Source organism: Dysidea avara, chromosome 7 (assembly GCF_963678975.1).
Source record: "Dysidea avara chromosome 7, odDysAvar1.4, whole genome shotgun sequence".
Taxonomy (NCBI): Eukaryota; Metazoa; Porifera; class Demospongiae; order Dictyoceratida; family Dysideidae; genus Dysidea; species Dysidea avara.
Window position 1 is genome coordinate 31,619,838 of NC_089278.1, and position 119,474 is coordinate 31,739,311.

Consider the following 119,474-nt stretch of genomic DNA (forward strand, 5'->3'; position numbering starts at 1 on the left):
TTTAATATTCTTGATTAAAGTCAGCCATAGGCTGGTTTTGCAATGACGTTCAATGCTAAAAAAATTTTAAATAATGGCAGTGTGCATTGTTAAAATTAGCGTTAACATCATTGAAACCATTTCTTGGCTGCCAGTGTGTGTGTGTGTGCATTGTTAAAACTTATTAGCATTGAAGCCATTTCTTGGCCGCCACCTTTGATTTCACAATTTTTTCACCCAGGCTTTTTATGGTCACACCATTTTTTCACAGCTTGACTGTTTTTCTGTGGATATAGTACATCAAAGTAGAGTACAGAATCTTACTGGAGTGGGAGTAAAACACATGGAGCTGGCTGTTCAACCAAGTAATTACAGAAGAAACTATATAGACCAGATTAGCTCAGATTAGCTTTTACTGACCCAGGAAAGCCTTTATAAGTTAGAAGCTCTGATATTCTAGACAGTACAATACTGTAAATTATGCAGTTTTTAAAGAAATGTAAAAGTGACTGTTCTACTAGAGTAATTAAGTTCGGCTATCTCAAATCTAATATTGTTGCAAGTATTGTCCAATGAAAGTGGTGTTTATGATACCACATGTAAAGATAATTGTGCCAATTAGTACATGTACATGATTGATATAACTGCATGAAGTGCATTGAACAAGTTAGTTAGGAAATCAGATTATGCTATTGTGCATGTACATCAATGTAACCATTAGATTCAGTAACATGTTCAACAGTACTATCATCAATAGTTACACCAGTATCTTCCACACCATCACTTAAGGTGTGTACAATATCAGAAAATGATGGTCTTTTGTCTGGTTCAGCATTCCATGTACTTTCTAACATCTTAAACCTGTGTAAAATGTAATATACTTCATCATGCATGTAGTATATTTGAGGCTACAACACACACACACACACACACACACACACTCACACACACACACGCACACTCACACTCACACACATACCAGGAGAATCTAAGAAGTTATAGATACATCACGTTCTAAGACAAAGTTAATAAAGAGAACCAAGATGAAGGCAAATTCTATACGCAGACAATATTAGCTAATCAGTTTTCCTGAAACTTGGAATGAGAATTGTAATGAATGGGTTCATGTTGCTTTTATAACACTGATGATAAGCACCAGATATTATAATTATATAGTCAGCCAGCCTTTCAGAATAAATTCAAAGAGCCACTATAGCTTAATACTTTGCTTACATGTGCATACGTAGATAAATGTACAGTCCATCCAAACACACTCAGCACACCGTACTCAATTATTAATTTTCCTTTCTATGTACACTCTTATATCCATATACAAAGGATATAGCTACCAAACATGTTCATAAACACATTTGAAAACCAGCATTTGTGTTGATCCATTATGATAACAAATTGTTGTCATTGCAGTTTATTCCCTGAACTGTAATACGTATATACATTGTTGACACACAACTACCGTAATTTGCTTTTTTTTCATTGTAAACTAATTTTCATATGTAAAATTCGTATAAAAATTTCTTGCACGGAAAGTTTTTATACAAATTGAACTACTCTAATAGAGCAGTCATTTATGTAAATCATACGAAAATATTTTTACATGAAAATTTTTATAATGAAATTTTTTTGCACAAAAATAAAGTGAATTACGGTAAGCTATGCATACTAGGCATTCTTTAAAGCAGTTTTTTTATCGTAACACAAATGTTATTTTTTAAGACCTGTAAATGGATAGAAAGGATTGAAAACAGGAAAAAATTTTGTTGCAGTCTAAACACATAATATGCACATACAGATCAGATGGACAGAGGTCAGGTTTATCTAGTCTTTCTCCAGTTTTCAATGTCTTGATCACTTCAGCATTATCCACACCAGGATACGGTATTCTACCAAGTGAGAAAATCTCCCAACAGGTGACTCCATATGACCACTGCAATGAACATTAACACACACATATATTCTTGTACACAAAGGGAGCAACTAATGGAGAGAGTGTCATGGATTAATTACACAGTTGTCTGTGATTGGTTGGTGGGTTGAATTAGATATATCTGATCCTGTTGGGTATAGTGCACATATAAGTAACTGTTATGTCATGCAATGCCCTGGAGTAGAAGGAGGTGCATTAAAAATTATAATTGTGTCCTTTACTAGGGTAGCACATTTGGCTACAGGGTGTCTACTTTTCCAATGTACTCTCTAGAGGCACCTAGAAATGTAGACAAAATAGCAGTCATATCTGATTATCTGCACCTAATTAGTTTGATCTTTTGGTAGAATATAACTACTACAGTGTAAACTGAATCTTCTGAAATTACAGCAAACATTTTGATGAATCCAATTAGCAATGATAAGATTGGCATTGCTAAGGCAAGTGTGTTAGGAAGTTTATGTATATGTATGTGTGTGTGTGAGTGAGTGTGTGTGTGTGTGTGTGTGTGTGTGTGTGTGTGTGTGTGTGTGTGTGTGTGTGTGTGTGTGTGTGTGTGTGTGTATGCGTGTGTGTGTGTATAATGTGTGTGTGTGTGTGTGTGTGTGTGTGTGTGTGTGTGTGTGTGTGTGTGTGTGTGTGTGTGTGTGTGAGTGTGTGTGTATAATGTGTGTATAATGTGTGTATAATGTGTGTGTGTATGTGTGTGTGTATGTGTGTGTGAGTGTGTGTATAATGTGTGCATAATGTGTGTGTGCACGTGTAATGCGAGCACAATGCAGCTAGTCAAGCACACCACATGTACATATTACACACACACACACACACACACACACACACACACACACACACACACACACACACACACACACACACACACACACACACACACACACACACACACACACACACACACACACACACACACACACACAAATACATGCATACACGCACGCACACACCATATCAGTCTTCTCATCAAAGTATCCATCCAGTAGTGACTCTAATGCCATCCATTTTACTGGTAATGTGGTATGTTTCTCTATTCTGTAATACTCAGTGCTGTATATGTCTCTAGTTAGGCCAAAATCTGCCACTCTGATCCTAAGGCTCTCATCAACCCTGTAGATACAGTAAAGTAGTCGGTTCATCAGATTGACATGTTAACTATTAATACTTGATGAAAAGTATAGAGGGTAGGGATGGTCCATAACTTATTATAGTTACATCATATGTTTTGTGGTAACCACAATATTAAACAGTGATGGTTGGAGGCCTAGCCCACTTGTCTGACTAGCAACTTTGAGTTGAGGTAAGTGTACAACCTCACAGCATCGGATTTACTAGCTGTAACTACTTTTAGTGGAGTAAGCACAAGTGTAACTTTCATGTATCAGTTAACTATTAGTAAAAGGTTAAAAATGTCAGATATCGGTTTTGCCTAAAAGTGGGAATCAGTACAACACTATATAAAGGGTGTGGCCTTCAAAAATCCTGGGTGAAAAACTTGTGAAATCAAAGGTGGCAGTCATGAAATGATAATAATGCACAAAGCCATAGTTAAAATTTATAATCATTAACATCATTGCAGCCATTTCATGACCACCACCTTTGATTTCACAAATTTTTCACCCAGGTTTTTTGAAGGACATGCTCTTTTATACAATTTTGCATGGGTGGCTGCACTGGCTGATAACTTTGGAGGTACGAAATTTAGCAGCAGTCTATTTACTGCTGTGCTATGTTTCCTTATATTTACATCCCATGTGTCTCCAATACTTTTTTTCTCTCTTGAATCATAGCATTATGAGCAAAGGTTGGCGATGGTGATCCAACAACACTCGTGATAAAATCTGGCAGGAAACTGTTTCTTGTGCTCTAAATGCTTTAACCATAGATCTCTCTATCTTCACCCACATAACTGCCAACCACTATTACCATTTAAAATAAAAATACATTTTTCTACTTAATGTATATTGTGCTCAAAATCAAAATCAGGTCCCATATACAGCCCTGGTATAGAGTAACACAGAAATTTATAAATTCTTCCCAGAAAACAAAACTTGTGCTTACATGCAATTCCTAGCTGCCAAATCACGATGTACGAATCTCCTTTCAGCGAGATATTCCATTCCTTTTGCAATGTTCAAACACATCATCTTTAGTATTCTTCCAGAAAGGTCCTAAATAATAATGCATAATCAATTTAGCATACATTTGGGGGTAGAATTCATACAAGACACACTTCAATGAAATTACAGCTAATAAAGTGCAGTTAACAAACCTACTACCTATGGAAGCCTATAAAAACTAGCTGAATCTTTTATGTATTGCACACAAATTGCATTTTATTATAGACTTTGGCTATTAGGCACACATTGTCAGTTATTAAGCACATATGTGACTGAATTTTGAAAAATCACCCATTTGAGTGCATTATTGATTCATAGAAAAATGGTTTTTAAATATATATAAGTAAAGCATTTTAACTTGCCAGCACTGGTATGCGTATGGATTTTTCATCAAAGATGGAGCAATCCATAACTCTTTATGAGCATCTGGTGGCCAAGGTAATCCTTGTATATTTACCCACCATTTTAGATAGATTTTTCACCACTAGTGTTGCTGCAACACAAGTTGTCAAAAGGGGTGTGGCAGGGTGGGAAAGATAAAGATAATTTACAAGGATGGTAATTGAAGGCACCAGACCACAAAACAGCCTGTCAGAGGCAGGAAATAGGCTGAAATCTCACAAAAGAGACATAATTATATCACACATTCAACTCCCTGTTCATCTGCCCAGAGTATTTGGACTCTCTATAGCACGTCCCTGATGTTCACAGGCCTGTACAAATGTCTGCATGGCATGATTATACAGGCCACCAGAGAACTGTCTATGAAAAGCAGATCTTACAGGTTGAAGGAAAGTTTGATGTGGAAATTGTTAGCCTAGCTGATAGTGCAGCAACTTTAAGTTGGTGTTATCTCAGTTTTGGCTGTTGCTCCCATATGGTTGATTTTGCTAAATCCAGTCACACATTGCCTGTTAAGAGCAGATGGTATGCTTGTGCTAGACATCTGTTTGTAAGTGCATATATGTGTAGTAGTTGCAATTGCTGCTGTAAACTGTGCTATGCAGAATGGCAGCAAAAGATCACCAGAACAGACCAGAAGTGTCACAGTACACTTGATGTTTTGCAAGACATATACAATTATTCGAACTAACACTGCCCACAACTACAAAGCTGCACTCGACTTTTAAGGATTGCTGTTTCCTTGACTGAAGTAAACTACATACTGCTCAAATGTCTTGTTGTCTTGCAAGAGTGCAAGTGATTAAAAGACCTGCTAATTAAAGGATGTAGCACCCATTTCACTTGTGAGTATTCACCCTGTTTTGTTTGGGATGAATACTCACAAGTGAAAAGTGTGCCACACCATTTGATTAGTGAGTTTTTTAGTTACTCGCACTCTCAAGAGACAATGTTACATTTGAGCGGTACTGTGTTTTGACTCAATACCAGTATATATAACCAAACTGTTTAAAAACCATAGTGGCATGAATACTGCTTTCCTAGTAGAAACTCCTTGTAGTCATTTATTAGCACATGTATAACAACCATAGTACATTTCACAAAAGTTATGCTGACAATTAGCTAAGTGCATTCACCTAATAGCAAGAGTCTACGATATTCCTTCCAGTTAACAACATATATGGATGTGGCATGCCGCATGAAGTTTCTTGGTTGCACAACCTATCATCATGTATGTTGCATTACCAAGAAAGACAGTATTTGTAACATCTTTAAACAGGCTATAGGACCAGGCATCCTATAAACCTTCAGAAAGTGTGTTGCAAAGCCATACTAATTGAAATTTTACAAAGTATCTGGTAAATATTGCTTGTGGTATCTTTAAGAGGTCCCTACCATTATACAACACATACAAAGACACACACATTCAAATACAATGTTATGTACCTTTGGGTATTCATGTGTGCTGTTTGGTGAGACACGATTCTCTTTTAAGAAAGTTTTCAAGTCTCCATTAGCCATAAAAGGAATGACTATTTTTAGTACATCCTCATCATCATAGTCAACACACACTCCCAGTAATGGTAACACATTATGATGATGGAAACCCTTCATTATGGCTGTCTCTGCTACCAAGTCCTTCATCCCATCCATACTGGTAGCTACACAAGTATACATGTATGTGCAATGTTGCTGGAATTACATTTGTAATTGTGCCGGCAAACTACATCCCATCATACAACAAATTATATCAGTAACACAATTAAATGTTTACATTAAGTGACCAGGCCTGCAAAAATAGGGCATGCGGGCACAAACCACACCCCATCACATGTCAGATCATATTTCAGTACCAGGATGAAATATCTGCATCCTGTATCCTTCATTATAAAGTGAATTAAAATTACTAAGTGCTGAAAAGTGCATGGAAATGCCAAAATGCCATTATAAGTTATTGAGTAATAAAAAATTGAAATAGTATAGGCATATTTTATGGGCCCACATGACTTATTTTTGCAGGCCCAGTCATATTTTTTTCTTATGCTGTATGTATGGTTTTTAAAAATATTTAATTGGCTTTGTATATATTGTTAATTGGCAGTGATTAATTTATATACTACAACACACAATAGTCAAGTGCTCAACTTTGTCAAATTTGTCGAATTTTGAATTTGATTGTCTTACTTACATTTGATAGTTTTAATAGCCACAGCCTTGACAATACCACTAGAAGTAACTAAATCTCCTTTGTGGACCACACCAAATGCTCCTGTTGGAGGATAATAATAACATAAGCATTATGCAGATGTGCAAAACTGTGGCAGGATAGTTATATACGTACCTTTTCCTAGGAAATCTGACTTAGTAACAACTTCTGCAGATAATAGAACTTCAGAAAATTTTTCCTTGACATATTGTAGGAACTGATCGATTTCTTGCTTGTTATCTCCAGGTGAAGCTTCTAGAAACAATCAAATCATCCAGTGGTCATGTTGCAATTAGTTAGAATATAGGGTATATTGAATTTTGTTACGTGAATCACTTAAATATTGCCAATCTTGAGAAATATATCTAGCAAGTTTGTTACATGTTGACAGCATGTATATAAGCTAAACAGTTCACTTTGAAATTTGTGAAGGCTCAAGGGGTTGTTGTTACTGTATAGAAACAGTGATGACAGGGTAGTACTGAAAATTCTAAGCCAACACAGTAAAAAAATAAATTATGACTGAGGTTATTGAATAATATTTACACTTCATATTATGCAATCATGTACATCTAATGGATATCAAACTGAAGCAAGGAGGTATGTAAAAACTAGAAAATTAATAATAATTTGACTGAAAATACCACAGTATTGTCACAACAATAAATGCTTCAGGATGGCTCACTTATAATGTTTATACCAACGGTATCCTGTAATTACTTTCGGTATTGCAATATATTGTGGCATTTCAATTATCACAATACTAAAACTACCATTCGGTGTGCATTAATACCTTATTCATATTTATGCACTTACATAATGCAGAAACAAAAGCTTTACTACAATACTGCATGGTATTTGGAAGAAGCATGGAACCTTAACTGTGTTGCTGACATTTTCTTAAATTTGTGTGCTATATTTAGTACACAAAGACATATTCTTCATAACCTAGTCTCTATGCAGTTAGAGAGTAAAAAACATAACTCATTAACTTCCAAACTTTCATCAACCAAAAGCCATCATCTTTAATGTCCCCCAGGTAACAAACAAAATTTATTAATTGCCTTTAGATATGATAATTGTAGAGCGTGTTGTGTGGAGTGAAGATACAGTATTTATAATGATATTATATTTTCTGTACAAGGAGCTGAAGGGATGTGCCTAGTGAGAGTGTCTTCTTGTTACAATGATGAACACTTTAGGCATTGATATCATAAAAGTATAATTTTATTTGAGAGCCCATGCATGCATGTGCGTGTTTGTGTACATGTGTATGTGTATTATTATGTACATGTGCATGAATGTGATAAATTTAATAAATTGTTACTTACCTGAAGTTGAAGGATCACTACGGGTAAGGGTTGGTACATATCTATAAGAAGTTGTATGTATATAAATTTCATCCCTAAAAGTGAACTCAACTATTATGGCAGTGAGTAACTAATTATTGGGATACTTATTTAATAGGTAACTATTAAGAATGTATCCTACTACATGCCACCTGTTATAAATTCAGTATGGCATTACTGTCAAAACAAAATGGCACCCCAACAATTAATCTTACACACTTTTACAAAAGAGTCTTAGTGCATGTCTGATGCCAAATCTAGTGTTAGAAATGTTAAATCTAGCTATAGCTATAGAAGCAAGAAAACCCTTCTAGAAGCATTAATATCAATCAACAACAGAGTCGCTGAATAAGAATACAAATCATAATGCTAAAATTCCTGTAGGAGTATACCCCAGGTAGAGCAGGTACAAATCCTAAAATATGTATATACACAGATTGAGATCCAATTTAAGTAAATTACACCTGTATACCAAAGTAGAGATTTCTCACATTTCTATAGTATAAAATCATGTCACTTGTTTCAGTACTCCCACTAGTGCTGTGCGATAATTGTGATAAATCGATTATCGCGAAAACTCATTATCGTGATAATCGAAATCGTGAAAATTCCATCATCATGATAATGATAAATTCCGGATATTACTGTAAACTACAAATGGCCAGGGATAATTCTCACAAATTGCTTTAGGTATAACTTTTAGTTTTAGTTAGCAGACAAGTCACACAATGATAAATGTATAGACATATAAGTATTAAATTTATATTCATATGTGTAAAAATTTATCGTGATAATCGTGATAATAAGATACATTATCGTGATATTAAAAATTATATTATCGCACACCCTGCCTAATTCCCACTTTATTCTTCCCTGCTTCATTTTTTAATTGGAATTACAGTGCTAGAAAGTAGGAAGAACAAGGAAATCAATTTGTACAGTGACTATACTAAAAATAAACTACTGGCGCTTGCATTCACAGCCATAAATTCCATTTGGATTAGTCTACAAAGTTGGAATTAAGCTTATAATGTTCACCATGGATTGGCAGACCAACTAAGGTATAGTTTTAGCCTTGCATTCACTTGTGCATAGGCGTATGAAGGTGGTTTTGTTAAACAAACTTTGTTTACGTTGACTGCTTCGTAAACAAACTCATGTGACACGCAAACCATTGGGGCTACAGAAATGAAACAAAGATTTTCGAACTCCCCATGAGTAAGATGGTGTATAGTTTAATCAGTAGGATACAGTGCATGTATTGAATATATCAGCTTCTGCAACATTGTTGTGATATTTAATCACAACTACATTTTTATACACAAGAATATAATACAGTAAGAATAATCATAATACCTTATATGTAGTAATACAGATTAATGCTAGGACAACTGTTGCATTGCGTTACTCAAGGATCATCATATTTAACTTCATAAACACAGTTTCTCTCAAAACAAGAGGCATTCATACACACATAATATATTCATATTCAACTATACTTCAACAACCTTAGTCCTTGGTCTATAGAGCAACTATCAGTAGAATCCTTATACATTACAGGTATGTGACTCCTCTTCCTCTTTACCACCATTACAAATATTACTAGTATTATTATTGCTATGATGATGATGATGATGACAACTCCTACAACTATTCCAGCAATAACACCAGCACTGATAGAATTATCGGCTGAAAGAATAAACATTATGTAATATGTAGACCATTATTTGTGTAAAGGGGATTTATATACAGAGGTATGGAGAGCTCTTTGTCACAAAGTGCTACAGCTACTTGGCAATTTTTAGAAGCAGTTTAAAAACAAGTTGTAATAGAAAAGATGTTTTAAAAAGGAAAATAATACAGCACACCATATATTACTCTATGGGAATCAACCCTACATTTAAGACACCTGTTCTAACAACAGGATTGGCACTAAATTTACAGTGACACTTAAATAAATGTAGTATAAATTTTCTTATAGCCATGAACCAATGACTTACAATAAACTGTGAAAAACACATAAAGGTTTGTAAAACATTCAGGGTATGGTCACAGCATTTTTGAGCTAGAATCATGATGATTGATACATACAAAAAATGAACAATTGTCATAATAGACAGACAATAGTTTCCCATATAAAGGTATACAAATATCCGTCCTAAAACACCCAAGCTGCATGAAATAGGAATGCAGCCTTTAAAAAACGCTTTAAAAGTTGTGAAATCAAATGTGCCGGATAGCCAAATAAGACAAAGGAAGACAAAATTAAACTTTCAGTGAAGCATGCCCAAAAAATTGCTGAACTAATTTATCTCAAATTTAGTATGAAAGGTGTCCCAAAATGTCAAAATGGGACTTTCTACATATGCACAACAAAGTTATGGATGCACGTGAAGTTTACTTAAAGCAAGTGTACAAATGTTTGTGTTTCAGTATGTCGAATACATAATAAGTAAATGATATGTTCTCACACATGTACAAGATGCACATGCACACACACATGCATACACCACACATATGTGCACTTACACAAATCTACATGTGTACATTTTTATATAAAGAACTGTGTGTAGGAGGATGAAAGCAAAAATCTGTTCTATAATAGCCATACAAAACACAACAGTTCTATATTGGGCATATATAGAACACTCACAGTTCTATATATGGTAGTTATAGAACTGCGCATAACATGTGCACACCAGTGTGTGCCAAGACCTATCTGCAGGCTAATAGTCTGCTTTGAGTGAACAATTACCCAGTACAACCAGTAAACCAAGCCAGTTTAGGCTACTATTCCACACTGTGTTGGATGACCAGTTAACCCAACCACTAAGACTAGAACCACTGGAAGACATACTTGAAGTTTTTGATGATGATTGTTTGTGATAATAGCAGCAGAGAAAGTTCTTGCAATATGTTGTGCACATAAACAGACAAGTCCTAGAATATACCATGGAAATATTAGGTACCACAATCGAAAACTTTTAGCCATTAAGAAGACGGACTAGACTCATCCAAGTCCAGAACAACAATAATGCAGGCACAACACAGGTGCAACACAGGTGCAACACAGGTGCAACACAGGTGCAATACCTATTCTACTGATGATAAGACTACTCCATGAGTTTCTAATTGTTTTATGCATCTTGTAAATACCTCAAGTTGATGGTTTATTACAACAGTTAAAGCATTGCCTGGGCTCATGCTATATCTCAAATATAGCACTCAAAGAGTGGTCTCAAAATGAAATATCGCATGAGGTGAAGGCGAGTGCAATGTTTGTCTCTTGCCCATTCTTTTTCATGCCATATTTGAAGCACAGAACTCGTGGCAGTGCTTTAACTATTACATACATACATATACGTAGATGAGAAAGCATTAATGATTTATTACGACTCTAATACAAATATATTATACAACATGTAATAATAATTAATAATACATTCATACCTGCATTGTTGCTTGAAGTTAGAACTAGAAAATCAAATTGCAAACAATAATTATACGCATTTTCAGTATACAACACCATTCTGCATGTTAAAAATTGTATGCAGTACAAGAACTGCTTTAAAAAGTATGCCAAAAGAAAATTTAGATACTGTGGTGGCTACCCAATCATTTTGAATTTCAGGTTTGTATTACGTTATGTATGATGTTTGGATAATTGATATTCCACTGTAATTATACAGAAATGCAACTATGTGATGGATTCTGAGTACACTTATATATGCATATCTATGCAGTGTGGCTTACCAAAAGATATACAATCAACACTAGAGTTACTAAAATATGACGATGGAAAGTTGTAATAGCTCTGTGGATCATAACAGCCAAACTGAATAAGATGATTCAAATGCTGAAAATGTATAGTATCATTAATGAATGATAGATTAGCACAGCTATCAGCAATATTTTGGTCAATTTCTGGACACAGTTCAAGACATACTGGAGTAACTGTTCCTGTGTCAGGATTACAAGCTGGTTGAGAGAGTATACAGTCAAGTAGTCTGAGGATCCCTAAACAATCATGATCTGCTCCTATCTCTTCTCCTAACCGATCAAACTCATCAGTTACTTTATCTCTTTCATTAATAAGTTCAGAACCAGTTAAGGCAAAGTGGGTATATGACAGTGATGGGTGACATCTAGTACTTTCTATTGATTCACAGCTGGATATGTAATAATATTAATTAAACATTATTATACATTTATTATTTTACTTACTTTAATGGGAAAGGCACAGGGAGAGTTTCTAGAAAATTAAATCAAAGATGTAAACATATTTTCTTTGTATATACATAGAGAAATTTACTAACCTTCAATTGATATGCATTCTTCTGCCACTACCATAGGCGTCTCAGGTGTTCGAGATGTCCTTTCACAATCAGCTTCAGGCTCAGGAAAGTTATTATTTTCTAACCGATTACTAGCCAGTGACAGTATATCTGAACAGTTTTGATTGTTGACCAATAAGCCACAACTACTTGTGCATGTGTAGGATACCACACCAGTTGTCAGGCTACACACGGGGTAGTAGAAGTAACACAAATAATTTAATGCATAGTCCACACATCCAGAATCATTATGCGTAGTAGAGAGTTCCGTTTCAAGATCATCTATTGTCATTCGTAATTCACTTCTGAACGTGTCATTAAAAAATCCGTTATCCCCACCATAAAACTGTAGACACACTCTAGGTAATCCAGTGCCAGAATCAGCCCTCTCACACCTACACAATGGTACCATTTGTTACTCATGTATATAGTAAATGCTGCTCTAAGAAAGACAAGGCTACGAATCAACAAATCTGAAGGTAAAAAGTCATGCATATTGTCATTATTGTTATATAAATTTCACAATTGAATAAATATTTAAAATAGTGTAGACACAAGAAGGTCAAGTCACACTGGGTCTAGGGGATTCTTCCCTGAGAGTTTATTTGCAAAGTCTGTTAAGTTTAATCCTTCTCACAGGTCCTTAGTGATACTGCACTTTGGTATAATTATGAGTAGTGGACAAGTATTACTCAGTAATGGCAAACAATATGAGCATCACCAAAAACAACAGTAGTGTTAATGTAGTAGTTTGACAGTTGCATAAATATTATCAATGGTAATAGCTGAGACTGGGTAACTATGGTCTGGATATCACTAAAAGGAAGAGAAGCTATACTAGTGTGGATTACAAACAATATGTTTGGCCCTACATAGCAAGAGATAAAATTATTCAATTATCACATCAAGCCAGTAATCAAATTAATGGTAGCTATACTGTTTCATTGAAGTTATACGACTGGTACATTAATTACACAAACACAATTACTATACATAGCTACTATGTTTTCACAAGTAGGAATCAAATGCTCATCTCACATGCAGCTACATAGTTAAGTGCACACAGACAAGGACTTTTGAACACCTTCCTGTGAGCTTGTATCCACTCAAAAACAGCCAAGCTGTAAAAAAAGAGTGCGGCCCTCAAAAGCCTGGGTGAAAAAAGTTGTGAAATCAAAGGTGGTGGCCAAGAAATGGCTGCAATGATGTTAATGCTAATATATTTTAACAATGCACACAGCCATTATTAAAAATTTTTAGCATTAACATTATTGCAACCATTTCTTGGCCGCCACCTTTAATTTCACAACTTTTTTCACTCAGGCTTTTGAGGGCTGCACTCTTTTTTTACAGCTTGGCTGTTTTTGAGTGGATTTCACTTCTTTTTGTATTTTCAAAAACCAAATCCTGCACCTTTTTACTGGGATATGATTTCCAGGCTGTTGTGTCACAAGTTTTGCTAGCATATAGCACTTATTGTGATGATTATGATGATGATGATAATTGGCGCGAGTCGGTCATATATATTAGTCTGCTTGCAGACCGCCTGGGGGCAAAACTAAGTTAATACTATACAAATATACCACTGATCAATACGAAAATGGCTCTGATTTGATGAAATAGCTACTAGATTGAGCCTCAAAGTGTTGCAACAATAATATGGTGCTAATGCTCTAATAGAGCGCACGATTTTGCTTTCGCTGAAATCATCTAATAGAACACACATAGAATGTTCTAGAACAATCTAGATTTTCTATTGGTAGATCAGTTTTACCATAGATACTAATATCTATGGTTTTACTTATTAAGCTAGAATTTTCATTTATAAGGTAGAAATTAAGTTAAGTGATCAGCCGAGATAGCAGTGGTTCAGGATGCGGGCGTTAGGTATGGAGGTCCTTGGTTCGAACTCTGGTCATGATCAGTTCATTTTTTGGGCATTTCTTTATGCATTTTTTTTTGCCCCCCAGTGACTGCTCTATTAGAGTATCTCGATCCCGCGATTTTACACCTGCTCGGTTTTTGCTTTATGACTTTGTAGCTGTAAGTCTGTTGCTGTTCTAACCACCAAAAGGCACTCCTACGATGATCAGCCTATGTACAGACGAATTTTCAAGTTATTCCTCTACTCGGTGTACCCTGTAGCCGTGACAAAACTTTCATCTTTTTTTACGTGAATAAATGCTCGTAAGGCCCCTATTTGGTGATTATTAGTTTCTCATCCACCGCCCGCATCCTTCTTAAGCTGTGGTAAGCCATTATTTACTCTGTGCATGCTCAGAAGAACACGTGATACCAAACTGTTATAATTGTTTGTTGATGAACGCTACAATGCGCTAAATATCGCCAGGAGAACTGTTGTTTCCTTAGCAAATTGCTGTAGTGCCAGTTGCAATCGTGTTTTATCGACTTCATCAAAGCAGGCTTTCAGTTGACTGTTGAAAAACAGTTGGCGATCATGAAAAGTAGTGAAGGAAATGTTTGTAGTAAGAAAGAAAGACAATTTGGACAAGGTCTGTACATCAGTGTGTTAATATTATAAAATAATGGCATAATGGTAATACCCTCCCGCCCGCATCATAATAATTAGAAAGGCTGGATGAGAAACTAATAATCACCAAATAGGGGCCTAATTCCTTGGATATTTATCAGATTCATAGCAAACTTGGTACACGAATGCACCTTTATATGCTCTTTACTTGTGCCAAATATCGATACAATGGAGTTACAAGTTTGTGTTTTATAGCAATTTTTGCAAAGTGTGCGAAAAGAAATCGAAGCCCCCGTAGTCCCCCTACGGCGAAGAAAAAAACGAAGAAATTAAAACGAAACTTTGGCCACTCATATCTCAGAAACGGCTACGGAGATTTCCTTCAAATTTGCTATGTGGCGTGGCCTACCTGGCGGGCACCTCTGTAGTGAAACTAGTTCCAATCGGATAAGAGATCACGAAAGGTGTGAATATCGCGTTTTCTTTCTTCCTGTAAGTATATTCACGGTGTGGCGCGCCGGCTTCTTGGGCCGAACGACACACTACCGTGTGTCTTGATAAATAAGCTTTCATCAAGAGGTCCAGCAAGGTAGCAAGACTCTAAGAAATAGCAGGGGAAAATGAGGAGTCACACAAAACCATACCAGTGATGATAACTGTTACCTTCATGATTCACAAAAAATGTGGAGATGTTGTACTAACCCAATAGGCCAAAAATAAAATCTCATTATTTTAGCTGTACCTGACCTTTTATTAGAGAATACATGACTTCTCCATTAGAGTATTTTGGGTGTGATCAGGGGAATTTTCTGGAAGTTTGGATATGAAGTTGTGGAGGAGCCAAATCTATTGGATGTTGTTTTGTTAAGCAATTCAAAAGACCAGGAGCTACACTATCCCAACACTGATTAATTGATGACACTTGCACATATAAGTACACATATGTGTGTTGTGTGTGTGTACCAACACTTTAATGTTTATAATTCAGCACTTTTCAATATTAACCAGTGTTACCTCCCTATGCATATTGCATTGCTAAAGTGTGTGACATTACTATAACTACTTTTTTATATAGGTAATCTGTTGATTTGTGATCAGCCAGTCAATAATAGCCAGGGGGATAGAGCAAGTCAATGTGCATCACAATGTAATACATCATTGTCCACTGAGATGGTTAAACAAGACTGCTTGCACACATTACTCCAGCTTCCCAAGCTATAAATAAGGACCCAGCGTAAACTGGGGTAACAGCCTACTTATATAGCTGTATCTATGTAAATCTGTAAATACCATGCAACGATGTGTCATTTGTATGGAAGCTAAATCACTTTGTTATTGCATGGGACTGATGTAAAAGGCAAGTTTGCATGTGTGAGACATGGATGGTATATCTTATATATATATAAAGCTGAAAAGCTGTCTGTCTGTCTGTCTGTCTGTCTGACGGTCACGCTGCTTACTCACCAGACTTGGCGTGAATCGACATAGTCTGTGCTGATAATGAAGCGCTCATCATCCGCCTACTCTAAGATTGTTATCACGAGTTCACGCGTGCTTCCGTTCGGTCTCTACAGCGCATAGAAGGCCAAGGTGTAGAGAAAACTTGAGCAACATTCCTTTGAAAACCACAGCACATACTGTTCAAGTGGTAGAACGCCTGACTAGCGTGTAAGAGGTCGTGGGTTCAAACCCACGTGTTGACAGATTTTTTTCTTTCTACTCAGCACCTTTTTGTGAACACCTTTTTAAAACACGACTTTTAGCTCATCATATCTTGGCATGCAAAGCACGTATCGAGGCGGGACTTTAGCGAAATTAAACGCCCATCATCTGGCAACTCGAGTGTTGTTGTAGCAAATCAATACGGGAGAGAATAAACGTCTTAATGATTAAGACAAAATATACATTACAAGCATACAGGGCCTAGACACAGGGGTACCATGTGCTGATGGATCAGTACAGGAGCCCTGGCAAGACTTACATTAACTAAAGGTAAATTAAACTACAATACACACACACAAAAAAAACAACTATATCTACATATATGTAATACTTAAAGTTTACCTAAGGTGGTCTAAAAGATCCCAGCCCGGGGAGGCTCTAGAATTAAAAATTCTGTAAGAACAGGACACAGCAATGCGAGCTGCCTGCTCAAACAAGGATCTTATGGTTTTCTTTGGCACTTCACAAGCAGTAGCCATTTGAGCAATTGTTTCTGGCAAAAAGTGGCCTAAACAACCAATTTCAATTGGAACAAGATTGACAGTTAACCCAGAAAGCTGGAGGTCATATTGCAAGGAGCTATATCGATCTTCCTTACAATATGACCTCCAGCTGCTTTTGTTCGCTCTTTATAGGGCGATGAAGGCACTGGTGTAGGGAAGGATCACTGAAAAGTTGAGCTACATTCCTGTCAAAACCACTGATAAACAACTGTGGCGATTTGTGCACCTCCCTTAACCCCAAGTTATTATAACCAGCCAGGGTTCAATCCCCGCCTAGGTCATAACTTTTTTTTTCACTTTTGGGACCTTTTTGATGCACCTTTTTGCTCTATCTGTTCCATGCAAGTCTTCATCTACAAACTCTTATGATCAGTTTTTCAGCACTGGCACTAAATTACCTCACATAATAGGGACTCTTATAGCACTTTTGGGACAGGGCAGACAAATTGCCAACATAATTATTTGTCCATCTGTGTGTTGGTCCAGTGTGTTGTATTAGAGTAGGTAAAAGCTTCTTTCACCAGTATCCAGAATATCTACATCTTTGTTTTAAGCACATAGGTGTGCACTGACATGAAAAACTGTTTGTTCAGACTTACCTCAATACTGCTGTAGTAATAGGCAGCTTGCATGATTGAACAAATACTACTGTGCATCTGAAAAATGATAATACTGGAACCATGCAGATCCATAGTTTACACCGAGGAACTGCATCTGACCTGGCACAACTGTTTCACTATTCTGCTTACATGCTTTCACTCTAAAGATTCATACATTACCTTATTGGTCAATTACGCTGCAGGTGTTTCAAAACTGGGTTTTTGTATGGCAAGAGGTATATGTGTCACTGCAACATCAGAACTGAAAGTGCATAGCATAGGACAAGTTCTGAACTTTTGCTTGCCATGCAGTAACTATAACTGCAAATTTGTGTTGACTTTAAATTATGCTCAAGTTCATTTCTCTTTGTGACAGTCGGTAAGGTAAACATCAAAATGTAGAAACTGAAACTGTACCGTGTGTACACAACCTGTATGTAATGTAGGGTATACTGTATACAATTGCCTTAGCTCGCATGCAGTTTAACTAATTAGCTAGCCTTGCATGCATGCTTCACTATAAATTATTATGTACTGCATAAGGATCATGTACTTTAAAGCACTATCGACATACATGCTACACAGCAAATATAGGACACTAATATTTATGCTTGGTTCCCAATATATTAATTATTGTTGCATTAGTTCTCATGTAAAGCAGCAAAGGTTCGTTTGTTCTATACAGCACGTTGAAGTCACTGGTAGGGAAGATGCACTGAATAATTAAACTACATTCCTGTCAAAACCACAAACAATAAACTTTAGTGTTTTGCATCATTAATGACATAAGAAAACCTCATGCTCTTTAAAAAACGTGACATCACCATGTACCCTACATAGCTACATTAGCAGTGCTGGTGTTTAATGCTTAGTCCCTCTTCGTGGCATTAAAATGTTTAATGTGGAGATGGTCCTGCACATAGGGCAGGTACCAATGCTAGTATACATATATATGAGAATGAACCCTCAGCTATGCCTAGTTTCTACTGCTGCTCCTTTCACTCACATTGTTAGAACTGTACATGTCACAGCATTAATGAAGACCTAATGAATGGAAGCAAATTCCAACTGTCTCTTTGCCATATACAGTGAGCAAGGGCTTTGAATGCCTAAACTACTGGTGTAAGCTTCCTGAGGCTTTGAAATCTGATTGAACCGCCTATTACAAAATGGAATCTGACCAGTGCACCAGTGCCATGGGGAGGTAAAACTATATCAACAGTATAGCTGTGTGATTACATTCGATTATCGAGATATCACAAACTTATCGAGATAAGGATTTTAAATTTATATAGTATCTAAACTTCCATCTATAACAGATGGTATGGACACCTCCGACTCTCCCACTACTTGGGAACAGAAAATTTTTCACTTCTTTATTGTGTATTATGTTCACTTTACTGGTTGCATTATTGTTAGTAACTAATTAAAATGCATTACTGATTTAATTATCTAGATATGTTAGATAATTGAGATAAGTTTAAAGGGAATATCGAGGTATGTCTAAAATTGTTATTGCACTAATCTGCTTTGCTTTTGCAAGCTACATCATCATGGCATTTGTGATGGAAATGAGATACATTGTCAATAATGATCCTCCATGCGTACCACCAAGCTGTGTACATATGTACATACCTGTGCATGCCAATTTTCAAACTCAGGCAATATTAATAGGATGCTGTAGTTTTATTTGCTCTATTTTGTGGATACAAGCTCACATTTGGCAATTTACACTACATACACTTACTTTCACACAATCAAGTTAGCCTAAGAAGGTTCTTCCTTCCATTCACTATGATTCACATGACATAGGTCCATGCAATACCATACACTATAGCATGGTCAGCCACAACAATACAAATAGCTATAACACTTGGGAACAACTACAGGGATGAGCAATATATTATATTAAACTTGTACTCTAACAGATTTTTGTATGAATGCTGTTAACTCTCTTATGTACGTACTCTGGCTACTCATTTATGGTTTGGATAGTTGCACTTTTCATAATCTTAGTAACTACTTAATCCAGTGTCCTCCTGAACTAAATAGAAAATTAGATAAAGCACATGTTGTCAGGTTGACCTTTTAGACAAAGCAAATTATGTAGCTGCTGTTGGAAGTACGCATCTTCTTTGTAACCAGACATCGTGAGTAGTAACAGAGCCTGCATTGGTGTATAACAATATGGCAAATATCCTATAACAATCTATTAGGATACAACTGGTATTCATATCAATTTTTCTCACCTTTATGAATTATATTCATAATTTGAATGCAACATATGACAACATCCTGCATTAGTGGCTTCTGACAAGCTTGATCATGATAGCTGTGTCAGTATATACACTTTATTTCTGTGGCCATGGAGTTGGGCTTATGTTACCAGAAGACCTACGCATGATTGGCACGTGGACATTGGAGATAAAGTGTAGTCAAATCTGGTTTATAAAGCATCAAACAAGTTTGGCCAAGTAGTTTCTTTTTCATTATGATATCATTAGCCATATCACTGACCTCAAAGACTAAGGCTTTACTATATTTGCATTGTTTAGATGAAGTAAGAACTGAAAATTAGCTGTTTCCCTTTACCACTGTTCAGAGTAAGTAGGACATGCTGCTTCCTTAATTGCACACACATACAAGTCTCCACTACTAATCTAGCAAGTGATGGGGCATGCATATTTAGATAGCGCTTTATGTAAGCTTCAACACTATGTATTTTATTTTGTATGTATGAGTCCCTACGCTTTTTGATGAAATCAAAACAGGGCTGTTTTGATGCAAAACACACTTTCTTTAAGGTAACATAAACAGCAATTCAAATATATTCTGAACCCCAGTGAAATTTGAATTTCTCCTATTATGATCAATAATGTAGCACAACACATGTCCTACCTTCCAGTGAATATCCAATGTCCATCACATGGCTACGTCTGTTTGATTGCATCTCATTAGAGGTCGATCCACAAAGAAAAAAAGTGTAGCATTCACATGATCATTCTCTGTATTTGTACACCTTAGCAACAGCTACCCAAAACTGTGCCATTAAATAGGATCTTTTTGGCTTATATTATATAGTTATACAACGGCCACGAGTGCTCTGCCTGATATAAACGCACGAGCCTGAGGGCCATCAGGCCCGAAGGCAAGTGCGTTTATACAGGCAGAGCACGAGTGCACGTTGTATAACTGTTATGTACCACTCACCTAATAGGTGGGGAGAGTCTCACTAGACAGCTGTAACACTTATAAAGGCCAGGTTTCTAACATCGATTGTGGGTAACCAAGCCAGACGTTGCGATGACGTTCCCCCTGCAGTACTGCAGCCACCTGAGATATTGAAAGCTAGTACGCTATGGGTTATATCACTAACCTGCATTCACTGTTCGACTCTCATCATGTAGTGCTCAGCATGCCAGTGTGCCATATAGACTAAGCACCAGACTAATCACCATAGTGATTCTCTCGAGCGAAAAAAGCAGCTAAATAGACGGTTTAAGTAAACTAAACCTAACTACTAAACGATACTAGTCTAATTCTTACTATTCACACTGGCTAAACTCGAATCTGGTGGCATGACAAAACTGGTTCCCACAATCGAACGTAAAGGTTAGTATTATTTAAAATATATTTGTTTTATTGAGTCATTGTCGAAGTGGACTACAGTTTAATCTGGGCTAAGATGGCACCAGACTAGTAAGGTGTATAAGTACGTTTATATATATGTAGACTAGAGTTGTGGCCACCCGCGTTGGCTTTTTTGATCGCTATTGGCTGCTTGTAAACATTATACGTATTGGTGACGTTATGGCCCACAATCGACCTTCACATGTCGGGCTATAAAAGAATTCGAGTGATCTGTGAAGTGTCTTTCCACCTGTTAGGTGAGGTGTCGTAGTGGTCTTCGCCACCGGCACTTGTGCTATGCTGCACAAAACCGCAGCCAGTGCAATATCTGTATATTGCACTGCGGTCGGTGCATTATAACTTATAATGCACTCGTTGTGGTCTACAAAACCACAACTAGTACGTTATAAGTTATAATGCACTCGCTGCGGTCTGCAGCAGTGCAATATACAAATTATGGCACTGGCGGTGCCTTTGAACTGCCCACGCAGAGTGGTACATTGGCTTATATAAGATGGAAAAGTACTTAAATTATCTTAAAAACTCTCTCTGGTTGCTCTGGCACACAACGTCAAGATTAGGAATGCAATTTCCTAATGGCTGCAGTTAACATTAAACACAAGAGAATTTTACAATTGAACAACTAATTAATTAACTTAGTTATACGTATGTGACTAACCGACTTCATTCAGTATATTATTATGGAACAAAAGTTGATATTGGAAGTGAAGTTAGCGAGGGATTGCTGGTATTGAATTATGTAGCCATAACATGCTAGAATACCAGGCAATGCTTTATAGAGAATGAAAATTAAATTGGCAATGATAAAGTGTCAAAATAACTACTAGTCCTTTTTTTCTCCCTACCCAAGACAAAGAGAAATAAGCAGCTTGGTCACACGACACTAATCAACTACCATGTCAGTTGTTTTGAAAGTTTAATATTATACCAAGAACTATATGTACTGTCACAATTTCATCGTCTAGAAATTCCCTGTGATACGTGTATTACACAACTATCTACGTATATAGCTATCATCTTCTCTGTCATCATTTCAGAGCCTATATTCAAAATGAGAACAGTATTGATAAATCAACCTGCAGATGCATTGTCAACTTGGCAGCTGCTGTTTTAATGAAGAATATTTATGACTAGAGATTACCCAGAATGATCAGGAGAGTCTTAAAGGTCGACCACTCTCAGGCCATCTTTTTAGTTTTATTTTTTTCTCTTTATTTTCTTGCCATGCTCACTCGTGAGGCATTTTAGTAAGCTAGTCACTGTAAAGTTTTAACAGCTAACTACCCCAACTAACAGCTAATTACCCCATCTGTGGCTGTGACACAGACTCGCTTAATACAGTAGCCATTAAATGATGGTTTCTCTCTCGCGCATTCCAGTACCCACGAGACTAGCTAACTGATGGTATACAGAAATATACTATGATGCACCACCTAGTGAGTTAGCTATATACAGTACTGTAGCTTCACAACTGCCTGTAGCTATTGAGTAATATCCAACTGTTACTATATTATAACACGAGTACGTACCTTTCTAGGTCCCCTTGACCGACGCTGGGATGAGAAGCATACAGGAGTAAAAACGTTGCCACGAGTAATCTTGTCATGACTCAGTCTGTACCTCAGGTGGTATCTTAACGCGGTAGCTAAGTATTTAATCATATGCATGCTCGAGCTTACATTAGTCTATGTGACGTCATAAAAATATATGGGCTCCTCATGATGGGAGGAAATGACTTTGATCGCTTATGAATTGTGTAAGTATTTGAGAAACCCTGCAAGGTTAAATTCTTGCAATGAGATTATGTAGCTACCTATTACTCTGACGTCTATGGCAAAAAGTACAGACTAGCTACCTGTAGCTAGCTTAAGCTACACAGTTTTACTCATGACATCTCATGGCTAAGTTTCATTGCGAAAAGGTCCTGAAATCTTAGTAGTTTAAAATCAGTCAGTGTCCAACAGTACAGCAACTCCATAGGCCAGTCAAGCACAGTCATTACCCTATTACAGATTTACTCCACTTGTATTTTCATCACCTGGTGGTATGGGGAAAGCTGCTTCTGTTGTGTTCAAGTGTCTTGTCAATCTTTTGTCCATCCAAAGGAACACCTCTTACTCTTCCATAATGAGCTGGCTATGCTGCTATCCAAGTTTTTCACTGTTGAGGTCATCATTAATGTGTATTCATGGTTCTAGGTCAAGTCTGGACACCCTATTCCCTATCTTCTCCTGTGGAGTCGTGTGGACTTTATGTTGCTGAGTGCATGCAGGGTGTCCACTGTATGTGATCCCACCCCCCAAGTAGGCTTGTAGGTACCCTTTCTGTAGGTACATATCCCTCTTTAGGCTAACAACTTTAAACAAATTTCTTCTAGCTTTTTCCAGGAGTTGTGAGGGTGGAAGAGTGCCATTAGGGCCGATTAATTTAAAAACACATTATACTGTACCCAGGGGCGGAGGAAGTAGTTGATATGAGGGGGGCTGACTAGGGGTGGATCGGTTTGATAAGGTGAGACCAAAAAAAAAAGAAGAAAAAGGTCGCAACCAGCTGACAATAGCTGCCCACCTCACCAGCTACGAATTTATACTGATAAACTACATAAAAATCCTTACATAGCTCACTACACACTGCTCTAATACTATGATTGCTTTATTAGAGTGACTGCTCTATTAGAGTATCTCGAACTTGATCACAGTTTTCAGCTCCACTCCAAGAAGGATAATACGCGTGATATCATTCTGAGGGGGGCTAAACCCCCTAGCCCCCCTTTCCGCCGCCTACACTGCTTGAAATTTCTTTGTTTCCTAGAGTGGTATACCCTCAGTATATGGAACAGTTAATTGTTTGTTATTTTAGTAGTTTTTCAGTAAACCTGCATTCACTGATGTTATACTGAGAGTTTAAAACAATTATGTTCCATATATATACTTAAAGTTACTGACATTTTACTATCAGTATAACTGGGTACAACTACAGTAAAGCAACTTAACAAATTAGTAAACTAAGAGCCTTCAAGCAGTGCTATGACTGTACCTATAGACAGAACATCGATGAGCAAACATTTGATGAATAGACTACTGACTGAGCACTTTAGTGTGTGGCAAGTGTTTGAACTCAAATTTCTGTATATATATAGTTCTTTTTTTTTTCTGCAACAGGAGTACATGATGTAAGGTGTTGTGCAATGAATTGATGTGGCAAGGGTTGTTGTGCAATCCACTATGTTATAGGTCTGGTCAGCTTTAACATTTACGTTGTCACTGCTAGCTAGAGTGCAGCCTTATTGGAGGCAGAAGTGCTGAGAACTTGATTAAGCAGTTTGTTGGTGACACAAGTTATACCTCAAACAAACTTTGAGGTTTGAACATCAGCCTATTGTGCTTGTCAAAATTTAGTGTTACCTAACCTTAGACTTGTGGGATGCATGAAGTTCATTTTAAAAGCTTAACTTAAAGCACTTGGTTTTACGCTGTACTTGACTAAAAACAGTGTGTACATAACTGATCTTAAATAATATTTACGAAAAAATTGTCAGCAGGTAATAATATTATGCCTACATTCCAAAACAGGGTTCCTGCAAGGAACCCTTTGAACCTGCCCCAGGAAATGGCCTTCAATAAGAGGATTGATTGACCAGAAAAATTAGCAATTTTATGAACAGTAACATGATAACAACAGAGGCACGTATGTGTAGGAAAATGGGTCCAAGATAAAAGATTATATCAGCCATACAATGGCATCTCCTGGGGACCATCTACCGTTTAGATAACAAATCTGATGCTGTGTATAAAATCACACCTTAGAATTGAAAATCTTTAATAAAACAATCACTTTAATAGGATATTCTGGACTATAAAAGCTCATTTATCTGAACTTTCATTAATAAAATTAATGAAAGTTTGGTGTTTGGATAAATGAGGTTCCACTACAAGATGATTACCCAGTATAATAATAATTTCTAGATGGCCACAGATAATACATCAAAATGTAGCACAGAATCTTACTGGCGTGGGAGTAAGACATTGAGCTGGCTAGTTGTTCAACAAAGTACAAGTAATTTCAGAAGAAACTATATATATAGACCAGCTTAGCTCTTCTACTTAGACCACTAGTTGTATTATGCATAATATTATAGTGACTAGTGGAACCTCTGTCTTAGTCACCTTACGTAACTTTTTGTACTGCTAGATCATAAACTATTTCTGTACTTGGATTATTTTGTAATTAATGTGTAATTTACAATGACTGCATGTGTACAGGGTGACAGAGTATGAAATATATAACAATTGAATGTACTTTGTTCTATACAACTTTTATAATCCAACTATAGGCAGTGTGTATTGCTCAGCATGTAGTATGGATTCTGAAGTGATCACAAGTCAAGTACCCAGTGGTACACAACAACATTGCTGCTCTTTAATATACTGTGGTTAAAATATAGGTAATGATATACGGTTCCAAATGAACATGTTAATGTGAATAGATTAGATACTTATTAACACGTAGCTATAGGTTTCCATTGCAAAGACTAGGTAAGACGATCAATGGCAAAGTGAACCTATAAGAAGCAAATTTGCTTGAGAATGGGTGTTATCATTGCAATATGCATTTAAAAATAGGTCACAGACATGAAGAAAGATATAGGAAGCAAAGTTATGTAGTTTTTATTCCCAATAAGTACTCACATCTTGCTCTAGCCCTGCGAAAAAAATAAGATGAACAAAAGCATAATTTTTATAAAATTTCAGTGTATATTAAAATCAATCTTATTGGTTATTTTTGACTTCATATTTTCCATTGGACCTTTACTTCTTCCAAATTAACTTCTAAGGCTTCTTTTGTGGTTGGGGGAGCTTTCTAAGGTGGTGTTTTGGTGAGTGTTCTATTAGGATTTTGGCAAAAAAACCATAGGTAATCTCTATTATGAACCACTACTGTGGTTCATGATATCAGGGAGTTGTCAGGGACCCATTTTACAATTGGCCATGGTACGTATATACATAATCATTCAACAGAATTAAATTTACAACAAAGGACAGAAACAATGATGAATAAGTAACTGTGTATTTTGAATCAAACCAAAGTATGGAGGATGGTAATATATATCCATATTGATTCTGCTCCTCCATGATATATCCTAACACCAACTACAACCAGTATACAATTGACAAGGAAGGATTTACCTTGTTCCCCAATATGGCGCATGGCAATCCCTACTGTTTGAAAAAATTGCTTTGTTGTGTGTATACAAATTTATAGCTTGTTTCTTATCACTTGTATTAGAGGTAAATGTTGTGCATGCCAGGTTAGCTAAATAAACACTTAATATGTATGCTTTTTGCTGAATAAGAGTTAATAATGGAGGAAACATCTTAACTCTGCAATAGTGCATAAAAATGAGCCCATAAAGGAAGCCTTAATTACAGAACCATTTAGCTATACCACTTTAGTACACTAGCTAAGAAATAAAGTACCAATATATATAATAATAACCTTCCTTAAGGTGTGGTCCCTTACTCCATAATATTGTCACAGTCTTGCCACTAAGTGGCACTAATTTCTTATAAACAATGGCAAAAATTTGATTTGATTGGTTGATGATCTGTAACTCATCAGTCATCCAATATTCCATATTACATAGTTAAACATCAATAAGTGGATCAGTGTAATTATGGTTATGACATGTGATTTATTGTACATCAGGGGCGGCTCCAGGGGGGGGGGGAGGGGGGTTTGGAAACTGGTCACAATCAGATCGTGATACTCTAATAGAGCAGTCAATCACTCTAATAAAGCAGTCACAATATTCAGAGTAGCAGTGTAGCAAGCTATGTAGCTATAAATAAGGTACTTTATCAGTGGTTAGTGGAGGGCAGTTATTCTCAGTGGGAAGTTACCTTTTTTTCTTCTTTTTTTGGTCTTTCACCAAAAATTTAGGTGTGCTCTTAATCAAAACCAGAAACCAAAAACTCCTGGAGCCGCCTATGTACAATTTATGTTTTAGAGTTAATGACACTATTGTTATGATTCTTGTACAACAATATAATCATTTGGTTCACTAGTGGTACGTTCAACAGTAATATCATTATTAGTTACACCAGTATCTTCTACTCCTTCACTTAAAGTGTGTACAATATCAGAAAATGATGGTCTTCTTTCTGATTCCTCTTGCCACGTATTTTCTAACATCTTATACCTATGTGGTCAAATATTATACAAGTTGGCAGTTCAAAATAATGTTAAATATAGAAAAAAACACATAATAAGATTACAAGCAAGCAATAAGCAGTGATATATCAACAACAAAACATGATTCAGATTTAACATTATACGGTAGACTTCATAATCCAGATCAAAGAAAATGAAAGTTGCCATTGAAATTATCATAAAAATATTTTTCAAATCACATACTCTTAGTGCATCTCATGCGAAATTGCATTAAATCTTTACAGAAAATAAAATCGCCAAAGCCCAATTTTTTAATCTCCTTACCAGCCTGACCACAGTGAAAAGACTAGAGGCTATGTAATATCCACCATTTTATGCCACAATATCCACCATTTTATGCCACAATATCCACTATTTTATGCCACAATAACACCTTCACGTGTGACATGTGCCCATTTCTGGTTTCTGTGAATGTCTGCCCTCTGTGCCTTGCCTTTACATTTTATCTCCAATTTTACTAGCCACCATTCAAGGAACCATATCAACAAGTCAATTTTCTGTAGTCAACACTTTCCCCTTAGATGTATACCTAGACACAGCCTGAAGCACTTGCACCACTGTAAGAGGGAGTAGACAGCTGCACTTATATTTGTTTACATTTTTCGTATAGCATGAGCAAAGCTACACTTTAAAAGGACTTTCAAGGTTTGAGCTGGAGCTCAAGTAAAACATGCGCGAGACCCACCAAGCAAGCCTTCAGTAAAACAATTGACTTCGCTCTGGATACGGATGTACCTTAAAGACCATCTCTCTGCCTCTGGGGTGCTTTCTTCTCCAGTCAATCATCTTTGTCTTTTCAATTTTAGGGTCGGGCACCCTGTAACTAATCATCTTCTTCCCATGCACACTGCTTAACTACCTCGATATAACACTATGGTCACCAATGTAGCACTGTGATCATGTAAACTGTTCTGTATGGCAAATATAGCACTATTTTTTGCTTTGATCTTAACTTCAAAGTTCATTTAGTTGCACTTTTGATAACCAGTTTTGTTAGACAAAACACAGCACAGAGACCACACCCTTTAATGATCTGGCTGCACTTATAACCATTGACTTATCAAGGTGACCACTTTCTTCATTTCATTCCAGCCCCCATGTCATTTGTATTCTTCCAAATCTCTAGCTAAAAGTAAAATTGTAAGTCCTAAGTTGCATAAACAAAACAAACTGCAGAAATTTAGATGTAGTTACCCCTAATACATACAACAACCTGTCTGATATTTAATAGAATAGTCACAAGCGTATAACATAGACATGCTATAACAGAAAGTAAACAAAGTAGTGTGATATTTAAAATGAAATAGGGATCCAGGTGGTAAAAATGAGTGAAACAAGAGATGACGGTATTACAACATAACTATGTGGGAATCCTACAAACATCATGCCAGTGTAGGGATCTTCCCACATGTGTGGTAATACAATTATTGTTTCACTACTTTTATTACTTGAAACCTTACTTCACTTTTTACTAAACACTGATGCTTACATATCAGATGGACAGAGATCAGGTTTATCAAGTCTATCTCCCCTTTTCAATGTCTTGATCACTTCAGCATTATCCACACCAGGATATGGGATTCTACCAAGTGAGAAAATCTCCCAACAAGTGACTCCATAAGACCACTACATAAACAAAATTTACAAATACAAATACACAATGACTGATACTTTGACACTGCAAGTGTACACACAGTCACAAATTACATACCACATCAGTCTTCTCATCAAAGTATCCATCCAGTAGTGACTCTAATGCCATCCACTTTACTGGTAATGTAGTATGCTTCTCTATTCTGTAATACTCAGTGCTATATATGTCTCTAGCTAGTCCAAAATCTGCCACTTTGATCCTAAGGCTTTCATCAACCCTGGGTAAAGTAATATAGAGACTTTTACTGCATATATATCTAGTCTCACATGGCAAGATTGTAAATGTTTAGACACAGGGGCTTATTGCTTTCGATATAAGTGCCTGTCCCTGAAAAATTCGGTCTGGTACATTTTCGGACCAAAGTTGTTCTAAGAGGATGTGCAAGTACAGGCACAACCTTTAGCGTCTCTCAGCAATGCTCCGTGGTAGTTCTCCTTAGATACTGAGGTAAGACTAGTAGGAATGATGCAGTAGAAGCCTCGTGTTCCGTAAGCAATAGGCCTTCATTGACAACATTAACAACCTTCGTTGTCATGTTTATTCACTGGAATGTGTGCATGTGAACCAATTACCTGAGGCATTATCCCAACTTTTCTGAGATCCCTAAGTCCGGAAATGTGCCAGACTAGACTTTTTAGGTGCAGCGCTTATACTGTAACTGATAAGCCCCTGTGCATAAAAATATACAGTCTGTGCCATGTGAGACTAATATATATGTCTTGTATCAACAGTAACTTACATGCAGTTCCTAGCTGCTAAATCACGATGCACAAATCTCTTTTCAGCAAGATATTCCATTCCACTGGCAATATCCAAACACATTCTCTTTAACACCTCTTCAGGAAGGTCCTTGAATAATAGTATTATTAGTGTATAACATGTACAACTGAAATAAATTATAGTGCACTCTTCTCTCTCAGGCACACTACACCCTACAATTGGAGATAGAACTTACAAATAAGGCAAAAAAGTTTAAGAAATAAGGCAACATTGGTGAGTGAATTGAGATGGATGGAAAAAGTTTCTTTAAGACTAAATTTTACATCAATTGCAGGTGTCAATGTCTAAAGTAACCTAAAAGAATAATATATATTGTGTAACTGGATTTGGAAAAACAATCCACATTGCACATTAGAAATTTCGAGATAAACATTTTTAAAGAATTCAAGTCTGTATTACTTTCCAAGGATAGTCAGCAGGCATATATAAAGTTTACACAAGAGATGCATCACTCTAATACCTTTCAGGCCACTTCTAGTACTTGTAGCTGCTTATAGAGATTTCTGCCAGATAATTTGAGCAGTTGGAAGAGTGAAGTAAAATCACGAGTACTCACAAAGGGGTGGAAGGTGGCAGGTTGGGCAAGAGATAGACTTCAGAATGGATGTATGAAGTCCAGATACGAGACTACAGGGCTGTGCTAACTTCTTAGATGCAGCAAAATCAACAGAGAAATGTTTGGCCAACCATATCAAGCCATCCACCAATAGAGGTTATCCGTTTGACATCATATGTCACACTAAATATTTACCATATAATCAAAGGTTATCTTTGTGAATGTGTGAGGCAAGTGTAAGTTACAAGCTGAAGAGCACACTGGCAAAAACAAGAAAGCTGTGGTGCACTCGTTATGTTATTTGTTGCTTGTCATGTTATTTGTTGCTTAGTAATATCGCTTTACAGCTGGAAGAAACAGAGCCATTAAACTCCAGCTGCTTGCTAGGTACCGCAGTCTCCTTTGTTCCCACTTTTGAATTGTCTATTAATATAAGTAACTCATTCAGCAGAACGATTTTCCTTAGTTTTTCTTCAATTGTGCACAATCACAAAAAGTTTCATTTTCTCTCATGGGTCCCATTGATTTTTGCCTCAAAAACATGGTGTCTAGTAACCGTTACTAACTTGAAATGACGTAAACAAATAACCTCTACACACCACTGATTCTTGCCAAGCCAGGTCCTACAAAAGGCCAGAAACCACCATTCAAGTTCGCAACACCACCCAGAAAAGATGTATTTTTAAGTAATGCTGAGGATCAAAACCAATAGTATGATAGTGTAGCTATCCACTGGTTGTGTTAATTTTATTTTGCCCGATGTGCTATTTGCATCGGTATGGTAATATATAGGTTATGAGATATGACATTTGAAGTCTGCAGCTTCTCATACATTGTCTATTTGAGCAGGCAATAGTTGCCCCTTCTGGGAAATCACATGCATACCGCATGAATGGGATTTGTAAATGTCATATCTCATGAATTATATACACTATCCATTTAAAACTTAATGAGAATATTTTTGACATTTACAAATACAAAATACCATATATGTAAAAATTTTCAAGGGACATGATTTTTGTGGATTTTGTGGTTGCTTGGCTGTCTACAAATTTTCATCCTTGAAAATTAACATTATCAGAGCTATGCTTTCTAAAAGGGAAAAATGAGTGATCTTCAAAAACAAAACAGCAAAATCCTGAAATTTGCCAATCCGCAAAAATGACATACCTCTGAAATTTGTATACGGTAGTGTGAAACTGAGACATGACATCTTATGAATTTTTGGCTTTCCCATATATTGTCTATGTGAATACCCAGAAGGGGTAAGTGTTGTCCCTTCATTAATTTATACGGTGCTGAAGGAGCTGGACAAACGCGCACCCTTAATCACTAACTGTTTTGCTTTATATTTGGTTATGCTTTACCTTTACATGTGCAGAGCAATACATGGCCCTTGCAATCAATCCATTTGTCAAAGATGTGGTATAAAAATTTATAAACAACTAATATTCTTAACTAGACAACATACTGTCACAGTGACGGTAGGCTGGTTTCAGGCTGTTAATGTTTGGCAAACCTTTATCTCTCTCTCTCTCTCCTTCTCTACAGTAGACATTTACGTATGTACCTTTGGATATTCATGTGTGTTGTTGGGTGAGACACGACTCTTCTTTAAGAAAGTTCTTAAGTCTCCATGAGCCATAAAAGGAATGACTATTTTTATCACATCATCATCATCATAGTCAACACACACTCCCAGTAATGGTAACACATTAGGATGATGGAAACCCTTCATTATTGCTGTCTCTGCTATCAAGTCCTTCATTCCATCCATGCTGGTCGCTACGTGCATAAAATAAAAGCAAAGTATTTAGATCTTACACATAATAATTTGTTACAAGTTAGTATGTACGTACATTTAAGGATGTAAGACAAGCACCATCTTTGTGCTACTCCAAGGGATAAAATACTACAATCCTTCTTAGACTGTTGTACAGTTATTCTGCTGTAGCAGCATTAATTTGTTTAGTTATGAGCAAAGAAAGGTGATGACATTATTACTTAATGCCCTGGGATGGTTTCTTCACATGAAGAAGACAACTATAAGAGTCGAGAGAAGTATTAGAAATGATAAGTAGAGCGGATATTTGTTGGAACTCCAAAAGGCACATGTTAAGTATGATTTTGTAAAATATATGATGAATTGTTTAACCTCTGACCTTTAAATGGACAATTTATTTATTTTTAAATTAGGCTTTGTAGCACAAGTGCTGAAGTCTGTAGGACACACCTGGTCCAATAGCATGTTTAAAGTTGTTATATCAAGTTAGAAAAGGTGCAGAAAGGAGAAAAATTCATGACTGGACCGATATTTGCAATGACAAAATTTGATGATATAATTGGCAAAATTGCTGTTTTAGTGTAGAAGCTTCAGAGACTTTGGCACATAGTATTCGAAATGAATGTTGTCTGTAGTTCTTACACATGGAAACAGGAAACAATAAAAGTAAGAAATAGTACACTTACTGTGACGACGCAAAACGTGCTTAAGCATATCAAAATTTTAAATTCGGACACAACTAGGCTTATTTTGTATAGCATTATATATTACATGCCTCACCTTCGCCCTTTTTTGAATTTACAAACACTATCATAGGGAAACACTATCTCGATACCTCCTTGTACAAAGTCCCCTCCTTAGCATAACCATTTTGTTTTGTGACATCATAAAACGTCATTGTGGATATCGTCCATTATAGGGCAAACCAAAAATTAAGGCTTTGTCAATTTAAAGCGTTCAATATTGGTAAATGTTTTACAATTTTTTCTAGGTTAGATATTAGATACACAAAGACCCTTCTGTGAAGATATTTTTTATAGTACGTATAAATAGTATTTGTTTTGTAAACAATTTGGGGACGCCATTTTCTTTGGGATCCCTACTATACAGTACTACTGTTACCGCATAATTCATCAGATTTTAACCATTAAAACGTTTTAGATACTATGGGCTGTGCAAGCCCTCACATCAACGACGTATGTAGCGTTGCCAAGGAATACTATTTGAAAAATCTTGACCTTGCAGAAAAGATGATGTACATCACACAGAGCTCTAAATTATTGCAAGCTTGCAATTTTTTTTTATTGTTCTTATAACCACAAAATTCACAAAATGCGGATTTGCGTAAAAGTATCTTTCACACACATCCAATTCTATGAACTTCAAAGACCATAATTAAGCTGAAATTTTCTCCATTCATTAAGCTATGTTGGTGCTCACTACTGACGCCAATAGCCTTTTCTAATCTGAAGATATGAATTGTCAAAGTTGGTAATTTGGTGGTGTGTGGAAGACTCCTTTTCGCAAATCTGGTCATAATGTAAAATTCCATGAGTACTTATGTCTGGTTCTGTGTGTGTGTGTGTGCGTGTGCGTGTGCGTGTGCGTGTGCGTGTGTGTGTGTGTGTGTGTGTGTGCGTGTGTGTGCGTGTATCCCCCATCAAATGAGCACAAGTTTTGTGCATATTCAATACAAATGATAAAGGTCTTAAATGGACAGGAATTTAAAGGTTTTTTTGTGTAGGCTCTTTAAGTACGTGAAACTTTAGTTATTCCTTCAAATGTGGCAGGTAGATTAGAAGAGCGAAGCACTTTGGTGAACATGACAATTTTCAGTTTTAGTTATACATACATACGTATCTTTGAGCTTTGCAGGGCTGATGCGCTCCAGCATGGTTACACTCACACAGGTGTGGTATAAAGGCTTCCAGTTATGCACTAGGATAAGCAATCACTATTATGTTAGTAAACTACACAAATACAGCTTATGATTTGATGCAAGAGTACATGACATACACTAATAACATAACACTCACATTTGATAGTCTTAATGGCCACAGCCTTTATAATGCCATCAGAAGTTACCAGTTCTCCTTTGTGGACTATACCAAATGCTCCTGTAGGAGAAAAATATTTTTGTATATTTGTGAATTAATGTCTATGCTGCTGATATAAGCACAGATAAACCTGAAACATTACTTTCAATTATTAGTTGGAAACAGCACTATACATATGTATATAAACAACTATATGTACAGTAATACTAAAAAATATATAAAATACCTTTTCCTAAGAAATCCAGTCTAGTAACAGCTTCTGCAGGCAACAGAACTTCAGAAAACTTCTCCTTCACATATTGAATAAGTTGATTTATTTCAAACAAGGAACTCGTGCTTGTCCAAACTGATTCCTCTATGTATATATATCAAAAAACAACAAATGTGACCGCTGTAGCAAACAAACCCTGGATAGTTTGCAGAAGTATACCCTTTTCAATTAAAAATATAGGTGAAATAAGAAAAAAAGTACCTTAATTGACCGGTTAATAATCGCGGCTTGTATCATAGCCATCCCTGGGATAGTAGCTGCTCCACAGCCCAGAGTTATAGTCATAAGAGCCACTCTCAGATAAGAGCTGTGGGAATATACAGATTCCAGCATTGATAAGACACGTCTGAAGCAGAAATCAGGCAATGGAGTTGCTTTAATCCAGGAAATTTGAGAGAAGTTAAAATGAATGATATTATTGAAGGATGACTAAACCACTTGTGAATCCATATAAACACCATTCACTACTGCCACACAAGCCCATAGTAGCCTCCTTGGATAGTAGCCGACTTCCCTAAACTTGCTGAAAGTTATAGTAGCCACGGCTATTAACCGGTCAAATATGGTACACCAGTTTTAAACTCAAGCTATTTCTCAGGGAAGCAAGTCTCAACCTATACACCATTTTATTTGCCTGCTCTTGGAGAGTTTAAATATCTTCGTGTTGTTCCTGTAGCCTCAAGGGTATATGTTAAATAACAAAATAATTGTTATTTCTTAACTTGTCAGACTTAAGTATATACAGGGTTGAAACTATGTATACTGTAAGGGATTTGCCAATTCATGGTGAACATTTAAGCCATAATCCAACCATTTACATCTACATAAACAAACGTTGTGGCTGCAAATTTAAGTGCCTATAGTTTATTTTCAGTATAGTTGCTGTACAAATTGAACTCTTGGCTGCTTCTACTGTCTAGTGTCATAATTCCAAAACTACTCACCACAATGCTAACCAATTCCTAGGACACTGTAGATACGTAGTGCTGAGACATAACAAGAAATAATTTTGCAAACTATAGAGTTTGTGGGCAAAATGTATTGTGACACTGATGCATTCAGGCTAGTGCAGTGGAAAAATGGCTACAGCTAATTTCACAGAAACACTTCGAATGTACTTAAGAATCGTACAGCTTCGATCTCTGGGCATGCATGTTTCACAATGTTATTGCACCAACATATTGGAATACATGTGCAGGTAAGTTCAGTGAGCTGTTCTTCGTTGTAGATGAGATGTTGTCTGCCACCAGGAAGTGGACTGCCTTGTGGAATGGTATGTACAAAGCATATGTATGACAGTAGACAATTGTTGTGAGTTAGTCGGGTGTAAGTGAATTAGTCTGGCAGCTACACCAGATGTTGGTGTGCATCAGTAGTATAGGTGCAGCTGGAATGTCCCTTGTGCTTTTATGAATATGCATGATTGCTGCAGATCATAATCTCACTCATGAATATGAGAATTGTAGCTATTTTCTTATGTGAAAGGTAGCTAGTTTATTAGTGGTAATGAATTGACAAAAAAAAGTTTACAAGCAGGTATAAGCACAGTAGAGAGATATTCACTTCTTATTGTTTTACAGTATCCAGACATTACGTACTACTTTGATCCAGCTTGTTTCAGTACTTTTTATTGCAGCAGTACTACACTCTACAATTTTTTATACATAGCATATCTGTGACTTTGTATACCTTGACTGTCTGTGCTTCTTAATTATTGCAAGCTAATGAACTGGGCACCTCCCTTGATCAGCTGTGGATATGACCATCCCTTGCTTGTCTATGTAGATGCAAGTCCAGCACATTTACTATCAAGTACTTTTGTGGCTTCTTCAATACATTTTCTTATCACGTTCTTTATTTTTTTTCATTGCTTTACAGATACACATTTGGAAATTACAAAGATGGTGAGGTACAAAGAAGATAGACAGTATAATTATGATTGGTACTTTTAATGGCACTGTATCTAAGTATGAAACAAGCAAACACTGTATTAAGTCTGGTTCTTTCATCAAGAGGTAAACAATTATTTCGCCTATATAGCCGCTTTACTACAAGTTAACTGACTTAGCAAACCATTTCTGTTCCATACCAAATCTGAGAGCAAACGTAGCCTTCATTCTCGATAGACAAATTCCAGACAAGCAAGCGTTGTTCAGCAATTTATGATAATTATTTAGCCGTTTTATGTCACAATGTTTTAAGTTTGATCCCCCTCTATGTGGATTTTTGCTAAGACGGTTACAAACAACAATGTAGTCAGAAATACATACATTTATGTATATGATGTAGATAATGGTGCAAAGACATCACTACACTACATAGGAGCACACCTCCTGTCCTTCTTCCATGATGTGGTGCATATGGTGAATTGGCATTACTTGGATAGTTGAAATCCAATCTTAATTGATTGGAATGATGTGTGCTATACCTATGTACATAAGTTAGATATCATGATAGAACATAACAATTGATAACATATGTAAGTACCTTGCTACAGGTTCTGGAGATGGTCTTTCAGTTGGTTCCCTAAAGAATTTGGGTATACGTCTTCTCCTTCTAATTACTAATATCATTTTTATTGCTATCACTATGATTACTATGATGATGATAGCAGCAATAACACCTGCTACTATGACAGCAATGAAAGCTATGTCATTTGAGCTACCTCCTACAAAATAGAACACAATGCACATAAGGATATTTTACTACTACAACTATTTTACTCTACTATTGTACTACCCTAAAAGTGATCAGACACACACCACTGCATACGTGAAACTACTAATTCATCTGAATACACTCTTTATGTGCTAAGTGACAATATGCTATATTAATCTTGTAATGCGTCTCCAGACATTGTAACTGGTCCTTGGGATTATTGGTTGTCTTGCTACCGTTAGTCTGTATCTGCACACCTGCTTTGTGTGGTACTGGCAAGGGAATTTCATTTAGCCCATGTAAAATTAAAATTACAGTAAAGCTGCAATTACTTTAAGCATCTTAGAGACAAATCAGTTTACCCAGCCAACAACTTTGTAGCCACGAGCCATTGATATTGATGCATAAATGTCTGAGCTAGTGATATCCACAGAAAAACAGCCAAGCTGTGAAAAAATGGTGTGGCCTTAAAAATCCTGGGTGAAAAAAGTTGTGAAATCAAAGGTGGTGGCCAAGAAATGGCTGCAATGATGATAATGTTATTAAATTGTAACAATGCACATAGCCATTATAGCATTAACATCAATACAGCCATTTCTTGGCTGCTACCTTTGATTTCACAACTTTTTCACCCAGGTTTTTAAGGCCACACCATTTTTTCACAGCTAGGCTGTTTCTGTGTGGATTTCACTTCTTTTTGTACTTTATAAGGTCCCAAACTAGCTCATACGGTTGACTTTGAGGCTTGTTTTACTCACATTTCTTCTTTTCTATGCAGACACAATGATGATTATTAAAGACAGACTTATAAATGTGTTGCATTGCATGATTTACTTCAATATTTGATAATATTTTATTGTAACACTATAATAGAGTGCACATTTTTTGAGGACTTCTAATAGAATATACACAGAATGTTCTGGAACAATCTAGTACTTCTACTGGTAGATCTATGAACTTTTAATTATAAGCAGATTTAAACTAGAAATTTCATCTATAAAGCAGAAGCAGAAATTAAGTGAGGCGGAGGTCCCTGGTTTGAACTCTGGTAGCTAAGTTTTTTTTTCAACATTTTTGTTTACTCCATGGTGACTGTTCTATTAGAGTATCTCGATCCCACAATTTTACACTTGTTTGGTTTTTGCTATATAACATCAACGCTGTAACTCTGTTGCTATTCAAACTATCAAAAGGCACTGCTACAATGATCAGCCTATCTACACACCAATTTTCAAGTTAAACCTATACTCGGTTTACCCTGTAACTGTGACAGAAGTTTGATTTCTTTACGTGAATAAATGCTCATAACTCCTTGGATATTCCTCAGATTCACAGCAAACGTGGTACATGAATCCACCGTTACACGTTCTTCCTTTGAGTTAAAGATTGAGGTAATCAAGGTACACATTTGCATTTTATAGCAATTTTTGCAAAAGTGTGCGAAAATAAATCAAGAAGATATTAAAACAACACTTTGAACACCCATATCTCGTAAATGGCTGCTGTGAATTTAATCAAATTTGCTATGTGGCCTACCCTACCTGGGGGACAGTTATAATGCAAAAATGGTGTACTTTGGAGAAGGGGCCATGGAGCTATGCATGCGTGAAAAAACTGTTTTCTTTCTTCCTGTAAATATATTCACGGTGTAGTGTGCCAGCTTTCTTGGCCACACGACACACTACCGCGTGTCTTGATTTGGGAATCATGTTCTACAGATCAAATACAAACCTTATACATGTGTTACAACTGTCACCCAAACCACAGACATGCATACCCACATGTAGTTATGGACGCAGTGTAATGCAACATATAATCAATGCCAGTGTAAGTGCTACACCTGGCTTCTGCTAGTTGAAAATATATTCTAATAGAACAGTCATGCAATCGTAAATATACTCTAATTGAACAGTCATTGTGTTGTTACTTTGTTGTAGTTAAATGGAGCTAAAAGAGTTCAATTTCTGTTCCTAATTACACATCTCACAGTTATGTCACCTGCCATTTACAGTTTCTACTGGCCTTTGTATTGTAAGATATAAAGTACATGTATATGTGTACATATTAGAGCTGAAACAGATAGCAATTTATTTCCCGGATATCCTGAACAAAATCTTTCTGGATATTCTATGGATACCAAATCACATTGTATATTTTACTGTAAACATGCTTGTTTATGAATAGAAACAAACAGAACATTCATATGACCAATAAGTGCAATAAATTTCAAATTATTCTGATGGAATCAAATTACTATCTGGATATCTGAATAATAGGGAGATTGGCTGAAGAATGCACGAGGTAATTTTGTATATACATGATTATAATATCCATGTAAGCTGTATATAAAGGTGATCACTGCAGCCATTTCATGTCCGCCACTTTTGATTTCACGTCTTTTTTCACCCAGGCTTTTGAAAGCTGCACCCTTTTATACAGCTTGGCTGTTGTTTTTTTTCATGGATTTCACCGCATATCTGTTTCCACCCTAGTACGCATGTACATACAAAAAGTTACTAAAAGTATATATAATTATACATACCTCCAGTGGCAGCGGTTCCATTCACTGTACAAAAAAAAACATAACTATTATGATAGTATATTATGATATTAGTGTTGTGAACAGGGCTACACATATGAGCCATGGAAAATAGAAAGGGACCTTAGGGTGAAAAGTGGGAATTTACAATATCCATAATTATCTGAACAAGTGTAAAATTTTCACTGTTACAAAATACATCATTACTCATATTCTATATTGCTAATACACCAATGTATTCTGTAAAAATTACAGGGATAGATAATTACATATTTTAAAAATAATTGCGGCATTATAATTAATGTACACTATTTAAATTTTATATCCAACTTAAATAGTGCTGTTCATAGTCTTTACACATGACATAAAATATCGAAACTATAACAATCGGATGGAACACCCATCATAGTATTTAATTACTAAATAATTGGAATTTTTTGGAAATCACCCTAAGGACCTTTTCTATTTTCCACGGCTCACATATAGCTGTTCTTAATACTGCAAACATAAAAAACAAGAGTGTTACTTATGCATGTATATATATACTACTTTAGTGTGGATGCTCAAGGGAACTACTTGGGATATTTACTTAGATATTACCTGTGTAATAACTTGGGAGCACGGTTTGTTCATGGCTTTGATACCCAACCAGTTTTAAAATATGAAATGCTTTGACTCGTTTTATTGAGAGACATAGAGTGTTTTATTGTGGGTTTTAGTTTACACATTAGGCAGACTCAGTGTAGATCATTTGACAGTATATATTCTAAGATGAATGATCTGTAAAATGATCGCTTAGGTGATGCGTGGATGTGTATTTCTACCCACTGCGCGGGGAGCATGTTGGCCATTGAGTACACTACAAAACAAGAAGAAATTGAAACCACAATCAATCATCAAATGTAAGTGTATAAAACAAACGGAGTGAGTGTTCTGTAGATCTTTCACCTATCAGGTAAGTGTACCCTGAGTGATATATATCACTTATACCATGACTGTGTTGGGATTTTGCTTGATATATACACCCTTACCCCTAGGGTGTATACACATATACATATACACCCTTACCCCTCAGGCCTGCAGCCCTCAGGGTTCGAGTCACAGCTGTGGTATAACTATTACATGTATATCATTACATATTAGTTAACACATCACAGCGAGTGCAATACAGAAAATATAGCACAAGGATATGGTTGAAAGACAAATATAGCACAATTAAGGCAAAGCAGAGTGCTACATTTGGCTCAAGGCCACACCCGAACACTATATTTTCTGTGGTGCAAGAGAGTAAGTGGCACTTCTAATGTATGTTGCAATCAAGAAGAAATTAACCGTTACTACAATTTATCACAGTTCGGAACGCCATGATGGCAGTGAGAAATAGTGTGTTCTTGTGATTAGCCGCAGTAGGTTAATTTGTAGCCACTAACACCAAGCCACAAATTGTTATGACACGATTTGTGAACCATCAGATCTAGAATTCACTTATTAGTGGAGCAGAAGACGAGAAGAACGACTGGGCTATGGTACATGTCAGTAATGGACAGTTTGCATAGCTATCTAATTGTTGTTTGTGAGTGTGGCCATCAATGTGACAAAGTTGAACGAACTTAACCAAAAAGTTGCGATACTTACAATGATGGACAGTTTAGTTAGACTGAATGGTACATATACATAATATTGTAGTGGAATTGCAAACATTTGTGTGCATAGCTATTAATTTGCTATGGTAACATTGTTGACAGTATTGTTAGTGGGGGTAATTGTGGTCATTCCAGTGTCTCCATGGGTCATGTTTACGGTTGTGTCACATTCATACTAAGTGTGCTATATTGTCATACAAAGGAAAACAAAAGCGGACTTTGATGGAAAATATAGCACACTTTAGAACAGTATGGAATATAAAGCACACGTTTCTCTTTGAACTTAGATGGCATTGCATATTATTCTGTTTGTTTAGTACGTACACAACATAGTATACAATGGGTTTATAGCAAGTGATATCCATAGGATATCCGGAAAGATTTTGTCCAGAATATCCGGATGGTAAAATTGCTATTCATTTTAGCCATTACTACACTTGAGGATTCATTCTTGATCCTATCTTCAATTGCTACCAACTTTTATTACTTGTACCATAGCTACACCACTAATCATACATTCTAGCATACCATCAAGAATAAATAATGCAAAAAGCATTATTTACTCTTGATGTCATTTATAGAAACACAAACACAGGTATATTTTATGTGTGCACTCACTACTTACATATTGATATACATTCACCATCAATTGGTTCAATGTTCTGTGATGGGAAAATGTAATAAGATTGTGGATCAAAGCAGTTAATGGTGGTAAGAAGTTGATTCACCGATGTGAAATTGACGGTTATCATCGAGCACTCAAGAATGATTTGATCAGTCGTTTGACATGATTGTGGACATATTGGAGTAAGTTTTCCCTCTGCAGCAGTACATACTGGACTAGTTACAAGACAAGTCAGTGTCTGGATCAACTCTACACATTGATGATCTGTTCCATATTGACCTATTATAACTGCAAGTTCATCACCTAGGAGACGTCTATCAGTAACTACATAGGAACCATTTGGGGCATAGTGAGTGCCCATTAATAGTGGAAAACACATTGGTGAATTTTCTGCTGACAGGCAACTGAAAAGTTAAGACCAATTAAATAAAATTATCACACACACACACACACACACACACGCACGCACGTACACACACGCATGCACGCAGACGCACGCACGCACACACACACACATACACACACACACACACACGCACACACCCACACACACGCAAAAATGCACGCACACACACACAATTTGTTGACTTACTTCAATGGAAGTGTTTCAATTATGGTTCCTATGTATAAAAAACATAAAACAGTGATGTCAAGATTGGGTACCTTAAAGTAAATTTATATGTTTGCATATAATCATTTCCTACAGTACATATTTCCAGTGATTTTGAATTGATGGATATGACCAGTGGTTATTAGTAGTTAGTGATAAAGGCCGAGTATACAATTATTGATGATCTTGCAAAACATTACAAGCTTACAGTACATTTTAACTGTGGCCTTAGCATGCTAGAACACCACTGTCCTAGAAACACCTTGATCGTCAATGTTTGGATATTCATTGACTAAACTAAAGTTCATGAATCTTTTGAACCTTTAAAAACTGTTTCCTATATACAAATTACTAAAGACAAGTGACTGGTACAACATGGAAACCTTAAAAAATCACAGTTAGCCTATGACAACTACCACTAAACCACAAACATTAAATGCCAAAATACCATAAGTCTAGTACATCATTATGGAATGCAGCATGATTGATACGTAGGTTAACTGTATCACTGTCTAACCAGTATACTTCGAACTGTTCAACCCACGTTAGAATGTTCGCTCATTTGAATGAACCTTCGAATTTGCTTAAGTTCGTTTGGGCACTATACCATACCATGACGGACAGCTGAACAAAGCTTACTGGAGTCTCCATCAAGTACAACTACTTGAGATCTTTCTGATAGAAATTCAAAGTTAGTAATGTGTCACTGATACTATAGTGTGAGAGTCTGGCAAAAGTCTAGCATGTGGTACCTTGTCAAAGGCTTTTGAAACATTTCGTGGATGATGATTTAATCTTAACCTCAGCTTTCATGGGTGAACCTGGTTTAGGGGCATCCCTGTACTCTAAGAGCATCCAGTTCTGTACTTGGGTGCATTAAGTGAAACTTGATGGTGTATGACTACACCACTACTATTATATACAGTGTCTCTTGTGGTCTATACAGTGCATGGCCCGATACAGTGCATGGTCCTATACACTAATGTGACATTTGCAAATAGGCCATTACTGTGTCACGTGCCTCAAATCACAAATGAGATACTCATGTAATAAAAAATAAATGAAGTAGGGCTCCAGCAATAAATGAGGGAAATTTCCTAGCTGCTTGGCATTGTAGCAATGTGGCATTTTCTCACCATCTTTCAATGCCGAAGTAGGGATTTTCCCATAATGTTACAATGCCAAGTAGGGCTTTTTTCTTGTAGCTACCATCATCTCTTGTTTCATTACTTTTTATTGCTGGAACCCTACTTTATTTTTCTAGTCCATTAACTTTCTATAGACACTATCCAAAACCATGCCCACTTTTCGGACGCCATTTTGAATGGGGCCAATTTCAATAATCACTGACTGCACTGCATGAAATTCAGCGATGAAGAAAGCTCAAACTAAGTGGTATTGTCAAACATAGTCCATGGAAGCTTTTAATGCTGTAAATTCTTTGTTCTGGCTAAAGGCAGGTGATGAACAAGGTGCGAAGCGTTGACGACACTAATTCCTTTGTTTACCTGTACAAGGAGCGCCTGGATGATAAGCGGCTACTACAGTTACTATCACAAATAATTTACCGCAGTAATGGATACCAAAATACTATCTATTTGCTTCGCAGTGCTTCCTGTGTGGGCCAACAAGGCAATTTGGGCTGTCGATGCTTCGCGCCTTGTTCAACCCTGATAACCACCTGCTCCTAACCAATTTACAACCTCGAAGACTTCCACGGCCAATTGTTCGACAATACCCCCTAGTTCGAGCTTTATTCATCATCGGATTTCAATGTAGCGCAATCGTAATAATTGATACTGGCCCCATTCAAAATGGCGGAAAGCTGTTGCTATGATGATTACGTAGTTTTGGATTGTGTCTATTGTTAGAACATGGCTATAAAATACACTAGAATATTAAAAAATATAAATTTAAAAATGGAGTAGGCATTTTTAAATTCATAATTTTTAATATACTAGTTTGTTTAGTTTTTTTGTTAAAGCATACAGCTACCAATAAACATGTGAGTATTCTATTAGGGTAACTGCTGTATTAGAGTATCTCGAGTTAGCCTGCAAAGATGTGTGCTTGCCCAAAAAGGGGTGTGGTCATTGTGGTTTTTATTGATTATTAGAGTATCTCAAGTCAGCCTACCAACTTGAAGGTTTGTGGTCACTATTCCGTTATAAATACAGCTAGCATAAAAGGGGTGTGGTCATCGTGGTCTCGATCGATAATACATAGAATAAAGAATGGGCATGATCTTGTGACCTATCGTGAAGATACAGGTAGTTATCTAGTACTGGTACCTCTGTACAGTAGCGTAGTCTAAGCGCCTTAAATAATTTTGTGGCATCTATTATGCTGCTTAAAGAAGTGTTAATATGGAAAATTAACACCTTGGTATGGTTTCGTTGGATGAAGAAGAAGACAAGCAGCCTGATTGAAGATAAAAGAAAAGATAAAACATAGAGGGCATACACTCATCAGAACCCTAAAAGGCACATCCCACTGGTGAGTTTGTTTTTGTGGCGTAGAATGGTGGCCATGTGCTGCTTCATTTGGCCTCTAGCCTTGCGACTGTGGTCAGCCAGGAAGTCAGCCTAAAATTTGAGTTTTGATAATTTTTTTATTCTATATCCGGCCACCTATAAGTGTTTTAATGCTATGTTACATATATATCATATGGACTAGTACTATTCCGTAAAGGTTATTTTTGTCTGGTAAGATGTCTCTAGGATGATTTTCAAGGGCAGAATTTTGGGTGGTGCATGAAATTTTAAGGGGGGTCCCTATTTAAACGGTACTACTGTACTATTTAATATGTGGCTGTGACTGCTGTATTACAGTATCTCAATCTATATACGCAGTAGATTAAGCTAGGGGTGTGATACAGTACCATTTTATCCAGAGCTAGATTGTCAAGGAACATGGTTTCAGCTCTAATTATTAGAGGTGTGATAGCGTGTTGTGTTCATTTAAGGGGGTATAATATTTTCATTATGGTTTGCGAACAAGGAATTATTTTAGCAGTGCGCATCACTATAGTACTAAACACCACTACCATATTGTTTGATACTTGGAGCTTGCATGAAATAGTATGGCCACCTGACAATGAAAACAGACATATTTCCATTAATTACTGATAAAGACTAATTCCACTAGGCACTATTGCTAATACTGTGAAGTCTCCTTTTAAAAACTCTCTGAACTATTAATAATTTATGAAAGGTTTGGGTCGCACAGCCAGCTTTGGTTTTATATCACTAAAAAGAAAATCCACCAAACTCTCTGTATACAACTTCATACCATGTTAGAATATGACATCGGTTATTATATGGAATGTTTTGTTACAACATAATACAAACAGAATCCCTAATAGCAGAGACACAGAATAAGTGTTCTGACATATAATATATCACTCATTACTAAATACCACCTCACCTGACATAGTATAGAATATATCTCTACCTTTAAAGGGCACAGTAATGATCACATAATTTAACTAATCACAAGTTTAGCAAAACTAGCCTCACACAAATACTCTCAAACCATGCCTTTGTTATGTGTTAAAACTATCACTAACTAGTTAAAAAATGACATAGCTTAACAATGGCTAGTAAGAGCTAATTGGATTTAAATAACTTTGCTTGGACTACAAATACACAATATTAATATTATGTATTTTTTAGTACCAAAGGAGGTACAATACATGCATCATGTCCTTTTGTTGTGTCCTATTTCCTAAAGCAAATTCAAGGTGTCAATGAGGTAAGTAACATGTCAATGGCTTCATACACTGGATGTAATAGTGAATGAGAAACTGCCTCACGATAATTCCTACAGTCAGATAATTTTCAGTGTTATGTATACTTTCAATGCTATGTTCTGGATAGAAGTGAAATGGTAATGATTGGGGTATGATTTTTAGTCTCCCAATCTATATCAGCAATCATGCATTCTTTCCTTTGATATGGTATGCGTGAGTTCTGCAGCATAAACATTGTGTGCAGCATAAACATTGTGTGCAGCATAAACATTGTGTGCAGCATAAACATTGTGTGCAGCATAAACATTGTGTAAATGAGTTGATAATAGTTTTTTAACATATTTGGTAATGGTTGAATTGTAGTGTGGTATGAAGACCTCTATGTGTTTACAAGGTGCATCAACATTAGTGCTGTAATTAGTTCTGTAGGGCTTGTAGCTTAGTGAAACAAAGCTTGTTGGGTGCTCATATCTGCGATACACTGTCAGTTCTGTTAGTGTGCGGCACCTGAATGATGTCACTAATTACTTGTGTTTTCTTTGGCATTTCACTACAGTATACTATTACTTCACGTCAGTTTTCTACAGTACACTACTAGATAGGCTAGTTGTTGTGGCTTCGAACAGTTCAGTAGTAGTGGGCACAGGGACAGATACCAAAACAAGTGCTTTTAATTGCATTTTCTTAGCAGGATTTGTGTGAAACTTTAAAAATTAATTAACTTTTCGTGCACTGCACTCCATGTGTCTGCTAGTTGTTTTTCACCAATCATCTTGGCAAAACTGGTATATAGTTTCCCAGCAGTATGACGTGTAGTAACGCTTTGAAGCCCTTCACAAACCACCCCATAACTCTTGAGCGATTAATAATAGCAGCTTCAAATCTCCCAACCTATTTGACTAGTCTATGGGCCAGTAAGTAAAGATGTGTGCTTATTAGCAAAGGAAAGTTATCACCTAGCAGTGTGGTATTTTACCTATTTCCGGTTGACCTTAACCTTAAACAGAAATGAAAAAATAGGGGGAAAAAACACACAATAGCCATAAAGTTGATTCTGTCATATAAGCAAGGTACTATGCATGAATTAATCAAAAATAATCACATTCCATGCTTCATAAAAGGAACACCAATCTTAACTAAAGGTAAACAAAGCTAGGTATAATAATGTGGTCAGCTTATGCATAAAGCACATCTTGGCTAATACTTATTTCAAATGTATAGCTATGCTGATGAGGTGGTCTTATTTCCATGTACAGTATCATTACACTTAACTGACACAATTAACTAACTTGCAATTTCTCTGCATTGTTCTGAAATGTTGTTAGGTTCTCCATTAGTATCATAGGTGCGTGCACAATCATATTCTGGAAATGGAACAGTTGGAGACATCTGGTTTATAATAACTCTAGCTTCTTCCAGTAAATCTGAACAATTCTGATTATTGACTAGTAAATTACAGCTACTTGTACAAGATGGCATAACCACACCAGTAGTTAGATCACATACAGGGTAATAATAGTAGCACAGGTAATGGAGTGTTAAGTTTACACACTGTCCACCATGTGCTCGGAATGAGTCTGAGATGTTATCCACTGTCCTTCGTAACATGTCCCTGTGTGTATTGTTGAAGAATCCTTCATTATTCCTAGAGTCATAGTAATCCATACATGATCTAGGTTGCCCAGCTCCCATATTGACTGCAGCACACCTGTAATGTATGTCACTGATGATACTGACCACACAATCATTCAATAATTTCTTCACAATCCAAATTCCTAGCTACTGTAGTCTTTTCAGTAGACTTGCAAATCGGGGACAAGAGTTATTTTGTACTGTATCATATCAAAGTGATTACAAAGGATAATTCACATTGTTTACTAAATGTCTTGTTTTCCTGTGCATCAGTGTAAGGGGGCATTAAGGGGGGAGGGGGGTTTAGCCCATGACGTTAATTTTTTTTGTTTACAAAAAAGCAGTTATAGTGTAAACAGCTAGGAACAGAGAGAGTGGTGTGATTAAGCAGCTATACTGTTTGTAGACTATGTTTTCAGGTAAAGAATATAACATTTTGTGCTTCTATTGCTAATGCTTTGTTTTTATAGTGTGATGTTAAGGCCACTCCAAATAAATTCTCTGTTTCCCGTCCTGGACTCAGGCATATTTGCATGCAGGCGGGCGGTCCATTTCCATTACTTCATTATAAGATTGGCTAGCTATTCAAGCCATTATTTGCCTGGCATAGCCAAAAAGGCTGCATAAAAACATGCTTAAGCTTGTTCCTTCCCTTGCAAGTTGCAAAAATAACTCAAACGTGAAATTTGTGCTGACTTGATAGCACTGTTTACACGTGAGCTGACACTGTTTTTACTGAGCCTATCAGTATGCAAGAATAACCGGAAAAATAATGGAAGAATTACGGAATAAAGGAATATTTAGAGCTGGCAGTAACCAGATGCGGGCGGTGGACGGGAAACAGAGAATTTATTTGGAGTGGCCTAAGGAAGGGGGGAGGGGGAGGGGGGGTCTGAAGTAAGTGTCATTATGACGTTAAGCGTAGCAAAATCAGTTTGGAGATGCCCCCCAATATATGAACATATACTATCCGGGAATTTGTTGCCCCAGTGTCTCTTGTGTGTCAAGAGAGGCAAAACTTAGTTTGCTTTCATGTATCTGTGCATCATCTGATCCTCAGCTGCAGGAATTGGGCTTGCATCTCCATCTTGGTAATGATTTTCTGCAGTTCCAGAATCAAGATTATTCCATATTGTCGGCTGCCCAAAGCCAATTGTCCGATATGCCATCAGCACGGTCTCTTTACAAGAGAGCTAAGGATGATTTGACTAGTGAAATTACTTCTGACAGTGAAGCCCATCTCAATCAACTCACTGTGCAATGCAAATTTTTGGATTCTGCTAGGTTAGAAACTAGCTGCAGAACATGGAATAAGTTAATGACTGGATTTCACCCTGGGCAACTTTCTTTCTTGTTGAGAGCATCCTCGGACACTCTGCCTACTGCTGTTAACCTGCGTCGCTGGCACATACAGTGTGGTGCCAAGTGTACCCTTTGTGACTCTAACCGGCCAACTACCGCTCATATTTTAGGTGGTTGCCCAATAGCACTATCCCAACAAAGGTACACCTATAGACATAATCAAGTACTGTTCACTTTAATTTCTCAGTTAATTACTCTCTTTTCTGATTGCCAGATGGTCAGTGTCTATGCGGACCTGCAGGGACATCGTTTTAATGACTCTCCTCCTGAAACCATCCCCTCCAATGTCTTAGTCACTCCTTACAGACCCGATGTTGTCATCTATAACAGACACTCTGCATCGATGGGCATTATAGAGCTTACATGTCCATTGGACTCAATACATCATTTGGAGTCTGCACACAACCGCAAACTTTATAAACCTGAGTATGTACAGCTTTTGGCTGAATTGGATCGTTTGAAGATTCCTCACTGCTACAGAACTGTGGAAGTCAGTGTTTTGGGCCATTTTCAACCTAGTTCTATTGCTGCAATTAAGGATGTGATAAATTTTACCCAGCAAGTATCCCTATTTTCCAAGGGAAGTGCTAGAAATCTTTTGTTCAAGATGGCCAGTGCCTCAATTTCTGCTTCACAGAGAATATTTTATGGTAGGAACTCTAAAGAATGGACAATCAACCCGGACTGTTTTTAATCTGTATATAATTTAAGCTGTAACTTTAGTTTTGTACTTAAATATAATTTTTTTTTTCCTTGCCATGCCCACTGCTGTCCACTGTTGGTCAGACATGTGGTCGCATGTTGTCCGAGGACACATAACACATAATATATAATTTGTTTGTAATCATGCATGTTTTCTCATCAATTATTAGTGATGGTTCTCTCTCACAACTAAGACCACCCTATATAGTGGCGGAGATCTGTCATCTGGACCCACTTTTAATAGGCTTCCGTCCACCTTTGCTTGACATACCTAACACAAATAATTCTACAACGTTACTAGAGTAACTACTTTTTCACAGCCACCGGCACACTCAACTTTTCTAGCCACGTCTAACGCCAAATCACAGCTTGTACCCCAGTCCACATACCTGTTAACCTGGCCGACGCTGAGACGTGATCCAGACAACACCATATCGACATTAACCCAGATAACTTCATGTTCTTTGCTCATTCCCGTTGAAACGTTAATTAAACTCCCTTGATTAAACCTAAACCTACCATGACGTCACTTGCCATGCAACCTTGGCAGAGTCGATTGTGTTATATTACGCAAGGTCCTTGCTCATTATGAGTCATTTTCTTATTAGCTTGCTATTAATAACTGCCATGTAACTATGATGTAGACAATGTACATGCATGCTGCTTAGGCTTCGTTTTTATGTTTCAGCAGGTTCTAATCCCCCTCCCAATGGCATCACAGATACTATGTCCAAGAGTACGTATAGGGAGGGAGAGTGTCTAACTAGGACACATTCACTGCACAGTATAGAGCATCCACACATTGATAGAACAAAATTTTACCTTATTCAACACCTATCAACAAACCTATATTATCACTAGAAGTGTTAATTTGTTCAAAGATCATTGTCTATTCAATAATATGCAGAGATTTTGTACAGGCTGCATTGGCAGTTAGACACTCTCCCTCCCTTTTTTTGTTATGTACTCTTGCTATGTCTCACCACCTAAATATTTATAATCTCAAATTCTCAATGTTCACTGCCATGTGTAGAAGTTATCGGAAGTTATAAACTAACTTTGTAGGCATAGAGCACATTCAAGAGAAGGGATTACGAGATCATCTTCTCAAACAGTCATTAGCTGTACTGTTGACCCAGTAAGTCTGTGTTTAGCTCCCTGGCTTACAATTAGGTCCATTATTTGAATATTGTATGAATTTTTATGAAATTCATACAATATTCAGATGATGGCTTCAAATTCAGATGATGGCTAATGCCACATCTGAATTTGAGCTCATGCATGTTTGCATTGCATTACCATAACATTAAGCTCTCTTATGCTGTATAGTAACTTGCTGTTTCTTCTCCCAGTACTATGACAAAACTCCACAAATCAACACAATGAAGCAACTGTTTTATACGGTATGTCACTATTGAGCCCAAAAGCTTGTAAATAAAAGGAGTCAAAATTTCATGTCATTATTAGTGTAATGAAATGGTGCAAATGTGCTTGTTTTCACCTCAAAGCATTTTCAATAGAGGCTTTAGGAATCCCAGAGACTTATTGTGTACATGACTGCAACCGTTTTTACAGTCTCTAAACTAAGCACAGTTGGTAAACCACATTAACGGTCATTGACTTGTGAGCTTCTTGACATGTTTACATGACAAAGTACAATTATTGATAAATACTACATAAAGTGTTTAACAAGAGTTTATAACCCTTGGTGCCGATCAAAATTTTGCTATGTTTGTAATTCTTGTATGTCAATGTAACCATTAGATTCAGTAGCATGTTCAACAGTACTGTCATCACTAGTTACACCAGTATCTTCCACACCATCACTTAAGGTGTGTACAATATCAGAAAATGATGGTCTCTTGTCTGGTTCAGCATTCCATGTACTTTCTAACATTTCATACCTGTGTGTGGTGAAAGAAACGACACATCATCACGTACATCTGTTTAATTGCTCATGATTGAAAAGAAAAGGAAAATTTTCTGATTACAAACAACAACCAAACTTGTGTATAATTTAGACATTCACCAAGAAATTTAATATGTGTGCTTTTGTCACCTAAAGAGACTATTTGACAGACAAGTATGATATTGACTGAAACAGTATTTATATGTAACAAATCTACCTCTCTTCAACAGGGTGTTTTTTAGTGAAAATACCTTTGCAGATGTATGAAAAGCAATGGGAAATAGCTGAAAGGTAGTACGAGATGGTAATACCTTCACAAGTACCTCAAACCTAGGATTGAGCCAATCATGCTTTAAAAACAGCCTACGTATAATGCTTTTGACAATGCCCAAAAATCAACCATTAAAAGTCAGCCCTATTGCACTCAAAATCATGCTCAAGATTTTGCTCAAGAACTGATTGTTTTATTAGAGTGTACCACATAGCAGAAAAGTTTGGCTGGAGGAAAGTTAGGCAATTTGGCAAGTGAGTGGTGTTTTGCCAAACTAAAATCCACCAAACCTTTCGTCTTTATTAACTGCTAAAAAAATTGCCACACTTTTCTTGCTTAATTTACAAAGGTTTCTCCCACCAAACTTCCTGCTATACAGTATCAGTATTTCCTGACTGTTGTATTAGAGTAAAAGTGCAGTAGCAATGTGTAGGGTGTACATCGTTTGCTTCTTTCACTGTGTGAATTGCACAGAAGCCAGTCAAAATTTTACATTAAAAGATCTTTAAATAAAGCATAAAATATCTAAATATTCTAATAGAACAATAAACCACTCTAATAGAAACACCAGTAGCATATGTGGATTAACTATCATAACTACTGGGACAGTTGTATTTTCATATTGACACATGAAGTATACTATAATTTTTACAACATCTATTTGAGGTCGGAACGTCAGGAAAATCTCTAAAATTGCCCCTGAAGCACACGAAGAAGTAATTTTTCGCACTAAAGCTAGGACAATTTCAAGTAGACTGTCATGTGGTAACAGAAATGCAGAGGACCTTTGTCTGGTCATAGGTACATGTTTTACAATTGCACTATCACAACTTTGGCTGTAACACTGTATTTAATCTTACAATGGTAGCTAGATACACTTACATATCAGACGGACAGAGGTCAGGCTTATCTAGCCTCTCTCCAGTTTTCAATGTCTTGATCACTTCAGCATTATCCACACCAGGATATGGGATTCTACCAAGTGAGAAAATCTCCCAACAGGTGACTCCATATGACCACTGTAATGAAAGTCCACCAACAAATGGTAACAAAATGTTTGGATGCATATAGTCTATGCACACACAACCACACACCACATCAGTCTTTTCATCAAAGTATCCATCTAGTAGTGACTCTAATGCCATCCACTTTACTGGTAATGTGGCATGTTGCTCTATTCTGTAATACTCAGTGCTGTATATATCTCTAGTTAGGCCAAAATCTGCCACTCGGATCCTAAGGCTCTCATCTACCCTGGATGAATACAAATGCATGTGAAAAATACATATATGTATTGACAACACAGTAAGAACTCACATGCAGTTCCTAGCTGCCAAGTCACGATGCACAAACCTTTTTTCAGCAAGATATTCCATTCCACTTGCAATATCCAAACACATTCTCTTCAATACTTCTTTAAAAATGCCCTTGAAGTGTATACGTATATGTAGAAACTAATACTCAATGTATTGGCACACTACATCACAGTATGAAGGATTGTATACAATGCAATGTATGGCTGAGTGTGGTTCTGTCCTTGAGTACATGTAACAAACGTTTGCTTTCATTTTGTTTAAAATTTAGTGTCCTCAGTAGTAAATGTACAATAGTGTATACTTTATAAGAGTATGTGACAGATTGGTGGGGAAGTACACTACATTAAGACCTACTCATGCCAATTGTCATCATAATAAGTGCTATACTAATAAAACTTGTGACAACAGGCTACAGATTGTATTTTAGCATAAAAGTGCAGGATTTGGTTTGTAAAATTTAGTAACTACAACTTGTCGATTTTTGCATGAAATTGAGACACTCTAACAGAACAGTCACTGCAAAATCTTAATAGACAAATAGTATACCTAACTTGGAAGGAATGTACTTTGTTATAAATACTACTGCAAATAAATACAGGCACTACATACTTTAGATAGCCATATACAAGCAAGCACAAAATTATATTGGCTTTGGTATTGGATTGGTATATATAAGTATTTTTCTGTATTGGTAGAGCACTAGTTTGTCTTATATCATCTTCATTGCATCTATAGATAAGAAGAACAAATATTTGTGTAAAAATAAACTTCAAAGCCAGTTTATGGTTGGCCTTGAGTATATATTATTTAAAATACAAAAAGAAATGAAATCCAACCAGCCATTTCATGGCAGCTACCTTTGATTTCACAACTTTTTTCACCCAGGCTCTTTGAAGGCTGCACCCTTTTATACAGCCTGGCTGTTTTTGCATGGATACTATAACACTCCTATTTGATTGAATGGAATTATTATATAACCACTACATTTGCTGAATGTCAACACAATATGAGACGGTACCTTTGGATATTCATGTGTGTTGTTGGGTGAGACACGACTCTCTTTTAAGAAGGTTCTCAAGTCTCCATGAGCCATAAAAGGAATGACTATTTTTATCATATCATTATCATCATAGTCAACACACACTCCCAGTAATGGTAACACATTAGGATGATGGAAACCCTTCATAATAGCTGTCTCTGCTACCAAGTCCTTCATACCATCAATGTTGGTAGCTACACAATTAGCAAAAATTGTAACTAAGATTTAAAGCAGATGATATTAAGACAGTTAATAAAGTTGTCAATTTTTTAGTACATGCATGTACAGAAAGAAAGTTTGGGTGAATTATATGTTACTGTTTTACTAGCATAAAGTGCATTAGAGTATTTTATTCGATAAGTCTGTCTATTTTCTTGTACTTGGTATAGTGTGCTTTAAGGTATGATTTATGTACTATATCATTAGCAGTGCAAGTACCAACATAAAAGTTATCACTGCTTGTATTGACAGTGATTAAGTAATTGCCACCGAAACTAAGGAAGAAGTATTTGTGACATTGATGTATATACATGGACATCCACTAGCCCATCACAGATGGACTTGTTTGAACACTGAACACCACAAAGTCACATTTTGTGTGGGCATACAAAAACTATATACTAAATAATCACAGGAAACTACGATAGTTGTTTGGTTTCACATCCTGCCAGTACTATACAGATAGCACAAACACCTGTACTAAGTGATAACACTTGTTAGAAAGTAACCGGCACCAAATTATCTAGTACTATTGGTAAGACGCTATCTTTTCTCTTGTATAGTATCACAAGTATATGTAGCAGCTTCAGCAAAAATGTGCTGAAATGGCCTTCACTAAAATTGGGGAGTATGACATTAATATTGTCGTTTATTTGCCAATTGCTTAGGTGGTCACTTTTAATTAAAGCTGTTTACTTCTACCATGCATCTTCTTTAATATGACAGCCAAATATTTCATTTTGTCATATGTGCAGACTTAAGAACGTTACTAGATAATGTTGTACTGTAAGATAAGATGGTGGAAATATGGCCTTTCCACTACCTTTTCTTGGTAATCAATTCTTTTTTCTAGTGAAAATTGTATTTATATAAGATATAATACATGCAGTAGTCTTATAAGACGTGCATAGATGGATGGCTGTATCATTAATATTATAGATCATTGACTGCGGAGAACACCAACTTTAATGGGATTCTCAGTAAAGCTCAGGCCTGATCATGAGCTGATGTTAAAAACACAAATAAATTAATTTCAGAAAAGTAATATACACACTTAATTCGGCACAGTTACAATAATATGTTGTTACCAGATCTCACAGTTCCTTACAAGAGTTACGGTAGAATAAGCTACTAAGTATTATTTAAGGGTGTCTGATGCTCAGTAAAAGTATGTAAAGATGCAACTTGTATAATAACAAGCAATTGTGCGAGGAAATACATATATATATATATATATATATATATATATATATATATATATATATACAACTTTCAGTTACACACTAGGATAATAACTCAGGATGTGACTATATTTGTCATACAATACAAAGAGCAAATCATTGCAAACATTAATACTAAATTTTGATCAAAATGCATAAGCATGTACAAGTATTATACAGAAAAGTTACAAGATAAACATATTCTCTAACTTGGAATCGAGTGGTATGGAATACATTTAACTCTATGTATTCTCTAACTCGAAATACATTTAAATCAGGCATGAGCCCCAATATAGTATGCCAAGCCATACAGGTGATATTTACAAATGTAACTATTAGGACAATTATAAACCGAGCGGTGGTGTATGTGAAAGTATAAATGCTGTTTTACTAGTACATTATATTTTGTCCCCCTGCACTACATCATGTCATAGCTGAAAGGATTCACTTGTCTGGTGCGAATTGAAACAGCTGCTTCTTTGGCTGCTTCAGCAGCTGGTAAAAACTTGTGCCACGATAGTATCGCTGGCAAGCCTACAATGGGCTAGCACTGCTGTTCTTGGGCTACATTTCCAAGTGCTTGGTGTGGTTGCATTACCTCTGAGCATTCAGGTCATTTGAAGTCTTCTATATAAGTGGTTCAAATAGCCTGTCTATACATGTAACTCCATTACAAAATTATTCCAAGTCATAGTAAGCTGCAAAATAGCTGTCTACTACCCCACCACAGTCCCTGACTAATGCTAGTCACACTTGTCTGGCTGTATATATATGGCTTGGAGTAGTACCCTAAGTTGCTTGACAGAATGCACACTACTGTACAATGTATGTATTGACAAACAAACAAATAAACTATAATTAAAATATCTTACATTTGATAGTCTTAATGGCTACAGCCTTAATAACACCATCAGAAGTTACCAGTTCTCCTTTGTGGACTACACCAAATGCTCCTGTAAAATACAAATGTGACTGAATTTGACAAAACAAGGCTTCGACGCACAAAGCTTTGTTAGGAGATATGGCGATTTTAAGGAATCATTGTGTAATAACTTCCCAGTGCCTACAGCTGTGCAAACGAAATTTGCACCAATTGTTCATCTGTTCACTAGCTATCACTGAGTGGGTGTATTCATTTCTGATACCCAAACTTTGCCCTGTTTTGATCAGCTTTTTTCGAGCGGGTAATAATATCACAGGTGGTAGTAATAGGGTGGGAGGGTGGGGGTGGACGGTGGTCTTAATATACCGGTATAAAATGAAGTAAGAAGATGATTGGAATCCAGAGGCCAAGTTTGGGCTCTCCGTGGCCCTCCATGGCCCTCAAATTGCTCCAAATTGACTGAGAACACTATTGGCGAGCTCTCTGTGAAGTCCCAGCTCACTACACACCATTATCACAAAGCCATGGCCATTTAATGGTGCCAATCTCACACTCGTGGCTTTGACAGGGTCGGAAGAAGGCTGCTACAGAAACCAGACTTGTCAGTGCTGAAGGAAGTACAGTGTGAAATATGATAGTGTATTAGACCAGCAATCCATTTCTGGTAAAATCGTGAGTTTGATTTTGTGTGTGTGGAAGCCTTGTTATGTGAAATCCGGTCACAAATTGTTTACCCTGCATGTTCTCAGTAGCATATCACTGGACCAGCACACATAATAAATCTCGTAACCAGGCATGGCTTGGTTAAAATTAAAAACCACAATTATTCACATTGTATTTTAGCTTGTATATGTACATACTAGAGTTGGTAGCTGCCTAACATTAACTAATAGCATGCAACAATATAACAGGAGCTAATCTATGCAGTGCTGTTCATGTATATGGAATGCATGATGATATCACATTTAAGTACATGCATGTTATGCCATCTGCTAGTATAGTAAAATGATGTGAGTGTGCCAGTAAGATATGCAAACAGCAAAACTGCATGGCAGATTGCTAAGGGAATCATATATTATACATGCCTACAAAATGTTTATCACACCAGGTGCTGGTGCTCAGTATATTGTACCTGTCTTATCAATAACTGAGTGGCCAAATACTAAGCATTGAATTTTGTATATTAGCGTATATGGATATAACTTGTTCAAAATGGCTATGCATGGACAAACTATTGGCATGGTATGTACATCACATAATATATTGCTTTGGTACCATCTGCTCAACTAATTACTGTTTTAAATATGTAGCCATATCCTGCCTATTATCATCAACTTAATCCTTAATCATAAATATTCTGACACACAGAGGATTATCCCAGGATGCTCAGTCACAGGCGCTCCTATGGAAAGACATACACAGCACTATCCCAAGATGGTCAGTCGGGAGATAGAGGGGAGGGGGTCTATGGAATAGTATCCTCAGAATCCTGGAATATACAGTAAGGCCTATTGCACAGTGACATCACAGTGAAAGCTGTAGGACATAAATATTACTGATGTTTTAATAACTTGCATGGCTTCTAATCCGTGATTTCATCATAGGAATTTCAGTTACTGCAAGGAAATGATCCTGCATGTAGGCAATGCTAATCTCTATACTATATAATACTGAAAAGCAGTCTGCATTCCATTTCAGCATACAGCTATATCTTGCCAGCTATATCTCACCAGCTACTCCAACAGTTTTTGTGTGTCAAACAAAACACTTGTCATCTGGCTTCACCAACTTTTAAAGACTTTCTGACTGTCGTCTATGGTGCATTGAATGCAAGGGTGTAGAACAAGTTCTTTGTGTCAACCACATTGTGAACCACAAGTAAACACCTAAACCATTGAACTTACTTACATGTCTTTGTGAGCAAGTTTTTTTGTTTGTTTGTTTGTTTGTTTGTAGACCTGATCTACAGGAGGACACAACATGACTATGGCAACCTATTAGTTTCAACTCTTTTTTTTCCTGAAATAGTGCAATTATAAAGCAGTAAAATCCTGCACACAGGGCATGCATAGATGTACCCGCCACAATTATCTACCTCTATACTTTAATGTATGACACTGTTGGGCAGTACGGATCTACATGTAGGGCATATGCAGGTACTGTACCAGTTATAATCTATCACCCGACATGAATGCATAGTGTAGTCACTGGGACAAGTCCTGCATCAAACCAAAACGTTAACTCTTTTAGCATATTTGGACTTGCAAATAAGTTCAAGATACTCTTTTGCTACACGTTCTCTCACTGTGCATGTGTATCTTTTCATATCACCTTTTTTGTTCTCTCATTGTGCACATACCCTTTTAAACTTCTGTATTTGGATGGTATCTACCAAACACTTCAGTACAAAGTTCATTAATCACTTATGTATATTGAAAAAATGTATGTAACTATGGAAATAAAAGTCATATACTTATATGGCAGGTATGAGTTTCTATTCATGTGATAATTTTCTCCACTGTGAAACTTTCCACACTGTTTGTCTAATTACGACTACATGATTTCAAAACACTAACACTTTTTAGTGATTCTTATGTACTTGCAATACATTTCATACCACATAGGCTGGGTAATATTACATACAAAATTTCCACTAATATACAATCATAACATCCCAGGATAGTTTTAGAAGCACTCTGAATTTCTGCGGCAACACTGGACTACCCTGTTATATAGTTACTGTACTACCAGGATGCTATGGTCAGTTGTAAATGGTATGTAGCAGCAGAACTGCATGTAAGCTAAAGCAATTGTATGTACTACAATACACAGCCAAGTACTAGCTACATAATGGTGCTAGTAATATACTTGTCCTATTACGCAGATGTCATGTATGGCTTACTACACAAAAGGAGCAAAGAGAATTAGCCAAATAACAAACAAACAAACAAACAGGTATATGCGCACTTTCTGACTACCCAGGTTTACTATATTAATAATGTATAGGCAAGTAGAAACATTCTTTAATATGACAGAGAAACTTGATCACACGGGCAAACAAATGGCTTGTAATCGATTATAATAGAAGACTCCAACTATTATCAAGCAACTTGTACACCAAAGTTTTTGAATTTCTTAAACAAGACGTTTTAAAATCAGTGGCATGAAAACAATCTATGTCACCAGCAGAATTCCACAATACTGCTGCATGCAAGATGGGTGCTCTAACAGTTGAACACTTTTTTCTGTAATGGAATTTTGTACTGGAATTTAGCTCAAATGCTCTACACTAAAAATAAATAAAGCAGACAGAAGGTAATAAATCTCTTAATAAGGTACATAGCCAGATAATGAGCATTTCATTTTGAAAAAACAAAAATCAATGTGATATGTGCAAAGACTAGTGAGTAAGCATTGTGAAAATCTAAACATGAAAAAGAAAGGTATCAGTAAGAAGGAATGAAGTTGTGATGAGCAGAAATCAAACCCTGTGTGAACAGTTCTACATGTTAATGTCAGATCTGTTTGCTGTGGTTTTGTCAAGAATGTAACTCCTGGTGGCTTCAACCCATGGCAGAGAATGAACAAAAATGTGTGGCAATTTCTAATAGCAAACTTGAAGTTGCCAGATGATGAGCACTTACTTATGCTAAAGTCCCATGTTGATACCTGCCTTGGGAAACGATCGAGTAACCAAACTGACAAGGAAAGTATCCAGCTGCAGATGTGGACATCTTTTTACTTTTATATACATAATCATCGACATGAATGACAGTCACAAATAAATGTCATACAGTACATGCATGTGTGCTGAGTTGACACAAATGAAGTAGAAACTATATACAAGGGAGTGTTGAAGTCTTTTATTAACAGGAAATACAACATGTATCCATATAAGTCTGAAGTTCTGTTCACATTACAAGACAAATAATAACATGTAATCATTACTTACCTTTTCCTATGAACTCTAATCTAGTGACGACTTCTGCGGGTAAAAGAATTTCTGAAAATTTCTCTATGACATATTGTAGAAGCTGATTTATTTCCAATAGGGAACTCCTGCTCGTCCTAACTGATGCCTCTAAATGTCAAAAATGAAATCACGCAATAAATAACAGTAAATACTATAGATATGTACACTACCACTCAAATGTAACATCGTCTAGCGAGAGGGCGAGTGATTTAAAAACTTAATTATTAAAGGGCATGGCACCCATTTTGCTCTTGCCCAAATGTAATGGGATGAATACTCGCAAGTGAAATGGGTCCCATGCCCTTTAATATTAAGTTTTTAAGTCACCCGCACTCTCACGAGATGATGTTACATTTGATCAGAACCGTATGTTATGTATGCATGTATATTTCTATTAGTGTATGACCAGCTAGATTAGGAATACTTGTGAAATAGGCCAAATATTTCATATATTCACACAAATATGTGGTGTAATCATAACTAGTTAATTGCACTATATTTGTACATGTACCTTCTGTATTTAATCTTCCATGACGTGGTGCATATGGTGAATTAGAATTGCTTGGATAATTTAAGTCTAGTGTTAACTGATCTTGATTCTTATTGGGACGATGTACATTATATCTGTACAAAACACATAAATGAAATACAATCTACATCAATACCTCGGTTACCTTGCTGTGGGTTCTGGGGAAGGTATTTCATAAGATTCCCTAAAAAATCTGGGTATATGCTTTCTTTTTCTAATTACAGCCAGGACGACAATGATAATTACTATGATGATTATGGCAACAATAACGCCTGCAACTATACCAGCAATGAAAGCTGGACTGTTTGAATTATCATCTCCTACAAAGTATAATGCATAAAACATGAAAATGTTAAACACAATGAACAAAATATTATTGGTGGGTCAAATTAAATGCTGACTTTTAACAATAAAAGTGAAACATGCACATAATTACACTCCACCCTGCATTTTATTAACCTGATCACATTAATGAAGTAACTGCATCATATTTATATTTCCATACTTATTTAATATATGTGACCCGCTGAACAAAAACCCGACTGTTTTCGCACATTCCTCACATTCCATTTTATTGCTTCTCTGTTATCTATAGTAACAAAGGCATGGACAGCCAAGGTTTCAGCCTTTTGTGATGAATAGTCCTGGAGTTATAGCAATGGACAGTTGGAACAGGAATAAACTCGGTTTGTACAGCAACAATACGGCAAACAAACTACAGCCGCTCACTTAATCAACCATAACTCACAACTGAAATAAGCTACAAAGATGGGTCAGTTTGTTCACCATGTACTGGCACATCGATCAAGGCATAGTGTTTTCCCTGTACATCTCTGTGTGGACAAAGAAGAAGGCCATTTCAACAATTACATTACAACAATAAACTTTATTTCTACTGCATCATAAATAAGTACCCATAAATCATGAACTGTATGCTGAAACAAAGAGTGTCTTACTTCCAATGAATAGCAGAATCTGGTGGTGTATAGGTGTTATTGATTCGAGCTTTTTTTTCAGTACAATTTGAAATGTGTGCAAAACTTTTTTGTAGCACGTGTATTTTACCCAGTTTATTTCAATACATTTTTATAGCAACATAGAATTTTACAAAAATGGCCTGATTTTGCTCAACAGGTCACATATTATCTCTCTCACACCATTGCCAATGCAATTATACATCCCAGAAGAATTTGTAGCATTAATGAGACAAAGACATCCACTTCTATGTTAAAAAAAATTTTTTCCCGGCTAGATGGACTGCCCTTGCCACCACTCCCAGTAGTAGGCGTTAAAGTGCTGGACAGCTGGAAATACCAGCAATCAAACAAGGCCACCAGACTCCAAGTGACCCTCGGAGTAGGCCAGATCAATTTTGATGTTAATGGACTGTGATTTGAAGAGCGATGACCCCTCAAGCACATCATTGAAGATCTTAAAAGCAAAGCCTGCAACACAGCCAGAATAAGCATTTGCTGTAATTAATGCTATGCTTCTTGGCTAGCATATAAGCAAGCTTCCTAAAAACTGTTGTAGCAGTGGGCCCCATGCCACCAGTAGCTGCAAACACCAATGGCGGAAAGCAAGCTCTCTCAACCTCTCTAACACGCTCATCATATGCCCGTCGTTTCTCATGTTCATGAAGCTTATAACATCTGGACAATTGGGAACGAAAATAGGAGCATGCAAAAGGGTTGAAAACCCAGACATTGAAAAATGCACGCTGCCTATTTTGACCCCAAACGTCCCTGGCAACAACATCAAGATAGGCACCATCTTCTCTACTGGCAGTAGCAAATTGCAATGGCTCACTATCAACAGGCTGGAGAGCAGGCTCAACACTAACATCACTGCATACCTCACTCAACAGACTTGCAGTTATATCCCTGACTTCGTTGTGGCGGAGAGATGGAAACCCGCCACAGGGACCATAAAAGACATGCTCCACACAAGGCATACTCCACACAAGTAAAGGCATGCTCCAGGCATGCATCCACTTCCATGTTGCAAATGACATCATGCAACAAAGTATAAAATGGAACAAGTGGCATACTGCAATAAAGGATATTCTTGAAATCATAGTTCCCAAAAAGCTATATACTTTATTAATTGCAGAATACCTCTACATGGATATGCATGCAAAGCCAATTCCTGAGTAAGCAGACATTATCTTAAAGATAAGATGATAATATTATTATGTACACTAGTAGCTACTTACCAATGCACTGATCACTGCTACCATTTCCAATAATCCATGATGGAAATTTGTAATAAGTGGTTGGATTAGAACAGTTAATGGTAAGAAGTTGATTCACTAATGGAAAATTTGAAGTATTGTTGACAAATAGTTCTCTGCACTCTGCAATCATACTATCAATTGTTGTACACAGTGTAGGACATACTGGAACAATCATCCCTGTGGTATCATCGCACACTGGCAGAGCTACTAGACATTCGAGCACCTCAATCATATCTACACACTGATTTATTGATTCAGACTGATTAGCTATCATTGAAATTTCTATTTGCAGAGCATCTGAATCATCAACCAATTTAGAACCACGTGGGGCAAAGTGAGTTCCAGTTAATGGTGGAAAGCATCTTGCTCTATTTGATGATGGAACTGATGGGCAACTAAGAAATATAGACATTCAAAGTTGTTGCGTGTAATTTTGTCAACTTACTCTAATGAAATCATTCCATCAAATGTCTCTGCAGGAAAATTAATATTTGGTAAAACTTAAAATAGTTACAAGTAAAAATACATATCATACAGTACGATAGTAACTGTATAGTAGGGACCACAAAGGAGTAGGCGTGGCCTACAAAATAATATCACCCAAAAACCAGCCTCAATTTTCCGACGATGATGAGGCAGTATTGGTGAGGTAAAACTAAGCCCAAACAAGCTTTCAGATCGACCCAAAAAGCTTTCAACAAGTTGCTACGGAATTTTAATTTTTTTTTATTCGACGGAATTTTCTACTTACTGACTGAGTAAGTAAGTAACTGACTGACTGATGCCTTCAGACAAGCGTAACTCGATAACGGCTAAGGCTACGGGCTTGATTTTTTCACTGTCCGACTGCTTCAGCCCAACAGGTGCCTTTTGGCATACCACAGTACGTACAATGCATTCTTCATGGACTTACCAGTGTCCTCCTTTGTGTCACATTCATCTTTGCTGACAGCGAAAGGTGTCAATTTGGTGCGAGCACATGATGGCTTCCCTTCAAAACAGAAATCGTCCGTATTTTTTATAGTGGCTATTTTGATTGCAGAGGTGCTTTTCAAACAGTTCTTGATTCGCATTGCTGTATAACAGGTTGAACATAGCCGACAATGAAGCGTGATGGATACTTCACCTTTCAGATGATAATTAATAAAATTGGGGTGCGGCACAATATGGCGGCACAATTTCTATTGGTATGCATAGATTCGAGAATCTATGGTAGATTGTAGAGGTGCTTCCAGAAAAGTTCTTGATTCGAAATGCTGTGTAACGGGTTGAACATAGCTGACAACGAAGCGTAATGGATACTTCACTTTTCACAATAATTGATATAGCTGTGGCGTGCGGCGCCATTTCAGATGTGGTATGCGTGGGTTCACCAGTCATAATAAATTATTTACAAAAAAAGTTAACACACAAGTACACAAAAAAATTAGGTATTTTCAACTAGAGTAGGGACCATAGCACATCGATAAAAAGTACTGAACAAGTTGGAGTAGTCCATGATATCACAGTAAAACAATAAGAACTGCTGTATCCTTACTGTGCATTTCCGTTATGGTATCTTGAGCTCAGTAGGAATATAACACCTCTTATTGTTTTACTGTGATTTAATATCATGGACTACTCCAACTTGTTTCAGTACTTTTTTTCAATGCGCTATGGTCCTTACTCTAGTTGACAATTCCTAATTTTTTGTGTACTTGTTATAAAATACATACGCAAATGAGTAATAAATGCGTATTATGTGACCTAATTTGGGAAACTGGTTTTATTACCTATTTAAAATATTGAAAAATGCTGGTTTTAATTGTTCAATGTGTTGTAGCTTACCAATGGTTGAAGCTATGTGATATTGTCACATGTTTTATACCAATTCCTTACCTTCAGAGCATCCACTGTATAACTAAGTTTTACACCATTTTAGATAACATTTAACTCAACGTTGGCTATACCAGGTGAGCTCCAAAAGGGGTGGGTGCTGAGGCCGTCAAAGGAGGGTAAGAGGCTGTTCAAAAAAATTAAAGAGGAAGGTGTAGGGATGAATTAGGCAAGTTATTGGCCATTCAGGTCTCATAACTGGCAAAAATGAAAGAACAGGTTTACAGCACAGGTCGTAATTCAACACCACAGAGCTGTACAGCCACATACAGTCATCCCTAGGCTTCATTAGGGCCCCACACTGCTTGTATGGATCATCCGCACATTGTGCTTGGGATTCAAAGCCACCAGCAAAAGCAGACCACTCAAGTTTAGTTGATGTTGGTGGTGAAATTTGATAGTTGATTCATGTAGCTTTGTGTTCTTGGTGAAAAAATCAAATCTGCTGTCATGGGTAATAAAACCAGTTTTCCCAGACCCAGTCACATATTATTGTGAAGAAGAGTTGATTGCATATACCTAGCCCACTGATCTAAGCTTACAGTGGACCTATGTGTACTGATAGGTATCAAAAGGTGTTAAATCAGTACTTAACACAGTGTGTTTGACCCATTTGTAGGTCATTCCACACTATTTATACAAATTCCTGACAATAGAATGTGTTGATAACATCAAAAAGCGATGGCATCTTACACATCACTACTGGATTTCAATCTCAAAAAGAAATTTATGTTGGATACAGTAAATTCCAGATTCTAGGTAATTTATGACACTTTTGTTTGGCACATGCCTCTCTACTGCATGTTACCAGTATGTCGCATGCAATTGGATTATAGCCACCTGCAGGGTATACCCTTTGCTAATTGATACAAATTTATAGACATGTGGATGGATGAGCTTGCAAGGACTGACCTTCAATTGCTATACAATTTTCTGACATCTCATTAGGTTGATCAGCAGTATCAAACGTCATTTGACAATCAGCATCAGGGACAGGTACATTGATCACTTCTATAATCCTACTAGCTTCTCTTAGGAAGTCTAAACACATTTGACTGTTGACTAGTAAGTTACAACTACTTGTACAAGATTGAGTCACCACACCAGTTGTTTGGTTACATATGGGATAGTAGTAGTAGCACAAGTAATGAAGTACCAAGTCTACACATGGTCCATTACGAGTGATTAACTCAATTGAGATGTCATCAATGGTCCTCGGTAACATGCCCCTCCTGTGAGTTGCATTGAAAAATCCATCATCTTGGCTATAATATTGACTGCATGATTGAGGAACTCCATTTTGTCCAATGGCATGATCACATCTGAAATGAATGAAAGGTAATATTAATAATAAGCAGTAGGTATAAGATTGATGAAATGCTTGCAGTGCATTACAAGGCTATATATATACTTCACATTATCACTGTAGTATCTCCTTGCAGTAGCTATTCAGCTACTGTCACAGTCAAACATATTGTGCTAGCTACCAGCAATCATTTGCCCAAACATCAAGAAGAAAACAGTGATATCAAAACACCTAAATATAGTAGCTATTAAAATTATACACATCTGGGGAGGGGGTTGGATGACTCATAGACCTGTGGATCGCCTTTCTCAATGGAGCTTTGTTTTTTTTCCTTTTTGAGTAAGTCAGTGAAAAACAAAGCATCCAGTTCACCTTGGCCGTCCTTCAGTCCTCCACTACTTTACTACATTTTAAGTGGTGAGAGATTGAAAAGAGACAATAAACAATAAAAGGACATTCAACAACAAAACACACTGCCATGACTACATTTTCTGTACTGTATTCAGTTTCAGTGTCCAGCAATTAGCTGTGCGTGCTTTGCTCTTATAGATATGGATGCATATTTTCCCCGGGACTAGATGGAATGCCCCCGGCTACCCAGGATATACGTATCTAGCTACGTGCTTACCTTTCTCGGTCACCTTGACCCACGCTAAAACGTATAAATCCAAACAGCAGGCAAGGCAGTACTGATAAAACCGTCAAAGTTTTCATGGTCTAGTTCTTCACTGGAAGTGTCAAAAGTCAGGCTGGATTATCAATATTTTTCAGATTTCCCATCATGACTATAGTGTTAATTAATTATCTACGTCATCAACACACCCATCCGCCGGCTTTCCGTTTCATCGAACAGTCGAGATACTAGCAGAACAATCACTGAGTAAATAGTCAATCAAGTAGCTGTTTCTATATTGTATGGTACATGAAACGGCACGTGAGCCTCCGTGACGTGGACCGTGACTTATGGCGGAGTGGCAGAGTCCTAGATATTATATATAGTACCACCATGGGTGGTACTATAATATCTATAGCGGAGTTAAGACTGGACGCATAATGTTATTGTCACAGTGTCACATTTAGAGTCAACTAGGATTTCAGTGGCACTGATCCATAGCAACTGGTAACTGAAGCAGATAAAAACAATAAAAACACACAGCAAAAATTACAGTAAGGAAGGAGTCAAGGTTTTTACTTGAGGGCTTGGAGAGGTCAGTTGGTCAGATTAATTGTAATTGTAATTGTAATTGTAATTTTTAAGCAGGGAGTCCACTGAAAATCAGTTTTACTGAGTGAACTCCCTGCTTAAAAATTACAATTACATTTACAATTACAATTAATGTGAAGTAATGATGAGTCAAATGCACTATGATTAAATGTTACAGGTTTGATTCACTTAGGCCAGGCAAACTTGATTACTTGTTTCTCATTCACAAAAATTTGGATTTTCATGCAAGTCATTTTTCATTATTGAAAATACTCCAAATCTAGCTGTCTGTTACTATAAAACCTTTTAAGAACTAGTGCTTACGTATTACCACCATTTCTTGAGATGCAAGTGACATTTGTAAAATGATAGTCAGCCTTCTTAGCATCAAAATACGTGTACACGAGATTGACAACAGCAATAATGAAATTATAGGCGGTGGGGTAAAAAGGATGCGGGTGGGGACAAGGATCAATTAATCAAGTTTGCCTGACCTTAGCTTCATTGCTTGTCTAGCCTGAGGTTTTAACTCACTGTTCCATGTTGCATAACCCTAAAATTGTTTGGTTTAGTCTATCCAGGGGAAGATCCAGACTTTTGTAAAGGTGAGGACAAAAGACACTACTAATAGAAGAGCCCTCTACTATCTATGTTCTGGGGGTATGCCCCTCAGGAAATGTTTGAAAATTAGACCCTCTGAGATGGAATCTGAAAGTGATTTCAGCATGGGTTCATCACAATAAAATATTTATTTTTATTTGACTGTTGAGCTAGAGGTGACTGCTCTATTAGGATGTTTTCAATCTTTACTAGTGTATAATTGTAGGATTTCCAGCTACCCTCCTGCTTATATAGCCTGTACACACCAATGTGCACTCAAATACAATGGTGTAGTCACTAGACAGGATCTTATCAATGCAGCTCTCTAAAAATGCTGACAAACTCTGAGTATTAAAGGGTTTATGCATTTAGCAGATTATGGTGTGTATACAGCTATATACGTAACAATCAAAGGAGCTGTGTACTTTTATACAACACTCAAACATATTTAGTTGTGGGTTTTAATTAGCATTTAGGCTGGCCGTTTGGAATCTTGGGAGTACGGCATTCATATGACAGAGACTGGTAGTGGCTAAAAGTCACAAATAGTAAGATAAAACATCACTGGACGAGATTTTCATGCATAATTGACATGTATGCTACAAAAATTTGGATGATTGGGGCAAGTGCCTACCTTGACTCACCCCTAAATCCACCACTGAATCTGTCATACTCATACTTGCTGCAAATAACCTCAACAAGTATGTGAGCATTATAGTGGTGCCACTTGCAAGCTGCTCCTCTCTAGAACATGCACATAGAAAATTATACTTTACTGCTACTGTAAGTTCCCATTAAATATTATGTTAAATACTCTGATTGAACTGCCAGTTTACAGAAAAAGTTTAACGAAAGGTTAACATGAAGGTGTCTATGGCAACATTGCTCCATCATACCTAGGTTGAACATAATATGCACTAGAAGGTGTTAGTAAATAATTATGAATAGGATTATATATGTTGCACACTATGCAGGACATGCAGGGTAAACAACCAGCAACAGGTTTGGCCTGCCTGTCAAACCTCACCCTTTGCAATAGCAGCGTGGCAGTGGCAGCTAAGGAATACTTTGTGTGCATGCAGTGGTTGGAGAACTTTATACCCCCATCCCTAAAGGTCCCTTCCTATTTCTTTCCACTAACTCATAGGCCCTGAACTATGGCTAGTTGGTGTCATGCTGTAGCATCATTATAAATCATCTTTAGAGGGACTGTTAGATCATCTGGTATGGGTATGTTGACATACCACCAAAAGGTATAAGGTTACAGTGCTCTAGCCCATTCTCCCAATCTCAATATCTTACAAGGTACAGTCACTGGGACCCGTATACTGAATACACACTGTAGAACAAGTTAACTATAACATAAGCTATAACATAATGATCAACTTCTTACAATTTAATGCAAATCTCTGCCTACAAAAATAATTAATACATTATAGAGTTACAAAGGTCACATATGCTTTCTTCAGTCAAAATCAGTTAAAACAGTCTTTCTCTACTAAAATACGTAGCTGGCTTGGCATAATTACACAGATAATACTTGCATTTTATATATAAATGTCATGAATGTTATTTTTATAACTTATAGCAGCATAAAATTCTTTGATGGAAAGCTGTCAATGTTGTTTGACAGAGGAAATCCTAGATCCCAATTTTTATAGCTTCTTTGACATGTGCCTAGACTGTAACTTTCCAAAGGGATCATGTCATACTGCATTCATGAGTCTAGATGTTATTTTCTGTATTTATCAGTTTTAATATCAAGAAAAATTTTGACACACATTATGTTTACAGGCTTCAGCCTTCTCACTAGTTCCTCCCTAGTATACTTATATGATCAACTATATAGTTCTTGACCTCACATGCATGCACTAGCTATAATTATTTTATACATTGTAATAAAAATATTTTGCAATGGTAGCTACAAGGGACAGCCAGAGTAATATTGTGTTTGTCAAGTATTACGTTGACTGTTCTCCCAGTATTTCTGACTACTCTACTGTCATTAGAGTATGTAATCCTAGCAAAAGAGAATTCTCTTCGTTCAAATGGATACAGCTAACAGTGAGACACTGTCTTGGTTACTTCAGTGGCAGTTAATGACTCATGGTGTACAAGAGAAAACACCACTACACATTTCTTAACGTACAAGCTTGTTGATTAATAAATTGTCAGTGATTATATTATATATGTACATTACAAATAGTATAAAAATATATAATATAGTGATACAGGGTTGAAAACATTGTGAAGAATTACATATTTATCATTGTGCTATTACATCAACATAATCAGTTGTGCCTTTAATGGGACTAACAGTATGTAAATTGCTGTCTTCAACACCTTCACTTAATGTGAGTACGATGTCAGCAAATGATGGTCTCTTGTCCGGTTCTTCCTGCCATGTACTTTCTAACATATTATACCTGTGTGGTAAATAGTGATAAATTCTGTTCTTAGTTGTTCATAACATGGACAGTCACAAATTGTAATAACCTGATTACCACAGATATATTCATCCTACTATATATAGCAATGTTTTGTGCGTGGAAGCCACATTATTATTACAACTATATCACAGTTAGCCAAATACTGTAGTATAACATTTAAGGCAGAGCATACTAGAAATACAGTGTTTTTCCTAAAAAATCATAAAGCTGAAAACATGGTAATACTTCAGTACATTGAGTTTACTCAAACTTACAGATTAGATGGACAGAGAGTAGGTTTATCTAGCCTCTCTCCAGCTTTCAATGTCTTGATCACTTCTGAATTATCCACACCAGGATATGGTATTCTACCAAGTGAGAAAATCTCCCAACAGGTGACTCCATATGACCACTACAAAATAAGTTGCAACACAACTGATAGGCTATACACATCATCACTACACCAGTATATAAATATTCATACAACGTATTATGCATAATTACACACACAAATGCAGACACACGTACCATATCAGTTTTCTCATCAAAGTATCCATCCAGTAGTGACTCTAATGCCATCCACTTTACTGGTAATGTGGTTTGGTTCTCTATTCTGTAATACTCAGTGCTGTATATGTCTCTAGTTAGGCCAAAATCTGCCACTTTGATCCTAAGTCTTTCATCGACCCTGCAATCAGTAATACAACAAAATAATTATACTACAAACATGTGATGGAGTTAAAGGAACCATTGTAAGTGCTATATATGTAGGAGATTTGTGAGAGGACTAAAGTCTAGAATCTGGACAGTTAAAAAGTTTCAGACCCAATGTGACTGGAATCACTGGATACTCCAGTCTAGGATAGCACTAAAAGAGCCAGAACTGCTGATATATGGGACCTCCTGACCTCTGCAAACTTGACTTCTCTATCATTTAACACATACAATATGAGATAAATATTTATTTAGCTTACATGCAATTCCTAGCTGCTAGATCACGATGAACAAATCTCTTATCAGCAAGGTAAACCATTCCTTGTGCAATATCCAAACACATTCTCTTTAATATTTCTTCATTTAAGTCCTGAAATGATAATTTTGACACATTATTCACAAGCAGATCATACAGGAAATGATTGAAATTTTTTTTATGTACAATGGCATTGATGTATTCAAGTTACTGCCTCTATTGTGCTAGCATGTACATTTTATTTTATAACATATGCTATAACAAGCTTAACCACAGCAGTACAGTTTACCTTTGGATATTCATGTGAGTTGTTGGGTGAGACACGACTCTCCTTTAAAAAACTTCTCAAATCTCCATGAGCCATAAAAGGAATGACTATTTTTAGTACATCCTCATCATCATAGTCAACACACACTCCCAGTAATGGTAACACATTAGGATGATGGAAACCCTTCATTATTGCTGTCTCTGCTACCAAGTCCTTCATCCCATCCAAACTGGTAGCTACATAACAAAATTCTGAACTAAAACAAACCCTAACAGACATTGATTACAGAACTTCAGATCAATACATAATTAGCAGTTATGATGTGGTAAGCCACCAGAATTTCATTGCTACGGTAACCTAAGGTATAGTTTACTCAATTGTGTGACGATAGAAACCTTACAGTGTCTGGTCACCAATTTGTCATAACAATGTAACACATCACAGGAAATGGTGAAGCTATTGTGGTTACCCAGCACCCACTTATACACCTCATGTTTATATTCAATGTGAAATAATATGTTAATTGCTATTGGAACAGGCCAATAAGATCTGCCTATATATAGTAGAAGATCTGTAGATCTCAATGGGCTTCTGGACATTACTTAGTATGCACAAGCAAGGCAGAGTTTAGCTATATATGTGGCTCAGACTTACAGGACAATGAAACCATGCTGTGATAGTCTAAATACATGTATTAATCACACACTCACATTTGATAGTCTTGATAGCCACAGCCTTGATAACGCCATCAGATGAAATCATTTCTCCTTTGTGCACTATGCCAAATGCTCCTGTGGGAGAAAGAGAGTAATTGACTGTTGATCATACATCCCAAAATGATAATATTACTAATTAGAAGAGATATACCTTTTCCTATGAAATCCAACTTAGTAACAACTTCTGCAGGCAACAGAACTTCAGAAAACTTATCTTTCACATACTGTAGGAACTGATTTATCTCCAACAGAGAACTCCTGCTTTCTGTTATTGAATCTTCTACAGTAATGTATCAGAATAATTTAATGCATGGCATGGAGTTTGCACTAACTGACAGTGTGTATATAGATCGGCATTGAATCTGGGTCACTACCGCTGACCCAGGTGGTTTCAATACTAGTGTAGATTGTGTACATACACTTGTGGAGTATATTGTCATTACTATCTCACTAGGGATCTGTGAGAAGCTAAAACTGCAGAGAATATAATATAAGAATAACTCCTAGACCAATGGAGACTCAATAGCTTTCGTATGCTGTCTTCAGGTAAGTGCTTATAAAGGAAGCAAACATGGCTGGGATCTGGAATTCTTTCCACTATTTAAACAGTGCATTCTTGTATATATCATGGCATTTCCACTAGGGACCTACAGGAAGGCTAAACCCTGTAAGTGAAGGAAGCTAGAGCTTTTGCACCAGAATCTCCAACATTGGGTATAATATGTACGTATATTATACATTATATACTTATAATTATTATATCATTTAATGTGCATGTGTGTATGTAACTGTTATGCACCTGATCTGCTCCTCAACACACACTATTAGCATGTTTAGTAAGCATTATAACAATTGCATGATTCATACCTTCTGCTATAACTTTATTACGATGAGACAAGTATGGTGAAGATTCATTGCTTGGATAATTGAGGTCTAAATGATCACCATGACGTTCAACTTTAGTATATCTACACGAAAGAGAATATGCGACTGGTGACAATGTACAAGTATTTCACAAACCTTTGCACTTGATTATTATCTAAAGGTTGTTCGATTACTATTTTGACATTCTTCCTTCTTCTTTTCACAAGTACAATTATAATAATTATCAATACAATGATGATAGCAGTAATAACGCCACCAACAATTGCACAAATTATAATAATAGTGGTATCAGAGTCATCATCTACAGGAAATAATACAATGGAAAATAAAATATCACAACCAAAAACATAACAAAGCTTAATATAAAGTGTTACGAACAGTGAGACCAAATACATAATATTTACCTGTGCTAGTGCTATTTTCATCATCTTCATCTGTGTCATAATCATCAATAAAAGGAACTACAAAACAAATTATGTATTATATATATTTGCTGTCAATCCTATGAAGTATTTAGCTACTGTAAGATGTGATAGAAATAAGTATTACTCATTGGTAACGATCAAGTGTAATAACCAAATACTTTACCAAGTTTTGTTAGCTTATATGCATGCAAATCATATTGCTACCTACTGTGGCATATAAAGCTGTTAGAAGGTTCATACATAGCTCATCAAAATAAATGTAGGACTGGTTAATTTTGCTTATGATTAATATAATCCCTCAATTTGATATGATGCATCAACTACAGTATGATGCTGCATGGTTGTCTGGTCTAATACAACTTTGTCATTGTGAAATTCCTACAGGATGAAAAACCTTACAGTAAGGATGATGTGGAAACCAACATCATTATTCTTAATTAAATCATAACAACTTTGACAACCACAGAACTTTAATCAGCTGTACAGTCTTTGCTAACCTTCTATCGTTATACAATCTTCTGACTCAACATGGGACTCCATTAGTCTGCGTGTTGTTGTATCACATGACTCTGATGGTACACCGAGAGAACCATCACGGATGTTTCCCTGCAATGTCTCTATAGCACTTGTAAGTGCTGAAGAGCACTCTTCATTATTGAAAAGAGAATCACAGCTGTCAATGCACACTGGTATAACTTCACCATTTGTTAGGTCACACCTCGGCCAATAAAAATAACACAAGTAGCGTTGTACCATGTCAGCACAAGATCCTGTTAAGTTTGCTTCAATGTTATCCAAGGTCATACGTATCATTCTCCTTAAAGTTCCATTAATAAATCCGTCATCCCGATCATAGTATGCCATACATGATCTAGCAAGTCCACTCATGGGCATACTAGCACTCACACAGCTAAAGGAAAAAAAAAGCATCAATGTACACTGTGTGACAGCTATGCATGAACTATAATTTCTAGCTAAATAGTAGAAGTTCACTTGCCACAACTATCAAAGTAGTGGCTCCAAACTTAAACAGCTATGTATGCTACACACGTGTAGTTCTATTAAACCAATCAGTTTGCGTACCTATCCCCTTGGCCAGTAGCGCAACGTAATGTGGCCAAGCCTAAGCACAAAAGTGATAAAAACTTAATAATAAATCTCATGATGAACTGTCTCATCTATCACTTCTACTATAGCGGTCGCCTGGAGAACTAAACCATTTATAACCACTTATTCACGCGTGAGTGACGTCACAATTTACGTCACGACAGCCTCGATCGTGATAGACATTCTTTTAGACATTCGATAGGCGTTGAAGGTCAGTGCGGTAAACTCGACTATGGCTCGACCAAGGCTAAAATCATCATTGTTTTGCGACAAACACCTAAAAAATACTTTGACTGATCATCACACACTGCTGTATTTTTTTTTGTATTAACCCACCCAACCATTTTTTGATTAAGTTTAGGGTGTGGGCCATTCTTCCATTCCAGAGTATACGCACAGTTACCTGGCTTGCTAATAGAACGATTTATTTTTCCACCACATGCCATCTATGGCTCAGCACATGATGTCCTCAGTTAGTCTGAACAATTACTCCTGGAGAAGTAGTGTTACTAACTTGGCATGCTCACATCACTTAATTAACCCTCTCTAGAATCACGACCTACATTTAGCAAACTAGTCATGTTTTATAAGATAATCAATTGTCAAATGGAAGTTCCATCTATCTCATTAACATTAATGTCATCAGTTACCAGAGGTCATTCACAACGTTTCAGAATCCCAAAAGCAAGAATCAACTCGTACTTATTTTCCTTTTTACCATCCACTATTAAATTATGGAACACTTTGCCAGAAGATGTGGTCAATCAGCCATCTATAAACTGTTTTAAGGACGTTTTGTTAAACCATCTGAATTTACTTTGATTTTGTTTTGTATCTGTGTGTTATACTCCTTGATGGAGTCCTACACAGTAATAAATATTGCATTGATTTGGGATCATATGCTGACTGTGCACCTTGTCATTTTGATTTGGATTTAATACAGCTGATACAACACAGTGGGGTGCAACTGTACAACCCCAAATAATAAACATGACTAGGGTAGAGCATTCAATTATTTCATTCGGTAAATTGTTCCAGTCAATAATAGCAGATGGTGTGAGGGAAGAAACTTTTCTGATAATACTGAGTTAGGTGATGTTATAAAAGGTGGTATTAATTGTTGATGGTGTGATAATCATGTAAAGTGGGACAAAGAGTGATGTGAGTAATGCTCTGGGATACTTATGTCAATCAGGTGGGCAGAAATTAATTTTTTTGTAAAAAAATCAATCTGCTAAACTTTCTGCGTTCATGTAGGGTAGACCACTGGAGATCATTTATCATTTCAGATACACTACTTGTTAGTCTGTAATTTTATTTGACCCACCTATAGCTGCTTGCTGTTGTACCATTTCAATGCTATCAATTATAGGTACGTATGTTGGTGTGGATCCCATGCAAAATTCAGTATTGGTCTCACTAATGTAGTGTTTGCGGCAACTTTAACAGATAGTTTACACTAGTATAATGTTCATTTCACGAAATGATTTATTGTCTTGTTTGCCTTATTGATTACTTCTTGAATGTGTTCAGACCATGACATGGAGTTATGCAATACTACACCTAGGGGTATTTACGTTGTTCCACTGACTGTAAGAGTGTATTATTGATAGAATAGGAAGCCAAGGATGGTGATAAAGATCGAGTCATGCATATATCATCACTTTTTGAGTGAGTAATCTTCAGAGACATCTCACACCTATAACATAAGCAAATCAATTAATACCACTATAGCTCACTTACTTTTGTGCAAGTTGCATTTTTAGTATTGATGCTCCCTTACCTGTGTGTGCATGTGTATCATTTCCGCCAGCACACGCACTGCTCTGAGTGCTGGCTATGGTGCTGTTTATAGATGTCCTATGGGTAGGTTGTCACATTGATGTACGTATGTACTTAGTTGTATGTGACCCGGTCCTAGAATAAATAATAGGAATCTGAAACATACTTAGGAGGGGATCCATATCTGTTCTGTACTCCCCAGCCTTCACACTTTGGCCCGCTCCATCAAAGGCGTAGCACAGCGGCATAATATCTTGCAATGAGTTCTTAACAGATGCTAACCTCTCTATCTCAGACTATATAACTATCAATTCATACCCCCTATGTTATGAGTGTGCATACAGGAAGTTGGCTATATGGAAATCAGTCACCAAATTTTCAGGCCATGTATACAGGAAGGTTAACATAATTATAGCTAGAGAACCATGATATACTCTAAAATAGCTAGCCATGTAACATTGCACAAATTTGTAGTGTTATCATTTAAAGGCTGAAGTGTTCAGTGATGAATGCAATTGAAAAACAGTATAAGTATTACTACAAAAAAAACACATATTTACATATCTATACTCTCACAAAGAGTATATCCATGGCTACTCTTTACAAGTAACTAGATCTTCAAAAACAAGTATGTATGGATAAAGAAATATATTATGCTGGCAATCAATTTGAGTACCTGGTACATACATTGCAGGTATATGTAGTTATGCACTTTAATTGCTTTACAGAAATGAGGTATAGCTGCGCATAGAAAACTTGGTGCTTACAGGGGACATATTTAAGCAGTCTGATATAATTTATTGTTTCTGGATGTAGCATGGCTATAACTACAATCTTATGTTTTGTGGACTATTTGTCCTCTAGTAGTTAGTGTTCTGCGATACAGTGCATTTTGTGTATCACATATTGCCATCAATAAACTGTTCGATACGATACTGAATCACGATACTATAATAAAGTGGTCGTGGCTAGTTATGACTGGCATATTAGCTAATAATTGTAGCAATATCCAATTTATCTGTACCTTAAAGAACCGACACTGATTCTACATTCACTGTGTATACAATTTCTTTATTCAGTGAATGCTGCTAAACTACAGTAATAATTATACTGGTCGTGATGTGACAAATAGCTACTGTGTTCTGGTATGATTTTTAGTATGGAAAACCGAGTTGCTGTTAAAAAAACATTTCTACCTGGATACCTGCCTCTATTACACCACCCAGACAATTAGCTACCACAAAAAACATTTTAATACATGCTCCCACAAAAACTTGTCCGGATTTTTCCGCATTTTGGTGAGTTGTCAAGATGGCAAGTATATACAGCAGATTGTTTACTGCTAGTTCTTTATGCTTAAAGTGTAACAGCTATTGTTTTTAGAAGACCTGGGAAAGAATATTTTCAGCAACAGCAGCACTTCTAAACGCGTATTTGTATGGCTTCTCGTAACGTTGCATTTTATAACACAGATAGGTTTTCTGTTCGAGTATTTAGATCACTGTCACGGTAATAGAGCAATTACTAACTGTTCTACTAAAAATTTAATATATCGATATTTCCTAAGTACAGTATCGTATCGTGATATTTATTTCCTGTATCGATATATTGCCGTATCGATATGTATTGCAGATCCGTAGTGTATATCATTTCAGCTGCAGCTGACTGTTTTATTAGAGTGTTTAATTTATTTTATGACTGCTCTATTAGAGTATCTAGATCTTAAGGACTAAAGTCAGACCATTAATGTAGGCTTTAGAACTCCATTTCCGTCCCTGCTGCTACTAACACTTCTTACTGCTTGCACAATATTATTAGAGTCTACAGCCACATTAGCACTCTTTTAAGAGATCAAGTTTTAGTGGCCTATTTGAGTTAATATTAAAATGTGTTAAGAGCTCTTGTTAACAGTTGGCCAGAGAATTGCTTCTTCATGCACATGCTATCTGATCAGTAGATAAGGTATGTATGCAAAAATTACTATACCATGCACTAATTGCATCTGATATAAAGCATTTTAAACCGAAGGGTTGGCTGGAAACTCAAGTGAAAAATGTAAACTGTTGCTGTAGGCGGCAGCTGTATTATTTCATGGTGCAAAACTGACTAAACTTTATAACAATGTGTGCTATAATAAAAGAGACTGGACATATAAGATGGACATAATACAGATGGTAGCAGTCTTGACATTTGCGCAGTGCTTGTATTAGAGCTATTTAACAATCTATAGGCAAACTTTAAAATCATTTTCAATGTACTATAACAATGCTTTGTAAACATTGTGCAACTTTCAAGCCTCGTGATGAACTTAGTTGATTTCTTGCATATTTTTGTGGTTAATCTTGTCCATAAAAGGCAACAAAACAAAACCTGAGTTCAGTATCCAGTCCAGTCCAGTGAATGGATGAAGCCCTTGAACTATATACAGGGCAAAATCAATAAACTTATCATTTTTGTATAATATATACAGGTAATAATAACATTTGCTAGTGCAAAACTATTAACCCACCATGCATGCATCTGGTTAAAAGAGATAGTGAGATTGCCATTACTCAATATAAATGGTCACATGAGCCATAGAAGGTTCAGGGACATAATTATGTGTGCATGAATTCAAATATCAACACTGAGTTAGCACCATTATCATTAAATAGGCCATGGCAAAATAATCTTATGTTTCACAGATGCGGCAGGTCAGTGTTTGGCAAACTCAGCTAATATGTACTGCAATATATTAAGAAGCCTGCAGTAAAAAATTCATGTTTTGTCATTTGGCTAATGATCACTTTGATGAGTTAAGAATAAAATAACAGTCAGTAGCCAGTGAATGGATCCCTTTTATATAAGATTGTCTGAATCTGGATACCGTTCCCCTATATAGACCCTGATTTCCTACTACTAAACTTGAAAATTATCTTTATCAGTTTTGTCTGCCTTATATAATACACATTGCATAATTATACATTTTGAGCTATTAAATAAATAGCATGTAGCTAAAGTATTGAGCTGTGAACTGTTCCCAATATAACCTAGAAGGTAGCTATGTTTACATTATGAATATATAATGGGGAAGAGGGAGGGGGGATAGCCTTGTCAAATGGAAGGACTTATAAAGATACCCATAGTTGACATTGAACATTTACAACAGTGATATATTCTACAACATCTTATAACAAGCAACTAAATGGATACTTATAATAAAAATTATGATATTCTAATAGAGCAGTCACCCTAATAAAATATTAATAAGATCGCTCTCAGATTCAATTTCACAAAGTCTAATGTTTAAGGGGGAGTATGCCTCAGACCCCCTTAAGTGGGCATACTTTGCATGCTAGCGGGCTTTGCAAATTTAGGTATACTTCCCCCCAATTCCTTTGCCAACATTGAATAATAAAACTGCCTCCAAATATGTAGCTTCTCAAAGTATTGATTTTCTGTGGGACATGTGGCTACCCAGTTGCTCAGCAACGTTTGGTTCTTCCTGCACACTTAAAACTTTTTCAGCTTTATATACCACTGCTCTGATCCCCTTCCATATACACTGTACTCCAAGCAATGAAGTAGCTACAATGATAAAATCACTTCCTCTACTTTACAAAATTAATACTAATACCTACAGCATTTGCTCGAGGATAATACAAAAACTAATCAAGTATTGCTGGACTATAAATTGTTCATGATATATTGATGTACATATAAATTATGTTTATTGTGTAAGCTAAATGGATGGATCAGTAACCTACTGTCTGTCCGTCCAGTATATAGGGGTGGGGTAATCATGTTTATGATTCCTGCATTCACTCAGATTTTCCTAGGAAAATTTTCAAGCTAAAATACTCCAATAATCAGAAATGGCAGTGTAGAAAAACCATTTAATAAAAGTTTATGCCTGCACAGAAATCAGTTACTTGATTGTTCTATTAGAGTAGTATGTGCTAAATTTGGCATGAGTCATGACCACTCTATTAGAACAGATTGCTATTGTGAAACATCAAAGACTTAATCACAGATTTGTTTTTTTCTATGATAAATGTCTCAAAATGTAAGCTCACTGCTATAATAAATACAAATATCACCAACTAGTTGCACTCATGTACATACTGACATACATGATACATACATACATACAACAATGACCACTTCAGCTTTATTACATAGATATAGTTATCTTTTTGTACATACATATATAGTTAGAAATAATAATAATTGGTGACAGCATATATAGCTTACAAAATAATCAGTCAGATTCCATGAATGTGAGAATATTCCTTTCAGCTACAAGTTTAAAATAAGTGTTGGAAGAAATGATACAATGTGCACAAAACTATATAGTTGTCATAGCCATAGGTTGGCTCTTGTGGTGCTGTTCACAAGTGTGCCTGCAAAGAGAGAAAAAAAAACACAGTATAGACTTATTAGTGTGCTTGGGCTGTACATACGTACCTCTTTAATGTAAATGCTATTATTATGTGTCTATTGCATGACCAACTTACCTTAGCATCTTATTATTGTTATGTGTAACTACATACTTGATCAATTGTTTTTATTAGTCACAATTAGCTTAGTAAATGTAATGCAAATCTTTATACATAACCATGTGATCTTCTGCAGAACATGGAATCAAAAAGGGCATGCATTATACAGAAAGAAATAAGTAATCACCATGGTCTCCACAAATACCTGTCATCTTGTTCATTAATAATTTTAATAGCATCATTATGATACTTTAATAATAAAACATTCAAGAATTCAGTAGCTATAGCAGCAGCATCTTGGGTTTTTCTCAATTGGATATTTGTCCTTTGCTTCTTGTTAGGCTGTTTATTGACTCTATAGCTAGTTCCCTTGGCTATACATACTGTAGGTAGTGCCTTATATACTAACAGGATTGTTACTGTTGCATAAGTCATCCTTTCATCTTCAATCATACCTTCAGAAACCAAACAAATACCTGTCATTTTATCAGAGCTAAAACAACCTATCTAGTAAAACAAGAGCTATGAATAGTAGGAACGAACCCCTTAGATGAAATCTTTCCTTCTGTTATAGTACTTATAGGTAGGCTTCGTCTACCACTTATGGTAATTATTGCTGGTGTATGAAGATTAACTCTGGTATAGCACATAATCTGTTTGATTGTAGCATGTTAATTGAATTACTTTTGTATGTGATTACCTATTATGTTAGTCCATCTATTAAGTAATAATTATAGCAATATAAAATAGTGTAGAATATTCTAACAGAATACAGACTGCTATAGTAGAGTATATTGATACCGTTTCGTAATTTATTAAAACCAGGAGTTCCTTAATTAAAAGCAGGTGTCGCTAGAAGACCCTTCAGTGGCTAAAAAATTATCCCTAACCTGAATGAGACCAAAATTTGCACTTTGGTTAAAATGCATATTTTGTGTTTTATATCATCATGATTGTCCAAGTAGTTAAAATGAAGAGTTGCGTGGCAAAGTGCCAGTTGGTGGGGAAGGCTGATGGAAGTTCTCACCAACTAGGAAGGTTTGGGGGCATATTGCCCCATTATAGCTGTGTCTGGAAGCAATTTGAGAGAAATGATTGAGATCCAGAAGTAAATAGCAATTGAAATGGATAAAATAAAAAAGAACTGTGTATTGCTGATAGTAGCTAGATATAGTTACAAGCCAAAGTTGGGGTTGAAAGCGATTTGTAGAATAAGCTAGCTACCGTGTTTTATTAAGTTTGCAAGGATTTAATGGTGGACTGTAAAACAGAAAATTTAAAATTAGTTTGTAAGTAAGGCAAATTTTAATCAAGTAGCTAGTGGACCACAAATGAGGTGAAAAATGACTGTCTCAAGGATATTTAGGTACTTTCAGTGTCAAATCACTGTAAAGAAATTTAAACTCAATAATATATACTATTCTGTGGTGTTGCTAGCTTGCTATTTTATTTGTAATTTACAACTAGACATGCAAAAGTTAACTTTTTGGCCACAACTATTTTTAGCCCCTGGAACTCTGAACCTTCATGCACAGAAATAATATTCCATATATTCCAACCATCTTCTCAGTTCAGTGTTCATCATCTGTCAAGTATCTAGGAGTTATTGTAGACTCTAAACTATCTTGGAATAAACATATATGTCTCGCATGTTTCATTGAAAGCTTCTCAAACTTTAAATCTGTTGCATTGTAACATACACACATGTAATTCTTCAGCCAAGAGGAAGGCATTCAGAGCAATTGTCCTACCAGTTTTAGATTATGCAAGTACCATGTGGAATCCTCACACTCAGAAAAGCATTTCTGCTCTGGAGATAATCCAAAATCGTGGGGCTCATTGGGTGTGTGGCAGCAGGTACAACTGTCATAGTCACACATGGTCAAAGTCATCTAGTGAATGTTGTCACGAGCTTCACTGGCTATCTCTTTTTACTCATCGGAAGTATCTTACAATAGTTACCATTTATGATATTTGTCACTGCCACATCTCCTTACCTTTTTCAAGCTACTTCATTTCACTTACCAATTCTTGTACAAGATCTCACTCCCTTTCGTTACAGTGTAAGTAGTCATCAGTAAACTTTCTTTTTTTGTTAATGGTATCTTTTTATGGAATTCTGTCCCACATGATATTCTCTCTCCTCCTCATCAGTCTCATTTTAGACAGGAGTTGCATAAATTTTTATAACACTTTAGTGGTTATTTTCTCTTGCTACAGTATTTAGCTATTTGTTCTGTATTGTACTAATGTGCTTGTAATGTTTGTTTTTGTATCTTGTGTTTTTGTAGGTGTTACTCCTATAGGCATTTGCCTTTTGTAATTATCTTACCCTTATGCATGGTTAAACAAATAAAAATGAATAAATAAGTACCAGCAATAAACAATGAACTCAACACTATCGATGTAGATCATTACGTCATTGTACTTGACAATCACTACCAGATACAGTGCATGGAATTTACATGAAAATAACCATGAAATACCCATGAAAATATCTATGGTTTATCCCATGAATTTTAACGTTTCATTATTTATTTATTTATTTATTATTAATTAGCAAAGCCCACCAGGGGCAACACGCTAATGTGCATTACAAATCACAAATTGTTTAGCTTATCTATAATGTTCTTAAAAGTGTCAAGGTTAATTGTGTTGATGTTGTCAATTTTCAAGTTATTCCAATCAATAATTGTTCTTGGCAGAAAAGAATACTTATATAAATCAATTCTGGATTGCAGCTGTGCAAATTTGAGGGGATTATTGGCACGAGTATATGATACAGGGGTTGGCTGGGGTAAACAATGGTTTGGTAGCACCAGTAAGTTTCTTACAATCTTGAATAATAATATAAGTCTAGCATTTCTTCTCCTACTTTTTAAACTTGGCCATTGAAGGTAATTAAGCATATCTGTAATACTGTGTTGTTGACTGGATCTGTGCCATGGTTTATTAAGAACAAATCTTGCAGCTCGGTGTTGGATCATTTCTAATTTGCTAACTGTTGTTTGGTGATAAGGATCCCAGATAGCTGAGCAGTATTCAATAGAAGGTAACAATAATTGTTTGTATAAGTGTTCTTTGATTTGTATTGGGGCATTATATAAATTCCTTTTCAGAAATCCAAGAAGACGGTTTGCCTTTCCACAAATATAGTTAACATGAGGTTCCCATGATAGTGTATGATGGAGGCGGATACCAAGATAGGTGTGCTCTGATACAATATTCAATGGAATATTAGACATTTTATATGTAAAAGTGCTTTTACTGTGGTGGGTTGTAAATTGTAAAATATTGCATTTGGGAATGTTAAATTCCATCAGCCAGTTGCTAGCCCATTGTGTTAAGGAATCTAAGTCATTTTGCAGTATTCTGTGATCGTTGGGCGTAGCTATAGTTTTAAAGAGTAGAATGTCGTCAGCAAATAATCTAATTTCACTCTTGATGTTTGTTACAATATCGTTAATGTAAATTAGGAACAACACAGGACCAAGTACGGAACCTTGTGGAACACCAGATGTAACTTGACATGTAGAAGATCTAGAGCCTTTCATGGGTACTGCACCCATGCATGAAATCTCTGCAATACCATGAAATTACCATGATAATCTGATCAATAGATGTATTTCATGGCCCATGAAACAACCCATGGTATAACCTGAATCGACTTTCATGGTACATTTCATAGGGGAGATTTAACATTTCATGGAAAAATCATAAACGTTTCATGGCATACTTCTCTGGTAGTGAATCCATAACATAAGTCTATATGACCACGTGACGTACAACGTGATACATCTTTAGAAAGTATCCGTGTACAGTACTTGATATACATATCATATTATATTGAACACATCTGTTTTGCAAGGGATCAGATTGGATAACGCGATAATACAGCTAGAACAACCTTGTCAATGTCTGACATGAAACCATTGCCTTCTGGAATTTTGATCGTTTCTCTCGTTAGTACTGTTATCACAAGTGGCAATCATCTAACTGAACCGGAGCAGTCATCTTTGAGCAAGTAAGCCTGACAGCTATAGCTATAGTTATAATCGCTCATTATTTTGGGAGACTGCAAGTGACTAGCTATATAGCTAGTGATTTTGTGTAGAGAAAGGCAAGTTTCAATAGCTAGCCATGCACTCGTACATAGCTATAGCTTACTACAATATTATTGTGTTTGCAGTGCTTTTATATTATGTTCCTCTCATGTTGATTATTGGAATTCTACTTTCAAATCGTTGACTGTGCAGAATAAATTTCTGGACCATGTATAGCTAGTTACTCTAGAACAAGAATGTTCCCTGTGGAAAAAAACTAATGTATGGTTTACCTGAAAAGCAACTTTCTTTAAGCTGGTTGTGACATCTTACCAACACCATTGAATCTGGCTTGCTGGAATATAATCGTTAGTCCAGTGTGTACCCTTTGTCACTCTACTCAGCCTACAACTGCTGTGGTAAATCTTTTTTTACATTCTGTACAAAAAACCTGGAGTTACGATGCCAAGTGTATATACCTCCCTTGATCAAGTGAAATTGAATAAATCCTTGTTATAAGCTTATACTGATCTACCTGGCTACCAGGCTAGTGTTAGTTCCCTAAGTACTATTCCACCTCATATCACATCTATTTTAAGCAGACCTGATCTCGTGCTAGTTTCCATAGATTCCATCATGCTATAGAACTGTGGTTACTAATACTCAGTGTCACTTTTTGGCTGCAAGTAACCGTAAAGAAGATCACTATGGTTCATTACTGCTGGACCTTCAACATGCTGGATTTTTGGTTGATCTTGTGACAGTTGAAGTTGGCTGTCTAGGCCATTTCATGCCAGTAACCGTTACAAAGCTTAGCGATGTATGCCATCAACTGAAGAATACAATACGTTGCATACTTCAGCAGGTAGCTCGTGTTGCTCTCTCCTGTTTGTACAAGATGTTTAACTCTCAGGCTTAAGCATCATGTGATTGGTTGATAATATTTAGTTTTAAAAGTAGTTAATTTTTTTTGTCTTCTTATTTTTTAGTAGCTTGGTAACCCTGAGACTAGACTCCTGTAATTATATTGTACATGTAATTGACATTATCATTGTCATTGTTACATGTATTCTAAGTTACATGTATGTGTTTATACGCTGTTGTTCAATTCTCTTGACGCATTTCTTATAAGTACATGGTATGCATAGAAAAAAATGCAGTAGCTAATGACACTGATCGTCAGTGTCAATAAGCACCACTAAAAGCTATTGACGCAACCCAAGCATCAAATTAAACACACTAGTTGTATAAAGGTAAGCTTTGGGTGAGTTTGGAGCAAGCTAGCATTAGGGAGCAAAACAGGGCCAACCCTAGCTCGCCTCTAACTCATCAGAACTTTACTTCACACATACAGTGAAAGACATCATCATACTTAACAAGCATGCAAACTTGAGTGTTAGCATTAGGGTCAGGTTCAGCCTTTGTTTCTTCTTCACTGGTTTTCACATCCTTTTGGTCGATACCTGGTATATAGCGATAGTTGAATGGTTAACATGGTGGACTAGAGCATTAGTGCAATTTTTGTTTTTGTTTTTCTACATTTTTTGTATAAGTTTTTGCCAATAGCTTTAGATGGTGTTTATTGACACTGACGATTGGTGTTAATAGCCTTGGCCAAAAAAAAATTGCGGTTAATGCATTATAATTTGCCTGCAAAATAAAACTGGAATTGTTTTTAATGTAACAGGAACATGAACCATTGTAAACATGAATTAATATTATCATAATATCATTGTAATTTTCTTCCTCATCCAATATTCAAAATGCTAAAGCAATTTTTTAGAGGGGATTCATAGAATTTCAAACTGGTGGTCTTATCTTGCTCTTTGGTGTTATCCTTAATGCTTGGTAAAAAATCTTCATTGTGGCATACGAATTGCAGCTCAATTAATTAAAGCTGAAATGTTTTCAAGTGATCGTGATCAAGATTTACTCGGCAAGACTAAATATCTGTATAGCTGATGGTTATAATCTGTTGCATGATGATACAGGATAGCTACAGGATATTAATTTGCAGACATAGCTAGCAAATTGTACACAACACATCTCAAGTTTCTGATATCTACCAGGAGTTTTTAGCTATACTCAGTAAATTTAATGTTTGCCAATCTGCAATCTGAGTCATTGCCTATCTACTGTTAGAGTATATTAAATGGCAACCTGTGCTTTTGTTGAGCAAAATTAATGCTAAGGTATGTTGTTAATTGTCAAATGCTAACATGTGCCACGTGTACACAACTACTATTAAGGGAGGTGACATTCCCAGACTGTGGAGATGACAAAACAACATCTAAGAGAATGCACCTGCATTCTATATACAAAGCAATTTCACTTTCTAATTCCTCCCTATACATATCATGTACCATATCATATTATCTTCATGCACCACTTGAGTGCATACCTGTTATTCAAGCTAGCAATTTTTAAGTAACAGTGAGGATTTTATTCAGAAAAAATAGCCTATATAAGGAACTGTGTTAGTAAAATGCTATTGGTTTGTTGTATGGCTACCGCCATCATGTATGTAGTTGATGACAGCTTTTAATATGTTTTTTTTCAACTGTCACAACATCTATCTCATTCACTGTGTGGGAGAGTGCATTTAGTAACGTTACCTTCCTCCCTCTAGCTGTTCAGTATCATATAGCAACATACCTAAGTTTTGTCAACAATATTATACCAATGCATCTTTCTGGCTGGGAACAACCAATGATACGCTTAGAACTGTATTGGAATCTGTTAAGGTCACCATTCTAACTAATGTTTCTGATGAAGTGAGTCTGGACACATTACAACGTCACCTTTGTTACTACTACTACCCACTGTGTGATCCATTAACTGGTGATATCATAACAGAGTGTGATGAAAGTTGTCACAGACTGAATGGAGACCATAACTATACTACCCTGCTAAATAGAATAGCCACTGAAATTATGTTTCATGGAATTGAGCCACCTGATGGTACATGTGTTAGTAGGTACTATGGAGCAGCCGGGAACATTCCTGTTAGTCCTTACTGTGTACGTACTGAAGGTATGTACTTATCACACCATGCATGTTACTAGCTGTATACGTGATGTATAATTGTACATTTGCTGTATATAATTGTGTTACTTTAAAAATAGGTGGTTTCAGTTTAATTTGAGCATAGTTTCAATTTGATGTTTATCATTTTATAACATGTTGCTTTGCCACTGCTATAATAGCAACAATGCTTTTTGTGTCTACTTAAGACTGAGGGTTATATTGACTTGTACTCTCTCTCTTACATATAAAGTATAGAATGCATGCCTGTTTGCAGTTTCATTATGCATAACAACAGAAAGATGCAAAATAACTCAGTTTGTCATACTGTAGTTTAGAGTAAAGTTTGGGTTCATGCATTTACTTACTGTATTCAATTTGTATACCAATAATTATTATGGTGTAATGAGTTAAAATGTATTTAAAATTATATAGTCATAGTACAGACTAATAAAGAAATTTGAGGCGATGGAAACAATTCATTGTGCTTTGTCTGCATACAGAATACATAAACATACATAACTATGTTTTAAATGTAAGTTACACTTGCCAATGTTGGAGTGCAGTATCTCTGAAAACCCACTAATGCATGTCTATACATATATTTACCATGTAAAGATCATAGTAAACATACAAGTTGTACATATAGCTGCATATCTCATTACTGCAATCATTCAACTGTGCTGTATCAGTTATCTAGCTAAGTTTGTGATATTTGATATGATTATGATGTGAAAATCCAATACAGCTTATATTTCATCTTCTACAGTATCAATGATAGACATACACATGTAGACACATAGATGCATGTTGAAGGCGAAAATGTACTGACTACATTTTGTGTTCCTAAATGTGTTTCATTGATTGCATGTTATGATTATATATGTTTTTCTTGTGATGTCCTAACATCATGAACATTATAAGTTTATGTATAGAAAGCATACTAAGGGATGACGGGTATACTCAGGGATGACAGGTATACTCAGGGATGACGGGTATACTCAGGGATGACGGGTAGCATATCAATATCCTAATATTGCATGCCTTGAACCATTAAAATTATCACAATTTCTTTGCCACTAGTTTGGAAATAAATATTTTTAGTGGATCCATTTTAGCTGAGCAGTTTTTATTCTACTTACTATACTATGTAATGCTGAAATTATTGATTTGATCACTGTAGATTCTACACATTCTGTACAAGATTCGATTGGAATAAGGTTTGATCATGGTAATACATAATCTACACAGTTCATCATGTTGGCCTATATCTTACAGCTGTGTCCCTCTTCCAAGTGACCACAAGTGCTACAGTATGCTATCTGCACCCTATTATGCTCCAAATGTCACAAAAGTTACTTCAAACTTTTTGATAAACATCGTAACAATAACTCAAGGCCTTCAAGACACCAATTTCTGCAGTGGAACACTTTTTTCTGTGTTGCTTTGTGCATACCTATTTCCAAGTTGTGATTTTAACACTTCTAAACTAATCCCAATTTGTCCTGAGACGTGTTCAAGAATTAATGCTGAAGTTGAAGAGTGTCGTAACATTTTGGATGACAAGGTTTTTGATCTCATTCCAGATTTGCGTGTGCTTATAGATAATTCTGATTGTTTTAATACTTCTACATACTACACTGTGCTACCAGAGTTTGTTTCAGACAAGTTGTGCACTAACCTCAGTGAGTTGAACATGATGTGTTGATTTTTCCATCATGCCTTAATATTACATACCATCTGTTTGTACTCATGCATACAGCTAAGCCATCATTCTCTGACTAACATTTATATAGCTGCTAAACAGGGCTTTAAACGGTACACAAGTGATGAGTTATGAGATTTTTAAAAATTTGAATATCTCATGTGCTTACTCACTTAATATCGGATAAAGATGGCTAGGTACAATTGCTTTGTCAACATAATAAAGTTGTTGTTATTTATTCAATAGAGGGGAAATTTTTCTCTTTGATGTTACATACATAGTCATTATTTAGGGCTTTGATAAATGTAAACAGACTATGAATATATACAGTATTTGAGTTGAAATTATGTAGTATTTCCATGAAAGTGCTATAGTATTATTATTCTTTAGCTGATGACACGTTGACCTTGTCCACTTCAGAAGGAACTGGTAAGTATAACACTGCTATAATACCATTAGTAATACCATTAGTAATACCTATATAATTAACTATTTTACTTTATAGGTCTACCGGTCACATATATTGTGGTAATTAGTGTTGGAATTGCTGCATTACTGGTGGTTATTTTTGTAATAGTTGGAATAATCTTATTAAAAATAATAACTTCTAGAAAATTCAGGTATGTTTATAACAGTTAAGTGTTTAGTCATCCATCAAAGTCCAATGTGATGAAGTGAATTTTCACTATGAAAATAAATTCGAATATACAATGTACATATTAAATGAGTGATAACTATTCATCCCTGTAATTGCTGTCAACGCATACTAAAAGTACATAAAGTGGTTTGAATGTTTCATACATTCAATCATGGTTGCTTGTATACTTACCCAACAAAAGATTGCATACTCATCAATATTTTTTTTCTAAAAAGCTTGCTATTACATGTTCACCAGATTACAGATTTACGATTTTATTAGTAATTATATCAAAAACGTCAGTGATGTTGCAACATTTTCCTCTACATAGTTTCAAATTGCCTCTGGGAATAAAAACTTATTGTTTTATGTACATATATAGTTAGTAGCTAGTCACATAAAAATTCAGCATGTCTTTCCTGGATTTAATATACGTAATTCCTATAATTATGTTTTAAAAAGTTGCTATATGCAAATAAATTACTCTTAAGGTGTTTTAATGTGTTGTATCATGTTTAGACACAAGTGTGGATATGGACAAACCAAGACAATGCATGCCTGCTCAAATCCTTCACAGTCATTACCAGAAAAGGGTAAATATGGGATGGTGTACGTACTTCATAGATCCTATGCATATATAGCTATGTTATTATCCATAGAGAATTTTAGAGAATTCAGAATTTCCAGTACAGAAGGAACGATATGTGCCAGCTCAAATCCTTGTCATTCGATACCAGTAAATGGTATGTATACTGCTTGCATGGTATTTAAAATCTTTATGGTTCTGCAATCACATGCATATTTCTTTAGATTACTATAGGGAAGAAATAAGGTCCACTAATAAGCAAGCAAGGCATTCCTACTCAAATCTTTGTCAGCCACTCTCAGTACATGGTAAATACTCATGCAAAACAGTTTTGCTGTAAAATAAGTGCATTCACAAAAGTACAAGTAACTGGTATAAAATACTCAACGGCAACAGGCATCAAATATGCCAGCATAGTAGGCTGGAGTGCTATTCCAGCATAATGCTAGCATATTAGATGGATATTTCAAACAATGGAGCTTAATTACATTAAATATAGTTTCTAATAGAGCAGTCAGTGGAAACTGCAAACTGCAATAGAGCACTCAAATGCAGCTCCTTAGATCGATACTCTCTAATCACTTTGTTAGTGAAATACTCTAATAGAGCATCCACTGATTAAGATTATTGTAAGAAATGTTGTTAACCTAGGAGCATAATGGAACACCTGTAGAGCATAATAGGTTTTAAAAATTCGGAAAATTCTGAAAGCATTTTGGGCAAAATTTTGAGTATATTTGACTCAGGCCTAGTTTAATTTGGCAATGGGGAAATAATGAAATCAATCGTTCTTGTGTACAAGGCATCATTAGGGATATAATAGTTAGACCATACGTATGTACAACAAAGGTCAATGATTTGATTTAAAATTAGTTATATTTACTCGTTCTTGACAACACCAGATATTAGCTCTATTAGTCACTATCAGTATTGGTTATTTACTTCCTGGGGCGTAGTGTTTTACGGTTAAACTGTTTCCACAGGCATTTTTTCATAAAATGAACAATTGATTTTGAATACACCAAAATGCTTGTCATGTGTGTGGTGGGGTAAGGTCAGCGTTTTTCAACTCTTTCATCTTCACCTCATCGACATCTGGGTAATGCTATTTAGTTGCTTAGCACTCACAATGATCATGAAGTTGGATTACAGTTTTCCATACTGTCTGATAATATCACTTGTCACACACCAATCTGTCCCTGCTTTTGCAAGCTTCCTGTAACACCTAAAGTTTGCATTTAGGTTAGAAGCAGCATGTTGAGCTTTACACATAAAAGACTTCTGGAGCATCACTGCATCAATCTTGTGTTCCATGAGGCTAAGTCATGACCATGCACTGCCTATATAATATATAACCTGGTCCATCTTTATAATTATCTCTTCTTTCCATTTTGGAAGGTCATGTGTACATGACCTGTGTTTGACAACGAGTAAGGGAAATATGTGTATGTATATATGTTAATGTGTGTATTTGATATGTAATGTATGTCCATGTGCGTGTATTGTACATGTGTACATGTGTTGCTATAATTATGTGTTGTGTGAGAGTGCGTATGCTTGCATTAGTTATAATAGTGTACATTTTCTTGGGACCACCATGCTGGATGTTTGTTAGATGTAGTTTAATCACGTGTTTGAGTGCTGTCTGCTAGTCAATTAATCATATGGCTATGTATACACTGTTAGCAACTGCAAGAAAGGGACATTATAAGAGTTTCATTGTAGAGTAATGGCTACATGCAACATGAAGATGCACTGAAGATAGTTACTTTAGCTACACTATAGCTATGTTGTTGTGATCTACACTGACCACACAAAAGCTAGTACATAATTCACTGGATACAGTCTAGCTAGCTATGGTCTTGTGTAGCTACAGCTATATCTTTCTTGAATTCAGGAAATGCAGTAGAAAAAATATTATGTAGTAGTAGTAGTCTGGTGGTGATAGACTGTAGCTATCACATGTTAAACATTAAGTCTTAATAAAGTACAGTAATTGCACGCACATTAAAAAAGATAATAATTATATTTAGAGGCGCGTAGTCTACGTCTGCAGTAGCTAACGTAACGAGAAAAAACATCCCTGTATGAACGTGGAAGCATTACAAGTCCATTTCGTACAAAAATCATCTCAGTGAGTCTTTAGTGTGGATTCACTTCAGTCTTCAAAGAAGGCAAACGACGAACAGTGTCCGTCTACAGTGCCCAGTGCCAAGAGATTGGAACAAGTACTGAGGTACAAAAATGTAAGATAGCTAGTTTGCGGTTTAAAATTGGATTGCGCGACAGGCTGCGAGTGTTTGGTTATTGGGGCATACGCTTGTGTTTTGTATTAATTCTTGTACGCAAGTGAGTCTTGCTGTCTTAATGATCGAGGTCATGCATAAGAAAATATTCATAGTCGGCATGTCTCATTATATATATATACGTATAGGTGATTATGGAAAATGCAGAATGTCCACTACAGAAGACTTTATGGGCACCTCTTCCATTCCTGGTCAGTCATTTCCAGTAGATGGTATGTCCTCGGGTATGTCAAGTATTCAACAAAATCTTCATGCATGGATTCGTAATCTTATAATTCTGTTCACAGAACAACTTACAGAAGAAACAATGTCGACAACTAAAACAATACACACTTGTTCAATTCTTTGTCAATCATTACCAGCAAATGGTAGCTACATACTGTACATAGGTGTTTAATTAAGCATGGCTTGTTTGTTCATAGGTCAGTTAAGAGAAGATGAAATAACTGCTACAAGTGAAACAATCCAATCTTTAACAAATCTGTGTCAGTCATTGCCAGTGTACGGTATGTGTAAGCATGTAATATAGCACTGCCTCCATACCGGCATGCCATTGTGTTTATAGATCATTACAGAGAGCACAGGATGTATACAGTGGAATCATTACATACCTGCTCAAACCCATCACTAGTAGAAGGTAAGATACATAAATGTATTTATCCACATCTTCATGCTCATCTTATTCACAGATACTTATGATACAATGCCTACTATAGATGTATGTAACATTTTGAGATATATTAAAGTGAAGTTTTGTGATGTACTGATTCCTATGGAGTTTATTAACAAGCAACACTCCCTTGGAAAAGGTCAGTCACTAGTCGACTAAAACTGAAGGCAACCCAGTTACCATTTGAATTGTATGTAGGAGCATTTGGCATTGTCCACAAAGGAGAGCTTGTTGAATCAGATGGATCAGTTACACCAATTGCTATTAAAACTATTAAATGTGAGTCATTGAATCACATCACAGATGGAGATATTTCAATGACTTATAGCCTCCAGATTAGATTCTTTAAAAGAACTTGTAGCAGAGACAGCTATCATGAAGAATTTCAGTCACCCCAATGTGTTACAGTTGTTAGGAGTATGTGTGGACTCCAGTGATGATGATATGTTCAAAGTGATCCTACCATATATGCCTAATGGTGACTTGAGGGGTTTCTTAAGAAAGAACAGAGTAGAGCCAACAAATACTCATGATTTTCCAGAGGTATGCAATAATGCTCTAGACAACCATACTATGATCTGTAAATTAAGCCGCATGTCTTTTGTTATGATTCATACACTTATAGAACATTGATGAGTGTGGACTTATAAGGATGTGTACAGACATAGCAAAGGGAATGGAATATCTGTCAGACAAGAGATTTGTCCATCGAGACCTTGCAGCTAGGAATTGCATGTATGTACGTTTACTGTATACATATGCTGTATTTACTTGGTTAAATGCTGCAGCCTAGTGTCAAAAATCAGTGTGGCTGCTATTTAAGGGGGACCACTATTCAAAGGCAGCATTTATATTATAGGTAGCTCTTAAACTGCAGCCACCACTCAGTAAAGCAAACAAAAATTGTTGTTATAAGGAAAGTATGGACTTACTTCATGTTTAGACGTTTAGTACAGTAGCTCTAGTGCATTTCACTGTGATGTGCACTAAAAGAAATGGCAGATAAAAGGTATTACTTCTAGATACACACTGTAGATTCTTTTCCTTACTGAGAATACTACTGAATAATGCTGCTGGATTGTCTACCTCACCTTCCTAACTCAGAAAATTCCTTAGAAAAATCAAGGACCATGGATTCAAATTATAGCCATAGCATTTATTCAAGGGCAGCATTTATATGGAATACCGTATTTCCTTTGTTAACACCGCACCTGTAATAGTTGCCACATTAGAACAGTGGCTACACTGTATCCTTAAAGATAGAGCATAATAGCTATGATCACACAATGTTATGTATATATGTTGAATGTATTAAAGCATTGCTACAAACAAAAATCATTTGGTATGTACATGTAAATTATATAATTTTATGCTTGTGCAGGTATGCATTCATGTGGCACATACAACAGAAGCTCCAGCATCTTTCTTTTTATGTTCTAGTGCCTTAAAAGTATAATCATTTCTTTCTCTTGATGTACTGTATGTGACACATGTACACACACACACACACACACACACACACACACACACACACACACACACACACACACACACACACACACACACAACACACAACACACAACACACAACACACAACACACGCACGAAGACCTTTATGCCTTCCTCTCTCTGCTTCCTCTGCCTTACATAGAAACCATTTCTCCTTAACCAACCTTATAGCTTGTTGTGCAGCTCTACGAGTAGCAGCAACTTGTGTTTATCTCTCTCTTGTTTTGTACTCAACCACAAGCTATACATTCTATTCCTCTCCTCAAGTAAAGGCCTTACCTCAGTAGAACTATCTCTAAACCAGTCAGGTTGTCTACTACTTGAGAGACCTAGTTCTGTTTCAGCTGCCTTACACATTCAGACTTCATAACATTCCATTTCTCATGAATATCATTATGCTCATTCCAGTGTGCCTCCAACTGCTCATTCACAGACATTGAATACCTACCCTTAGCTGTCAACTCTCCTTGATCATCAATAACACCATCCTGAAGACAAGAAATATTCCATTTCTTCCTAGTTTGCGCAAGTGGTCTCCTAAAATACTTCTTCCTACCAACTAAGATCTTTGCCCCAATAACCTGTGATAACTATTACAACCAGCTCCACGCATCACAGACACATCTAGACATCTTCTTTAATCCTTTTTAATGATCACATAATCAATACAGTGCCACTTCTGTGATTTTGAATGTTGCCACACACACACGCACACGCACACACACACACAAACACACGCACAAACACACACGCACACACAGTGCAGGACATTTGTCAATATTTCCTCATCAATATTCAAAGAGATAAAGAATTTGTCAAAATTTCCCCCCCGTCAAATTATTGCGCTGTACAGTATACTAATAGAATTGCTGGAAATAGATATAGATGTGAAAAGACTTATCCCTATTATTGAGTAATGTTTGATTTTGGAATTGCACAAACATGCATATCTTCAGTGAAGTTTACCGTAATAAACTAAAGCAAGAAGTTGTGCAATAACCTAGAATATTAATGTTTCACTAATACGTATCTACACAGGATTAGGAAAAAACTAACTTTGTTGTACACCAGTATAATGTGCTAGCATGTCTGCACAAACTGATACGTATACTACTCACACAAACATTAGGTTGTGGTTTCAACTTCAAGTTCAATATTTTACTTCAATGCTAATCACTCAGTACATTGGGTGAATACGAGTCTATGCAAATTAATTATTTGTCATGCTGTGTGTGTTTATGTGTGTGTGTGTTTTGTGTGTGTGTTTGTGTGTGTGTGTGTGTTTGTGTGTGTGTGTGTGTGTGTGTGTGTGTGTGTGTGTGTGTGTGTGTGTGTGTGTGTGTGTGTGTGTGTGTGTGTGTGTGTGTGTGTGTGTGTGTGTGTGTGTGTGTGTGTGTGTGTGTGTGTGTGTGTGTGTGTGTGTGTGTGTGTGTGTGTGTGTGTGTGTGTGTGTGTGTGTGTGTGTGTGTGTGTGTGTGTGTGTGTGTGTGTGTGTGTGTGTGTGTGTGTGTGTGTGTGTGTGTGTGTGTGTGTGTGTGTGTGATAAACCAAGATGAGTTCACACTCACACTCATGTGGCTAGCTACTTAGAATGTAATATGATTATTTGTGTAGGGTCGATGTGAATCTAAATGTCAGAGTGGCAGATTTTGGCCTAACTAGAGACATATACAGCACTGAATATTACAGAATAGAGAAACATACCACATTACCTGTAAAATGGATGGCATTAGAATCACTACTGGATGGATACTTTGATGAAAAGACTGATGTGGTAAGTTACACCTCATCCAGTAAAGAAAGCCAACACAAAACATTTAGATAGTGTGCACAGTATCTAACCAAGCATGCAGGTATTTATTGCTAAAACTGTTTTCTATATAATACATAACTTAGTTTAGTTTATTTCGTGTATAGTGTTCAAGTTCATTTGCTATTTACATACCTTTATAGTGGTCATATGGAGTCACATGTTGGGAAATTTTCTCACTTGGTAGAATACCATACCCTGGACTAGATAATGGTAATGTGATTACTGTTCTAAAACATGGCAAAAGGTTGGATAAACCGATCCTTTGTTCACAGAAATTGTAAGTATATATTACGTGTATCTATGTAGACATTGCTTCATTGCTTCAGCCTGTTGGCATACTGCAGTATGTACAATGCATGCATCATGGACTTACTTTTGTCCTCCTTTGCATATCATGTCTGTACAGTGACAGTGTCAAGTGTTGATTTGCAGTAGCACATTGTGGTTTCCCTCTGCTAACTATCATATCAATAACAAAAATTGTCCATATTTCCATAGTGACTGGATTGATTATAATAAGTACTGTAATCCTGTAATGGGCTGAACGTAGTTAAAAGTGAAGCATATTGGTGACTTCACTTTTCGGTAATCAATAGTTGGGGAGCACGTTCAGATGCAAAGGTAAGTTAATGATGTGTCAAGGGTGGCTCCAGGAATTTTGGTTACTAGTCTGGTAACAATTTTCACCAAAAAATTTCTAAAACTAGCATTTTAAACATATAATATGTTGGGAATTGATTGATTTAGGCTGCTTATGCTTGTTTCTGCTGCACATGTAGTGTCAGAAGCAGGCTAAAGAGTTTAGAGGTGGAGCCATGTGAAATTTGAATGATGCAACAGACATGCTGGGGGTATGCCCCTAGGAATAATTTCAGGCTTATACACTCTGAGATATGATTTTAGACTATTTTTACCTTGTGATACAGGTAAACTAAATAACTTTTAAAAATGCACTAACGGAGTAACATTACAAAATCACTATGGAAATTAGATCATGTTTGTCCACCATAGAGGGTTGAACAGGCTACCCATATCTAACATCGTACAACTGCAAACTGTAGCTGCTGTGTTTTGTTATTATGAGCAAACAATGGGACCATCCTGTTGCTGTAGGGTGCCAGCATTCACACAATACATGTTGTGGCAGTCATTTTGCTAACCTGTATAATTACAATCTTTCTAGAACTATGAAGCATTTTCAGTGTAGTACAGTGCTTCCACTAGGTGGAGTTACATCAGCTCAACAGCACCTTTTCAACTCCATCTATATTTCTTGTCTATGTTTAAATCGACATACTTGAGTAGACCATTGTGTTTGCCTTTCCTTTTATGTGTAATAGAATTGTAGTTTTGTGTCATGTAGGTATGGTATACTAGTACTTGTTTGCACTTATGTGTGTTATATTCAAAGGAAGAATGACTTTTGCTGAATACCAATCAAATCAGTTGACTGCTCTATTAGAGTATTTTTATTCTGAAATTTTGATACCTTTGCAAATAAACGGAATATACTTGACCAGTTCTGGAAACCTCAGAAATTCTCTCTGGATTAGTGTCTGGCACCTTTGAAGTGGTCACCAGTCAAAGTTATGTTAAAAGTAAATTAACAAATACAAGGAAAAATCAGGGATCATAGAAGGGAAACAATTAAAGGAGGCTACAGATATACTAGTGGACATTTAATCCGTTATTCAGTCTATATCCATGAGTGATATTTCCAATAGTATATTTGCAACTTCCTTTTTTTCAGTATAGCTACTTAGACTGAATTAGATTAAACGTCCTATCTGTAGGTTTATGTGGCCTTTCTCACTTTTTATTTCTATGATCCCTAATCAAACTTAAAATTCCTTCTACTTGCTAATTTATAGGTAAAATTTGCAGCATTTCCAACTTATCTAGCCATAAATATTTAAAACAGCAGAAAATGAAACAAAGTTTCTTCTTTAGTGTTAATGCTACAGTATACAGCTTTTATAAGCTATAAAGACTTGATAAAAGGGAGGATACGATCCCTGTTGTAAAGACAAAATCCTCTTTTTTCATGTTAAGGTTACTGTTTAAGAACACGTTTTATGAGATGGTAGCTGCTCTATCCGGGTATTTGAATGTTCTATTAGAGTGTATCAATCTTTATGTGGCTCCAATCCATGAAATTTCAGCAAGATCCAATTATAAGAATGGGGCTAAGCCCACCCCTTAAAAGGGCCTTCAGCTGCCCCCTCCTTTCCACTGCTTACAGTGCATGAAGTTTAACTCAAATTGGGGATGGTGACTCAGAAGTTTTACCACAAAAATAGTATACTTTTTACTGTAGTATTACTATGTGCTATTATTATGCATTTGTTGGTTCTGCATAATATACACTTGTCTGTCATATACCCACTGTGGAATTCATTGGCTGAACAACACAATATCATGTGTCTTAATTATCTATTTAATAGTTATACCATGGCTGTGAGGGATTTTTCTGATTATATACACCCCGAAACACAAGGGCCGCAGGTCCGAGGGCTTAGGGTATATACCAACACAGTCATGGTATAAGTGATATAAGCACACTCACCTGAAAGGTGAAATAACTACAGAGCACTCACCCTGTTCCTTTTATACATCAGTATATCATCACGATCGATAGTGGTTTAATAGCGTGGGCTAATAGCCAGTAGAACATTATTGATATATGTCATAGTCTATTAAAGTTTTAAAATGAAGTAGGGATCCAAGCGATAAAAAGTAGTGAAGTAAGAACTGAATTATGGTAATACAGCACAGCTCGGTGGGAAAATCCCTACATTGGCATAATTATGACAATCATTTTGTTCAATGCCAAAGTAGGGATTTTCCCACCGAGCTATGCTGTAATACATCATTCACTCCACTACTTTTTTTTTGTTTGGCATTTTGTTATTGCATACAGCTATACATGTGTGACTGTACTATTAGGGTGACTGCTGTATTAGAGTGTCTCAAGTCAGCCAGGGGGTGTACCATTATATTTCATATTTTTGTTGTGCTAGCATTGTGAATACAACTAGGCCAGTAATAATGGGGTGTGTCATCATTATAGATTATGTGATCTCAGTGATTGATCATTACTATTCAACCAAGTTCGCAATAAGCATGGCACCGAACCTATCGTGAAGTTACAGGTATCTTCTGAGTATAAGCATTTAAATAAGTTTGCATCTAAATATGTTACTCAAGGAAAGTGTTGATAGGGAAAATTAACGCCTTGACGTGGTTTTATTGCAACAACAAGAAAACGATTAGCCCAATTGAAGATAAAATAAAAGACAAGGCAAAGAGGGTACAAACTCATCAGAACCCCAAAAGTGCTATTGTAGCGTAAAATGGTGGCCATGGGCTGCTTTGTTTGGCCTCTAGGCTTGCAACTGTAGGCAGGCAGGCAGGCAGGCAGGCAGGCAGGCAGGCAGGCAGGCAGGCAGGCAGGCAGGCAGGCAGGCAGGCAGGCAGGCAGGCAGGCAGGCAGGCAGGCAGGCAGGCAGGCAGGCAGGCAGGCAGGCAGGCAGGCAGGCAGGCAGGCAGGCAGGCAGGCAGGCAGGCAGGCAGGCAGGCAGAAATCTGATCTTTAGCAAAAAAAATTTAAATTCTATATCCAGCTGCCTATTAGTGTTTTCTGTTTTTAATGCAGTGTTTGATGTTAGATGGACTAATATTATCTATAAAGGTGATTTTCATTCCTAAGATGTCTCTAGGATGATTTTTGAAGGCAGAATGTTAGGCATCGCTTGTCATTTTTGAGGGGATCTGTACTTAAACGATACTACCGTATCATTTGATTACGCTTTACACACAGCGCCAGAAAAATGGCGACTTTGAGTATGTGTACTATATTAAGCCTACTAACTTCACTATTGAGACAGTAAGTAAGTATTAAGTTAGGACTATAAGCTACTCGCCTATTCAAATAGTTATCCTCTGTGTTGTTCCGTGGTCTGCTCAATGGCTGACATGTGGTAGGTAGAAATACGCATTCATGCATTGACCATACAATTGTTTTACTTATCATTATTGTCATTTTGTAACTGCCAACTAGTTGAAACATAGCAACTACACTGAGTCTAGCCTGGCCTGTACACCCAAACCCATAATTATATGCTCCATGTCACTCTTTATAATAGGTCGAAGCGTATTGTATCTTTTAACTGGTTGGGCATCAAAGCCACGAGTAAATCACATTCCCCCGGGCAATATGCAAGTTAAACACCAAGTGGCACTTTTTAATGCCCATGCTAATGTTATATATACGTACCACACCTGTAGTGGAGATCAAAAGTACCACACTGTGGTATATAAATGATATACCACAGCAAACTGTGGTATATAACTGATATACCACGCTTTGTGGCTACGCTTACCAAATATGATGTAATTTCACACATTCCACGAAATCCTTATTTAAACGGTAAACAAGTCTGTAATAACAAGCACCTAGAATTATTCACCTGATCAAGAAAATTTTTGATGAATTCTTGTCTCCTTCGTGGATAACTCACTATCACAAGTAGATGGGCATGGCACTGCTAAAAGTCTAAAACGCATGATCCATCAAGGATTTCTACTGATTTTGATCTTCAACAGGTGCTGTTTGACTATAAATTGCTATTTTAATTGTTTCATCAACTTAGGTATAGAATATAACAGTTATAACACGATTACTCGGTATATGACTAAATCTAAGCACTCTCACTTGAGCGCTGTGTGCTCTAGTGAATCATGCATATATTTTGTTTATATATGTTCCTCGAAGTGTGTTATAGCTACAATATATATACAAATACACACAAAAAAATTGGAATTTTTAACTAGAGTAGGGATCATAGCACATCGATAAAAGCACTGAAACAAGCTGGAGTAGTGCATGATAACAGTAAAGCAATAAGAAGTGTTATAGTGTTATATCCCTACTGTGCTCAACATACCATAATGGAAATGCACAGTAGGGATATAACACTTCTTATTGTTTTACTGTTGTTTAAAATCGTGCACTACTCCAGCTTGTTTCAGTACTTTTTATCGATGTGCTATGGTCCCTACTCTAATTGAAAATTCCAATATTTTTGTGTACTTGTTTGTTAGCTTTGTTTTGTAAAATAATATTATTATGACTGGTGAACCCACACATACCGCATCAAAAGAAAGAAAAGGTGCTGCGTGCCCCAGCTACCAATCATTGTCCGAAAATGGAGTATCCATTATGCTTTGTTGTCAGCTATGTTCAATCTGTAGTCACTCGTGGAAACAGTGTAAAATTTGTAATGCCTTCAATCACTGTAAACCCCTACAAGTTTAGTTACTTCCCCAGCAAATGGAACAAATTACCCCCTTGTGATTGCTCTGTAGATAATTTCAAGATAATTTCAAGATCACAGAAATCAGTGACTGAAATTATTTAATATATTGTATTATACTCATTAATTTTATGAGGTTTACATGTTGCAGTATGCCAAAAGGAATGTGTCCAGCTGAAGCAATTTGAACAATGAAAAAAACAAGCCCGTAGCCTTAGCCGTTATTGAGTTACGCTTGTCTGAAGGTATCAGTCAGTCAGTTAATCAGTCAGTCAGTCACTCAGTTACTCTGTCAGTCAGTAAAAATTCCGTTTTAATATATATTTTAAAATTCCGTAGCAACTTGTTGAAAGTATTTTGGGTTGATCGGAAGGCTAGGTTTTACCTAACCAATACTGCCTCATCATCGTCAGGAAAAAGTAAGGCTGGTTTTTTTGGATGATGTTTTTTCATGGGCCATGCCCACATCTTTTGGTCCCTACTATACAGTAGTGCATAAACAAATGCTAGAATTGAGCGTTCAAACGTTTGAATGAAAAACTGTGAATTGTTTGAATGTTTCTAATATTTAAAACCCACAATCAAAGGTTTTTATTGAATCTAACGAGCAAGACCTGTTGCTGTAAGGATTCTATGCACTTACGTGTTGAAGTACTCTTTGTTATAGACAATAAAGTAGTGAAGTAGTAGTTTTATCGCTGTAATCAATCTTACACCTGGTGAGTGAGCTGGCACGTGTAGCATTATTGGCTTCACATGTACCTGACTGTAGACACCAGGCTATTAACTAATAGCGAAATACAAGTTTCATCCATGTAAATAACTTAACACCTGGCACGTGTCATGTCTTGTACTACTTTCAATTGCACATGACCTAACTATATACATTGGGTGCCCACCTATACAGGATTCAAATGTTGTGAATTTGCATTCGAATGCTCCTAAACTAACGAACCTTCGAATTTCAGAACTTTCGTTCATGCACTACTATACAATACTATCTTACTGTATTATATATATATGTGTGTGTGTGTGTAAGCTCCTTCTTGCTGTTAAGAAGAAAATGTAGAACTAATATACTTGAGTCTAAACTGAACTATCAGTATAGTTACATAAGCTTTTGGAAGCTAAATAAAACTTTTGATGTTGTATACAAATCTACTTAAAAGATTGAAGCTTGAGTACTTTCATGGTCACCATATCCTTGTTTGTATCTATGTATGCCATTTTTGTTTCAGATATAACCTGCTTCAAACAACATGGCTAGAAAGTGCTCCAGACAGGCCTTCATTTGGGGAAATTGTAAAAACATTGATTGGTAGTACATTGAGTTAAGAATGCTTGTTTTCTCTTTGTAATAAGTATGAATGTATTTAATAATTTTAAAATGGATGAGTAAGATACTACTAACATAAAATGTGACCAGATGTTGGAAAATCAGCCTTAAGATAGGAAACTTACTTAAAGATAATTCAAATATTTGTCACCATGCAAACAGCTTTTCAGAGATTGAAATTGTTAGACTGGCGAGTGTATATTGTCAGTTATTATTATAATGTTTGTATGTAATTCCTTAAGTAAATCATGTAGATTTTTGGTTTAGACAAAGGGCTCAGGCTGTATATAGTCCATAACTATAACTATTGTGTAGCTAGCTAGCCCTGTCATGTTGAAAACAGTACCATTTCCATTAATATATAACACGTGGCCAGCTGAAGTTGATGTCATGGATATCATCAATCACAGCCACTTGTGCTGACTTGGTGTACAACTACATAATAACTACATAATGACTATTATGTCAAAGCTACTATATACTTTACTGAATCATAGCTATAGGCATCCATACAATATGGCTGCAGTTTCCCCTGTTAAGATTATGAATTACTAAGTAACTAAGACTGTTGATTAGTGTTGAAGTATAACAATTGACTCTTGATAGATCAATGCAATTGCATTACTTATCAGTGCTAAGGAAGATAGTGTTTGCAGCTAGTTCTGGCTGTAGATTTTCATATTAACACAAAGTTGTGTGGATGTCAGCATCAGCTATATGACATTGCTGCGACTTAGTTATATACTTCACTTTTACAGGGGTATATATAATAAATGAGATGATGATTTTTGAACAGAATAAGCTGTTGATCTGTAATCAACAACTGCCTTTTGAACTTCAGAGGATATACAGTAGCTATGTGGATCACTCTTGTCAATAGCATTTTTTAAAGTTTGCACAAATCTGTCAGCTTCACTGTTCAATTTGGGACTAGTTGGCTACTCTATAAGGAGTAGTTAGTTTTAGTGTGCTATTTAAATTACATGAACTTCTGAAGCAAATTAATGCCAAACAGTGGACCATGATCATCATTGATCAAGTTAATGCTCATGAGATGTTTAATAGTTGCTTTAGCTGTTGTAAATTTTAACTAGCTTACTGTGAATTTCACTGCCAAGACTAGTGAGTCTCTATGTATAGTTCATAGAGTCTTTGCCATGGACATGGTAGTCCCATATTGGTGTAATGATATTTTGTACACTATCAATCAATCAAACCACCTCACTAGTGAAGTGCCTTAGTGTGTACTAAGTGCCTCTAAAATAACTATTGTTAACTGGTGTTTAAGAATTTGTAGCTGTTCAAACAGCTTTCTGCAAAGGCCAAATTGGCAAATATCAACAAGACTAAAAGGCAATTATTTGTTGCTTCAAAAAATACAACAACCTACTATTGCAAATTAGCCTGTTTGTGCTCCTCCCCTTACTAGCTCCTGTTCTGCCCCCGAACAGAAACCGCTTTATAAAAACATCTGTCCAGGTCCCAAATCAGCAGTACTAGTAGTTTATACACCCCTTAACTAAGGACACCTGATGCAATGAAATGAAGACTATAGAAGTTGTTCTCAAAGCGTGGGATAGGCAGTTTAAGCCAGGGAGCTGAAGCATGTCAGCTCCTGAAAAATTTATACAAACTTATACCTGATGTAACTATAGTGTGTAAAATAATAATTGGTGGTCCAGCCATGACAATCCAATATGACGTAACAATTTGGTAGAGAATGTAGTAATTCAATCAGATTCAATGATTCACTGTTCCAAATAATTATTATAGAAAACTCTTCTGATAGTAGGTTGCTGATGACCATGGTACCGTGGGTGGTAATAGCAAGTGTTTTAAGTAGAGATAAAGGGGTGGTAGTGTTGTGGCATGTCAATGAATATGGCTTTGTTAACATGACAATAAAACATAGTTAGTCTACTTTGTATTTTAGTGAAGGCCATTTTAGTACGGGTATTTTTCAGATACACTGTACTTGTCAAACGATAGTCCCCCAACCCATGTAGCAATTCTTCATTGAATCTTCTTTACTTTATAATTATCAGCAATCAAATATTGTAGGTAGGGACTCAAATTATTGCAGTATATTCTAGAGCAGCATCATGTAAAATGTTGGGCATTTTGTGCACTTTGTGACACAATTGTGAAACTTTCAACATAAATAGTACTTCTGATGACATTTAATTTTTGGATAGAGTGCCACTGCAGATTTTTGCCTTTGGCAACTTTTACAGCTGTTTTTGCATTGAAAATTGCCTGTGGCATTATTTTACACTGTTTCAAATTACTGTAACGGTGTCGTTCTATGAAACAATATGACTTTTGTTTGTTGTGAATAGCTTGCTCCACTGCAAAGTTATTATTACTTTTATTACTCTTAAAATTTGATGAATTTATTTGCTCTTGGGATGTAAAAACTGAATTGCCAATGAGCAGTAAAATTTATAGAATTTCATGGCTAATATGAATTATTATAACTAACTTTGGAATGAAATCACCTATTTACTTCAAATAAAAACCGGGTTGTTTCTTTCAGCAAGACCTTTAGCTAATTTGAAACCATGTTTTAGCAGTGTAACAATTTAATAATGCTTCAGGGAGATAAAGACAATAATGATGCATTTTCAATACATACAAAGGTTACCAAAGGCCAAATCTGCAATGGCAATTGGAGATATTCATTCATAAAGAAATGTAACAAGATATACAATTTATTTCATAATTGTATCACACATATATTATATGAAAAAACGTTTGCACTATGCCACTCTACTAAACTGGTCTTAAAACTACAAGGGTAAAGTAGGCAGTTTCTTTAACTTCCTTGGTGCATTTGTTTAAGGGATGTTTAATAAGATTTAGGACTTTGGTTGGCTTTATTCACTTTGAGTTGGATATGATGGGACCATCTCATGGAGCTGTGGAGCCTGACCATAGGCGGATCTGATGTGGGCCAAGGGGGGCTTGCCCCCCCCCCTCCCCAACCCTGGCTCTTCTCATGCCTCCCATGGACTTACAGGACTATATTGGCACCAGAAACAGGAATCCTGCATTCACACTGTATTCTGAAATACAGAAAGCCAACAGGCAAATAGAAGATGACATGTGCACTTTATACTTATAAACTGTACACTATGAAGAAAATGAGACAAATAAGTTTGAATTTTTGTGCAAAAGATTGAGATGCTCTAATAGAGCAGTCCAGGGCATAGCCAGGATATTCGAAGGGTGGTCCCACAGCAGTATTGAGCTACCAGAACCAGGGATGCATCCTCCAGCCATTGGGAGACTTTCAATATTAATTTTAAAGAATCAAAACTCAGCTACATTTTATGCAAAAAAGTACATTAATTATATAATGCATACAAATGCTCCTGGGATGAAGCTAGTACTATATAAAGCTACCTAGTGGAAACAGACAGCATAACACATAGAGACACATATAGTAATCTGTAAGTGATGGCTATCTCACTGGAACCATGAATCTACTGATACAAATGGAATGATTTACAATCAAAACATTATAACTATAAATATGCAAGGAATGGATTCATTTTGCATACATGTAACACAAGCAATAGTTGAAGTTCTATATTTTTAAATACTGCACACCAAAGCTATAGCAGTATAAGGTCATGCTCAGCTTTGTATTTAATGTTAGATTGCCTGAAACACTTCACTGATGAAGTTCCTAACATATGGATATTTACATGCATTTATACGTGACTGCTCTATTAGAGTATATACGTGACCGCTCTATCAGAGTATATCGATCGTTTTTAAGAGGCCTCATGTTACCTCTGTAAATCTTTCCCTGAGAAATGAATGCAAGCTGTGCTGTGCCATACACTATTACGTACTCATTTTTGTCCTGCCACACTAAATGGTGTGTTGGGGTCCTGCTGTAAACTCAGAAGTCTACATTTTACAGAAGGGTTCCTGAACCCCTTAGAACTACGACCCTGCAGTCACAATTCTAATGTTATTAACTGGCATGCAATTTTTGGAAATTATAACAACAGTACCTTATATTTAGTATGCTTCACCAAAACAGGGTTGTCTATTTACTATATGCTTTGCGAAGTATGCATTTTGTTAGCTAAACAACTATCAAACTTGCTCCCAAATTCTTCTAAGAGGTCCAATTTTAAACTTTTTCTCAGAAGATATCGCTCCAACTAGAGTCTCAGAAAGTGTATGCCCTTCATCCAGCAAACTATGCAAATGAATATAACTTGTGCACTAGAATTCCATGCATTCTTCTCTTTTATATAGCTACACTATAACTTCTTGCTCCCCCACCCCCCAGTAGTGTCTCCTAAACCCGTCTATGAGCCTGACACCTATAGGTAGTCATGTTGATCAGTGATATCGAATGGATGTTCATGAATGTAATAGACTGTAGGGGTGAAAGTAGGTGATCTGGTGTAAGTCATTCTGTCATTGTCACACATTTCTCTATGTTTAGCTGTTCAGCTTCACTTGCCAAATGTCTGCTCACTGCACTAATTGGTTTAGGTCCTGTTGTAAGATAAGCAGTAATGATATAGATACCAATATATCTTCGTTGATTTGTCTCTTTGCAGATAATTGTGTTCTCTACAGAGTAATTGAAGACCTTAGATAAGATGGTACTCTGTAGAGAACACAATCATATGCAAAGGGATGAATCAAAGAGGCGAATGGACGAAGATGTATTGGTATCTATACCATTGATATACAGTAGAAACATAAAAGTCCCAAGGACAGTGCCCTGACAGGACTTGCTTTTATCTTTCAACAGAACTCTTTGTGTTCTGGAGGTGAGTTGCATGGTTGTGGATGTTAAATTGTTTACCACCATAATGGGCGAGTTCATGTGACAGTTTATTGTTTGCAACTGTATCAAAATTCTAACAGCACTGAATCAACTTGATAATGAGAGTCCATTGCTTTTAAAATGTCATCGACAAGAAACATTTAATTTAGTTGGGTGTTATATTTAGGAAAACCACGTTTTTATCCATGTTGATTAGGAATAATGATATTGTGAAATGGTACATGATGGAATGAAACATGATGTGCTCCTAAACTTTACAGCAGACAACAGTTAGTGATATATATTGGTCGATAATTGGCAGGAGTATTTCCTTACTGGAATGATGTTGGAGGTAAGCCAGTCAGGTGGTAAGGTGCCCACTAAGTGAATATCACTTGTAATACGGGAGCTATACTTGTTTTGCACAGGTTTTGAGGATCCATGTGGGTATATCATCTGGGCCAGCATTGAGGTTTTTAAATAGGGTTTCAATTCCACTGGTCCGGAGTTAAATGTTATGTTGGACATGGAGGGATACTGGTTGGAAGGCATCACAGGAATGTTGTTATCTTCTCTGATGAACACTGAGAAAAAACTGTTCTCCCGAGTGCTTCCACTTTAGATGATGGTGTGGTTTTCAAACTGCTTCAAGTGGTACCACTGACTGGAATGTTTTATGATATCTATTTATATATATATATATATACCAGTGACCATAATCTCTTTATGATTATAGTGTATTTGTAAAGGAGTTAGCTATCAAACAAGTGTTGACAATGATTTTCATTTAGAGATTTATTGACAGCATTATGTGAAGTGTTGTACTGGATCCAGTCAGAAGGAATTGTGTACGTCTAGCTTTCAATTGTTTTATAATCTCTTTCGTTTCCTCATTTGAGATTTAATGTTTTTGTTCATCCATGGCAGGTATTTGTATGGGTTGATAGTTTTATGGGAACATGTAAATCAATTATGTGCAATAAAATGTTGTTAAGTTGTTCCCAATTATTTTCATCAGAGTATTGATAGGGATCTTGAGAAAGTCACCATGTAGAGAGATCAGCTAGAAGAAGTTACCTTGTAGGGAGTTCAGCTACAAAGAAACCATCATGTAGAGAGTTCAGCTGCAAACAAATCACCCTGTAGAGAGTTCAGCTATGAAAAGTTCACCCTGTAGAGAGTTCAGCTAGAAGAAGGCACCTTGTAGAGAGTTCAGTTACAAAGAAACCATCATGTAGAGAGTACAGCTGCAAACAAATCACTCAGTAGAAAGTTTAGCTACGAATAGATCAACCTGTAGAGAGTTCAGCTACAAACAAGTCATCCTGCAGATAGTTCAGCTACAAACAAGTAACCCTGTAGAGAGATCAGCTAGAAGAAGTTACCTTGTAGGGAGTTCAGCTACAAAGAAACCATCATGTAGAGAGTTCAGCTGCAAACAAATCACCCTGTAGAGAGTTCAGCTATGAAAAGTTCACCCTGTAGAGAGTTCAGCTAGAAGAAGGCACCTTGTAGAGAGTTCAGCTACAAAGAAACCATCATGTAGAGAGTACAGCTGCAAACAAATCACTCAGTAGAAAGTTTAGCTACGAATAGATCAACCTGTAGAGAGTTCAGCTACAAACAAGTCATCCTGTAGAGAGATCAGCTAGAAGGATCACCTTGTAGAGAGTTCAGCTACAAACAAATCACCCTGCAGATAGTTCAGCTACAAACAAGTCACCCTGTAGAGAGATCAGCTAAAAGAAGATATCTTGTAGAGAGTTCAGCTACAAAGAAACCACCATGTAGAGAGTTCAGCTGCAAACAAATCACCTGTAGATAGTTCAGCTAGAAACAAATCATCCTGTAGAGAGATCAGCTAGAAGAGGTCACCTTGTAGAGAGTTCAGCTACAAAGAAACCATCACGTAGAGAGTTCAGCTGCAAACAAATCACCCTGTAGAAAGTTCAGCTACATACAGATCACTTCAGCTAGGAACAAGTGAGAGTTTAGATACAAACAAATCACCCTGCAGATAGTTCAGCTACAACAAGTCACCCTGTAGAGAGATCAGCTAGAAGAAGTTACTTTGTAGAGAGTTCAACTACAAAGAAACCATCATGTAGAGAGTTCAGCTGCAAACAAATTTCCCTGTAGAGAGATCAGCTAGAAGAAGTTACCTTGTAGAGAGTTCAGCTACAAAGAAACCATCATGTACAGAGTTCAGCTGCAAACAAATTACCCTGTAGAGAGATCAGCTAGAAGAAGTTACCTTGTAGAGAGTTCAGCTACAAAGAAACCATCATGTACAGAGTTCAGCTGCAGTTAAATCACCCTTCAGCTATGAAACGTTCACCCTGTAGAGAGTTCAGCTAGAAGAAGTCACCTTGTAGAGAGATCAGCTACAAAGAAACTACCATGTGTAGAGAGTTCAGCTGCACCCTGTAGAGAATTCAGCTACAAACAAATCGCCCTGTAGAAAGATCAACTAGAAGAAGTTACCTTGTAGAGAGTTCAGCTACAAGAAACCATCATGTAGAGAGTTTAGCTGCAAACAAACCACCCTGTAGAGAATTCAGCTACAAACAAATCACCCTGTAGAGAGTTCAGCTAGAAACAAGTCATCCTGTAGAGAGATTAGCTAGAAGGATCAGAGTTCAGCTACAAACAAATCACCTTGCAGATAGTTCAGCTACAAACAAGTCATCCTGTAGAGAGATCACCTAGAAGGATCATGCTGTAGAGAGTTCAGCTACGAACAAATCACCCTGCAGATAGTTCAGCTACAAACAAGTCACCCTGTAGAGAGATCAGTTAGAAACCAGTGACCTGTAGAGAGTTCAGCTACAAAAACAAATCACCCTTTAGAGAGATGAGCCAGACAAAGTAACCCTGTAAAGAGATCAGATAGATACAAATCACCCTGTGGAGAGTTCAGCTACAAAGAAACCACCCTGTAGAGAGACTTCAGCTACTGTGTAAACAAGTTACCCTGTAGAGAGATCGGCTAGAAAAAGGAGAGATCAGCTAGAAACAAATCACCTATAGAGAGTTCATCTACAAGCAAATTACCCTGTAGAGAGTTCAGCTACATTTCAAGTCACCCAGTAGAGACATCAGCTGCACACAAGTTATCTGTAGGGAATAATTGACATGTAATAAATATAGTATTATATAATTTGTACATTTACTGATAAAATCAGAATTAGTTAAAGTATTTAAAATCTTCTTCATCTTTTTCTTCATCTTTTTCTTCTTCCTGTGGTAAAGAAAAAAAAGATAGGTTAAAAAAGACCCAAAGCTGGCCATAGGCTGGCCATAGGCTGGCCATAGGCTGGCTTTGGGGTATACAAATACAAAAAAGAAGTGAAATCTAATTCAAAACAACCAAGCTGCATGTAAAAAAAGAGTGCAGCCCTCAAAAAGGCTATGGTGAAAAAGATGTGAAATCCAAGGTGGCAGCCAAGAAATGGCTGTGATGGTAGGTTAATGGTAAAAATTTTAATAACGACAATTCAGGTGAATTTGGTGCCGCTTGGTCTTGGCACAAAATTCACCTGAATTGCCATTATTAAAATTTTTACCATTCACCCACCATCATAGCCATTTCTTGGCCACCACCTTGGATTTCACATCTTTTTTCACCATAGCCTTTTTGAGGTCCGCACTCTTTTTTTACAGCTTGGCTGTTTTGGATTAGATTAGTTATACCACGGGCACTTGTGCTTTGTCTGTATATATATGCACTTTCCCTCGGGCCTGCGGCCCTCGGGCGTATGCATATATATCAGGCAAAGCACTCATGCCCATGGCATAACTATTACATGCAGATTTCAGGATAGTCAACAACAACCCTCATCATTTATATTTTTGCTAAGTCATTAGTTATTCTGGTAGAAACTTACATAGTTTGCATAACTCCAGTGTGAGAACTAATTATCGAGCACAGTTCTAGACTTTTAATACAGGCTATAGTTGACTATGGCAAACACGTTGTATACAAAAAGTAACTGCTCTTCTGCTTAGGAGTTGTTACCAGTCAGTTTCCTAGAACCACCCCTGGTTACTGCTGCCTAAGGACACATTTTGTGTATATAATATATGCATCATTTTCATTCAAAGGGAAGCACCCAGTCCTCCCCTCCTCCTTCCCCAACACATTCAAATCTGAACCCCCTTCTAGAAAATTCTGGCTATGCCCCCCTGATGTGCTACTTACAAAAATTGATTTACATCATTGCCTCTACTAGTAGAGCAGCATAGCACAAAAATAATTAATTGGCATTTCGTGCACTTCGTGATTCAATTATGGAACTTTCCATACGAATAGTACTCCTTGTGATAACTATTTTGTGACAAAGAGCCATCACAGATTTGACCTCTGGTGACCTTTACAGCCATTTTTTCATTGCAAATTCATCATTTTTTGTCTTTATCTCCCTGAGACATTATTTTGCACTGTTAAAACATGGTTACGAATTAAAGGTCTTGCTGACAGAAACTACTTGACTTTTATTGAAGTCAATAGCTAGATGGTTTATCCCAAAGTTAAGAAAATTTATATTAGCCATGAAATTCTATGAAGTTACCCATTGGTAATTTATACCCCAAGGGCAACAAATTTTATGGCTACTTAAAGTAATCATGATTTTGTGGTGGAATGAGCTATTCACTTCAAACAAAAGTCGTATTGTTTCTTAGATTAACACCTTTAATTTGAAACCGTGTTTTAACAGTGTAAAATAATGCTTCAGGGAGATAAAGACAAAAAATAAATTTTCCAAATATGCAGTGGTGCTATATCAAAAATATAAATGTCACAAGGATTACTATTAATTTTATGTGAAAAGTTCATAATTGTGCATGAAAATGCGCACTATGCCACTCTACTATACTGACCTATATTAGGGTCCGCAATCCGAAAAATCAACTTTTACAAATCGAACCCCCTACCATTGTGGGATGTTCATTGTGGTATCCCATTGCTAGATCCACCATGAAACCGGAGGCACGATTGTTGTCTTCACAGAAATATCGATTTTAGTATTTCGTGAGATGCAAAAATTATTTTTAAAATTTCGTGCTCCACACAAAGAACAGGATAGAACTTGCTGCTTAGCTAGATATTATCTAGAGTTAATGTAGTTAAAAAGTACGCACAGTAATAAGCAAATGATTCACTGGGTTCCCGGCACAGGGTTGCTTTCTCCCAAAAAGCAGAAAACGAAACACAAATTTTCGAATTCAAACTGCCCTACCAGCCAAGACAAGAAAAGCCAACTCTTCCTCATAGTGATGTGATAAGGTTGGATGCATAGTTTGTCTATGCTGTTAGTCTGGAAAGGATCTGAGACTTCTCACCATCTGGGTGAAGAACGTCAAAATTTTCGTGCGCCATTTCAAGGGATTCTCTCAATGGTACCAAGTGCTTTCCAGTACTTCTTATGCCACACTGGTCACTTAATTTTGTTTAGAATGATGATAAATGATGGATCAAAACGTTTGGTAGTAGTAGTAGTTGGTGTTTCTGTAATTTCATATGATTCAGTATACCAGCAGCTCACCAGGAGCTCCACCCAGCTCGAATCAAAAATGAAAGATTTTGTGCTTTTTTCGGTTTGTTTTTGGATGTTTTGCAGCATAATGGTGATGTAGGGTGATCTAGTGAAGATTTGAATTTGCTGTGGAGCTTTAGAGGTGAAGTTAAATTTGGACGATTTTGCTGCCTCCCTTGATGCATAGCTTAGAACGAGGCGTGGAAGCCGTGGATGAAATAATAATTGACAACCGCTGCTACCAAACGTTCAGGGACATCTTTTGCCATAGTTTTAGTTTATAATTGATGATTGTTGTGGCTGCAGAAGCGCTGGAAATGGCTAGAAAGCGCGACACAATTCTTTGATGCTGCAGAAAATTTTGACACTCGTCACCCAGATGGTGAGAAGTCTCGGATCTTTTCCAAACTAACAGCATAGACAGACTATGCACCCAACCGTATCGAAATACTATGAGGAAGAGTTGGCTTCTCTTGCCCTGGGTGATAGGGCAATTTAAATTCGAAACTTCGTATCTCTTTGTCTGTTTTTTCAAAGAAAGCAACCCTGTCCCGCGCACCAGGCAAATAATTTACTTATTTCTGTGCGTACTTTTCAACTACAACAACTCTGGATACGATTTGGCTAAGTAGCAAGTTTCATCCGGTCCTTCAGTTGTGTGGAGCACGAAATTTTAAAAATAAATTTTGCATCTTGCGAGATACTGAAAACAATATTTCTGTGAAGACAACAATCGTGCCTCCGGTTTCATGGTGGATCAAGCAATAGGATACTACAATGAACATCCCACAATGGTAGGGGGGTTGATTTGTAGAAGTTGATTTTTCGGATTGCGGACCCTACCTATATAGATTTTAAAAAAATCATAAGTAAAATTTATATACAAAAAGAAAACAATTATATACCATTCAGCTGTACTGATTGACATGGGTCTATGTGGCCACTCATTATTTCACTGCATATCAAGACACACGGTATGTCGTGCGGCCCAAGAAGCCGGCGCGCCACACGTGAGTATATTAACAGGAAAAAAGTAAACGCGATTTTCACGCCTTTGTATCTCGGTGATCCCTTATCTGATTGGAACCAAAGTTGCTACAGACGTGCCGGCCAGCTAGGGGAGTCTACATTCCAACTTTGAAGGAATCCACTCCAGCCATTTCCGAGATACGAGCTGCCAAAGTTTCAATTATTTTTCTTCGTTTCTGTTCTTCTTTTTCTTCTTCGTGTTTTCGCACACTTGCAAAAATTGCTATAAAACGCAAACGTGCACTCCGATCGCCTTGAAATTTGGCACACAGAATGGAAGTCAAAAGGTGAATGCTAGTATCAAAGTTGGTGGAAATCTGATGAATGGTTCAGGAATTATTCGCGTAAAGCAAGATCGATTTGTTGTCACGCCTACAGGGTAAACCGCTTCATGGAATGAGTTGAAAATTGCTATGTAGATGGGGTAACCATCGTAAGAGTGCCTTTTGGTAATTTGAATAGAATCGAAATAAAGACCATGGAGATATGACACAAAACCCAACCTGTGTCACAATTACGCGATCGATTTTTATGAATAAAAAAGTATTAGTTTTCACGTCTACTAGGCAAACCGCTTAGAGCAATGAGCTGAAAATCGGTGTATAGCTGGAATAATCTTCATAGAAAGTTCTTGCAGTAGTACAGAAGAATCGGATTACAAACCACTGAGTTATGATTCGAAAGCCAACTCCGTGTAGCAAATGCGAGATCGAGATTCTCTAATAGAACAGTCACCCTAATAGAGCATTCAGTTAATTTATTTACTCCATTATAGAATTCTATTACATTGCAAGTTATTCTGTAGGGAGTTCAGCTGCAAACAGTGAATCTTATAGACAGTTCAGCAAGAAGCAAGTCACCCTATAGAGAGTTCAGCTGCAAATATATTGCAGTAGTGATTCAGAACATTACAAGTTTCACTGCAGAGAGTTCAGCTAAGTCATGAACCCTGTAGAGAGTTCGGCTACACTCTCTAGAGAATTCAGCTACAAACAAATCACTGTAGAGAGAATTCAGCAACAAAGAAACTACCCTTTAGAGAGTTCATCTATACAAACAAGATATCCTATAGAGATCAGCTACAAACAAGTAACCCTGTAGAGATTTCAGCTACAGACAAGTCACTTTATAGTTTATACAATGTTCAGCTACAAGTGAGTCACTCTGTAGAGAATTCAGCTACATACAAGTCACTCTGTAGAGAATTTTGCTACAAACAAGTCACCGTGTAGCGAGTTTAGCAACCAAAAAACCACCCTGTAAAGAGTTCAGCTATACAAACAAGTTACTCTGTAGAGAGATCAGCTAGAAACAAAAGAGAGCTCAGCTAGAAGAAGTCACCCTGTAGAGATCTCAGCTGCAAAGAAACCCTGTAGAGAGATCAACTACAAACAAATCACCCTGCAGAGCATTCAGCTATAAACAAATCACCCTGTAGAAAGTTCAGGTACAAGCAAATCACCCTATATAGAGTTCAGCTACAAAAGAATCACTCTGTAGAGAGTTCAGCTACAAAGAAACCATCCTAGATCCTGTAGAGAGTTCAGCTACAAACAAGTTACCCTACAGTGAGATCAGTTTGAAACAAGAGATTTCAGCTACAAACAAATCACCCTGTAGAGAGTTCAGCTATGAATAGATCACCCTGTAAAGAGTTCAGCTATACAAGTCACCCTGTAGAGAGATCAGCTAGAAGAAGTCACCATCTAGAGAGTTCAGCTAGAAGCAAGTCACCTTGTAGAGAGTTTAGCTCTAAAGAAACCATCCTGTAGAGAGTTCAGCTATAAACAGATCACCCTGCATAGAGTTCAGCTGCAAATAAATTACCCTGTAGAGAGTTCAGCTACAAACAAATCACCCTGTAGAGAGCTCAGCTAGATAAAAGTCACCCTACAGAGAGATCAGGTCACCCTTTAGAGAGATCAGCTAGAAGAAGTCACCTTGTAGAGTTCAGCTACAAAGAACCTACTCTGTACAGAGCAGGGGCGGTGGAGCAGGCCAAAAAGTGAGGGGGCCAGGCCAGCTGTAAGTTGAAGACTAAAAAAAAAAAAAGGTCACAACCTGCTGACAATAGCTGCTCTCCACCAATTACATCTCCTTATTTATAACTACACATACGTAGCTAAGGAATTTGCTACACTGCTTCTCTGAATACTGTGACTACTCTATTAGAATATCCTGATCCTGACTGTTCTATTAGAGTATCTCGATCTTTTGCAAACAGTGTCCCAAAAAGTGGGGGGGCCAAGGCCCCCCCCCCCGTCTCCACCGCCTATGGTACAGAGTTCAGCTAGAACAAGTTACCCTATAGAGAGATCAGCTAGAAACAAGTCACCCGTAGAGATTTCAGTTACAAACAGATCATCCTGTAGATAGTTCAGCTGGATACAAGTCACCTTGTAGAGAAATCAGCTAGAAACAAGTCACCTTGTAGAGAGTTCAGTGACAAAGAAACCATCCTGTAGAGCGTTCAGTTACAAAAAAAATCACCCTGTAGAGAGTTCAGCTACAAACAAATCAACCTGTAGAGAGATCAGCTAGAGGAAATCACCTTGTAGAGAGATCAGCAAGAAACAAGTCACCTTGTAGAGAGTTCAGTGACAAAGAAACCATCCTGTAGAGAGATCAGCTAGAAACAAATTACCATGTTGAAAGTTCAGCTACAAACAAATCACCCTGTAGAGAGATCAGCTACAAACAAATCACCTTGTAGTGAATTCAGCTACAAACAAATTACCCTGTAGAGAGATCAGCTACAAACAAAACACCTTGTAGAGACTTCAGCTACAAACAAATCAACCTGTAGAGGTTTCAGTTACAAACAAATCACCCACTGTAGAGAGATCAGCTACAACCAAATCACCCTGTAGAGAGATCAGCTACAAACAAATCACTGTGTAGAGAGTTCAGCTACAAAAGATTACCCTGTATAGAGAGATCAGCTAAAAACACATCACCCTGTAGAGAGTTCAGCTACAAACAAATTACCCTGTGGAGAAATCAGCTACAAACAAATCACCTTGTAGAGAGTTCACTTACAAACAAATCTACCTGTAGAGATATCAGTTACAAGCAAATCACCCGCTGTAGTGAGATCAGATCACCCTGTAGAGAGTTCAGCTACAAACAAATCACCCTGTAGAAAGTTCAGGTATAAAAAATCACCCTGTAGATAGTTTTGATACAAACAAATCACCCTGTAGAGTGTTCAGCAAGATAAAAGTCACACTGCAGAGAGATCAGGTCACTCTATAGAGAGGTCAGCTAGAAGAATTCACCTTGTAGAGAGTTCAGCTACAAATAACCCACTCTGTAGAGAGTTCAGCTAGAAACAAATTACCCTATAGAGAGATCAGCTA

At 36.6% G+C, this 119,474-nt stretch overlaps 7 protein-coding genes across 17 annotated transcripts; 2 read left to right on the forward strand and 5 right to left on the reverse strand.

Moving 5' to 3' along the window:
• Positions 1-568: 568 nt before the first annotated feature.
• On the reverse strand, positions 569-11,482 carry LOC136260768 (tyrosine-protein kinase receptor TYRO3-like). Its single transcript, XM_066054626.1, has 10 exons — positions 11,464-11,482; positions 9,522-9,702; positions 7,996-8,036; positions 6,800-6,919; positions 6,647-6,727; positions 5,905-6,119; positions 3,998-4,107; positions 2,887-3,046; positions 1,788-1,924; positions 569-840 (listed from the first exon to the last, which is right to left on the reverse strand). The coding sequence occupies exons 2-10, from the start codon at positions 9,602-9,604 to the stop codon at positions 669-671; spliced, it is 1,119 nt and encodes a 372-aa protein (XP_065910698.1). The 5' UTR covers positions 9,605-9,702; positions 11,464-11,482; the 3' UTR covers positions 569-668.
• Positions 10,796-12,639, reverse strand: LOC136261174 (uncharacterized). The gene is made up of 4 exons (XM_066055147.1): positions 12,330-12,639; positions 12,238-12,265; positions 11,767-12,182; positions 10,796-10,953 (listed from the first exon to the last, which is right to left on the reverse strand). Exons 1-4 carry the CDS (start codon positions 12,637-12,639, stop codon positions 10,796-10,798), a joined length of 912 nt encoding a protein of 303 aa, XP_065911219.1.
• Positions 12,640-27,319: 14,680 nt separating this feature from the next.
• LOC136259714 (uncharacterized) lies at positions 27,320-50,686 on the reverse strand. Of its 2 annotated transcripts, none has more exons than XM_066053221.1 (14): positions 50,557-50,686; positions 47,761-48,179; positions 42,703-42,730; positions 42,111-42,514; positions 39,846-39,869; positions 37,133-37,310; positions 36,976-37,073; positions 34,601-34,729; positions 34,354-34,434; positions 32,105-32,319; positions 29,938-30,047; positions 29,256-29,415; positions 29,034-29,170; positions 27,320-27,512 (listed from the first exon to the last, which is right to left on the reverse strand). In XM_066053221.1, the coding sequence occupies exons 1-14, from the start codon at positions 50,637-50,639 to the stop codon at positions 27,338-27,340; spliced, it is 2,241 nt and encodes a 746-aa protein (XP_065909293.1). In that variant the 5' UTR covers positions 50,640-50,686; the 3' UTR covers positions 27,320-27,337. The 2 variants fall into 2 exon arrangements, with proteins under 2 accessions (XP_065909293.1, XP_065909292.1); XM_066053220.1 differs by having other exon boundaries at positions 37,133-37,313.
• Positions 50,687-51,783: 1,097 nt separating this feature from the next.
• Positions 51,784-67,840, reverse strand: LOC136259715 (hepatocyte growth factor receptor-like). The gene is made up of 13 exons (XM_066053222.1): positions 67,572-67,840; positions 66,550-66,959; positions 64,208-64,235; positions 63,742-64,157; positions 61,672-61,846; positions 61,509-61,621; positions 60,977-61,105; positions 57,014-57,094; positions 54,682-54,896; positions 53,665-53,774; positions 53,442-53,601; positions 53,230-53,366; positions 51,784-52,071 (listed from the first exon to the last, which is right to left on the reverse strand). The coding sequence occupies exons 1-13, from the start codon at positions 67,655-67,657 to the stop codon at positions 51,894-51,896; spliced, it is 2,238 nt and encodes a 745-aa protein (XP_065909294.1). The 5' UTR covers positions 67,658-67,840; the 3' UTR covers positions 51,784-51,893.
• A 3,019-nt stretch (positions 67,841-70,859) lies between these two features.
• LOC136259717 (tyrosine-protein kinase receptor TYRO3-like) lies at positions 70,860-75,680 on the reverse strand. Its single transcript, XM_066053224.1, has 12 exons — positions 75,524-75,680; positions 74,938-75,350; positions 74,420-74,476; positions 74,151-74,316; positions 73,998-74,098; positions 73,282-73,410; positions 73,125-73,205; positions 72,436-72,650; positions 72,151-72,260; positions 71,705-71,864; positions 71,452-71,588; positions 70,860-71,173 (listed from the first exon to the last, which is right to left on the reverse strand). Exons 1-12 carry the CDS (start codon positions 75,616-75,618, stop codon positions 71,014-71,016), a joined length of 1,824 nt encoding a protein of 607 aa, XP_065909296.1. The 5' UTR covers positions 75,619-75,680; the 3' UTR covers positions 70,860-71,013.
• A 10,017-nt stretch (positions 75,681-85,697) lies between these two features.
• Positions 85,698-90,582, forward strand: LOC136261175 (uncharacterized). Its single transcript, XM_066055148.1, has 4 exons — positions 85,698-85,831; positions 88,480-88,883; positions 90,058-90,094; positions 90,153-90,582. The coding sequence occupies exons 1-4, from the start codon at positions 85,722-85,724 to the stop codon at positions 90,580-90,582; spliced, it is 981 nt and encodes a 326-aa protein (XP_065911220.1). The 5' UTR covers positions 85,698-85,721.
• On the forward strand, positions 90,528-104,818 carry LOC136259718 (tyrosine-protein kinase receptor UFO-like). 10 transcript variants are annotated; one of them, XM_066053228.1, is made up of 17 exons: positions 90,528-90,559; positions 90,970-91,008; positions 91,085-91,199; positions 91,736-91,809; positions 91,876-91,959; positions 92,027-92,110; positions 94,237-94,332; positions 94,396-94,476; positions 94,531-94,614; positions 94,674-94,745; positions 94,798-94,917; positions 94,977-95,057; positions 95,107-95,321; positions 95,404-95,513; positions 97,902-98,061; positions 98,241-98,377; positions 104,654-104,818. In XM_066053228.1, the coding sequence occupies exons 4-17, from the start codon at positions 91,767-91,769 to the stop codon at positions 104,748-104,750; spliced, it is 1,464 nt and encodes a 487-aa protein (XP_065909300.1). In that variant the 5' UTR covers positions 90,528-90,559; positions 90,970-91,008; positions 91,085-91,199; positions 91,736-91,766; the 3' UTR covers positions 104,751-104,818. The 10 variants fall into 10 exon arrangements, with proteins under 10 accessions (XP_065909300.1, XP_065909299.1, XP_065909297.1 ...); XM_066053227.1 differs by lacking the exons at positions 90,528-90,559; positions 90,970-91,008; positions 91,085-91,199 and having other exon boundaries at positions 91,701-91,809; XM_066053225.1 differs by lacking the exons at positions 90,528-90,559; positions 90,970-91,008; positions 91,085-91,199 and having other exon boundaries at positions 91,701-91,959.
• The last annotated feature ends 14,656 nt before the right edge of the window (positions 104,819-119,474 follow it).

Coding starts and splice junctions, on each gene's coding strand:
- LOC136260768 (XM_066054626.1), bottom strand. CDS start 9,604: ATGGTGGTAAAGAGGAAGAGGAGTCACATACCTGTAATGTATAAGGAT. Junction 8,037..9,521: donor TCTATAGACCAAGGACTAAG/GTTGTTGAAGTA, acceptor AACTTCTTATAG/ATATGTACCAACCCTTACCC. Junction 841..1,787: donor GACCTCTGTCCATCTGATCT/GTATGTGCATAT, acceptor CATTTTACACAG/GTTTAAGATGTTAGAAAGTA.
- LOC136261174 (XM_066055147.1), bottom strand. CDS start 12,639: ATGACAATAGATGATCTTGAAACGGAACTCTCTACTACGCATAATGAT. Junction 12,266..12,329: donor AGAATGCATATCAATTGAAG/GTTAGTAAATTT, acceptor TTAATTTTCTAG/AAACTCTCCCTGTGCCTTTC. Junction 12,183..12,237: donor CCTGTGCCTTTCCCATTAAA/GTAAGTAAAATA, acceptor TTACATATCCAG/CTGTGAATCAATAGAAAGTA.
- LOC136259714 (XM_066053220.1), bottom strand. CDS start 50,639: ATGAGCAAAGAACATGAAGTTATCTGGGTTAATGTCGATATGGTGTTG. Junction 32,320..34,353: donor GGCCATTAAGACTATCAAAT/GTGAGTGTTATG, acceptor TTATGCACGTAG/CGACCAGCATGGATGGAATG. Junction 30,048..32,104: donor ACACACATGAATATCCAAAG/GTACATACGTAA, acceptor CTATTATTCAAG/GACCTTCCTGAAGAGGTGTT.
- LOC136259715 (XM_066053222.1), bottom strand. CDS start 67,657: ATGAAAACTTTGACGGTTTTATCAGTACTGCCTTGCCTGCTGTTTGGA. Junction 53,775..54,681: donor ACACACATGAATATCCAAAG/GTACCGTCTCAT, acceptor ATACACTTCAAG/GGCATTTTTAAAGAAGTATT. Junction 53,367..53,441: donor TTGATGAAAAGACTGATGTG/GTGTGTGGTTGT, acceptor CTTTCATTACAG/TGGTCATATGGAGTCACCTG.
- LOC136259717 (XM_066053224.1), bottom strand. CDS start 75,618: ATGAGACAGTTCATCATGAGATTTATTATTAAGTTTTTATCACTTTTG. Junction 74,317..74,419: donor TGAAAATAGCACTAGCACAG/GTAAATATTATG, acceptor TATTTCCTGTAG/ATGATGACTCTGATACCACT. Junction 71,589..71,704: donor TTGATGAGAAAACTGATATG/GTACGTGTGTCT, acceptor CTTATTTTGTAG/TGGTCATATGGAGTCACCTG.
- LOC136261175 (XM_066055148.1), top strand. CDS start 85,722: ATGTCTGACATGAAACCATTGCCTTCTGGAATTTTGATCGTTTCTCTC. Junction 85,832..88,479: donor GAGCAGTCATCTTTGAGCAA/GTAAGCCTGACA, acceptor TCCTCCCTCTAG/CTGTTCAGTATCATATAGCA. Junction 88,884..90,057: donor TTACTGTGTACGTACTGAAG/GTATGTACTTAT, acceptor TGATCACTGTAG/ATTCTACACATTCTGTACAA.
- LOC136259718 (XM_066053225.1), top strand. CDS start 91,716: ATGTGTTGTATCATGTTTAGACACAAGTGTGGATATGGACAAACCAAG. Junction 94,615..94,673: donor TCAGTCATTGCCAGTGTACG/GTATGTGTAAGC, acceptor TTGTGTTTATAG/ATCATTACAGAGAGCACAGG. Junction 98,062..98,240: donor TTGATGAAAAGACTGATGTG/GTAAGTTACACC, acceptor ATACCTTTATAG/TGGTCATATGGAGTCACATG.